At 34.6% G+C, this 139,668-nt stretch overlaps 16 protein-coding genes and 1 long non-coding RNA gene across 33 annotated transcripts; 6 read left to right on the top strand and 11 right to left on the bottom strand.

Annotated features, from left to right (window-relative positions):
* Nucleotides 1–4,023: 4,023 nt before the first annotated feature.
* On the bottom strand, nt 4,024–4,804 carry LOC100853515 (uncharacterized). Its single transcript, XM_059742799.1, has 2 exons — nt 4,484–4,804; nt 4,024–4,396 (listed from the first exon to the last, which is right to left on the bottom strand). Exons 1-2 carry the CDS (start codon nt 4,691–4,693, stop codon nt 4,286–4,288), a joined length of 321 nt encoding a protein of 106 aa, XP_059598782.1. The 5' UTR covers nt 4,694–4,804; the 3' UTR covers nt 4,024–4,285.
* A 2,268-nt stretch (nt 4,805–7,072) lies between these two features.
* Nucleotides 7,073–8,383, bottom strand: LOC100853467 (RING-H2 finger protein ATL56). 2 transcript variants are annotated; one of them, XM_010662629.3, is made up of 2 exons: nt 8,036–8,383; nt 7,073–7,921 (listed from the first exon to the last, which is right to left on the bottom strand). In XM_010662629.3, the coding sequence occupies exon 2, from the start codon at nt 7,772–7,774 to the stop codon at nt 7,166–7,168; it is 609 nt and encodes a 202-aa protein (XP_010660931.1). In that variant the 5' UTR covers nt 7,775–7,921; nt 8,036–8,383; the 3' UTR covers nt 7,073–7,165. The 2 variants fall into 2 exon arrangements, with proteins under 2 accessions (XP_010660931.1, XP_003633831.2); XM_003633783.4 differs by having other exon boundaries at nt 7,073–7,917.
* Nucleotides 8,384–10,154: 1,771 nt separating this feature from the next.
* On the bottom strand, nt 10,155–15,759 carry LOC100247524 (uncharacterized). Its single transcript, XM_002279063.5, has 6 exons — nt 15,214–15,759; nt 13,495–13,791; nt 13,248–13,354; nt 12,971–13,103; nt 12,583–12,777; nt 10,155–10,687 (listed from the first exon to the last, which is right to left on the bottom strand). The coding sequence occupies exons 2-6, from the start codon at nt 13,765–13,767 to the stop codon at nt 10,403–10,405; spliced, it is 993 nt and encodes a 330-aa protein (XP_002279099.1). The 5' UTR covers nt 13,768–13,791; nt 15,214–15,759; the 3' UTR covers nt 10,155–10,402.
* LOC100245816 (methyl-CpG-binding domain-containing protein 9) lies at nt 12,067–37,577 on the top strand. 3 transcript variants are annotated; one of them, XM_010662625.3, is made up of 10 exons: nt 16,110–17,103; nt 20,808–21,519; nt 21,704–22,843; nt 22,998–23,690; nt 25,526–25,831; nt 26,907–27,242; nt 28,628–28,726; nt 30,188–30,619; nt 32,667–34,898; nt 36,646–37,577. In XM_010662625.3, the coding sequence occupies exons 1-10, from the start codon at nt 16,634–16,636 to the stop codon at nt 36,946–36,948; spliced, it is 6,723 nt and encodes a 2,240-aa protein (XP_010660927.1). In that variant the 5' UTR covers nt 16,110–16,633; the 3' UTR covers nt 36,949–37,577. The 3 variants fall into 3 exon arrangements, with proteins under 3 accessions (XP_010660930.1, XP_010660927.1, XP_019080529.1); XM_010662628.3 differs by lacking the exons at nt 16,110–17,103; nt 20,808–21,519 and adding an exon at nt 12,067–12,156; XM_019224984.1 differs by lacking the exon at nt 20,808–21,519 and having other exon boundaries at nt 16,991–17,103.
* A 1,768-nt stretch (nt 37,578–39,345) lies between these two features.
* On the bottom strand, nt 39,346–42,006 carry LOC100257769 (homeobox-leucine zipper protein HAT5). Of its 2 annotated transcripts, none has more exons than XM_059742790.1 (4): nt 41,469–41,994; nt 41,059–41,192; nt 40,512–40,751; nt 39,346–39,989 (listed from the first exon to the last, which is right to left on the bottom strand). In XM_059742790.1, exons 1-4 carry the CDS (start codon nt 41,533–41,535, stop codon nt 39,627–39,629), a joined length of 804 nt encoding a protein of 267 aa, XP_059598773.1. In that variant the 5' UTR covers nt 41,536–41,994; the 3' UTR covers nt 39,346–39,626. The 2 variants fall into 2 exon arrangements, with proteins under 2 accessions (XP_059598773.1, XP_002278872.1); XM_002278836.5 differs by having other exon boundaries at nt 39,406–39,989; nt 41,451–42,006.
* A 3,927-nt stretch (nt 42,007–45,933) lies between these two features.
* On the bottom strand, nt 45,934–50,917 carry LOC100250957 (protein root UVB sensitive 4). 7 transcript variants are annotated; one of them, XR_009467650.1, is made up of 12 exons: nt 50,377–50,917; nt 49,617–49,763; nt 49,181–49,327; nt 48,739–48,801; nt 48,577–48,653; nt 48,075–48,180; nt 47,494–47,596; nt 47,224–47,372; nt 47,054–47,119; nt 46,599–46,865; nt 46,398–46,482; nt 45,934–46,277 (listed from the first exon to the last, which is right to left on the bottom strand). XR_009467650.1 is itself a non-coding variant. In XM_019224665.2 (11 exons), exons 1-10 carry the CDS (start codon nt 50,821–50,823, stop codon nt 46,621–46,623), a joined length of 1,545 nt encoding a protein of 514 aa, XP_019080210.1. In that variant the 5' UTR covers nt 50,824–50,917; the 3' UTR covers nt 45,934–46,482; nt 46,599–46,620. The 7 variants fall into 7 exon arrangements, 3 of the variants coding, with proteins under 3 accessions (XP_019080210.1, XP_059598651.1, XP_019080211.1); XR_002031645.2 differs by having other exon boundaries at nt 46,599–46,860; XR_002031647.2 differs by lacking the exon at nt 50,377–50,917 and adding an exon at nt 49,904–50,356 and having other exon boundaries at nt 46,599–46,860.
* Nucleotides 50,918–59,999: 9,082 nt separating this feature from the next.
* LOC100256108 (bidirectional sugar transporter SWEET6b) lies at nt 60,000–62,731 on the top strand. Its single transcript, XM_002274546.4, has 6 exons — nt 60,000–60,256; nt 60,440–60,476; nt 60,636–60,852; nt 61,871–62,032; nt 62,114–62,233; nt 62,329–62,731. Exons 1-6 carry the CDS (start codon nt 60,214–60,216, stop codon nt 62,512–62,514), a joined length of 765 nt encoding a protein of 254 aa, XP_002274582.1. The 5' UTR covers nt 60,000–60,213; the 3' UTR covers nt 62,515–62,731.
* Nucleotides 62,732–63,549: 818 nt separating this feature from the next.
* LOC100262894 (peptidyl-prolyl cis-trans isomerase, chloroplastic) lies at nt 63,550–68,119 on the top strand. Its single transcript, XM_002278771.5, has 7 exons — nt 63,550–63,830; nt 64,308–64,598; nt 64,721–64,920; nt 65,676–65,911; nt 66,348–66,490; nt 67,478–67,549; nt 67,652–68,119. Exons 1-7 carry the CDS (start codon nt 63,657–63,659, stop codon nt 67,880–67,882), a joined length of 1,347 nt encoding a protein of 448 aa, XP_002278807.1. The 5' UTR covers nt 63,550–63,656; the 3' UTR covers nt 67,883–68,119.
* A 356-nt stretch (nt 68,120–68,475) lies between these two features.
* LOC100268039 (serine/threonine-protein kinase STY13) lies at nt 68,476–76,286 on the bottom strand. Of its 2 annotated transcripts, none has more exons than XM_059742873.1 (6): nt 74,685–76,286; nt 72,939–73,060; nt 70,398–70,648; nt 70,099–70,273; nt 69,291–69,425; nt 68,476–69,052 (listed from the first exon to the last, which is right to left on the bottom strand). In XM_059742873.1, exons 1-6 carry the CDS (start codon nt 74,929–74,931, stop codon nt 68,846–68,848), a joined length of 1,137 nt encoding a protein of 378 aa, XP_059598856.1. In that variant the 5' UTR covers nt 74,932–76,286; the 3' UTR covers nt 68,476–68,845. The 2 variants fall into 2 exon arrangements, with proteins under 2 accessions (XP_059598856.1, XP_002278739.1); XM_002278703.5 differs by having other exon boundaries at nt 70,452–70,648.
* A 1,602-nt stretch (nt 76,287–77,888) lies between these two features.
* Nucleotides 77,889–86,396, bottom strand: LOC100245722 (uncharacterized). The gene is made up of 19 exons (XM_002278593.4): nt 86,161–86,396; nt 85,580–85,617; nt 85,406–85,428; nt 83,281–83,387; nt 83,145–83,196; nt 82,979–83,063; nt 82,428–82,518; nt 81,473–81,511; nt 81,304–81,371; nt 81,103–81,165; nt 80,605–80,660; nt 80,445–80,518; nt 80,210–80,302; nt 80,018–80,119; nt 79,763–79,843; nt 79,567–79,655; nt 79,424–79,439; nt 78,356–78,466; nt 77,889–78,255 (listed from the first exon to the last, which is right to left on the bottom strand). The coding sequence occupies exons 1-19, from the start codon at nt 86,272–86,274 to the stop codon at nt 78,154–78,156; spliced, it is 1,404 nt and encodes a 467-aa protein (XP_002278629.1). The 5' UTR covers nt 86,275–86,396; the 3' UTR covers nt 77,889–78,153.
* Nucleotides 86,397–96,477: 10,081 nt separating this feature from the next.
* Nucleotides 96,478–98,872, top strand: LOC100266403 (photosystem I assembly factor PSA3, chloroplastic). The gene is made up of 3 exons (XM_002274491.5): nt 96,478–96,918; nt 97,282–97,446; nt 98,253–98,872. The coding sequence occupies exons 1-3, from the start codon at nt 96,529–96,531 to the stop codon at nt 98,571–98,573; spliced, it is 876 nt and encodes a 291-aa protein (XP_002274527.1). The 5' UTR covers nt 96,478–96,528; the 3' UTR covers nt 98,574–98,872.
* Nucleotides 98,873–99,441: 569 nt separating this feature from the next.
* Nucleotides 99,442–103,554, bottom strand: LOC100250866 (protein NUCLEAR FUSION DEFECTIVE 6, mitochondrial). Its single transcript, XM_002278521.4, has 3 exons — nt 102,700–103,554; nt 102,209–102,327; nt 99,442–99,723 (listed from the first exon to the last, which is right to left on the bottom strand). Exons 1-3 carry the CDS (start codon nt 102,891–102,893, stop codon nt 99,704–99,706), a joined length of 333 nt encoding a protein of 110 aa, XP_002278557.1. The 5' UTR covers nt 102,894–103,554; the 3' UTR covers nt 99,442–99,703.
* Nucleotides 103,555–103,738: 184 nt separating this feature from the next.
* On the bottom strand, nt 103,739–106,825 carry LOC100256007 (uncharacterized protein At4g28440). Of its 3 annotated transcripts, none has more exons than XR_787629.2 (3): nt 106,582–106,825; nt 104,871–105,105; nt 103,739–104,309 (listed from the first exon to the last, which is right to left on the bottom strand). It is a non-coding gene; the product is annotated as an uncharacterized protein At4g28440 (long non-coding RNA). The 3 variants fall into 3 exon arrangements; XR_009467713.1 differs by having other exon boundaries at nt 104,871–105,074; nt 106,582–106,749; XR_009467712.1 differs by having other exon boundaries at nt 104,871–105,172; nt 106,582–106,654.
* A 1,417-nt stretch (nt 106,826–108,242) lies between these two features.
* Nucleotides 108,243–112,025, bottom strand: LOC100261093 (formate dehydrogenase, mitochondrial). 2 transcript variants are annotated; one of them, XM_002278408.4, is made up of 6 exons: nt 111,663–112,025; nt 110,594–110,765; nt 109,685–110,225; nt 108,872–108,996; nt 108,651–108,763; nt 108,243–108,552 (listed from the first exon to the last, which is right to left on the bottom strand). In XM_002278408.4, the coding sequence occupies exons 1-6, from the start codon at nt 111,747–111,749 to the stop codon at nt 108,439–108,441; spliced, it is 1,152 nt and encodes a 383-aa protein (XP_002278444.1). In that variant the 5' UTR covers nt 111,750–112,025; the 3' UTR covers nt 108,243–108,438. The 2 variants fall into 2 exon arrangements, with proteins under 2 accessions (XP_002278444.1, XP_059598880.1); XM_059742897.1 differs by having other exon boundaries at nt 108,243–108,763; nt 111,663–111,969.
* Nucleotides 112,026–117,441: 5,416 nt separating this feature from the next.
* LOC100266301 (protein farnesyltransferase subunit beta) lies at nt 117,442–125,831 on the top strand. Of its 2 annotated transcripts, none has more exons than XM_059742422.1 (14): nt 117,442–117,698; nt 117,812–117,898; nt 119,120–119,225; nt 120,363–120,398; nt 121,118–121,200; nt 121,293–121,346; nt 122,458–122,509; nt 123,142–123,206; nt 123,691–123,747; nt 123,920–123,992; nt 124,548–124,634; nt 124,711–124,840; nt 125,016–125,125; nt 125,409–125,831. In XM_059742422.1, the coding sequence occupies exons 1-14, from the start codon at nt 117,577–117,579 to the stop codon at nt 125,643–125,645; spliced, it is 1,299 nt and encodes a 432-aa protein (XP_059598405.1). In that variant the 5' UTR covers nt 117,442–117,576; the 3' UTR covers nt 125,646–125,831. The 2 variants fall into 2 exon arrangements, with proteins under 2 accessions (XP_059598405.1, XP_002278403.1); XM_002278367.4 differs by having other exon boundaries at nt 124,998–125,125.
* Nucleotides 125,832–126,250: 419 nt separating this feature from the next.
* On the top strand, nt 126,251–133,058 carry LOC100244063 (CASP-like protein 4A3). Of its 2 annotated transcripts, none has more exons than XM_002274465.4 (3): nt 126,251–127,021; nt 127,130–127,265; nt 127,824–128,200. In XM_002274465.4, exons 1-3 carry the CDS (start codon nt 126,495–126,497, stop codon nt 128,016–128,018), a joined length of 858 nt encoding a protein of 285 aa, XP_002274501.1. In that variant the 5' UTR covers nt 126,251–126,494; the 3' UTR covers nt 128,019–128,200. The 2 variants fall into 2 exon arrangements, with proteins under 2 accessions (XP_002274501.1, XP_019080712.1); XM_019225167.2 differs by lacking the exon at nt 127,824–128,200 and adding an exon at nt 132,610–133,058 and having other exon boundaries at nt 126,266–127,021.
* LOC100249235 (RNA exonuclease 4) lies at nt 132,363–134,983 on the bottom strand. The gene is made up of 7 exons (XM_010662617.3): nt 134,445–134,983; nt 134,136–134,287; nt 133,916–134,046; nt 133,604–133,818; nt 133,313–133,519; nt 132,942–133,022; nt 132,363–132,852 (listed from the first exon to the last, which is right to left on the bottom strand). Exons 1-7 carry the CDS (start codon nt 134,465–134,467, stop codon nt 132,606–132,608), a joined length of 1,056 nt encoding a protein of 351 aa, XP_010660919.1. The 5' UTR covers nt 134,468–134,983; the 3' UTR covers nt 132,363–132,605.
* Between the last annotated feature and the right edge of the window lie 4,685 nt (nt 134,984–139,668).

Genomic DNA, 139,668 nt, shown 5'->3' with positions numbered 1-139,668 from the left:
ATGGAGAGCCACTTGATGTAGGCACGGGAAGGCATGCGGCACGCCCGCAAGACGCACCTTCGATCTCGCCTGTGTCGTACCCGACCCTGGCGACGTCGCTGCCGGAGGGGGAGCAATCCAGAGGGAGTTCACCCAGCTGTCGTCTGCTTGCGTCGGCGACATGGACATGGCCACCATGAAGAAGGGAAGCTCGATCTTCAGCCGGTGGAGCAAGTGGACGTGCCGAGACAGCGGCGCGCACCAGCTGCTAGCTTTATCCCGGCGTGTTGGAGTCAGCCGCCGCCGACGCGGAGAGAGGGTGAGGGGAGTTGCAGCCATGCGGGGCGAGTTGGTGAGGGAGATGAGTCTCTGGACCTGCCCATGCTAGCATTGGACTTGGGCTTGTTTTTAGAGCCAAGCCCAAGCTTGTGATCCATTTAGCCCCTTCGGTTTGCCCATAGTATCCAATATGGGCTTGTTCATGGCCCATACCCATTCCAGGATAGCCCATTTAGCCGCTTCATTCCTAAATAATTCTTTTTTTAAAAAAGAAAAAAAAACCTTTAATATCCATAATTAATTAATCAAATCATTCCCTTTTATTTGTTACCTTATTTCTACCAATTTAGTTAATTCATACTTAAAAGACGATTTATTATTGGTTAATTATATTTTTATCTAAATTCCAATCCTTGAAAAACCCCATATCCTAATCTAATCTTCCCATAATCTATTTAAATCTCATTTTCATCAAACAAGAATTATTACCATATATTATCTAGCTATTTAAAGTCTAAAGCTTTCAAAGAAATCATGTGTCTTAATTAAATTTTTCAATAATTAGTTCAAATCTCATTATAATCCATTAGAGTTAGTATCCCATATTTATTTACTACTTTGATATCCAATCCTTCAAAAATCCTTAGTTTTAATTTAATTCTTGTTTAAATCATGTTTTCATAAATCAAATCATTATCCCATATTTATTATTTATTCAAAGTCCAATCTATCAAAAAAAAGTCACGTGTTTTAATTTAATTTTTCAAATACCTTTTTTTTAAAATCTCATATTTATCAACTAGAATTATTATCCTATATATTCATTTATTTATCTACACCAATCCTTCAAAAATCTCATGCTTTAATTTAATTCTTCAAGTACTTGTTTAAATCTTATTTTCATAAATTGAATCGTCACCCCGTATTATTAGTTGTTCGAATTCTGATCCATTAAAAAAATCTCATACCGTAATTTAATTCTTCAAATACTCGTTTAAATCTTATGTCCATCAAAGGGAATTGTTATCTTATACATTCATTTATTTATCTAGCCTAACCCTTCAAAAATCCCATGTTTTTAATTTAATTCTTCAAATACTTGTTTAAATCATATTTTCATAAATCGAATTATTATGTCATGTTTATTTAGTTATTTAAAATCTAATCCTTCAAAAATCCCATATCTTAATTTAGTTTCTCAGTAATTCGTTTAGATCTTATTTTCATCAATTAGGATTATTATCTCGTATTCATCTATTTATTTAAAACCTAGTTCTGCAAAAATCTCTTGTTTTAACTCAATTTTTCAACCCTAAAAATTCTACAGTTCGTCTAAATTTTACCCTCATCAATTAGAATCATTATTTCCATATCTATTCAAAGTCCAATCTTCCGAAAACCCCATGCCTTAATTAAAACTTCAATCCCAAAAATTCTACTATCCATCTTTATTCGCCTAAATATTATTCTTGTTAATTAGTATTATAATCTCATACTTACCTATTTATTTGAAGCCTAATCCTTTAAAAATCCAACACCCTAATTCAAAGTTTCAATTAGAAAAATTCCACTATTTTATTCATTCAAACATTATTTTTGTTAATAAATATCATTATTCCATATTTGTTTATTTATTTATTTCAATCATTAAAGTTCAACTCTTCAAAACCGGATTTCCAAATTTAACTTTTAGACTAAAAAAATTCCACCATTCACTTTTATTCATTTAAATATCATCTTTGTTATCGTTATCATAAATTCCACGTTTACTTATTTCTTTCTTCTAAAAATTTCAATAATTAGAGTTCAATTATTCAGAGGTCCGACTTTCAAACCTAATTCTCAAAATCCCACTATTCACTATTCATCCATTCAAATATCGTTTTGATTAATTAGTAACATTACTTCATACTTACCTATTTATTTCTCTCAAAAATCTCAATCATTAAGGTCTAATTCTGCAAAATTCCGATGTCTAAATTTAGCTATTTGAAATTCCAATTGTCCTATCTCCGAACTTAATTTTCAGTTTCCCATGCTCCAATTCCCGTATTTATCCCGCTACTTATTATTATCATTATCACTATCATCTTATTCATTATTTCTATAAATTCTACCTTCGAATGATTTCCAAGACCTCCAATTTTTATACATCAACTTTCATAATTTCTACTTCTCAAATAACTTACGATTCTGATCCCTTTCAAAATTTAACTCTCATAATCCCAATTTTTGTAACTTAATTTTTCTTAAAAATCCCGAACTTTCAAATAATTCTTCAAAATCCTGTTTTTCTTTCAAATTTAATTTCTAAAAGTTCTCATTCTTACATTTAATTTCTAAGAATCCAATTATCAAATAATCTCTAAGATTCCGATTCTCAAATGAATTTCAAAAATCCAGTTTTCCTTTGAACAATTTTAATCCCTGTTTAATGATGCATGTGATATGTTTTGTGCTCTATATAGTGTACTAACCCTCTCTATTGATAGCGCATGGTGGCTTATTGCCCAGGTATGTACCCATTTTCCCTCTAATCGTTGTCTATGCATGTTTCGATTCTTATGTGTGCATGATCATTCAGGATGTTCATTGACTTACTCATCAATTGCCACGTCAACTTCATTTTATTAGTAGAGACCCGACTTTAGGGACTTAGAAGGGTGCTACAGTCTTCATCGTACCTTCCCGATAATTAACCAGACCCCCGAGCCCGATCCGATTTTTCGTAGATCACCTTTTCCAAAACCAGGAGTCGCACTAAGAGTTTTCTTTCTTCTTTTGTTTACCCTTTTAAAAATAAAACGAAAATAAGTGGCGACTCCAAGTCATTTTTCCTAATCAATAAAATCATTTTTCAAAATAAAAATTGAGTTCGCCATCTAGTGGGAAACGCATGAGCCAAAATGCAGAGTCCACAGGTATGCAAATTTAGCTCAAATGCACTCAAACAAGATATTGAAAGCCACTTTGAATAATGAATAGTTAAAACATAAGTCTTTCTCTTTCACAAATGCTCAAACGAGGCCTTATATACAAGTTAAAAAGCTAAACTTGTAATCAAGAATAATTTACCTCAATTGATTCACCTCAATAGTCTATCAATATGCCCATCATTGGTGGTGCATAAAGAACAAGTTGTAGTTGGAAAAATATACTCTCAACCAATTGACCTAGGTGGTCGAGGGTTGACTTGGGTGATTAACATGTCCCTAAAGTTTGTGAGATTTTAAGAATTTTCAAGTCTTAATTTTTAAGACCCGAGGAATAACCATCTATATCCTTCGTTTCAATTTTGAAAAACCTTTTTAAAAGTATTTTTGACCATTTTAAGCTTGAATTTTTCTTCAAAAGTATTTTTATCCTACATGAATACATTCAATTTTAACAACTTATGGATGAAAATTAAGCACTTTAAAAATGAGTGACATGAATTTGAACCCTAGTGCATCAAAATAACCTATAAAAATGTTTTTAAGGGTTTTCAATGTTACAATATTTTTTTCACGATTTTTATTTGTTCTTGACTTGCTTAAATTTCTTAGAAATGGAAACTTTAGGCTAAAAAATGGCATTACAATGTTTGCCTTTGTTTGGTTCTCAAGAAAATATGGAAAAATTGTTCCTCTTACGTATAGGAATGGCAACGGGCGGGTTTGGGACGGGTCACCCCTATCCCATTCTCGTCCCAAAATATTTAGTTATTTCCCAAACCCGTCCCAAACCCGGGGCGGGGCGGGGCGGGGCATTCCCATCCCCGTTATAGAGTTAAAATTAAATCCCATCCCCGGCCCGTCCCGACCCGGGTATGTGTTGTCGGGGCGGGGCGGGGTGGGGCGGAAGCAACTTATCACCAAAAGTATTGAAGATATCAGTTGAAGCCATGATAAAGGTCTTGGACAGAGCACTTCTAGGGTTCTTCATGGCCTTCACCAGCACCAACAACACTTTTTCTTTGCAAACACCACAAACATCAGCCGACCCCCATCTTCATTTTCCGAAAAACATTTCAAAATTAGAAATTCCCTTACAAGATCGGTGCCATCAGAGCGGAATGATACAACGCAAACCGCCTAGCGTCGTTAAGAGATTCACACACCTTGGCCCAATCCTTGGAATCCAATCCCTCAGTCAAACCCTTCATTTCCAAACGAAATACACACAATTAACTCAAATCACAAGTAAATTTTCCCTCCAGAGGAGCCACTGAGAGAGGGAGACTTACAGTTATCTGGGTTTCTGGGTCAGGCATGACTTTAAGATTCTCAAAAGAGATGTAGTCAATGGTGGCATCTGCAGTTGGTGGTAATGGAGCTTTGTTCTCATCATTCACACCAAAATCAGACTGTTTCTGAATTGAAACTGCAACTTTCGCTTGCTTTTTGGGCCTTTCCAGTGTTGTCGGGAGAGCATTATCCAGAGACCTCAGAGCCATTTCTTTGAGAGAGAAAGAAACAGATCCAAACAGAGAGCGTGTGTGTGTCCGGAAGATTGAAGCGTTTGATTGATTTAAAGGAATCAGTGGCTTTGACGATAAGATCTGCTTAGCCCCTATTAAGATTCGCAAGAAACGGATTCAAAACCCTAAATAGCAGCCCGAAAACTAATAGAAAAAAAAAATCCTTCAATAATCTGAAACTGGAAATGGAAAAATCCTAAATCTCGTATCTCATTCCCGAATTAGAAACGAAATACAACACCAAATCAAGGCATCATTCAACCAAAAAATCAACAAAAAACTGGAATGGATTATCTGATGGATTTCTCCATTGAGTGGGAGGAAAAACCCTAGCGTCGACAGGAACAAGAACTGAGAGAAGAAGACCTAAAATGAGGAGAGGAAGCTAATATTTATAAGTGGGGGGTAAAGTAGTAATTTCATATTCGGGGCGGGGCAAATTATAACTACACCCGACCCCGCCCCGAACCCGATTCGGGTTTTAAAAAAAATCCTGAACCCGGCCCATCCCCGATTGCCATGTTCCTATACCCGTCCCAATAGGGGCGGGTCGGGGCGGGTGACCCGGGAAACCCGCGAAATTGCCATTCCTACTTATGTATGGTAGAATAGCAGAGAGAGAAAAAAAATGGATAAACGGAGAGATATTCGCTTTCTTGATTTTCCGGCGAACTTCTGTCCACCTTGCCGACCACAATATTGCTGGTGAGTCGAATCTCCAATACCTACAGACCCTACGTCCCCTCACATTCAAGAAGTGAACCCACCACTAATTTGTTTTAAAAATGATGATAAATTATTCAAAGATTCATGTATATAATTTTTAAAATTGACGAAAATTTTAATGTAAATTATTGAAGAAAACAAATTCTAAAAAAAAAAAAAAAAAAAATCCTACGAATTTTTTTAAATTATTTTCTGCTTTTAACATGAACAAACTATTTTTGGATTGCACCTCAAATGAGTTCTTAATTTTCAAATATAATATTGTTTTTGTATTATGTTTTTGGAAACAACATGAAACGATTTTAAAATTATTCTCAAAAAACATTTTCTTATAGTTGTTTTCGAAAACATTCCTAAACTGATTTTAATTTTTGATTTTGTGTTGTAAAAAATTCATTCAAAATTTTTATTTTTTTTAATATTTGTTTTTAAAAAATAAATTGACAAATTCTTTTTCTATATTTCATATACTTTTTTTTTTACTAAGAAAAGATTTTATTGAATATTAAATTTTAAGATGGAAAAGAAAAAGTTGATGGGCAATATCAAATTTTTTTTTTCTTTTTTTTGGTTTCATCATTGATTAAGAATGCATAAATAAATAAATAAAAATTAAGTGAATTATAATTAATAATTATTTTATTTTTATATCTATTCATTTTTTTAGTTATAAAAATAATTATAAATTTGGAAATCTATCACAAGTCAAATGTTTTATAGGAAGTATTGGAAATGATGTCCTTTTCTCTCTTGATTGTTATTTTATTTTATCTTTCATTTATATGGAGTCTAGTCTACTTTCCCTATCATGAGGGCTTTCAACACTTTTCCCCTCTCACTTTCAAAATCTAATAATTTGTCTTTTAAATTTACTAAATAAAATCATTTTATATCATACATTTTTCTTTGCAATATGTAATTTTCAATGGTAGAAAATTTGGACTCTATTTGGAAATATTTTAAAAAATAATTCTCTTATATTTCATAAAATAATTAAAATTTATTCAAGAAAATGTTTTTAGTATATTTTTTGTATTTTTAAATATTTATTAAAAACAATTTTTATCCATAATTATTTATTTTCAACTTTTATATATTTATACAATTATTTTTAAAACAACTTTTAAAAACAAATAAAACAACCAAAAATAATTATAAATAATCAAAATTATTTTTAAATTATTAAATTATCAATGTTTTTAAAGACTTAATCTCATAGGATTTGAGCTTAATATGTATATTCGACATGCTTCGTTGCATGGGCAGTAGCACGCAACACTTGTGTTGGCTTGGGCTGAGGCAGACATCACATGTCTCGGTACAGGTTGCGGGGCTGTGCTGTGATAATGTAGAATGCTATGAAAGACTTAACCATACCTTCATAGGACACAGACTGGTTTTCATATGAGAGGTCTAACAGTAATCTCTATACCAATTTTGAACATCTTTGTAGTGAGATAAAATCAAACTGTTTTAGGTATAAACTGTCATGCAATACCTTCATATTTCATGGTTGTTTCAAACAACTTCATGGATAAGCTGTGGTTAATTAAGCTACAAGCGAGTAGATCACGAAACAACTGGGGAAGAAATTGGTGGAGAAAAGACCAAACAGGCAAATCTACCAAATAAGCAGAAGGATGGGAAAACTTCTATTGTATGTAAGAAAAATCATATGAATCATATATACAAACTTGAGAATTAAGTAGGGCTTAAGCAATCTCATGCAGCTAGTTCTGCTGCAGGATTATTGGGTGAGTGATTGGAACTCAAATGAATTCCAGATACAGCTCCTGGGTTGTCTCTTGAATCAATCCCAGCATCACCCATATGGCCTCTTTCTGTTGTTTGGCTCTCTCTCAATTCATTTCCAGTGTCACTGAAATGGCTACTTTCTTCCCCTGAAACTAGGGACCCCTTCCTAAAATCAGCGCTTGTTCTGCAAATTGGGCATATGGGTGTTTTGAGAAGCCATGAATCCACACATTGGGCATGGAAGCTGTGGTTGCATAGGGGTAGCAATCTGCACTTATCTCCCATCTTGAAGTTATCCAAGCAAACAGCACAATCCACAGGGCTACTACTGCCCTTCTCTTTGGCTTGGAAATGAAAGCAAGGAAGCTTGTCTAGGTCATCAAGGGACATGCTTGTGCTTCTAGGATTCCCCCTCTCAACCATCCTACCGTTCCCAAACCCTCCTCTAAAGGCTCTCCCAACAATACAAACATGAATTATGACCAAAACCCCAATTCCCAGAAATAACAATATCAAAGATATGACAATTGCCATTACAATAATCTGTGTTGCAGCACCCACAACATCAGTACTCATTACAATCTTTCTCTATAGATCTCTTAATTCTCATCCCAAAAACCCCATCTTATACAGAGTTCTTTCCACAGACACTTTCGAAACAAAAACCCGATTTATATCAGTGAATCTTTTCTCCAGATTCCTAGAAATCGTTTTCCCACCTGACTTCATAAAAAGCCAATATCATAGCCAGCTATAGAATTCTCACTCAAGCAACATACTTGAAGAAGAAAAATCAAAATCTTAAAGCTGAGAAATCAAAAAGATTGAGAAACTTACATTTGCTTTGCAGGTTCAGAGACATTTGGTGGAATGTTAATTGCTAGAGGGTGGGTGGTTATGTTTTATAATGGCCAAGAAATTCATGATAGCATAAGTAGATGACCAGTAAAGTAGGACTGACGTTGGGGTTAAATGGAATATTTAATGTTTAGTGGTGGGATAGGGTTAATCTATAAGATGGAGTGGGTGGGAAAAAAACTAAATCTTATAGGTAGAGACAAAAAATCAGATGAAGATTGATTGCTCAAACTTTTTCCCTTTATCTTCTTCCTCTTTTTCTTCTTTATCCCCCTTTCTCCCTTTGTAGGGGAAGGTAGAGAGTGGTTGGTTTAGTAGCTTCAGTGTCCTGTCTCTGACACATGAGGCAGAGACGGCAACTATGCGGTCTACTCTCTGCTGTTGGTTAAAAAAGCATCCCATGAATTCTACCTTTGTGTAGCTTACTTGAAAATTAGTCAATAATCAAATGACTGGTCATTATTTGATTTTTTTTTACTCTGTACTGATCATTCATGGGGGATCAATATCAATTTGAGACACCTAACGACAAAGTATGGAAACCCAATTTGCAGAGTTCTGGGATGCCTGCGACAACAGACCCATGTGCTGTCCTGGATTTGAATAAAACATCAAGGTCATGTGCCTTCCTTCTTGATATGACCCTCACTAGATTATCCTTTTCCCGGAATCTAATTATGGTAAATGGACTATAATTGGCAGTTTGTGTGGCTTAAACCTTAAACAAATGTTGTGCCTATGATGCTAGGATGATGATGACTCATGGTATTTGACCAAAACCTTAACCAATCCCACTCACAAGATAAGTCTCCATGACATTAACTTGTAGCAGGAGTCATGAGGATGGTGAATGTGGGCAGCCTTTGTGTTCTTGTGTGTGTGAGAAGGGCTCTGGTTAGATGAGAGTGTTGGTTTGGGTGGATGAGATGGTCTGTTCTTGTGGGAGTTACAGGGACATCTACCGGAATCCATGTTCATTTAATGTGATTCTAGTTCATGCCCAGGTGAGGATAAAGAAGACCCACAGGGCCACATCCACCATAGTCTCCAGTCATGGTCACTGGTCATGTGATTCATTTACACCATTTGTTAAGTAGGCTCAGCAGAGGAACGAATATTTCAGCCTAGAATCACTATATTAGGATAATTTTCAGCTGACTCACACATGAGACCAGCCTAAAGAAGCTCCAAACATCTTGGCCACATGATCTAAAGTAATTTAGGAGCCAGTTATATGAGTTGTGACAAGGCAATCAATGCCCCATGCTATAGATTCTTCTAACATGGTGACTTTCAGGAAAGGTATCCATCAGCCAACAGCCAACATTAAAGTCCCTAATCACTCCAAATTAGCTGGCAATACAGAAATAATATAGAGAGAAGAGGTAGATGAGATATTAATTTATGATTAAGATGTGCAAGCTGGAATTAAGCTTTCTGAATCCCACCCACAACTTCCCCACCATAATGTAGTGTGTATGAATCAAAGCTTATTTTAATAAAATTCTTTGCCTGATTGCATCTACAAGGTTAACCGTGGTGGGAGCACCCTATCATGAGTTTGTTTTTGTTCAATAGCTCAGTAAAACCAAGAGTTTCTGGTGGCAGATTTTCTGTCACAGTTACTATGAGATTCACTTGTGAACACGAGCAAGCTAAACAAAAAGTTCTGGCATCAGTCTCTCTTCTTGAAACAGGTTTTTGGATGGGAATGTCAAAACCAAAGTACACTAACAACATAGGAGAATTGCCTCCTAAAAAGAAGGGCAAAGTCTAAACAAAAACACGACAGCCCCATACTATCAATGAAGTCAAGAAAGGAGGACCTGGCTGCAAATAAAACTGGCTAAAGAATCACAACAGGAAAGAAGAGGAGCGAGTTGTTGTTCCATCTTGAACAGGGAATTCCATGTCTGAATTTGGTTTGTTTCCATTTGTGTTCACCAAGAACGTTTTATAATTCCATTAGATTCTAGGCATTCCATAGATTTGGTCCTGGTGTTTCTACCCTTTGCAAGGATAGAAACGGAGTGGGTAATAGCTCAAGTTTGGAGATCAAATTGGAAATGAATGAAAGCTAACATCAGCACATCGATCATTTGCAAAATGGTTACTACCAGTAAACCATATGAGAAAAAATATTATATGATTTTCAGCTCAACTACATGCTTCAACCGCACTTCCAAGCATCTCATTGTTTCACATTATTTACAAGGAAAATGTAATGGCTCAATCCAATGCAAGATAAAAGGGTAAAAGGAGATGGTAGTCACTGAAGCTCATATATGTTGGTAAAAAAATAGACAAGTACACACTAAAGCTCATGCATGCCGTATATATCTCTTGTCAGGAACCCAATACAAGATCTTCCCGAGCAATATTGGTAACACGAAGTACAGCTTGTGCACTTAGAGGAGAGAGCTTTGATTGACAAAAGTGCTCCCAGGAACCCATCTCCTGTTGCTCAGAAACTGTATTTGGTGCATGCTCGTGAGACTTTTCATATACATTTTGCAGCTCCAGAAGGAGGGTCCGAGCAGCCTCCCTAGACTCAGGAAGCTGGTCGCTCAGCTGAGCCGCAGCTATTTGGATCAATTTGTCAATCCCATATGCTTTTACTCCTTCAACTCCCTGTTGATTGACACAAAATAAACACATGTAACAAAAGTATTATGAACATAAATTGATAATTACCACCAAGTGAAAATAAAAGATACAACTAATAAGTACAATTGACGGTTTACACTGCAATCTCATCCCAAAAGTTGTTCAATCTGCATAATAGTATTATAATCATAATACTACAAGTAAAAGAAGAATCATCATTGTTGTTGGTGTTATCATTATAAAAAATATCCAAAAACCTTGGTAAACAACTAATATATTGAAATGATTTAAAACCACCCTAAAGTGTCAGTACCTAATGCTGAAAATGATGCATCCTGGGTTTTTTGGATGGAAATTTTTCTTGGGTTTTCCTTGCATAGCAGGATCAGTTTAATTCGTGGTTTATAAGTCACTATATACCAGTACTCATAATTATAAGTCACTATAATTTGAGTTGTTATCATCCTGGTAAAAGATACACGAACCCTGAAAAACCAGGCCCACTGTTAAGTGCTTGCATCCAATGCTGAAAATGTTTAACCCTTAGTTTTTTGGCTGAAATTTTTTTTCCTGGGTTTCTATTTCAGAGCAATTTTCTCATTAAGCTCACAAAGATTAAAAAGGCAGATAAAAAACAGCAAATAACCTGACAGTTCATATGAAAAAAGGGGCCAATAGACTACAACAAGATAGATCAAAAAATGTCTTTACTGGAAAAAGTTTCTTGACTATCACAGGGGTAATAATAACAGAGTAAATTGAAAGTATAAGCCTATTGATAAACAGCATAAGGATACTTTATATCAGCTGCCAAAAATGGATATTTAAAATAAAACTTAAAATAAATAACAGAAATAATAATAAAGTTAATTGGATGTAAGCCAATCACTAAAAAGGGGATAAAATGACCATGCAAGGATAATTTAAATTAGTTGACCATTGAAGGGATGTTCAGGCCAAAACTTAATTTTTTTTTTTTTAAAAAAAAAACATTGGTATCCAACATAAAATTCCCAAGTTCACCAAATTAAACAGACAAGTAGTATAAGGTAAGGTAATACCCATGAAGCATAAACACCTTCTGAAGGGACTATAGCAACAACATCAGAGCACATGCCAGAGATGACACAATTGGATACATGCTGGACGCAATATGGAATATTAAAAAATTTCTTTTAAACACAAACACATCCCATACATGCACCATGCAAGTCTCACTATCGTGGCAAAAATGGACAGGCCTCAGACACAATTAGACAAGCGTCATACATGCTAGTACATGTTGAACACGTCCTAGAGCTTCAAAAAATATTTCTTTTAAATTCAGACACGTCCTAGACATGCGATGGACAAGCCCAAACCTTCTCTCTATATTTTCAGGCTAGGGTTTCAAATTCACAATTCACACACAGAGAAGAGAAAGAGAGGGAGATTCAGTCACCATGCCGACGCCCATCTTCACCATGACGACCATCAATGTCACCAATTTGAAGGTAATCTTTTCTCAATTCTGTTGCCTTTTTAATTTCATATGCAAAATGGCAAAGCTAGGATTTTGGGATCTGGGTTGTTCTGTTTTCTTTTGTAAGAAATCCTAAAGTTCCAATTTTGGTGATTGATTACGAATCAATGATATAATCTTGTACTTTGATATGTTGTGTGATCTGTAGATAATTTTTGAGTTCTATTTTGGTAAATTAGGGTTTCACTGAGATTATGATATCTCAGGATTGTTTTGTATTTAATGCTTAACAGTGTTTCAATTGGGGATTTTTGCTGTGAGTACAAGTATTACAAGTTTCTCAATATTTATGTGTTGTTATTTATTGTGCTCATTTGGATTATTTTGTATTGAATGTCACAGTAAAAAGAAAATCACTAATCATAGCAAAGGAGTATATCTAAAGTCTATTTCTTACCAGTCTTGGAACACTTCGACAAAAGCACATTGATGCCTTTGCTCGTATTCGAGGATTCTTGTTCTTGAGATAGGGTTGCAACTTTGGTAACAAAGTTATAGGGGAAATCCAAGTTGTCATTGCTATTAAAGCTCTCTCAGCTGCCTCACATACAAATCTTTTATCCTGCGAAGACTTGAGAAGGAGCTGTACAAGCTGAACCCGCAACATTTGATCACATTGGGAAAATAAAAAAAGAAAAATCAGTTCAAATGTTAAGGCAAGATACCTTTGCAAAGAGAAAAAGAAAAAAAGAAAAACAGAGGCACACACGAACACTTATGCACAAAGAGGTTAACTAGAAGTCATGGTTCAATATAAAAGAAAAAAAACAAAAAAAAAAAGTTACCAGAGGGTCCAGTGAATCAATTATATGATCACTATAGGCACTGAAGATGTCTGCAGATGTCATAATTGCAGTTTTACAAACAGCGCTTCTTGGATTCTTCAGGGACTTCACAATAAGTGGGATCACATTCTCTCTGTACATAAAACATTGCGGCGATGAATGGGTCGTCAAATAGATAAAAACTATCAAACACTAAATTAGTAAAAAAAAAAACGAAGAAATTTGAAATCCCTCAGTTCTTTAAATCATATTTATCATATAAGAATTTAAGACTTACAGCATATTGAGCATTGCTTCCTTGTGAAAAATGGATAATCTGCGTACATTGTTGAGTGCTTCACACACCAAAACCCAGTCTTTAGAGTCTAGTCCATCTAGGAGTGTCTAAGAAAGAAGTAAGAAATGCAAGCATCATACAAACAGTTGACCTAAAAATACTGGAGTATCTATGAAAATATCAACAGAAATAAACGATCTAACATACTTCAGAAGTTTAGTGTAAGCATCATGAGAAAGTGTCATACCTTTAGACTCATATCCACATCATCCAAATCGTTCAAGTTCTCAGATTCAATATATTCTACTTCTGTATTTGCTATCTCTACCTCAGGTTTTATGGTTTCATCACCATTATTTGGTGTTGAAACCAAAGAGGAAGAGTTTTTCCTCTTCCATTCTTCAGAATTTTCATTAGAGTTCTCAACACAAGGCTTGGTAAGACTTCCTTTACTGGAGTTTTCATTCTTCCTTTCCAATCCAGGTAGCATATTGAGATCTCTGAGAGCTTTCCCCGACATCACTGTAGTGCAGTGTTTATAAGTCTGAAATAAAGACAAAGTAAGTGAGCAGACAGTTAAACCTATCAATCTGTAGGTAAAAAGATACACAGGAGGGAAGCATGCCACATATGTTTTTGGAATGGCAAAGGAAGATCATAATTTGATTTTTTTTCTTGCCTTCTCATCACTAACTTATGTGACCTTCTTTTCCCTTTTGAGAGAAACGTTTATAGCTGACCCTGAACTAAGAGCAAGAAGTTAGAGCAGCAACTCAGAGCATGGATACCCAAACTTTATTATTGATCTCCATCCAAGCTGCTTACTCTGACAGACATGATAACTATACTAAAACACCATAACAATCAAGAGCCTATCCTTTTCTCACCATTAAAAACGATGTTATTCAGACTCTAACAAGGAATGAAAAGATTTCCTTTTCTTAACATTAAAAACGATGTTATTCAGACTTCAACAAAGAATGAGAGGAAAATTTCGTGCATTTGAAGTTTAGAAACTGGCAGTGTATCTCTGATCTCTCTGTAAGTTTTCCACCCTTCTATCAACACTCTTTGAATTATCCTCCACATTAGTGCATATAACATGGTTTGTATCTCTGGTTCCCTCTTATTCTAACTCTTCAGTTTTCTAAGCAATTTCCAAACTCTCTTGTACATTGTCCAATGTATACATCTTCCTATGGCTAAATTTTAACTTCATCCAAGACTTTCTTTAGCTTCTCTTTCCTCATCCGTACTCCCTTCTCAGATCTTATCATAAAACACCCTCTCTGCTAATGCTCCATTTCACTGCCAATGAAAAGTAACTAAATAAAATCCAAATCTCAGATTATTCTCACTTGGAACCTAAGAAACTAAGAGCCCCAATTCCTTGGAATTCAATACAACTATTCCACCTAGCCAGCCATAGCAGGTCATCTTCCCAAAGCCAACACCCAAAACCTCACAACCCAAAGTCCTATTGCCTTCGCTTTTCCCCCATTTTCCCAGCAGCAGCAACCATTCCACTCCATTTCCCCTTCTCCCTAAAAACCTAATTCAAAACCCAACCCCAATTCCCTCCAAAGCCAACAACACTAAGCATTCCGTCTTCTCTTTTCCACTGCCCCGAGCAATCACAATGAGCACCAACCAAACACTAATCTAAACCAAAATAAAAAAACAAATGACACCAAAAACACTAGACGAACTCAATAAAACAGAACACGGCAAAGATCTACAGCTCCAAACACACAACAAACACAGATGTAGAATGTGAAACTCACACAACAGCGAGATCTTGCCCCAAACTGCACTAGCAGATCACAATCCCACAATTTGAACTACAAACACCAATCCGATTAACACACTCTTTCCACAGATTCGAATTCAAATATAAAACTCAAACAGTAATCAGCTATTCAAACAAATTATATACAACATCGAGAGAAAGGATTAGGGAGATTACCGGAGAAGAGCGAAGAGCAAGTGATCGGCTGAAAACTCCCCCCTCTCTCTAGAGAGCGCAGAATCCAGGGAGAGAATGTTGAGAGAGAGAGAGAACGAGAGTGTGTGTATTGTATGTAACCGACTAGTCCAGCGGTCAATACGACGTCGCTTTGATGACCTGACCTTGGCCGGCAGGCACGGGATGTTCGCATGTGACCCCGCGGAGAGGTGTGAGGCCTATGAAATAAATTCGAGAGCTTCGGTGGAAGAATACCCCTCGTAATGGACTTAATTTCGAAACCACCACCAGCTGCCTTTTTCGGCCACTGTTCTTGGCTCTTGCGTTTGATTCTTTGAAACCTAGATTTTGAACCGACTGTTCAACTCTAGAAAGTGAGATTTTGAAATGATGCTTTATCATTTCATAGAGACTACTCAATTAATTTAAAAAATCAACAAAAACCAAGATTTCATAATTCTCGTCCGTTGGATGACTACCATTTGTTCATCCGATGGTCAACAATATTTGTCAATATTGCTACTCAAATTAAAATTAATTTAATTTAATTTTTCATACTCCATCTTTCAGTATAGTGTTAGGGTTCAAGTCCTGTCAAATCGGGTCCCAGGCCCAGCCGACAGACTGAAGCCCAAGCCTGGCCCAAAAATGATGTAGATATAGGCATAGGCAATTGCATGATGGGTTTAGAATGATCATCTATCAAGGAGGGGTCAAAGAAGAGGGATTTAAACAGAGGCGATGGAAGTTTAAGTAGGTATATATCCTTTTCCTTTTGAGAAATAATCATAATGGGTCAACTTTTGGCATTTTTCCTAAACGAGGACCATAACATAGAGGCAATGGTGGTATAATATTAGGGTTAAATGATAGCCTTGTTGTAGTTAGACCTCACACATCATGATGCATGCTTCCAAGCAACACACACAATGGAAACACTTCATCATTGCATTTACCTGTCTTTGCCCTTTGGTACGTTATGAATCCGTCCGTGATGCCTATTTAAATAAACCTCCATTTGGTTATAAATCCAACCCATATTTTTTTCCATTTCGGTGGATGGAAAATTTGTAACGTATTGCCATGCCTTACCACGATATGTAGGTGGATAGTGACCATTGGATGGTGAGGGGGGAGTCGGGGTTCAGAGGCGTGGCCATTAGGAAGTCGAGGGGCTTAGGGAGTTTGGGGTTTCGATTGGGTCCGGTTTCGTCACAATTCGGTTTTCGTTTCTTTTGTTTTTTTCTTTTTCCCTCTTTTGCATTTCTCTTTCTATTTTTTTGGTCGAGCGAGTCGGTTTGCTGGGAACCAGACTCAAAACCCCAGCGCCCTTTCGATCCACACATTTCAAGGTTTCTTTATCGGAGCCCTAAAAGATGCATCGGAGAACGGTAGAATTGGACTCCGAATCGCGGCGCGGATGATGGGACTCGGCGATTCGAGCGGCGAGTACCGAGATTCGAAGTCCGAGACCCGCTCCGTACTAGGTATCGATCTCAATGAGATCCCTTCCTCGTCCTTCGTCGAGGCCTCGCACGACGTGCCTGACGCGTACGCCGTCGTGCGGAGCTTCCACGGAGAGCTGTCACCGGCGGCTGGAGCTGCGGCGGGGCTGCCAGGGGAGGGGTGGGGGTCGGTGTGCGCTGTGTGTGGTGCGCCGGAGGTTGGAGCACAGGTTTTGGTCTGCGACGGGTGTGAGCGCGGCTTCCACCTCGTCTGCGTCGGAATGCCAGGCCGACAGGCGGGGATGCTGGAAGAATGGGTGTGCGGCGAGTGTGTGAGGAGTGGAGTTGGGAGTAAGCGATGGCCCTTGGGCTCGAAGAGGCGGCTTTTGGATATCAACGCTTCACCGCCGAGTGAAGGGGAAGGTGAGGAGTTGCCGGATTCGAGGTAGGAGGTTCTGTACGTCATTGGTTTTTCATGATTCTGAGCAGTTGAAGTTATGGTTTACTTTTCATTCCTCAAAAAGAAATCAACGTGTTCAGTGCAGTTCTCATTAATCGTATTGTGAGCCAAATCACTAGATACACGTTAATATCCACATTCATATACTGTTCAGTAGTGCTAATTTTGATTGCTTCATATATATATGTGTGTGTGTTGTGTCAATCCATATATATATATATATATATATTTTATGTTACATTGTGTTAAATATAGTTTCTGCTTTGTTAGTAGGTGAATGTCCTGTTTAAATTCTGATAGGATTCTTGAACCTTAGTTTATGGTATAGCCAATCCAACGAAATCCTGATAATTATCATAGTTGCTTTTCCACTAGTTATGCCGGGTTTGTGATTAAATTTTGGCGAGAAGCTCACATGCACGTTGGCTTCCCCATACACCTTCTGAAAGCATTAGCTGGTTTAATTTTTTTGAAGGTTTATTTAATATAAATGATGAGGAATTAGTTGCACAAGTTGTGCAGCGATATTAGTATCTTCTAGTCCTTATTAATGGTTCTTTAGTTGCTGAAATTCATCTAAAAAACAAGCTTACACTACCACTATTTCCACAGTAGGCAATGCCATTTTTGTGGCGAGGATGATCTTAACATCTAAATATTGTGAGTGTGTTTCTTGAACTTAATTTGATGAAAGATAAATATGGAAGCCAGAAACTTAACAGTAAAGGTAAAAAAAGGATTGCAACCTGCTAAAAAAATATATAGACATACTATTTGCAAGTAGTGCAGTAGGAACTACATTCTTACCCAATCATTAAAAATAGTGTTGACCAAAATTCAATGAAGGTCCCACAATCGGATTCTTTTGGTAACTAAAAATAGTCTTGTCTAGCATTAATATGAATGCTTACCTATGGCACTCATAGTTATTAAATCATATGGTAATATATAATCAATTTCATAAAAGATGGTAGGATTTAAAGCTTCCAACTATTTCATACCATATGAAAATATTGGAGTTTTGAAAAATTCAATTTAACAAAATATGTGTATAATGTATCAGTTCATCATAAAATCTGCAAAATAAACTTTTACAATTTTAACTAGGCATATGTACTTATGTGGTGTTGATATATATGCCTTTATGTGTCACCATCATTTTCAATGTCAACATTCAAATAAAAATTCTTCAATATTCATTGTAAGAATAAATTTATTTAACTTTCAATATGGCTTTTTAACAATAAGAATGTAATTTTTCATATAGGATTATTTTATTTTTCTCATTTTTATGATCAATTTTTGATATTTTTTGTAAATTTTATACAATTAGTATAATAATTCTTTTAAGAAAAAAAAAGTTTGAATTTGAATTTTCCTAAAAATTATCAAAAATAATTGAAGGTGTATGTATCCTATTGTTGTATCACATATCGTATAGGGTATCGTATATGTATCATAAGATACACTTAAGGTGAGATATAGATTACAATATGTATCAATTTCCATAAAAAAATATCATATTGTTGTATTGTATCATTTATTACAAGTTTTTAACAACTATGATGATTTTGAGTTCACCTGAAAAGAGCATAGTCTACTCTGGTTTGATTACTGGAGCATTTTTTTCCTATCTTAATCAATTCCCCCCTTTTTTACAACTTTTGATTTCTTAAGTTCTGGACATTCCCTTTCTTTGAAACAGTATAAACATAACCATTCCTCCTACACTAACATCTTACCTCAATATATGAAAAAACTGTGCTTACGCTAAGCTTTAAAAAGCCTCCCTGGGTATTTCTCTCTTAATGCCATGTCTCATGGCTTGGTGCTAAATGATTTAGAGTCCATTTGTTAGTGCTTTTAAAAAGCACTTCTAGCATAAAAAGTATTTTTGGAAAAAAAAAAAGTGTTTGGCAAAATTTAGAAAACACTTTTAAAAAGTTTAAAAATCACTTGTAGCGTTTTTTGAGGAAGCACTTAATTGGTGATTCTCCGAAAAAGGATTTTAGAGAAAACACTTTCACTAAACTCACTTCAAATAGATGCATTGTCAAACACAATCTTAATGTTATCCTCTCAATCTAATGCACGATTCCCTTTTTTTTTTTTTTATAGGTAATTTTTTGTTCTCATGGAGACTTGAACCTAGAACCTCACAAGCCCTCCCCAACCTTTTTATCACTTGAGCCAGGCCTCAAGGGTAATGCACGATTCATGCATTGAAGCGTGGAAAAGTTTGACAACTGATATCATGTGTGGATCCATGTGTATCATCTTCCCTCTTGAAGCTATACTATCACATACTTGTCAGAGTTCTTTGTGAGGATTCTCCTCTGTTCACAAGGTCCTGTTGATTTTTTTCACTAGAATATTGTTCAAACTTCATGCTTCCAGCTCTATCTCTTATGATTTTCACACTGATTCTAAATTGGACTGAATCTCAAAAGCTTATCTTAAAACATATGGTAACGAATTCCCACATTTCTCCTTTCTTCTTTGCCTTCACCCAACACCTAAATGATTCCCATAGAATCCCACATCATAATTCATAAAACCTCCACAGAAATTGCAAAAGGCTTTCTCTGTAGCCTGAGCATACTACTCCAAGGATCATGTATCGAATAAAGAAATGTCTGCCTGATGGACCTCAGTCACCAGCAGAAATCTGAAAGGTGTTAGCCATCTTGGAACATTTACACTGAACCTTGATTGAACATTTGAAATGGAATTTAGACACTCTACTATTCCTTCCAGAGTACCTGCAGAACTAGAAATTCCAACCTCTTGAGAATTGCATCCTTCTTGGGAATGATAGACGCACCTCCTCTTCTCTCTAGCCTCACATTCCCTGTCTTACTGTAGCTAATTCGTAGTATTCTAGCAAGTTTATTGAAATGTTCCTGAATTTCCATAAGTTCTTTGTAAACAAACCAAACACGATTCAGTATTTCAGTTATCCCTGCATTATCTTTTCTTATTTATTTTTAGAGTTTCCCAAATATTCTGAATTATGAAGTGATTGCACTTCTTTCTTATTTTCTAAACCTTCTTGTTTGCATTTTTATTATTCTAGGAATTATTCCTGCAATTCTTAAGCAAGTCCCAAATCCTGAACCATGTTGTTTTTGAATAATTCCCTAATCCAGAAATTGTGACTATGATACAATCACCTTAGGTGAATTCTCTGAGGGTCTCTTAAAGATTTAGAAACCTTCTTCTTCATGATGTGATCAAAATATTGAAGTCTGGTTGAGATATTTGGAGATTATATGATAATAATAACAATAATAATTTTTTTTGATAAGTAAGAGAATGTATTAAAGTGCAAAAAATAATAACTATAACAATAATAATAATAACAATAATTTAGGCTATCATTCATTTCAATATTCAAGTGAGCTACAATTTTATGATTCTAGGACCTTTTTTTAAAAATTATATATATATATATATATATATATATATATATATATATATATATATATCAGAAGATGCGTTATAAGGTTAAGCACTTAAGCTGTAGCTTATTTTGATTTCTCATGTTTAAATTTTACCTTTCATTCTACTTTTTTATTTTATATTTTAAAATTTTTGCTTCACTTCATTTAATTTTTTGAATTATTAATACACTTCTTGACATCCAAGTTATCATAAATAGTTACTGGTTACATTTATTTGGTTTTTAGAAAGCACTCTCCGGGTGATAATTCTTTTGGTGGCAATTCATTTGGTGCCCCAGAGACATATTCGAACTTTCGGTGTGCGGGGAATGGATTTGGTTTTCCAAAAGCTTCTGGGATTTTGACACATGCTGTCAAATTGGGTCTTGAAGATATATTGCATCATACTAATAGAAGTTTTGAGGAGGTAGATTCAGGGTTTCCTCTAGGAAGGCTTAGGAGTAGTAATAATACAGCTTGTAGATTACCACCACAGGAACCAAGCGAGATGTTACTTCAGGCCCTTAAAGAGTTCATTTCGGAAAGACATGGAGTATTGGAGGAAGGTTGGCGTGTGGAACTAAAACAATCTGTGAGGGCTGGTGAACTATGTCCAGTTTTCTGTGCTCCAGATGGAAGGATATTTGAGTCAATGTCTGAAGTTGCCGTTTATCTTGGGTTAACGTCTAATTGCAATTCTGTGGATACTGAAATAAGAAGTGATGGGTCTGCTTCACTGAAGAAAAGATCGCATTTATCCAAAAGAAGAAAGTCAACAAGGCTTTCAATTGCCAATAGCTCTGCTGAAAATAAAGACGCTTTGCTAACTGATTTTTGTAAGGATATCTCATCTGATGTTCAAAGTATGGAACTTTGTGCTAGTAATCTTGGGAATAGTGTAAAAGTAACTGAAGCTGCGCCAGAAGAAAATGGTGGCACTGGCTTGCAGCAACATAATGTAAGTGTACATGTTGTCTATACTCAATCCTGTGTCACTTGGTCCTTGTTGTGCCTTTTCATTCCTATGTTGCCCCTTTTTTGGTTGACATGATGATATTTGAGCCACTTATGTTATGTTTTTATTGTAAGTGTTGTATGTTCTTACAGCTGCTCATACTGATGTTTGCAAATTTTCTTTTCAGAATGGACTTCCTGTTCAGTTTGAAGATTTCTTTGTTCTTTCTCTGGGGGAGGTTGATGTGAGACCCTCATATCATGATGTTAATCAGCTCTGGCCTGTAGGCTATAAATCCTGTTGGCATGATAAGCTTACTGGGTCTCTTTTTATGTGTGATGTCTCTGATGGTGGTGATTCTGGACCTATTTTCAAGGTCAAGAGGTGTGCATGCTCTGCAATTCCCCTTCCAAATGGGTCAACTGTGCTCTGTAGGCCCAACCTTGGCCAATCTAACGGTCAAGATAAAGAAAAAAGCAATGATATGATTTCTTTGAGTATGGACTATGACGAGGATGGCAGTTTACAGACACTTCTTGCAGACCCTTCCCCACCAATGGAAAATGACATTTTATCCTGTATAAGGAGTAGTTCTAATGGATCTTGTTGTGTTCAGACATTGAACAGCTTGCTTCTGGAGGATAATTCTCTTCATGAGAGTTCTGGCGAATTTTTATCTGATCATTCTAGATTGAAAGATGAAATTGGTGAGTTTTCATTGCAAGGGCGTTCATCATCTTCAGTATGGAATTTGGTGTCTCAAAAATTCATTGATGCTTGCTGTGAAACCTATAAACGAACTGGCAGCCTCAGGTTCTTCTGTGAGCATGTTAAACTTGGAGCAAGCACACTGCCCTGGGATATCATGGACGAAAGTAGCAAAGGGAGTTATACTTCCTTAGATAAATTTTGCAGTTCACCAGGCTCTGTGTGCATGCCATCTGTAATTCAGGGTGAGAATGAACTTCAGACTCAATGTGAAGTACTGGCAAAGTGGCTAGATCAAGATAGGTTTGGTTTAGATGTGGAATTTGTGCAAGAGATGCTAGAACAGCTTCCTGGTGTCTGTGCCTGTTCACAGTATAAGTTGCTGAACAATAGAAGCTACCATTCTACATTATTAACAGTTGGAAATGGTCTCTTACTGGCTGAAACAGAGAATGGAGTACAAAGTAAGGGAGAGGAAGCATTAGATTGTTTATTTGGAGGATCCAAAAGAGCTAGAAAATATACGGTTGGTGATCCTCTAATGGATGATTTTTGTCCTCCTCCTGGAAATCCTTTGGGTTCAAGGCTTCCTCCTGATCTTGTTGGTGATGTTATTCAGGTATGTGAATTCTACTTGAGAGTATTCAGTTGATTGACACTATAGCTGTACTTTGGATTTTATTTTATTTTATTTTTGGGTCGGCTATAGCAATCATCTGAATTGTAATAACTAGAATATGAAATCTCATCCTTTTTCTGTTCTATTTATGCAGGTATGGGAGTCACTATGGCGTTTTTATGAAATCTTGGGTTTAAAAGAGCCATTTTCAATTGAGGAACTTGAAGAGGAACTTATTTGCCCATGGTCTGATGACTTAAATCTTCTAGAGAAATTTGGAACAGAAACCCAGGAAAATCGAGACATAACTCCAACTAGACCTAGTGGTGCAAGTGGACACATCCCATCCTCAAGCACTGACTCTGGTCCAGAAGTTTCTACAGGCAATCCCCATGCATTCATACAAATGGAAACAGGGCAAAAAAAGGAAGCAGCCCAAGCTAAGCTAGCATCTGTTACTTACAGCAGATGCTCTGGTGTAACTCTGACAAAAGCGCACAACTCGCTGCTAAAAGTTCTAGTAAGTGAACTTCAGTTCAAGGTTGCTGCCCTTGTAGATCCAAATTTTGATTCTGGAGAATCAAAATCAAGACGGGGAAGGAAGAAAGATGCAGATAATGCAATTCCCACAAAAAAAACCAAGCTCAATATGCTCCCTATTAATGAATTGACTTGGCCAGAATTAGCTCGGAGATATATATTATGTGTCTTATCCATGGATGGTAACCTTGACTCTGCTGAGATTACCATTCGTGAAAGTGGCAAAGTGTTTCGCTGCTTACAAGGTGATGGTGGGGTGCTTTGTGACTCACTTACCGGAGTTGCAGGAATGCAAGCAGATGCACTTGTAAGATGAATTCTGAGTCCTTTTTTCTGCCTTGATTTATTGTATTAGTCAAAAAATATTTTCTCCACATACAATATTCGTACTTGAACTTTGTTTATATTCATGGAACATGGCCTCAACCTTTACCTTGTTGTCAGCACATGTCTTAAAATTCTAGTTTTTAAATTTCGATGGCTTGATGTGCTTGAAGTTGCAGGAAAGAAATGTCAAGTGAGCCTGCAAGTTTTGGCTCTATAAGAGTGAAGAGTGCACTTTTTACAAGTTGGACAATCATACTTACCTCTTTTGAGGTTTTTCACCGTCACAGAGCCCCCCTGGGTTTCATGAAATTGCTCTGTTCCTTAAATACAGCATTTCTATCACAGGCCCTGCCTGTCAAATCCAGTTATGAAAGATGCTGACTATGCTGAATTTTTGTTTCAATATGACTCTTTCACCCTGACCCTTTTGAGTGTTTACATTAGTTCAAAATAGAGGTGCAGAAGGTTTTTTCTTAGTTAACAAATCAAGTAACAATCCCTTTTAAACTTCAAAGTTTTGTGTCATTGGATAATAGAAGGGGGGTTTGTGATAGAACCATTGAACTAATGAGTGGTTAATTTAGTTTCAGAAGCATCAGGAAAGTAGTGTAGTTTTCCCTCGCAAAAGTTTTACAAGTGTACTAGTTTCATCTTGTATTTTCCTTAACTTGATTGAAACTGTCAATAATGATTTGATTGAGAGATTTCTTTTTTCTTTTTTATTCCCCTCTTGAAATTTTATGAATTGAAACCATGGAATCTATCTTTGTTGGTGCATTTTCTTTTCTCCTCTTCACACTCAAAAGTTTGAATTGAAATTGATATTGGCCTTGGTAGGCTACTAGATCTAATGTAAAACTAACTTTGTGTCTTTATAACAAGAGATTGTGGATTTTTTGTCTTTCCACAACATTAGATGTCTGTGTTACTGTTAGGCTGTATATGTTTGTGTTGGTATCATGGCATGTGGCTAATGTGACTACAGCATATTGCACATAATTTCCACATTTAGTTCTTTCTAAGATGTTTTAATATGATTGCTGATTTAAAATAATAATAATAATAATAATAACAATAATAATAAAAATACTTGGAAAATTCCACTAGGCTACATATTAGAATCAGGTTTGACACTTCAACTCTAGTCTGCCTCGTGTTCCAGATCTGACAGGGCTTTGATAGTAATCTTCTTAGGTTTTTTATGGCCTTATGACTTAATTGAGATTGTATTCCTTTTTATTTGCTGTTTATATTTTGTTTTCACCATAAAAAAATGTCTACACATTCTGAGGGACTGATTTGATTGTTAGAGCATGAATTGCCAAGGTCCATGGACTTCCAAGTCCCAAGCATATCTTTGCTACGCCAGGTCAATGATGGGGACCTATGCAATTTGGTCACTAGCATGTTTAGCATTTTTTTATGCGTCATTTTGGCCGATCTATGGACATGTTGAATATGTTCTGGGCTGTAATTTGTGTCTCACGGTGTCTGCAAGTGTCACAGTAAATGCATCTAGTTTGGTCCATTTGATTTGTAGATTTTGTGACTGCAAGTGTCTTTCTGGATGATTCTTGGTTGCAAAAAATCTGCCCTTTCACTGTGTTCTATTTTTTTTTAATTGTGCATGCACTGATTCATATTCCTGTAATTTCATCTGTCTCTTGATCAGGGTTAAATTACAAAATCTTTTTGTTTTTTTCTGTTGTTTCCCAGTCCTAAGTTAATCTCAATATTTATTCTGCTTTCCCTGTTTTCTCTGCTAAGTATGTCTACTAATGTGGGAATTTTTTTTTATATGTTTTTCATTCTCAGTTGTTTGCAGAGGCCAGAAAACAGATTTTTGGTTCTTTGAACAGAGAAGATGACATTCTTACTATAGAAGAGAAAGGATCTGATGCTACTGGTGACCATGACAGGATTGTGGTGAATGATGGCAATATCCCAGAGTGGGCACAGGTTCTGGAACCTGTTAGGAAACTACCTACGAATGTGGGAACCAGAATTAGAAAGTGTATTTATGAGGCGTTGGAGAAGGATCCACCAGAATGGGCAAAGAAAATATTGGCGCATTCAATCAGTAAGGAGGTTTACAAGGGCAATGCATCAGGACCTACAAAGGTGCTATTTCCCTCTACTTAATTTCTTTTGTAAAATTCTTGTGGAATTCCTTTATGGTATTGAAACAAGGAAAGTGTATGCTCTTTAGTTAGGCAATTTTGTCTTTGTACGTGGGCTGACTGATTTATCAGGCACATTTTTCTGTGGACATAATTGCTGTCATTTTAAAATTCATGCACTTTAACATTGTTTGCTTTTAAGCAAAATAAAAAAAATAAAAAATAAAAAATAAAAAAAAATAAATTCAAGATATTTTTTTTGATAGGCAAAAGCACAAAGATATATTAGAGAAAGGGAGCTTGAAAGGCAACCCGGAGCATACAAGGAGTATACAAGAGACACCTAAAACAAGCAACAAAAACACAAGCAACAAAAACACAAGCACTCACCGGCCCTCAACAAGAACCCAACCAATCCACAAAGTTAAACAAAGATAAAGGGCCTACATATTGGGGATATTGTAGATATTGTTTTCATTGTACAAAAAAAATTAGAGATTCCATTTTTTTTATTGGGGAAGGGACAAATTCTTGCTATTGCTAAAGAAAGAAAGAAACAGTTCCATCATCCTAGTGGTACATATTGGGGATCTCTTGATAATTCAATAAATGGTTCTATCCAGCCTGTTTAATTACAGCATGCATACCATGTTACTGAAAATGCAAATCAACATGTTAGCTGAAGTTGCTTTGTACTGTCTTTGCTTGATGCCTTACTTTCCACGACTTATCTTCTGTTTCTCACCTGAAGGGCAACACACTAAGCATTCAAAATTTTGTACAAATCTTTGTAATGCAAACCAACATGTTAGAAGAATTTGCTTTGTCTGTTATTACTTGATGACTTGCTTTCTGTGTATCTTGTCTTCTATTTTCACTAAACAGCCAACACCCAGTTGGGGAACCTTTCTTATTTAATCTCTGAGCTTAGAGTCATCCCTTGGATTTGTTTGCATTTGTATTGTAATTCAGCTATCAAAATGTAATTTTCCAAACTTGGTTTTCATTCTTGTTTTGAGACATGACTCTACATGCAAGCCTGATATCAGTATCTCTCTTATGTTGATTGAAAACAGAAAGCCGTTCTTTCAGTGCTAGGAATTGTGCATGATGAAGGTCTAAAAAGCAAACCTGATAAGGAGAGAAAGAGGAAACGTGTCATCTCTATTCCTGACATTATCATGAAACAATGCCGAATTACATTACGTCGTGGTGCTGCAGCAGATGATGCCAAAGTTTTCTGCACTCTGTTGGGAAGCAAACTCATTAACTCTATCGATAATGACGATGAGGGACTTCTTGGAACACCAGCCATGGTGTCACGGCCTTTGGACTTTAGAACGATTGATTTGAGATTGGCAGTTGGGGCTTATGGTGGATCATGGGAAACTTTTCTTGAGGATGTCCGAGAGGTCAGTTTATATATATATATCATGATTTGGTTTGATTGGGCAAGGGCTAGCTAAAATCATGGTTGTCTATTCTTTTAACCCTGGAAGATGTCTTCATTTCATCTCTTTTCTGGTTGATCAGTGAGCTTCTTACATGCATTATGACATACCATTTTCATTGTACAAATCAAAGTAGGCTTTTTGGAGTGGCTTGCGGCCACTTGAGGGTGGGCGAGGTTTATCCCCTCTTTTCTTTCAGCTCTTTGTTTTGGGCTTTGGTGTATACCCCCTGTATACATGCGGCTTTTTAGCCTTTTCTAATATATTTTGTTGATTATCTACAAAAAAAAAGTAAGCATGTTTTGGAATGGCAACTTGGATATTGTTATGCGAGACTCTGAGCAAACTTCTTCATTAAACAATCTGATCAAATTTATGAACAAAAGATTGGTAATATATATTTTATGTTCTGGATATTGATGAACATAGGAGGATTCCCATATTTCTTTCCAGGAGAGGGTAGGATATTTGATTTCTCATCAGTGTGTTTATTCGGTTTTCACCATTTCAATTTCCATTAACTAGAATATTTAGATTACTGGGAAATTTTAGGCTCTAAAATTTTGAGAGTTGACAGACAGTAATATATAATCTGAAGGATGCAAGAAAATCTTTTCCGATACTGCTAAGCCCCTAATAATCCAGAGAAGGCCATTTGTACATTCCATAGAACTTGCAGACACATTGCAGGACTCTTAAGTTTTGTCAGTTATCATCTGAAAGCTTTTGTTCCTTCATAAATGTTAAAGTTGATGAAGTCATCAAAAACTAAGACCATGTCTGGCTACTTGAGATTAAGCTTTTCTCATTTACATTAGGAAGTGAAAGAATAATAACTGCTTGTAGAGTTTCTTGGCTTATTGTTCATTAAGTTTTCTGAGGCTGCCCCATGAGTTTAAGACAGTATATCTAGTCCACTGGTTCCAAAATGTACATGTTGCTAACAAGTTCTCAACTCTAAACATAGGGAGCGCCCCCTGTTTTCTGGCGTGTTTTTAATCTAATGGTCTTCTTTGTCTATAAAAAAAAAAGTTCTCAACTCTAAAAAAGTTCTGAAATTGCATTATTTCTCTTCCATATTCAGATTTTGTTTATCAATTTGTCCAATCTACTTCATAATACTTTGAGCTCCAAATTTGTAATTTTTAAATAAACTACAATGTAATTTCTTATTGTCCCATCTATTACATTACTTTCTTCGCCCCCTCTCCATCTTGCCCCACCCCCTCAATATCCTACAACTGACATCTCATATGTGTTTTGAGATTGATGATCACGATCATTGTAGTTCTTAGCATGGATCAATGCACCTGTAAAGTATGCTAACTGTGTTTTTCACATGACAGTTATGGAATAATATACACACTGCTTATGCGGATCAGCCTGATTCAGTTGAGCTGGCTAGGACATTATCCCAAAATTTCGAATCAATGTTTGAAAAGGAGGTTTGTAGCTATTCCCACCTCTCTCTCTCTCTCTCTCTGATGCACACACTCTATCTCTCTCACTCACTTATACACACACACCCACACCAACACCAACGCACACATGCCATGCTGGTTTTCCAAGTTGGTGCATTGCTTTACTGCTCAGATTGAAAGAGGGTTGCTTTATTTTTATCTCCATGTTAGTGGTTATGCAATGATGTACACATACACAAACAATTCTGCTTTTCCAAGTTGGTATATTGCTTCATTTTTCTGATTGAATCATTGAACCAATGTTGCTTTATTTTTCACTTCATGTCAGTGGTTGTGGATGGTGTGGGGGTGGACTTCCTTGTTTACATTTATAAGTGAAATTGTACTTTATATTTTGGGTGAATAATCTACTCCTGCTTCCAATAACTTTCTATATTTTCATATGCTATTTTCTACAAGTGTAACCAATTGAGTGATAGGATGTCTTTTCTCTTGTAATTAAAGAAAGCTTTTTTTTTTCTTTTTTCTTTTTTTTTTTCTTTTTTTTTTCTTTTTTTTTAATGGGTTTCTATTGTAATTAAAGATGTTGTATTCATGTCATCTATCAAAAAAAAAAAAAAAGATGTTGTATTCATGTTTGCACATGTTCTTTATTTTGTTAATCTTAGGATTTGGGTAACACTAGTACCTTAATGAAAATGTGTGCTATCAAGATGACTCATCAGGCTGAAGGGGTTTCAAAATCATGCCATTCTGAAATATGCTTCTGTAACAAGAAGAGCAAGGTCAAAGATATAACCATTTTCCAGTTGTATTCTCACTATTTTGTCATATGATTGATTGACCATTAGGTTCTGTTGCCACTGTGTGGTTATGAAACATTAGAAAAGATCATCAGCTTAGCTATCTAGATTGATGAACTGTTATTTTCTGGCAGACAATGCATGTGATTTTGCAACACTATGAAACAGGCCATGCCATTTCCTGGGGAATTGGGAATATTCTAATTTTATCATCCTAAGTTGGAACAGTAAATATATGTAATGCATGAATGAGGAGCTATTTACATTATTGACCATTGTAGAATATCTCCTTGAAGACATATGTGTGATCTTGCTGCTTCCCACCTGCCTATCTTTTTGCAGGTTCAATAATCTGATGTGCTCATTTAGGATTCTCAGATCAATATTCAACATGTGATTCAATTTAGTCAGTCCTTCCAGATTTCATTTGTCCAGTGTAGTATGCTGGGTCATCAAGAACAGTGCTATCAATGTCTTTGCTTGACAAGATAGCAGTCTGGAAATATTATATGATTTATTATTAATTTGTAGTAGAAAGTATTCTGTTGAGAACTGGCTATTACTCTAATCTCTACTAAATCTGTGGTGTAATATGTGACTGAAAATGCTGTCTCTCACCTATTCATGTTGACATTTCTCATTTTGTTTTGGATTGAGAAATTAAATAGTCTTTTTCATGCAGGTTCTCCCCCTTGTCCAAAAGTTTACGGAGTATGCTAAATCAGAATGCTTAAGTGCAGAAACAGAGAAGGAAATAGATGATTTTCTTGTTTCTGCTAGTGAAATTCCCAAAGCCCCTTGGGATGAGGGGGTCTGCAAAGTATGTGGCATCGATAAAGATGATGACAGTGTTCTGTTGTGTGATATGTGTGATGCAGAGTATCATACTTATTGCTTGAATCCTCCACTTGCAAGAATTCCTGAAGGAAACTGGTACTGTCCTTCCTGCGTTGCTGGTATAAGTATGGTTGATGTTTCGGAACATACTCATGTCATTGCGCAGCGCCAAGGTAAAAATTGTCAGGGAGACTTTACTCATGCTTATTTGGAGTCACTTGCACATCTAGCTGCTGCAATGGAAGAAAAAGAGTATTGGGAGCTCAGTGTAGACCAGGTTTGCCTTTGTGCTCTTTCTAGTCTTGGTGTTAATTTTGGTAGCTGTCTGATCGCAACCAAAATTGTTCTGTTGATGCCATGTTGACTCTGGATTTTCTGCACATTGATTATTATTACAGAATTGGTTTTCATATTATTCTAGTATGCTGTTTATGGTATTGTTCCCACTGATGTCACATGTTGATGAGAATTCAATGTTGATAGGGTTGCCCTAGTCACTCTGCAACTTTGGCAATAATGTTGGTTGTGTGTTGTTCATCCTATATCATAATCTAGCATATAAATTGAATTTGCTGTCACCTTGATTCATGATTTTGTTTCCATGACCTGCAATCCGTCCTCTTCTCTTTGGTTTGGATGTGCTTATTAAACTCTTGCTATGTAGATAACTTGGTTGAACTTTGTTTCACTGTTTGCATTTTGCTAGTTTTGTAGTTTTGTCAATTATTGTTATATGGTATTGTCTTCTGGTGAGAAGAGGTACCTTTGGCATGTGTATGATATATACATGGACCGTAACTTGCCTTTTATCAATTTTGTTGATTGGTTGGGCTCTTGCTAAGGGAGGGAAGGTGTTCTGTGCATCCCCCCGTTTTCAATGTGCCTTAATGGTTCTACCCTAGCCTTTTCTTTTCTTTACCACCCAAGGAAGCTTCTATTTTCATGTTGTAAAAGGAGAAAAAAATGATTGCATCTTCACTCTAGAATGGTGATGCTTCATTGTCACACTTCCACTTATACTTTTTATCATGCCTTCCTATATGACAATGCACATGTGTACACAGAAAATAGATGTCAATGATACACAAGCAGAGCACAATGTTCATATGGACAATCAATAGGTTTCAAGTTTATGTTGTGTAATGGAATGAGGATGTGGAAATACTACCTTTGTGTTTGTGCACGTGTATGTGTTTCATGTAGGATTTCACCACAGCAGCCAGCATTCTGGTTGACAGCATTACCCTGTAGGTCTCACCATACATTTTTAATAGCAAAAGAACAAAGGGTTCGAAAGGTGCATGTTTAGCACAAACAATTGGAAGTTTTATTCTCCCATCTTGGATGGAAGATACTGCCCCTTCTTTGCTCTCTTATCTTCTGAAGCTTCAATCTTTGCCTTCAGGTTGTGCTCTTCCAGGGTGTATTCAGATTGCTGAATTAAATGAACTTTTTAATCCAACCTTGGGCTTTGCTTAATGCCTTATGTGATGTATTACTGAGTTTATGCTTTATCCATTACTGCATAACCTCTGAGCAAGGTTGAAAAAGTCAATAAAAGCAATGAAATGTCAGCCAAAATTTTGGGATTTTGGACATCCCTGAATGAAATTTATGGGGAGAGGGGGCCTTTAAGCAATTTCTGCAGAAAATCAGCTAAATATTGCTGATTTTTCAGCAAAAAACCAGGTCAGGTGAAATCTAGTGGAAATGGGTAGAATCCAACATAATTTTTCCAAGAATTTATTGACACTCGGAATTTGATGTATCAGCAGGCATAAGTGAGTTCAAAAATCTGATATATGCCAGAATAGTCTTTAATCATCTGGTGGTATCATACAAGAATTTATTGAAACTTGGAATTTGATGTATCAAATTCAAGCTCTTTCTTATTTGATGAGTTCACTCAGAAGTGTTTTTGGCTGATGCTATGGTAGAGCAACATGTGTTTCAATTCTCAGTTAGTTGGATTAAGGCTTAATATTAATGTCGTCATAATTTGTATGCAACAATAATACCAATAGCTACAAGATGTGAAAAGAAAAAAGAAAAATCAGAAACTTTCTTTTGGCTGATGGTATGGTAGAGCAACATGTGTTTCAATTCTCAGTTGGATTAGGGCTTAATATTAATGTCATCATAATTTGTATGCAACAATAATACCAATAACAACAAGATGCGAAAAGAAGAAGAAAAAGAAAAAACCTTCTCAAAATTGAAACCTTGTATAGGTTTTGATGTTCTTTTGTTGAATTTTCTGTGCTTGTATTGTGTTTCCATTTATTATGGTTGCTTAACAAAGTTTCCTTTTATTCTCAATGCAGAGGACCTTTCTGTTTAAATTTCTATGTGATGAGTTGCTGAACACAGCTCTTATACGTCAACACCTTGAGCAGTGTGCTGAATCATCGGCTGAGTTACAGCAGAAATTGCGTTCCATTTCTGTGGAATGGAAAAACCTAAAGCTCAAAGAAGAAAACCTGGCTGCAAGAGCTCCAAAAGTTGACTCTGGTATGATTTATGTGGCTGGAGAAGTGGGTACAGAAGGAGGGCTTTCTAGTGCACTAACAAATAATGGTAAATGTATTGCAAAACCGCATACCTTGAGTGACAGACCTAAAGATTTTGGTATCTTATCTAATGACCAGCTACAAGTGGAGGGTGGTAGTGAGGGAATCAGGCCCAACGGTCTGGACAAACACCCATCTAGCAATTGTTCAGAGGGAAATTGCACTTTGAAGCCTATTGATAATGAAGGTCAATTAAAAGAGGTCCATGCTGTTGTAGATGAGACTCAAGTATCTGTTGATCATTTCCCCCACATGGTCTACCAAGGAAACGGTAGCTCTTGTAGACCAAATGAACTGCATTTACAAAATCCTTTGCAGCAAGAAATGGATGGCTTGGGTACAGAATTTAATTTACAGGTCAACATGTGTGAAAATATGGAGAAGAATGATCTGCAAGGACTTCATCACCCTTCTGACATAAGGATTGTCCATGTAGCTGAGCATGATTCTGAGCTGAACTCCATCAAGAATGATATTTCAGATCTACAGGACTCAATGGCTAGTATAGAGTCACAGCTTCTGAAGTTATCTGTGCGACGGGAGTTTTTGGGTAGTGATTCTGCTGGTCGATTGTATTGGATCTTAGCCAAGCCTGGTTGGCATCCTTGGGTGCTTGTTGATGGAAGTATGGCACTTCAGAAGAAAGAAAAAATGAGATATCTCAAAAACCCAGGGGACAGTTCAGTTCAGAAGAATTCTACTTCCCTCAGCATGGATATTCTCTCAACTTTGGGGGGCTCAAACGCTTCCTGTCCATTTCTATATAGGCCAAATGCTTCTATTTCCATTTGTTCTCAATGGGTTTCTTATCAATCTGGTGAAGAAATTGATGCACTTATTGGATGGTTAAAAGATGCTGACCCTAGGGAAAAAGAACTCAAAGAGTCCATTTTGCACTTGCATAAACTAAGATTTCGGGACTGGAAACTGACTGGGGACCCTGATCAGGTTGATTCACAAACAACTTTGTCAAGGTTCCCAAATAGCGAAAATGCATTTTCTGATGGTCTTCTTACCAAGGCAGGCATTTTGCTGGGGAAGAAATATGGCCCTTGGTTTGAGCCAGAAATTGCTGACAGCTCGAAGAAGTGGGACCTGAGGTCAAAAGTAACTAATGAAAGCAAAATGTATAGATGTGAATGCTTGGAACCTATTTGGTCTTCAAGGCATCATTGCCCCTCTTGTCACAGAACTTTCTTCACTGATATTCAACTTGAGGAGCATAATGATGGCAGTTGCAGGTCAGGTCCACCAACCTCTGAGAAGAGCAAGGAAAATAGCAGTCATTTAAAAGGTAAGGGGACTATGAAATCCAAAATCTCCCGGGAGGAGAGCACTGGTGACATTGACATGGTTGAAATACCAAAAGGTGGCTGTTCTCAGCCCAGGTCGAGATTGATTAAATTTCAAAATGAAGGATTAGTGTGCCCATATGATTTTGAAGAGATCTGTTCCAAGTTTGTCACCAAAAACTCTAACAAGGAATTGGTGCAGGAAATAGGTCTTATTGGTTCCAAAGGGGTTCCATCATTTGTCTCAAGTAGACCTCCTTATATCAGTGATGCTACACTATTGTTAGTTCCTAGTGGTGAACTTAAAGCCACTGGAGATATGATGCTTGCACAGGGGAACAGGATTCCTGCTGGAGGCAGTGGAAGCTTTTCTGATAATTCTTCCAGAGATTCTGCTGCAAATGAAACCAGTGCAGCATCTAGAACTGACAAATCAGCTTTGGAGCAAAAAGATAAAAAGTACTCTTTAAATAATAATGGTCCAGAAATGGAGGTTGGTCGCTGTTGTGTAATCCCTCAGTCTTCACTAAGACCATTAGTTGGCAAAGTTTACCAGATTTTGAGGCAACTCAAGATCAACTTACTTGATATGGATGCTGCACTCCCTGAAGAGGCTCTGAAACCATCAAGGGCTGACTTAGAAAAGAGATTGGCATGGCGTGCTTTTGTTAAATCTGCAGAGACAATCTTTGAGGTTAGATTTATTTCCTTGGTTCTTTATGTGGGTAGTTAGTGCCTCAGTAGGCACTGTTGAAAGGCATTTTTTTTGCATCTCTCAAATTAGCAGTGATCTCAGCTCCAATGTTTATGGTATTCTGTTTTAGTCCATCTGGACTGTGGCCTTTTTAAAATACCTGATTTATTTCTGAGGCTATTGAAATAGTATAATAGCATAAGATTGCTTTTGTTTCAATTCAAAGGTAGAAGAACCTGAAAGCTTTATAACATAAGATAAGTGAGCATGGTGGGTCAGACCCACTGTCTAATATGTTTTGGGTGGTCTGCAAGATCAACCATCAATTGAAATGGATTTACAACTGTTTTCATTTTTTTAACCTGTCGTGCTTGCCAATTTCTATTCTTGCTACAAGATTGTGTTATGATGGATTTGATTTTTTGGCTTGAATCCTTGGAATTAATTAGTACCATTTGGACAAAGTTAACCTGGTATAGAAAAGCCCTATTCTTCTGAATTAAGTTGAGTTCAGTGATATTAAATATATAATAATAACACCTTTTGAATAACCTTTTTTTTCATTAAGACTTTTGTTGGTCAGTGAATCCGTCATTCATTTTTGTCATCTGTTTCCCTCTAGATGTTTCATTAGGCTGAATTATTGTCTGCCAGAATGGTTTTCTGCAATTGCTTGTGGTTATGTCCTTTGTCTCCATAGCATAGTTTTAAAAGGCGCGCTTAGAGCACACCTAGGCTCAACATGTGCTTAAGGCACGCCTAGGCTCAACGTGTGCTTAAAGCACGCCTAGGCTCAAGGCGCAACTACTCCCTAGCTATAGCACCTTGCTTGCCAAGACATGCGTTTCGTTGAAGCGGCATGCCTTGTCTACTTTACTTTTTATTTTTAAACACTTTTATTCTTGAAATTTCTAATTGTATATTAAAATTTATATGATTTTATTACTTTTTTTGTTGAATGTTTCTTTTAAATGTTTGAAATCTTAAATTTTTTATTGACTGGATCGGGTTTTGGATCATATTTTAAAAAATTGATATGCATACTAGATCAGGTTTCACTTCACTCAGGCGCGCACTTTGTGTTGTGCCTTGTACCTTGTGCCTAAGCTATAGTATACTTTTGCGTCTTAGATGCGCCTTGCGCCTTTTAAAACTATGCTCCATAGAGATTATCATAAGGATAGTCCCACACAAATTCAAAAGTCAGGCATAAAACCCATCCATGGTAGATGCTGCCTCGAACAGCAGTTCTTTTGTCTTTTGCCTTTTTTCTTTTTTCCTCCTAAATAGAAGTAAATAATCTCCATCCACAGTCCACTGGAGAGCTGCATTTTCAAAGTAGTATTTACAAGTTTTGTAGAAGTTGTTCATAAGAACATTGTTTTTCTTCTTATGTTATAATGGATTTTGCACATCTGGATTAGTCTCTTGAAGATTATGCATATTACTTAAAATTAAGTCACCATATAGGTATCCTATTCTTCTGTATGAGACTTATGAATGCTGTGGAAGTGGTTCTTAATTGCATCTATGAACCTTATTTCTAGGAGTATTGTTGAATCATTCATTCCGTTTCTCTGTGTTTGCTCGATGTTCTACAGACTGAGTTATCAACTTCTTTTGATAAATGTGTACCATGGAACAGTAGGGAAGAGTTAATTTCTTTTGAAGTTTAGCTTCACTACTGTCATAAAATGTCCTCCATGGATTTGGTGACTTCTGCAAATAAAATTTTGTGTTCTTTCAGATGGTTCAAGCAACAATCATGCTCGAGGACATGATTAAGACCGAGTACTTGATGAATGGATGGTGGTATTGGTCATCACTCTCTGCTGCTGCCAAGACTTCTACCGTTTCTTCCCTTGCCCTGCGCATATACTCTCTGGATGCTGCCATTGCTTATGAGAAGATCTCATCCAATTTGGATCTGACTGACAGTCCCAAGCCCAGCAGCAAACCTGATCCGAAGCCAGTGCCCAATTTGGATACCATGGAAAAGTCAAAGCTGGGCAGAAAACAAAACAAGAGGAGGAAAGAATCAGAAGGTTGATCTTCAGATTCTCTTTCTTTCGCGGGATATTCAATCCAGACAATTTATCCTGGTGGCAGTGGGAGAGGTAGCAGGCATATGTTGTAAAAATATAAGATGATCGTGTAACCACATTGCAGTTTGTATTGGATCATATGGGTATCAAAGACTAAGTTGGAAGTCCAAGGATGTTGCTGCTGCCGCCGCCTCCTTGTGTGTGTGTATGTACATAAAGTGAACAAGGCTGACATGCTAACCTGGATGCTGGATTGAGAAACAAAGTCTGCCAATGATTTGCATGGAAGGCTGGAAACAAAGACAGAATGGTTATCAGAATGCATCCAATTTTGGACTGATTTCTGCTGCAGCTTTTGGATCTCTTGCTTGGAAAGGGAAAGATGGACATACATTTTCTCACAAAGAGCAAGATGTCAACACCATATAAATTACACATCATTGTACAAACCAAAAACAAAAAAAAAACAAAAAAAACAAAAAAAAAAATTGAAAAAAAAAAAAAACAGGACTTACCCGAGCAGGTGTAGGCAATATTTCATTCTTTATACGTAGTTCTTTCTTGTCCTTGCTTTTCAGATGTTCGCCTTAAACTTTAAAGAATGAAATTAATGTTTTCTTTTCCTCTCCGTTTATCTTTGGCCTTTGTGATTAGCATCCATGTATGGCAGTCGAAGATAGACGCACGATTGAACAGAGGAACCATTCCAGCTAAGAGCTCAATTCATTGGGCTTTTCTCCTCCTAGGAACATAGCTTGACAAAGAGAATGATTGCCTTTTGGAAAGGCGCATATTAAAAAGGAACAGGTGTTTACAAATCATTTGGTGGCCGGGTATTTTTTTACTGCTATGTCATTTCTTCCTTTTTAACTGGCTGCTGATAATGTTTGTACGATGGATCCATAAATCTTATTGTAAGTATTTCTTTAAGATAAAAGATTTGTTTTCGACAGCAAGGGATAAAGGCCCCAGAAGTGGGTCGACCATTTCAACTTCATCATCTGCCTCAATGTGAGTTCTTTTTTATCTTTTTTTTCTTGCCCTGCATTTTTCTAGGTACCAAAGAAGTCTCTGGGTGCACAGATGGATGGAGAATAATAATGGTCAAGATGGGGTATATACTACAGAGGCGGATGAAAGGATAGGACAAAGTAGAAAGGGAGAGCATAGTGGGGAAGAACAGATTCTAATGAGAAGTTATTGCAAGTTGGAAGTGGCTCGTGATGTCCTCACTTGGAGGCCTCTTCATTGGCTGCTTACTTCTACCCCCACCAGCCACCTCATCTCTGCTTCCTTTCTGTATACCTTGCAACTACGCAATTGTGAGTACCCCGTCCTCTTGCATGAGCATAGCAATTAGAATCCACTTACAAGTCAAACCTAGCATTGTTATTAAATCAAAAATGGGTGTCCTCTTTTGATTAGAAATGTAGCACATCTCCTCGGATTCTTAATCATCATAACTCCTCTTTTTTATCTATATATGTGTGTGACTATGAATATATTTATTTGGATTTTTATAATGTGGAAGAGCATGTTTGAAGACTCTTTCTTATATTTTCGTCAGGGTGGTTGAAATGATCCGAGAATTGCGTTTATCAATGTTCAGATGATGGTATTTGTTGAGGTTTGGATGGTGATGGTGATGTTACTCGACAATAGAGAATCCACATCTCAACATCAGGAGCAAAGGTAAGTTCTCTTCGCATGCTTTGATTGATCTCCACCAAGTGACCATCTCATTAAACAAATGGGTTTGATGATAAACTATATTTAATTCCAGTATTTGTGAGCCCAAAGGCAATACTTGAGTCCGGAATAGAAAAATAAGGCTGCTTCAAACGTAAAGTTATTGCTAATGACCGTTTCTTTAGGAATATTTTTTTCTGACAAGTGGGTCTCTTTTATATATTTATATATATTAAGAGATTAGAAAACAAAATAAAATGGATGGAAAATAGAATGGGTCAGAGACCATTGGATATGCTTTTATCCTCTCCAATCAAGATAGGGTTAGTCACGGGGCTGAAGCTTAATGGCTATATCATAAGATTGGCTGTATGGAAGCTAGCTGTATCAAAGCGACAACCACTTCATGGGTTCCACTGGAGTAGTATATCAATGCTCAAACACTAATTTGATTTAAGTTATTTAATATCTACTTATATACTACCATCTAAGTGATGAAATTTTCATATATATTTTTTTCATCAGTGCCAGGTTAATTTTCGGATTCTATGTTCCTCTTCATCCGAGAAGCATACACAATTAAGTATAGTTGGATTGATAGTGGGGGTTCCTCTTCAGGTATTAGTTTAAAATAAAATTTTATTATTCTAGAAAGAGCATGTCATAGAGCTTTGATCGGGTCTTGCCCGGATTCCAGTACAACGATTGGACAATTGGAAAAAGCTAAAATATAATAGAACACAAGGAAGATTGAAGTACATCCCAATGACCAATTGACCAAAACACATAATTTTATTCATCACCTTAGCCTTTAAATCCATTACTGACCTAAAGGTCACCTTTTTTTGTTTTTCTTCCCCAACTTTTTTCTTTTTTTTTTTTGTTATTTCATCTCCATTAGGTAGTAGTTTTGTTTCTTCTTCTAAGCAACTACAGCAAAGAGAAATAAAACACCCATCTTAAGAACAATCACTAACACGAGTTTGATGACATTTTAAGGCCAAACCCACAACAAAGCCTCTCCCTCCTCGTGATGGTGCTCGGGCAACACAAGGGCATCAGAGAAATAACTCTGCCCATCATCACTCCCATCATCCTCTTCCGATTGGACACCCAAGCATCCAGGGTATTCAGCATTTTGGAAGTAGGAGTCACCACTGTCCAGGAGCTGTGGACCATCTTCATCGACCACTGCACTTGCGCCACTTCCAGAACTCAGGCGGTCCTCAACCTTTACGCTGCATGGGACAGGTGGCACGTCGGCTGCATCTGCCTGAAGTGGTTCAACTTTCTGAACAGTTAATGTTGGTGTTCCAGTCACCTCTTTAGCTTGCAGCTTCTCAGTTAAGGAAACAACCTGCAGAGCAACCATATTATCATATGACATTCACACTGCGTGGTCCACACAACAAAAGGAACAAATACTCGATGCACAAAAGTTTTGCCCAAACACCCTACACCAAGAATATTTTGAGGAAACTACAAAGGTATATTCCTCTATTGCTACTTGAAACTGTCTTTGGTTTAGAACAGATGCTGTTCTTTCCAACTATCAGTATATAAAAAGAATCAATCAAAATTTTCTTTGTGCTTATATCAAGAATCTAATGGGTGCAAGCTCATACAAAGCAGGTCCCAATCACCTACAGGCTGCCAATATCTCTCGCAGATTAAGCTTGAGTTTGTACCCAGAATGAAACTACATAGCCTAGGAAAAAGAAACAAATCCTTCTCTAATTTATCAAAGATTATGGATGATAATTACAATGCTTTCTAATTGATCACGGATTGTGGACGATTGTTACAATAATTTTGAAGATCTAATCACCGGATCTCTACAAATTCGATAAGTGAAAATGAATTATGCAGATTAGTATACCTCAGATTTGAGCTTCTCCTTCTCCTTGAGGATGGAGTCATATTCAGACACAAGGGAATCATAAGAAGATTTGAGGAGATCATAGTCCCTCTCCAACTGCTTAGTCTTCCACCGTGCTCGGCGATTCTGGAACCAGACCGCCACCTGCCTGGGCTGCAATCCCAGCTTCTTGGCCAACTGGGTCTTGCGCTCCGGCTCCAGTTTGTTCTCCGCCTCAAAGCTCTTCTCCAGCAGATGTACCTTAATCAATTACCCACAAAAAGTTACAAGCCAGTATTAGATACATCACTCCTCAAATCATTCTTTAATGAGATTCCAACTCCCAATTGCTTGCCGAAATATATCAACGAAAAGAAGATTCAAAATTCTAATTTCTTTTCATCAAATTTCAATAGTAAAAAAAACCCATAAATCACATCCCAAAATTCTTATCTTATGTAATAATTACTGTAATGAAAAAGAAGTCGAGGGAATTCGATGCTTATAAGATTGAGATTAATATGGCATATTTCTAGATACGTATCGAATCTCAGCAATTTACGCACACCTGTTCAGGAGTGAGGCGACGTTTCTTCTCCGGCATCTGTTCGTCGTAATATTCCTCATCGAACATGTCTTCTGGCGAGGTGAAAAATGGCCTCTTTTTCGAGGTTTCCTCGATGTTCATAATTGATCTTGGTCCTGTGTCAACCGATAGCACAAAATCATTGCAGAAAACTAAAAATAAAATAAAATGAAATAAACTTGCTACGTAAATTACAATTCCGTTTGGTTGTGGAGAAAATATAGGAAATCAAACAAATAAAAATTCAAGAAATCTAAAACAAAACACAGAACACGGTATATGAGATCGTTTTCATCGGATTTCACGGGAACCAAACAGAAGGAAACAATAAACGAGAAATACCAAGGGTATAATGGGAAGAAAAGAAAGTTGACCTCGAAAAAGAGAATCACCGTTCCCGAGGAAGAGCATGTTCCCGTGGCCAGAGGAAGGATCAAAGAAAAGACGGCAGGAATCCATCTCAGATTCTGGTATACTCAGCTAGATCTCAGGCGATTTCACCGCCGTCGATATTACAATTTCCGGCGAAGCCTTAACAGTAAACTTCGGTTTCTGTATATGTATAGTATATATTACTCCGGCACTCAGAAGATCATGAGCTTGTGGCGAAAGAAGCTAGTGCTCCACAGCAGCCGTGCCGGTGTCTCCAACGGACAGATGCAAAATCCCATCATAGGAACAATCTTACCCAGCTCCGATGAGAATTTCGGTGAGTGAGTCAAACGAAAACACACACAAGACAAATTCAGAAATTTGGTTCAGGGAAGAGGAAGTCACACCTTCATCAGAGTTCGTATAATCCTGAATTCTGATGATCGGCGGTGATTCTCCGGCGGCAGCGTCGGTCGGGGCGCGCTCAGGCTCTCAGGCTCAGTGTCTCTGCAAAGGTGTACCTCGCAGCTAAAGTTGAGCGAGGTGAGAGCGTTGCGTTTTATAGGCCTGCTCAGAGGGCGAAATGGCGGAAAAGCCCTGGAGGTGGGTTTTTTTTGTAATTTCAGTCAAGGGGAGGCGAATGACTAACTTGCGCCGCGGGTGACGGATGGGAGATGCGATTCGAACCGCTGGATTATGAGAATCGGAGTCCGTGCCACAATCTTTAAGTCGAACCCATGCTTTCCGGTCGGCTCACTGTCGGATGGCGTTATGTGGTTAACGGTTTCTCCGTTTTCATTTTCTCATTATCATCTCTAACCACGTAACTTTGTATCAAAGTCGGACGACATCAACTATTGGAATGATATCTTTGATTCCATGTCTTAAAATTTTACTTTCACCATGCATGGATAAGTCCACAACGTAGTGGGGTGGGGATATGGAGGAAGCAAACACAATAGACCACGTGGCCGCCTAGTTCTAGTCAAGATTAAGCTACTATTTTGGTATCAATGTGATGCAGTCACGTGCCCAATATGGGGAACCAGAGTGGTCCTCCAAGTAGCCACCACTACCAACGTTTTTCACCCATTTCATAATTCTCACCCACCATTACTACAAGCTATCAAAATATATAATTTTATTATTTATTCACTTATTTTTTGCTTGTGTGGTTCGGTGGTTAGCATGTTGGGTGATTTTTTTTTCCACGTCAAGGCTATTCGTACACTAGTGCTTTATATTATCAAAATTTTAATTTTGAAAAAGATGGCATTCCTCATTATTTTAAAAGCTAAAAACACCTGTCACCCTTTTCCAAAAATTAAAAATTTTAAAAAAATAATTGAAATTGAATTATTACAACTAATTGTGGTGTTCTGAAAGTCAACCTATCAAACTTTGTGCTGGCATTATTAAAATTTTGAAAGAGAGCTCTCAAGTTTGAACACATCGTATCTTTCTTTTTAAAGAAAAAAAAAAAGGGGAAATTACATAATAGTCCTCCAATGCTGTATGTGAACAGTATTATGCTATTGTCATCCATTCACACCTCAATATGTAAAGCTCATTTCCCATAATAATAAAACAAATTATTATTTATTTAGTTTTAACAATAATTAGAGATTTTAGCAATGTTGGAAGCACTTTTTATTTTTATTTAATAATTTCTAAACAATCACTTTATAAATGATTTTTTTCAAAATTACTCTCAAAGAATAATATAAGTTAATAATGTATTTGATAGCGTTTTTATTCGAAGTATTTTAATGTGTTTTTAGAAGAATCATTTATAATTATTTTTTTTAAAACAGATTTTCAAATTTTTAAAAATGTTTTCTAAAATCTATCAAACATCTAAGACATGTTTGACTATTGTTTTTCAAAACAATTTTCTATTTTCAAGAACACAAGAAAAATTGAAAAACATGTTTGACAATCAAAAATTTGTTTTCTATTTTTTTGTTCTCAAAAATAAAAAAATAAAGTATTTTCACACAACATTTTTAGTTGTTTTCATTTATTTTTTAAAAATTGTTTTAAAAAATAATTATACAAATATGTATTATAATAAAAATATATATATTTTCTCTCATTTTAAAATTTTCCATTTTCACATATTGATCTGAAATTCAAAAGAAGTTATGCTTGAGGTTATAGGAGATTGCAACAAATATTAGGAAGACACGTTACAGGTGATTTATTTATTTTTAATCATATATATCATATGGTGTTCCGTGCCTCTGGAAACTGCACTTACAGGAGAACCACGTAGCAATGGGACCCAAAGAATCAAATCTTTTCTTTTTTGTAGTGGGGAAAAAGGATAAAGAAAAGCACGAGGCAGGGAAAGATTTTTTTTTTTTTTTTTGGACAAAAAAAAGACCATTTAAAAATATAGTCAACTATCTTACACTCTATAAAGAATTTAAAGAAAAATTAATTAATTACTTTATAAAAAAAAAAAATTGGTACTGTTTCATGCACTAGGATTTCTGTGTCAAACTTTTCTTGTCCACATGATCACAATTAAGATATATTCATCAACCTTTTTTTGTCCGTCTGATCACAATATTTTAAATCAAGATCTCATACCACTGAATTATAAAGGCCGGTGATAAAAATTTAGCTTCATTTAACAGAATTTGATACCAGAAAAATAAAAAATAAAAATTGAAAAGGATTGTGATACATATAACCACTTCCCATGTGTTGGCCAGTTGGCCACCAATGACTTATAATGTGGGAATATCTATCATCACCCATTAAAATAAATAAATAAATAAATATATATATATATATATATATATGAAGAAATTAAATAATAATTTCCAACAAAGAAGAGAATGGGTTTTCACTCCTCCCCAAAAGATAACAACACCCAAGAATCTCAAGGAAAATAATTTCCATTTCCCTCATCTACCATCATTTTTTACATGAGAAATGGGAATCTAAGGAAACAATCACAATATTTTTTTTGTTTTTCATATGCTTATAACTCTAATCACTGCCCCTCAGGATAGTCCAATCAGTTAAAGCTAACAGAGGGAAGTGTAATATCAGTAAATGACATATAGTCTCGAGGTTAAATCCTACCATTTATGATAGTGAGAAGTGTAATATCAATAAATGACACATAGTCTTGAGGTTAAATCCTACCATTTATGATACCCTGAATTTATCTAATGTTGATTGTTATGAGACAATCAGCATCTCAAGATTTAGATCTAAATGGAAAGCCAATAGGATTATGAATATTCTATATTAGAATGTGTGGTTTATACAAATTGTCTACCTGATGTGGTACTAGAGGATCATGAGATGGGTGATCCAAGACTTAGCCTTTAAGAAACAAGAATAAATTGAAGTATAATTCAAGTGGGCATTTATTGAATTCAATGGTTGACATGGTGCCATAAGAGAATCTCATATGAACATGAATTCTAAAACATTTGCTAGATCTATGCATGAGTCTGAGAGAGCTGCAATAAAATTTGGCTGGGTGGGTTTGTCATGTAGAAACAATTAATATAAGCCTAAGAAAACAAGGATGGATTAAAAATTAATGTCAATTCAAAAGCAAAGAGGAGTTAGAAAAAGAGGGTTTTAGTATTTGTATGATTAGACTCTTAAGTAGAAAGGTAACTATAAAGTGCAATTGTCAAATATGTCCACAAGAGGTTCTAAAAGAGATCATATATACATGGATATTTAGAACACGGAGTTGTATTGTTATTTGATTTCCTTCATGCCTAAGGTGAGAGACTAAATGGGGGTATCTTTTGACTGGAAATGGATTGGAGATTACTTCTTTTTTGGGGTCATGCTGGTTTAGCTTTAGAGAAAGGTGGGATGAGAAGGAAGGTTTGAAGAGAGAGAGAGAGAGAGCGACCAATGGGAGGGAGGGAGGGGGGGCGGCTATGAAAAGCCATAAAAAAGGAGAAAGGCACCTGAGAAGGAACAATGCTTTTGGGATATGTTGAGTGAATATGTACATGTACATGATGATAAAGATGAAGGTCATAAAGTAAGAGAGCATAAGGTAGTGCTGCTTGCTTTCTTTCTTTTATTTCTTCCTTTCTCTCCTTTCTTCCCTGTCTTTTAAACAAATGCTACGAAGAGGGTGACCCTCTGTCAGCTATCCCAATGTCCCTGTCTTGACAACAGCCATTTTCCTTGCACTCATCACTATTTTAATGAGACCCCAACTTTGGTTTCTATGTTGATACCTCACCACTCAGGGCAACTTTCGCCATGGTGTCTTATGTAAAAAGCTAAAATGGCTTTGATCAAAAGGCAGACTTAAGAATTGTAATGGGAATGAAAGATGGTAAGTGGTGAATCAATGTGGTAGTTGGCATGGATGAGATTGGGGGAACATTGTGGGCTTTGGATGTATTCACTTGTGGGGGTTGGCTGGTTGAGGGGGTGCCAAGTAGTTAGCTATGACTATACAAGAAAGCTCAGAACAAGGACACAATTATATCAGTTGTAGGATGTCTCTATATATCAAAGTGGGCTCAGTGAGCCCCAGTGGCCATGCCCTATTGATTCCTTATGCTGGATCAAGGACACAATTATACGACAGACCGACGTGTCCGTTTAGAAGGAATTCAATTGACATATAGTTAGTATCATATTTAACACATGCAATTAGCACAGAGTTTAAAAGAAGATCCATCAAATTTATTTCCAAACAGGGAGAATGAATTTTCAGGTGCAGTTTTTGCTTTGGAATTTGGTGATCCAAGTTCCCATAGAACTAAAGATCCCTCTACTGCATCTCCACAAGGTAATTGAAAAACAGGCGTTATTCATTTAGAAATGGACTGCAATGAACAGATAACCAAAATTGTGAGAGATCTGTGCAAGGATTATGATAACTCTTTCCAAATTTAAAATGGAAAAGTGAGGTTGAGCAACATAATCAAATTTGTAAAGGGGCTCACCAAAATGTATTTTACTTGGAAAAATGGGCAATTGCAAGGTAACTGGCAACCGCATATCAACTGGAAACGTCTCTCGTTTCCCAAACTGTTACAGATAAATATATGGGAGAGGAAAAATCAATGTGGCACATCACAGAAAAACACACATTTTTGTACTTCCACATCCAAAATTTTCAATGGGATAAAGGGAAGCCCACTAACCTTTAAAAGCCTATGAACATCTTCAGTCATCTACAAATCTATATTTGACTTGCTCCTCTGCGCTCAGTAAAATGTTTTTAACAGTCCACCCTAAACGTAGCATCTCTTCATTAAGCAGATTCAAATCTCTTTGGGCAGATTGCTTGCTATCTTCAACCACTTTAAACCACTCTCGAACAAATGTGTCTGAGGTGTCACAATCTTCTACAATGTTCTTCCACCTGGTCCTGTTTAACAGGAGCTTTTTGCGGACATAGCATGCCTGCACTAAGTTTTAAACATAAGAAATTTAAGATTATCATAAACATCAATCAAGAAGGTATATAGGCCAACTTTTCTTTTAGTCAGTGTAACTAAACCATGATAGCCTAATGGAAAGATAATGGTCCATGTATCAAAACTTAAATCATCCATATTGTTGATTTGCTTGGTTTCTAAAACAAAATTCCTTCTACCTGCAACAAACCACTGATGACATCTGTAGTGCTTGCTCCTTCCCGTAAACAAAGGAGAATACCTTGCTAGAATTTCATCAACAGAGAAACAATAAGGTAATGTAATGATAAGTTTGGTATTCTAAGAACTATTGCTAGAATTCAGGACAGAGCATCATTTGAACACACACCTGCTCAGGCCTTGTCAATCTCCTACAGGCTTCCATGCATATGAAGTAGAAATCCTCACTACTTAATGACTGCATCATCAACATTGATAACTTTGGTAATCGACCCTTGGGATCCAAGCAACCAATTCTGATAGGCCACAGTTCTCTTCCTGAACCAGACCTCACTATTAGGCTGTAAGCTCCATCATTGATATGTACTTAATTTGAGAACAGCTTGATATCCAAATGCTGAAGCAGAGTCAAGGAAAAACAAACAGGGTGAGATCTAACCTTTACTCCAAGGAAAACTGATGCCCTCCTCTTTACTCACTTCTGCAGGTGAAGGGACATATCCCAACTGAATCCACATATTTAAGATAATCTCTAGCCTATCCTGGAAAACAAAATTGAATTAGTGAGGTGATGAATTTTCAATAATACCAACACCCCCACCCCCCACAGCCCATGTACAGTGAAAAACTGTGTGCATATATAATAGAGGATCATCCAATTCATCAAAGAATTTGTCCTGTGGCAGGGTTAGATTTATTTTTAATTTTTTGGGACCAAGGGTGGTGCTGTTAGAGCAAGCAAGGACTTAATAACTAGTTTGCAGAAAAGTTTTGAACCCATACCCGTGGTATTCACAAGTAAAATGGGCATATGAAATGTACATTAAAAAAGGATAATTGTGAGAAGCAAATCGAATTTGCAGGGTAAAGGTACAAGCAAAAGTGGTAGTTGCTGGTAAATCTCTACCAACGGGAATGTGTGCTCTGAGGATGACTGCTGAAAAAAAAACGGGATGACCAACCATTAAGGGGAATGCATATAAACTCAGAGAAATAGTGAAGAACAACAGAAAAACCAACCTTAGTTAATGTTTGCAAGTGGACATGTTTGAGTCCTTGATAAATCCCAAAAAGGTCAATTGCTGAAAAAATTGGGTATACAACAAAAGGTAAACCTGCTAACAATCTTGCACATCAATAAGAAGTTAGAGGAGTATTGACAAGGTCTTTATCGTAAAAGAATCAAAAACCATTTATACTCCTGCAGGCCAAAAAGGAGGGCTTATTTTTGCCATTAAAGTAAAAACAGACATACTGAAAGATCTTAACATTTTCTTCAATCAACTTCGATTTTGAAATTATATTTATTTACCATTTTTGTATTTATATTAATATGAACAAGAACCGCATGCAAAAAACACTCAAAATGTCAACATATATTTCTTGCTACTTGTCAATCACACACAAACACACACACATATATATATAGGTCTCATGGGAACAGGTCAAAAGTATTAATTCATAGAATATTCGCAATTTCATAATAGCAATTAATTCAATTCAGGAGACGGTAAAGGCAAACCTTTGGTTATTCTTGCACAGTATATTCAAAACTGCAGCAAGCATGAGACCAAGGTTATCAAAGCACACCATTTGAATCTGAACCAAAACCAAAGATCATATATTTCATTTAAGAAAGACATCCAAGACATACAAGAAGTATGCTAGCAAAGTTATAACCAACCTGTGCCTTTGCAGAAACTTCACCAAGATTATCTGCAATCGCAAAACTTCGATGAACAGCAGACTGCTAATACAATGTGATAATATTAAATCGCCACAGAAAAATCTAGTACCAAAATTTATGAATCGTTCACAAGAAGAAATTTTTGACAAGTAGGCAGGTATATACGTTCTAATAACCCAAGTGCATTTAAAAATTGATTTTTGGGGTTTAAAAATAACTATGGGCAAAGATCTACTACCATGTGCTCAAGCACGAATATTGAACTACATATCATGTTTTGATAGGCTCATTGTTCTAATTCACATGGGACTCACAACTGGGCAAGAAGATAACTAATTCTAATGTGACATCAGTTCATCTCTATGGCAAAGAATTTTAAGTCATGACAGCATGTCTCACAGAAAGACCGTAAACAGATGGTTGAGGCCAGAAAGCTTACACCAGTTGCTAGGTAGCATGCGACGGTTACTTGTTTTGCTATGTTAGCAATTGTTGCAAGGAGCAAGAAATAATTAGGAAATGCAGGAGTCAACAACTCAACTCCAATGCTCAAACTGAACAGGACAGATGTTGAGAACCTAACTCTCTTCAAAAGAGGCAAAAGAAAATTAATTAGTGTATCAACAATTTTTGCAATACATTCTAAAGCACAAATTGCTGCAATTTTCCTTTTTCTTTTCTTTGGTAATTATCAAGAACAGATCTCCACATTACTGCATTTCTTGTTGTTCCAGGTTTTTTTATCGTCTATGAAATGTACAATTATTTTCATCCAATGGTTTGGAATTGCAACATTGCATCAATTAAATACAAATAAATAGAACTAATTGGTGAGAGTCTAAGACTGCAAATTTCAGAGGCATTAGGTGTTATACCTTCAAATTGGTATCAAAAGCAGATGCAAGACTTGCTGTGTAGATGCACCTACATAACCGTCCAAGCCCATCCTTCAAGACCCAGTTCAGGGCAGCAGCTGACGGGAGGGATCTAGAGTATCCAATTCCGATTGCCCGAAACATTGCCTAGCATCAAACAATTCCCACAATAAATAATCATGAAAACCAAATTAACATATTGAAGACCATTTAAATGCATGCATTAACAAATTATTAGATGACACATATTCCCACATGAATAGACTAACACAACAAAGCTTACTTACAGATATAAGCCATATCTTGTATTTTCTATGGTTCAAAAAGACTTACACCATGAACCTTGATCAGGAATACTCTTTGCACAATTCATATAGATATACTATTATCTATAAACCAGTCTTCAGTCTCTGAAACATCTAAATTGTACCCTAATCCAAAAGTTTTTACAGGAATTCTCTCTGACACACCAATTTCCAATTTTCTTCCTTTTTTCTTAACCAGGGACCTCAGCTTCACATAAAAGAGCATAATTTGATTCCTTCTGGCTCACAAAATCTACAAATAGCTCGACTGGAGCAACTTTCCACGAAAAGGGTTCCTCCTTCGCTAAGTTTTGCTAAACAAGCATTTCTTTACGAGCCAAATTTTTACTTCGAGCCAAAAGATTGCCCTGGAAAACCTTTTCTTTGGAAACAAACACAACCCAAATTTCAATCATTTCTTTCTACGCAAACCCAGAGCAGTGCACAATCATTACCTGAGTAGCAAGAACCTGGAGCGCGGAACTGAAAACCCGATGCAGAAACTTCCACTTCACATAATCCATATAATTCCCACTCACTTTCTGAGGAATAAAAAAGTCCCTAACAGCAGAGCTACACAATGCAAACAAATTATTCAACCCATCATCAAAATTCAAACACAATGATGAAGCCCCTCCGTCTACACGAACTAACTGTAGGCGACTTTCACTTCCGTTCCATAAGTACTGAGAAACTCGACCCCACCGCCGAATCACGACCGGGAGGCGTGCCGTGCTGATAGGTCCGTCCACGCCTTCAAATTCATGCTCGCAGGAAGTTTTCAGAGAATTTGAGGAACCTAGGGTCTTGGTGAGGAATTGTGGGCGTCGGAGTTTGAAAGGTGCCTGCCGGGGACATGAAAAGCAGTAAGAGTCTGAAGGGATGTATAAGGTGGATTGCATGAGAATTATAGACGATTTTTGGATATGGGTTTTAGTCAATGGGAGCTCTGTTTGTGTTACGGGTTTAGGGTTTAAGACAACAGAGCCAGAGGACAGGAATGGCCCCCTTTTGGCCAAACCAATAGAACGTGGCATGATGTGGCAGGCATTGATTGGTTAATAATTTTTGTTTATTACTTACTGCTTAAAATAGAAACCATTTATGACATGGCAACAATATCTCCACGTATGTACTACTTACGAATTACGATGTCCCAAGATATTGAACCCCCACTGAATTCTTTCCCAAAAATAGGTATAAATAATTAAATATCCTTTTTTGGTAAAAATTTTAATTCTAATTTTATGTTGATTTAATTTATTACTTACCAAAAATATGTAAATTCTCAAGTTTTAAGATTTCAATGTAAATAAAAGTGAGTTTGACAACATTTTTGTTCAAAAAGTTTTTTTTTTAAATATTTTTAGAAAAATCACTTGTCAAATGTTTTTTTTTTAAATATTATAAATAAATTTTTAATACTATAAATGATTTTTAAAAAATTTAAAAGTATTTTTTTAATTTTATTAAACATCTAAACTTTTTTTTTTCTTCTAAAAATACGATGTTTTAAGAAAAAACATAGTAAAACGAACTCTTAGGAACATGGGCAAACAAGATAATGAAGAGTTTCTTTTTAATTAAAACAAATATTTTTCACAATGATTTGTAAGAAGATGAAAAAAAATATAGAAGTTGTAATTGATGGGTATTTGAAAAAGGTAATTGAAAGTTATAAAAGAGATGGTGTATATATATATATATATATATATAAAAGTTATATAGGGTATGTTTGATAATTGTTTTCAAAAATTGAAAAACACGTTTAGTAATCAAAAACTGTTTTATATTTTTTTTTCTTCTATTTTTTAGTCTCATAAAACATAAAATATGGTGTTTTCAAATAACTTCTTTTAGTTATTTTCAATTGTTTTTTAAGAGTTGTTATAAAGAATAATTATATAAAACATCTATAATGATTAAAAATAAAGTTATGGACATAAAATTTATTTTCACAACATATTTAAAAATATTAAAAACATGTTAAAAATAATTTTAGGTTTTCAAACAAACTTTTGTTCTACAAAACATTAGAGAACAAATTTCAAAAACTGTTCTTAAAAACTATTTTTCATAACTGATTCAAAAAATAGTTGCCAAATAAGGTTTTCAAAAAATAAATTTTTGAAAACTGTTTCTGTTTTCTCTTCTTAAAAACAGAAAATATAGTGTTTTTAAAAAACATATTTTTATTTTTATTTTTTATTTTCACATGTTTTTTAAGAATTGTTTTATAAAACAATTATACAAGCATATCGAAGGATTAAAAATAAAGCATTGAATATAAAATATATTTTTAAAACATATTTAAAAATATTAAAAATAGTTTTAAAATATTTCAAACTAAAAACAGAATTTTGTTCTACAAAATATCGGTCTCAAAAAATTATTTTTCAAAATTATTTTTAAAAAATAGTTAACAAATAAGACCATAATTTTTCTTTTTGTTTTTTCTTCTAAATTTTTGCTCAAAGTTTCAAAGAACTAAATGTAGGAAAACAAAATTTAAGAAAGAAATGAAATGCAAATAGTGAAAATAAAGTAGGATTTGAAATTTGCATTTGATATTTGACATAGAACATAATTCAAATTGAAGAGATTAGCCTATATTAAATGCATTTTATACTAAAATTTATCCTTTTTGAATCAAAATTTCATTATTAAATCAAATAATAAAATTAAAATTATAAAGAAAAAACCTCTTTCCTAATTGATTTATGTGAACTACAATGAATCAACCTCTATTTTAATTTATTTATATTGAAATTCATTTTTTTAAAATAATTTTTTTATTCTTATTAGTTCTTTAATATAATAAAATTATAATTATGAATAATTTTATTTATTTGATTTATAATAATTATTTTTTTTCATTTAGGATTACCTCTTAAATGGTTTGTTTATCAATTATGAACTATTGATATAATATAAGATTTTTTTCGTTTTTTGTTACAATCTTTTATTCTAAAATTTATTTTTATTAGTTTTTTTTTATTATGATTAGACTATTTAAAACTATATTTGATTATTATAAAGTTTGAAAAAAAATAGAAAAGAAAATTAATAAGCAAAGAAAATAGTGAAAATTTGTTAATCTATGAAAAATTCAAAAGAAAGAAAATTAAATTATTAAAAATAGGCTTTTTTGAAATTTTTCTCACTTTTAAAAAAATATATATGGAATATATTTATAAAACTCATTTAATGTTTTTATAATATTTATAATTGTTGGCAGATTGAAGGGTTGGTTGCGTCCATCAACTTCTCTTGTATTCGAGCATCGTTGGCACTTAGGTTAATGCACTATAAGGGTAGGGTATGCGTCTTATCTAACATTAATCGTTTTTAAGAGAATTGATAGCGTTTGAAGTTCTACAAGTGGTATTAGAGTTAAGGTCATGAGTTTGAACCATAAGGGTCTCGTTGGGGGGGGGGGGGAGGGGAATTGTTAGCAAATTAGAAGGTTGGTAAGGTTGGTCGCTAACTCCCATTGTGTTCAAGCGTCGTGGGTGCTTACATGAATGCACTATAAAGTTATGGTATACGTCTTTTCCGATTGCAACTTCTTTTAACCTGAAACCATATATATATATGCACCTTCAGAATTCTAGAACATAATGAATGAAATCTTTAACCAGTCTACTGATTTCATCATCGCCTATATTGATGATGTGTTAGTGTACTCTGATTCTATAGAGCAGAATTGGAAACATCTCAATAAGTTTGTTCAGACTGTCAAGAGTAATGGTTTAAGCTTATCAGCCACTAAGATGAACTTGTTTCAGACTAAGATCAGATTCTTAGGTCATCATATTCATCAAGGAACCATTACCCTAATTCAAAGGTTAATAGAGTTTGCTGATAAGTTTCCTGATGAAATTAAAGATAAAAAACAATTACAATGTTTCTTAGGAAGCCTTAATTATGTGTTAGACTTTATTCAAGATTTAAACCAGCTTTATGCTCCTTTGAGACAAAGACTTAAGAAAAATCTTGTTCCATGGAATGAGGATCACACCAAGGTTGTCAAGATAGTTAAATCCAGGGTCAAGACTCTACCATGTCTTGTCCTAGCTAATCCAGAAGCCTTTAAAGTTGTTGAGACCGATGCCTCAAACATAGGTTATGGTGGGATTCTTAAGCAAAGAATGGATAACTAAGAGAAGTTGGTGAGGTATACTTCAAGAACTTGGAATAATGTCTAACTCAACTACAGCACTATTAAAAAAGAGATTTTAAGCATTGTTTTATGTATTTCAAAATTTCAAGATGATCTTTTAAATCAAACATTTTTATTAAGAGTTGATTGCAAATCTGCAAAATTAGTTTTACAAAAGGATATTAAGAATATAGCTTCTACGCATATTTTTGCTAGATGGTAAGCTATTTTAAGCAATTTTGATTTTCAAATTGAGTACATTAAAGGAGAAAATAACTCAATCCCTGATTTCTTAACTCTTGAATTTTTGCAGGATGCACAAGATTATGGCCTCCAAAAAAGAAAAACAACCTCTTAGGCCTATTAAGAAATCTCATCTAGCTCTTTCTGATAAATTCATGCCACTTTATCATGAACATTTTGAAGTTGCAGGTTCTTGCAGCTTTTCCAAAGATCCAATTCCTTTAGCAATCCCTAAGCAATCCATTCCTAACTGGGATTATGAAACAAGTTTGAGTTCTCTACCTTCTATGGAGGATTTCTTCCCCACAAATCCTTCCTCTATTGACATTAACTCCTTAACTGTTTATAAAAGTTTTTGTGATTTGTAGGAAATGTGCAGGACTTTGAAAAGAAAACTAGAATTAGTTGACTTTCTCAAAAGTCATCCGGATTTGCTTAAGGTCCAAGCCCCATTTTCCCCACTGGGAAATGATGAGAATAAGCAATTTCCCAACATTTCCCAACATTATTTATCAGATGTATAATGAGTTACTGTATAATTCAGAATGCATGGGTTCTTGGTTTCTCTTAAAACATGATCTAAAGAGCAAAAAACATCAGGGTGCACTATGTAGTTAGTAGATCAATTGCACTAAAATAATTACATGATATGCTAGGATTTCCCCTATGCGTCAAACCCTTGTGGGGGTGGGGTTGGGGATATCCTTAGTCATAAAGAAGTGAGTTAAAAGTCTAAAATGAGCTTGATATAATAATTTTTCAGATGTGATTTTGATTAAACTTGGTGGAAAACTTTACAACCTGTTTCTATTAGGAATTTAAATCTGATGGTTAAAACTTGAAGTTTCTGGTTCATATTTTGTACACTTGACCCCCTCAAGTGGTGGATTTTAGTCACTGATGGGCTCTATAAAACATGGAGTTCATGTAAATCAAATGATCCCTTGATGCTCCTGAGATGATGGTTCCTTATTTGTGCTGATGGAAAAAGTGTTACGAAAAACTGTATCTTAATATTTAAAACAGAGACATTTTACTGGAATCCTGGCCAGCCTGGGCAAAAACATTTCCCAAGTCTGTGGTCTCTGAGTTTGGAAGTGACAGTGATTACAGTTCTTTGCATTTGGTTCAACCCCAAACAATTAAGAATCAGAAAATTTTGCAATGGATGGAGAAAAGCTTGATTTATTCTAGAGGGCATGTTATTTTCTTCATTGTATTAATGGAGATCTGACTGCTGGTAGAAAATAATTGGGGTTCATTTCAAATGTGAAAACATTGGGTTGTCAAGTAGCTATCATTGATGATTTTAGAAATTATTCTTTGTAGTGAAGTCCTCTGCCATGATGAGTCATTTGCTTTAAGCTTCATGATTATCATATGCTGGTGAACATCATGGATGTGTGCATGATGTCAACTGGCATGTTCTATGAACAACTTGCTCTTTCTCTGCCTATCTTCAAGACCTCCATATTTATTTATAGCCATAGCTGGTCTACATGTCCCAGGCCTAAAACTAGTAAAAGATATGGAGTTTGATGGTTCTAAGACTTGCATATTTATTGAAGAACCTCTTCTTCACCAGCAAGGCATCAGGAAGTTTGTTTGCAAATACAATCGAAACTTTACTATCAACAAGGTTTGCCTAGATTTGCAGTACTACCAGTCAATCAGTCTCTTTTTTAAGAATGAGGAATTAATCCTGACTCCAGAATTACTTCTAGATTATGGACTAGTTCACCAACTGGTTTGCTCAGACCCCATCCAAGCAAATAATTTTGGAAGAAAGGTAGCATTAGAGCTAATTCAAGGTTTTAAGATGAACAAGAAGTTTGTTGATACCATCATCATCAGCAAAACTCCAAAATGGATCTCAGATGACAGTCTTCTCCTAGCACAACACTATATTTCTTTCTATTATCATAACAGAAGACCAACCCTACTATCCTACCCTCTTGAACAACCTGATATCTGTGCTGAATCACTTATCAACCAGATCAAGCATTGGAAAGCTAGTCATCAGTAGGGACTTCGAAGTCTATTCAAAGAACATGGGTTATCTTATTTCTGTAGATCCCTTTCATAAGATCTTCTACTTTAAAAAGATTGATCCTCTACCAACCAAATCTGCTACTGAAGAAATCCAGCTGCTTATGGAGCACCAAACAGATTATATTCTCCCTTGATGTCTCATTCCACCATGGCTCTGATACCATGGACTCCCAAGACAGATTATATATATATATTTTTTGTAATAGTATTTTTTATTTTTTTTTATGAAAAATATCAAATTTTTATTATAATATATGCTTCTTTATTATTATTTTTAAAAGATATATAAATTTATTTTTATATTTTTATTGTTATCTTAAAATTTTATCTTTTTGCTATTTAGATTTTCATATAAATGTATATGGATTTTGAATTATATAACTCTACCAACATAACTCAGCTTGACCTTAGAGAAAAAAGATTGGATTTAAGTTAAATACCTCAAATTAGAAGTAGTTGAATTCCGGGTTGGTTATTTCATAATTCCGATTGAATAGGGTTAGTCATCAACCCCAACGGTCCGAGCCCCTTCAAAAACCCAAAACACACCCGTCATGATACCAATGGTAGTAAGGTCCTTTTCCTTTTGCACGAGAGGAGAGAGACTCAAAGGAAGAGAAAGAGCAAGTGGTGAGGCCTGTGCATATATGTTCGTGAGGAAACCCAACTTCTTCAAGCTTATGCAGCATTGACCTGAGCACTACTACCAACTCCATCCATTCCACTCCATGGATGATGGGAGGTTCAAGCCATCTATATATATATATATATATATACAATAATACCGACTGGGTTCACCACCCCCACCGATTTGGTCAATAAGGTTATAAACGCAGCAGCACACCGACTCCTGAAATCACACGTGGTATTCAACTGGATTTGCATTGGCGCCGATTTGGTCAATAAGGATATAAACGCAGCACACCCAGTTGTCAAATCACACATGGGATTGGATTGAATTTGCAGTGACCGCCGATGTGGTCAATAAGGCTATAAACGCAGCACACCCACTTCTCCAATTCTCATATCACACGTGGGTTTGGATTTGATTGCAGTGAGCAGTAGTGCTGTCGGCCAGCAACAATGCCTTCATCGGTTTGATACTTTTATCATATCCTAATTACAAAAATGTTGTATATACTATATACTAATTTCAAATATTGAAATTCGAGCAAATAAAATAACAAAATTCCTCAATTTCTTTTTCTTTTTTTTATGTAATACCTTAAACTCTTTGGACATGTTTGATGTACATGAGGAATGAGAATGGGTATCTCATTCATTTTCTCCTTTATTCCCATGTTTGAATAATTTAAGGATGTGTTTAATATATGGAAATGAATGAGAATAGACATCTCAATCATCTTCATTCTCGTACTTCAATAACTTAAATAATGATGAGAATGGAATAAAAAGTTATTCTAATGGAAAAGAAATCAAACTTTAAGATATTTTGATTTATCAAGGTATTTTTAAAAATAATATTGGCAAATTGGAGGTTAGCCGCATTTATTAACTCCCTTTGTATTCGAATATCATGAGGTATGCATATTTTTTTTTTATAGTAATTACTTTCAGAAAAGTTGGTAAAACCTAAGATCCTATAAATTATATTAGAATCGAGGTCAACCTCAAGGGTCTCGAGGGGAGATTGTTGGTAGATTCAAGGTTGGTTGCGTACATCAAACTCCCCTTGTATTTAAATTCTGTCGATAATTCATGTTTTATTAAAAATAAATAATTTTTAGTAAAAGTGAATATTAATAATATAATAAAGTCATAAATTATATATTTTTATAAATATTATAAAAATATAGATATTAACATTAATTGAGTTATTTTGTTAAAAATAAATAATAATAATTCAAAATTAATAATTGTTGATACCATTCTATTTTAAATGAATATAAAAACAAAAAAAATTATTTTTTTAAAGTATAAATGAGCCAAAAATTTCATTTTATGCATACATTTATTATTCAATTATCAAGATGGCATTCAAAATTATTTTATTTAATCTATAACCAATTAATCAGTTTTTTGAATTTCAAATTATTCTTAAAAATTACAAGATTTATTAAAGAATTTAAAGTATTAATTATGTCTACTATTTTTTATAGTCTATATAAATATATATATATATATATAGTTTGAGTTTTAAACTATTTTCTAAAATTATTAAACTTATTAATAAATTTAATAAAAAGTGTCATTTGATTTGAAATTCATTTTCTCTAATTAAAAAAAATAAAAGAATAGTTTTTTTTTTATTTTACTTTGTTTTTTAAAATTGTTTATAAAGGATAACAACCATATAATTGTATAATTTTTTTTTTAAAATTACATGCCCAAATAATTTTTTATTATTTAGCAAAAAGAAAAATGAAAATTTCAAGGAATTTTTTTAAACGAAAATAAAAAGTTATTTCAAACTATGTACCTTGTGAGATTTAAAAATAAATAAAAATAAAAATTATTTTAAACCAAATGTACGAATATTATTAATAATTTACTTCATATTGAAATAAAAACAAATTATTACATTCCTATATCATCCAAACACAAGAATTAGAGTTATTAAATTCATTCCTATTCATTTAACGCGGAATAAAAATGTAAACAAAATATTCATTCTTATTCCTCGTTCTCTGTAAACACACCTTAATAAATGGATAAGAAATAAGTTAAAAGTAATTTCAATAGAAATAAAATCCCATTTGTAAGTGAGATTTCAATTTTAATTCTTTCGAGGTATTTTGATTACCTAATACAAGTTATTTTTAAAATATTAAAAGATTAAAGACTTTTCTAGATAAGTTGTTTTTAAAAATAAATTTTATTTTATTTTATAAAAAAACAAAAATTGTAAATTTAGTTTATATAATGTAAACTAAATCTAATTCATGTCTTATTAAAAAACAATTTTTTTTAATTACAAATAAATAAATAAATAGTTTTTAATAAAATATGAATATTAATAATATAACAAAATCATAAATTATATATATTTTTATAAATATTATAAAATATAGATATTAACATTGATTGATTTTATTTTGTTACAAATAAATAACAATAATATTAAATTAATAATTTCTAATACTATTTATTATAAAGAAATAAAATATGACATATTATTCTCATTTATGATGATGGATATTTACATGCAAATACATTTGAGTTCTACTACGATTCGAACTCTATCTCCTCTTGTAATTCAAACTAGTAGTAAATTTGTACTCTAATTCAAATTATATATTCTATTATAATTCAAACTAATATATAATAAATAGATAAATACCAATATGTAAATTGAGGATAATATTAATTTTATTGAATATTTATATGATTTTATAAATATTATAAAAATATGGATATTAATAAAAACTTAAACTAGTTTTACTACTTTTATATATCTTTTATCCATCTTTAGTAGGTGGTGACCAATTTGTATTTGGGTATATCTAATTAAAAAGGACCAAAAAAAATCTTTTTGAAAAAGGATAAGATGGATAAAGATAAAATTAATTAATAAAAAATCACAAATATAAAGTTTCCTTTGAAAGTAAATTTGACTAATTAATATTTAATTAGAAATATAATCGAAATGTTATCTGGTAGATGGAAAAAAGAGCAAATTAATTTGAAAAATGAGTAACAGAATGAAGATTTTTGGTTGCATTCGAATTTGGAATGGACACAAAGATCGAGTCACGATCCAATTCTTTTTTCTCTTTCACCAAGTATAAATATACACAGATATGATATAACTCATCTCCATCTTCTTCTCCTGTCTTTTCTCTTTCACGGTCTGTTTTTCGTTCTTGTTTTGAAAATGACTGGAGCAGACACGGCTCGGACTGTGATTGGTATTATTGGTATGTTCTTTATTTTGAGCCTTTTGCGTTTTGGACGGTATGCTTTTCTCGTTTGGTTAGGAAGAAAATTAGGTGGGAAAAGAAAACTCAAGATCTTCTGGTGAAGTTCTTGCTGTGAAGTTTTTCTTCTTTCTCATTAATGTTGAGATCATAACTAACCTTTTTTTTTTTCTCTCGGTACAGGGAATGTCATCTCCTTCGCACTATTCGCCTCTCCGTCGTACGTCTTTGATCACTATAACGAGGGGCTAACTTTTTCTTGCTATCCAAACAAGATTAGTTAACTGCTCGGAAGAGAAGATTTGGATTTTTTTTTTCCTTTTTTATTTTGTTTTGTTAATAATTAAATTGAAGCGATTGTATGTGTTTATGGTTGCAGTCCAACATTTTGGAGAATATGGAAGAAGAGATCAGTGGAGGAGTTCAGTCCAGATCCGTACCTAGCCACAGTGATGAACTGCATGTTTTGGATCTTCTATGGACTACCAGTAGTCCATCCAAACAGTACTCTGGTGGTGACCATCAACAGCATTGGGCTTGCAGTCGAGTTGATTTACCTCACCATCTATTTCGTATTTGCTCCCAACAAAGGCCGGGTATGCGTCAAATCATTTCATTCTTCTCTTTAACTTACTTCCCATCTGAACCGAATGAATATGAATACGAATCACAGGTTGTTAGGTTGTTGAAAATTGAAATCCAATATGGGTTATGGGTAACGTCATGAATCATGATTGGATATATGATTACGTCATGAATCATGATTGAATTTTAAATTTTAGAGTTCGTTTGATAGTGATTTAATTTGAGTTGTTTGATATAATAATGTTTGTTATCTACATTGATTTGAATATGACTATGGCTTTTACAATATTTTTTTATTAATTATATTTCATATATTTTTTTTGGGCAAAGATGTATTATCTTTGATGATTTTATATACTATATATTTGATCGGTGAATATATGAAATTTAAATTATTTTTAAAGGATTCTTATTTATACTTTTCTTGAGAACAAGTAGTAGTGATATCAAACATAATCCCTTTTGATTAGGATAAAGATATGAGTAAAGAGAGTTTCATGTTGAATTTGGATTTTTTTGGGCTCGATTAATTATTATTAATAGAAAAGAAATCATGATATACCATATCAAAGACAATCCCCTTTGATTAAAATAAAGATACGAGTATGAAGGGTTTCACTTTGAATTTGGATTTTTTTGGACTCTTGCTATTAATTGTTAGAAAAGAAATCATGATATACCATTTTAGATACTATCTTTGATCAATGAATATATGAAATTTAAATTATTTTTAGGAATTCAGAGGATTCCTATTTTATATGGAAACTTTTTTTTTTTGGATTTATAGTACTGATATCAAACAAAATCCCCTTTGATTAAAATAAAAATACGGGTATGGAAGGTTTTTTGGATTTTTTTGGACTCTTGCAATTGATTGTTATTAATAGAAAAGAAATCTCACTGTTATCCTTTTAATCTTCATGGCTGTAAATCGATATCAGATAGAGTCCAGGAAGGTTTTATTTATAGTAAATAAATCATATTGTTATTGTTTGAATCTTCATGGGATACGGCTTGGTTGGTATGCAGTTGAAGGTAATAGGTGTGCTTTGCCTGGAATTGGCTTTCATGGCTGCTGTCGTTGTGGTGACACTGACAAAACTCCACACCCATGCCTCAAGGTCTAATTTGGTTGGGATTTTCTGTGTTGTCTTCGGAGTTCTCATGTATGCTTCACCCCTCACCGTCATGGTACGTCTCTTAATTTTCAATCCCATATATACATATACATATATATATTAGTATTAATAAAGCGTGTCAATTCCTGAACAGAAAAAGGTGATCACAACAAAGAGTGTGGAATACATGCCATTTTATCTTTCACTAACCAACTTCCTTAATGGAGTCATTTGGCTCACTTACGCTCTCATCCAGTTTGATCTCTACATCACGGTACATAATTAATTAATCTCATTAATTTAATTTAATTTATTTTTTCATCACTCTTCTTAAAGTTAAACAAGTTATGGTGCTTTGGGTCTTTACAGATAGGGAATGGGCTGGGAGCAGTGTCAGGGGCTATACAGCTGATCCTATATGCCTGCTACTACAAGTCTACTCCAAAGGACAAAGAGGGCAAAGAGAAGGGGAAGTCTTCTGAAGTGGAGCTGGCTAGCCCTAAGAGACTAAATAAACCAACACCACAAGCTACTGCTGCAAACACTGCTGCTTGATCTCACCCTCTTCTTTGGGCTGTGTGCTTTTAGATTTTTCTTTCTGTTAGTATAGTTTTAGGTTTATTATTTTTAATGGGAGTAGTACCACACACAGACCAATTAGTTTGAGTTGTACACAGTTGCCTCTCATGTTTAGATTGATGTCGAGAAATAAGGCCATTCAGTCGTATGCAGATGCAACTTCATAATATCAAGGATTTGGTTTTCTTTTAAATGATTCTTTATTGGTTTTACACTTCATTATATAAAGAATCCTATGTTGGGAGCTTAGCACCTCCGAAAGGAAGGCCAGAGGCCCAGGATCGTGACTCCTTAATTACACAAATTATTTATTTGTTCCTTTAAGGAGGCGTTCTCAGGAGGAATTGAAACTGGGATTAAACCTTATATTTAACCAACTCCTGGTACAAGTTTTTTGTTGGGATTGGACCTATCATGGTTGACGCTTAACACCTTTTTAAAGGAAAGGCCAAGGCCCAGAACCGTGACCGTCAATCACACCAATTGTTTATTGATTGTTTATTTGTTCCAACTAAGGAGACGTCCCCATGAGTCAAACTCAAGACCAAGCCTTAAGCCCGCATAGCATTCTATCCTGGTACCATGGTGGGCCCATGTGGCTCAATCCCAACATCCTAACCCTATTTTGCCATGTTGAAGAGTTCCCCTGGAAAATGACCTATCTTATTCCTCAGGACTCGGACTCTATCAGAGTTTTGTCCTAGGACTCTCTCTTAGGACTCTTTCTAAGTCTGAACTACCATCCTCTGTTTTAACCAATACCCATTTGTGTATTGCTTATTTCTCAAACGAATGAAGGCCATCGTTTGAGTCGCCACTCACAAGTGGGTAGCTTGCCTCCTTGTGTCTGTGGGCTCATTTTTTAGGGATGATCTTGGCCACCTAGTAAAGCCCAACCTGCTCTCAAGCCCATGTTCAGTTCCTTCAAGTACGCAATCTCAAAATCCAAATAGTTATCTTATCCATAGCATGAGGCCGACCTGGCCGCAGTATCTACTACAATACTATACTATATCCACACTCCTTTCATTCTCTTCCATAGTCTCAGTTTCCTCCCCCAAAAGCTTATCCTTTCTTTCTCTCTCTCAAAACCCTAATGCCATTTTTGTGAAACACCCATGGCAGCCTTTATCTCCTGCCACGCCTGTTCTTTTCTATCTACCTCCAAACCCGTCACCCCAAGAATACCCACCAACCATTTTCGCTTCCCAGTTTCTCAGAGGAGTGCTTGGACTCGGAAGCTCGGACCCAGATGTTTTTCCCAATACCCACCCCCATTTCAGAATCAAAAGGTTTGAGCTTTGATCTTCATTTTACATGTTCTTTTAATCATTTATCCCTAGTTTTAGTTCTACATTGTGCATTTTCTGAAGTCAAATTTTGACTGATGTGACTACATAAATATTATAGTGCCATTTGTATGTGGATTTCTTGATAACAAGGAAAAATGGGATTGAGCAAATTATGAGTCTCGTTTGTTAGATTGAATAATTCAACCGATCTATAGGATATTAAAGACTCTGTTGAGAATATAAAGTTCCAATTGGATTGTTAGAATTCATGGAGTTGAGCTTGTTCTTATTACACTTAGTGTAATATTTGGAGTCATGAAATGGTTAGTCAGGACCGTTTTCTGTTCAGTGAAAACTATGCAATTTGGAATTGTGTTCAATTCTAGTGCTTTTGAAGAACATAGTTGAAAATTTGTCAGATTTGGGGATCATTGTGCAGTATTAAATGGAACTTAATGGGAGTTCACTTTTGAGCAGAAAGCGAAGTCCTTTTCCTTGAAGGAATGTGCAATTTCTATAGCTTTGGCGGTTGGATTGGTGACAGGAGTACCTGCAATGGACTGGTGTGCTGATGCCTATGCGGCCACTCCAGCATTGCCTGATTTGTCTGTATTAATTTCTGGACCGCCAATTAAGGACCCAGGAGCATTGTTGAGGAATGCGCTGCCTATTGACAATAAGGCTATTAGAGAGGTTCAAAAGCCACTTGAAGATATCAGTGAGAGTCTGAAGTTAGCTGGAGTCAAGGCACTCGACTCTGTTGAGAGGGTAAGAAATTCGAGCTTTATATTTTTTAACAGTAATTAATAGTCATGGTTTCTAGTGGTTAGCTTTGGCTGTGGAAACCTCGAATTAATAGTAACTGGGGTTTGACTCTAAATGAATTGTAGAATGTGAGGCAAGCGTCTCGAGCTCTCAAGCAGGGTAAGAGTTTAATTATTGCAGGATTAGCAGAATCAAAGAAGGAAAATGGAGTAGAATTGCTTGGCAAGCTGGAAGTTGGAATGGATGAGCTCGAACAAATTGTGGTGGACAGGAATAGAGATGCGATTGCTCCTAAACAAAAAGAGCTGCTTCAATATGTTGGAGAGTGAGTAGCATGATAAACTCATTAACAATGGCATACTAAAGCTTTATTTATTACTTTCTTAAACATACCAGAAAACAGAGGAAGTGAAATGGGTGTTTACTATTGTATAGTTCCAAAATGCAACGTGAAGGTAAGATTGGGAATTTCAGATTTGTGGGGCAAGGCCCTGATATTGAGTCTTTGTATTATGTTTCCAAATTTTTTCTCAATTCAGAATGACAAAAATGTCTATTGGTCCTCCTTGTGGTTGACAATCTAATATATCTTTAACCCGTAAAAAAAATGTGTGAGAAGTGTCTGAAAAGAAGCTCCTGAGGTAATTTATATCTAGCCTGAAATATGTTGTGAGAACTCTGGTTTATTGATGATTCCTGTGGCTCAAGGGTACAACAACCTGAAGGCGTTACCAGGCATTTCCTAGGATCTTCTCCTAATATGGGTGTTGGTGTCCAATAAGGAACAAGGTTATATCACTGCAACCTTAGAAAGATTTAAACTTTAAACATTAGTGTTAGACAAGGGAATGTGTCTGATGCAACCTAGAAGGCTAAAACAGGGGGTCATTGTGATGAAGGTTTTCCTTAGACCTATTGGGGAATGATCTTTAATAACCATATCATACTTGTAGTAGGTCCTATTTTTAACACAGTTGGGAAGGACTTGTACAAGCTAATCCTCTTAAAATAATATATTCTCATATATACCCTTGTCATTGACTGCAGCTGAGATCTTCCTGGGGCATTGCATTTCTGCAGTGTTGAAGAGGATATGGTGGATGGCTTCCCATACGAAGTGCCTGAAGAATACCAAAACATGCCTCTCTTGAAGGGGAGGGCAACCGTGGATATGAAGGTCAAGGTCAAGGACAATCCTAACCTGGATGAGTGTGTGCTTCGAATAGTTCTAGATGGTTACAATGCCCCAGTAACCTCTGGGAATTTTTTAGATTTGGTGGAGAGGCACTTTTATGATGGCATGGAAATCCAAAGAGGTAAGATATCTTAAATCTTAAATTGAAACTTATGCAATTGTGTAGACTGGAGCTTTTCTTTACTAGTTCGGACAATAAGCATATCAATTTTGTGGACTGCCCTATGGAAGTAAGATTACATGTTCAATTGCAATGAACCTTGACCCTCTATTTGACATTTTTTGATTCAGTTTGATGTCATTATGCATCATCTAAAAACAGGATAATGACTAACTGATTCAAGTGTTTCTAACTATTGGATGAATGGAGGTCTAGCAACCCCTCCACCACCGACCCCACAAGCCGTCCTCTCCCCCTGCCCCTTCTTCTCCACTCCCCCCTCTTTGCCTTCCAATTACTACTGCCTCCATCATGCTTAGTTGATAATTTCATATTGTATACAATGCTAAGTTGATAGTTTTCTTTCGATAAAACTCAGATTTACTTTTTGTTGCAGCTGATGGATTTGTTGTTCAAACTGGAGATCCTGAGGGTCCTGCAGAGGGCTTTATTGATCCAAGTACAGAAAAGCCCCGGACAGTACCACTTGAAATCATGGTGGAAGGAGAAAAAATACCTTTCTACGGAGCGACTTTGGAAGTAATCTCTCTCTCTCTCTGACTTTTCTCTCTTCAACATAAATTTAATTATTTGTTGAACATTCCTTAAACTTGTAGAGAATAAATAATGTTTCTAGTAAAAGCATATTAGTAGAAATTAATCAATATCAAATCCCTTTACCCACAACACATGCATATTCACTTGCTTTCGATAAATGAAACCATGAGGCGGATGACTTAAATTCTATATCCTGCATTTTAAGTGATCAATAGTGCTCCATTCATGAAAATAAATAAATGGATGAGTAAAATAATTTTTTTATTTTTTTATTTTTTTATTTTTTATAATCGAGGAACCTTCCATGGCTAAGCCCTTAGGACTCTCCATGGGGACCCAAACCTTAGGGTGTTGACCGCCTTGCAACAACCAACATCGTATAAATTCAGGGTATCATCAGTAACAGGATTCAAACCTAGGACCATGTGCCAGTTAGTGAGACCAGACTTCACAATGTTCGCCCTGACCAATTGGGCTATCCCGGCAGGTTGGACAAGTAAAATGATTAAAATAATTAAATCATGTGTGTGAAAAATAGCTGCCCTAGATGCACTGTAATTTATTGTAAAAGAAAAAGAATATCTCGAGTTTAGTCTAGTAATTACAGTCAATAAGTTTAATAGCTTTATCGAGGAGTTCCTTGAAAAATAGAAGAACTAAAAAAAAAAAAAAAACTCTAATCAGACTCTTGGATATTTAACATTAACTGTGGAAATTGTATGGTGCCCAATCAGAAGAGTCCAGTATTGACCTGGACACTTTTAACCAGCTTCTTCAAATGGAAGGCATAATACCTTAGCGTTTAGTACTTCATTTTTCCCCTTGTGTTAGTTTCTTCGTTCCTCTCTTTTCTGCTAATTGTCTTAATGCTCTTTGATATATTTTTGGTCAAAAGACTTCATAATCTGTCCTAAAATCTCGATGATTGCTTTGATCTGTCAAGGCTTGATATAATTGGTGTTTGAACAGGAGCTTGGTCTGTACAAGGCTCAAACAAAGCTTCCATTTAATGCATTTGGAACAATGGCCATGGCAAGAGATGTAAGAACTCTAATTCATACCATGGCTATTTCTACATATGTGTATGGACTTGATGGCTAAATGATATTTGTTCTTTTTTTGTTTTTTCATTTTACTCTGCAGGAATTTGACGATAATTCCGCGTCAAGCCAGATATTTTGGCTACTGAAAGAAAGTGAACTGACTCCTAGTAATGCCAATATATTGGATGGCCGTTATGCAGTGTTTGGATATGTGACAGAAAATGAAATTTTGTTGGCAGATCTCAAAGTTGGTGATGTGATAGAATCAATTCAAGTAGTCTCTGGACTGGATAACCTAGTTAATCCAAGTTACAAGATTGTTGCTGGCTAGCTCTCCCTGTACCATGAAAATCAAATAACATGCATGATTGTGAGCCTGCCATGCCCTACAAATCGGTTTGGCTAATAAGAGAGCAGCATGCTTTGTTTTTTAAGTACATTGTTTTGTTCCCTGATTTCAAGTTGACTGTATTCATTTCAGACAATGCTTATCCATATTGATTTATAAGCACTCTGAACTCAATAAGTGCCTCTAAATGAATGCTTTCATAGTGAAATTGGATATAAATCTGAGTTCCTGAACAGGAAAAAGCTGATGGAAACAATTCTAAAGGGCTTTGACGCCTACCGTTACAAAAGAAGGTTGATATATTGTCAACAACAGATATGTTATCCTTCCAGAATGGCAGAAATCAAATGGTCCAAGAACTGGAATCTCATCCTCTTAAAGAAGATGGGATGATATACACAGAATGGGATTTTGCAGATAACTGGCCCAGTGGGTCTGCCTTCTGTTGGATCAACCTTGTTCATATGAGCAAGCACTGTGCTGCAGTACAGGGGTGCTCAGATGGTCTGAGCTGGGGTCATGGACTATTTCAGTGCTCATGGGGAAAAAATTGTTCCAAATTAAGCCCTCAGTAATGCACATCAGGAAAGGCATTTTTTAGCAATTTACCCTGTTGAATTAACAGTTCAACATGGCAATATCTGACTGTTACATGAAAGCTCATCTTACAGAAACGTTGTTTAGGCCAACAAATCCTGGAATCGGCCACTCTATCAAATACACAATTTCCTTTTTAAGGGAAAACGAAAGAAGAAAAGATTTACAGCATCCAAAAATCCGACAAACAAACAGAAATTGATGAGTTCCTCTTATCCTAAAAGGCTAAAACCAAACCGCATTTCTGTATCCCTTCATCTCTGAAATCCCAAATCTTCCACCTTAAATTAAATACAAGCTGGATTTCCAGAACTCTGTACCATCTCTTTGCTTTAGAGAGCAATTCTTTCAAGGCCCTCGGTACTTGCCAAAACAGAAACAGCCTTGAGGTTGATCTAGAGGGATCATACCTCCACCCTTGGATGTGTCAATGCCCTCCAGCATCGATACCACCTCGTCCATCTCTGGGCGCTTGTCAGGGTTAGCATCCCAGCATCGCTTCATTACATTCGCAAGAGAGCTCGGGCAACAACGAGGTATCTCAGGCCTCAGATTCTGTACTTATACAAGTTTAATTATTCTTCTAATATACAATGTCTAATACAGTGGCTGTAGCACTTATCAGCAGCAAACATGTTGTATTACATAGCATAAAAATTAAATAAAACATTACTACCAGCTGGTCTAACTGTTATTAACCTTTAATACCATTATATGATATATCAATCATGGTACGTTTTTATTTTTCCTATTGTGAAATATGATAGTTCAATCAAGCTTGTGTGTTCAGTACCTGGCGGACAACAGCTGAGGTCACTTCTGAGAAGCTGAGATCTGGATATGGCATGTCACAGCAATAAATTTCCCACAAGCAGATACCAAAACTGTACACATCGCATTTCCTATTATACGGGTTGCCATTGAGAACCTGTCCCATTCCAAGCCAATAAACTACTCAGGAGCTTAAAGAAGTCACATATAGTATCAACAACTGCTATGGAAAGCCAAGTCATTGAATTGATTATATAATTTGACGTTTTAAGAGCTGGCTAGAAGCCAAGCAAGTGAAGCCACTTTGGCAGATACAGATACACTCAGGCTCTTGGTTTGTTGCAGAAATCATTTCCAGTAAAGGAGACAAACTGCAGCTTCAAGCAATAACTATAATGATACCTGTGCTTCTCTATATGCAGGACAGAAGAAAAAATTTCCGCCTGGTTTTCTAAGACAGGTATACCTCTAGAATACACCAACAAAGACATAATTTGGCCATGTAGCAAAGATTTAAAAACCATTTGAATTAATCTCGTTGTTTGGTGATGTAGTCAACAGAAACTTGTGTTTTCTATCGGAAAATGATTTCTAATGAAACGTAGAAAATCTATAGAAGAATAAAGGTTTATCTATTCTGTCACAGGGTCTAACAGTGACTTTCAGTTGAAATTGCACACGCACCTTTCTTGGAACAATTAGACCCTTCATATACACCAGTTTCAATAATTACCCAATTGTGTAAGTGGCATATGCAGCCCTCTGATCAGCTGAGAACAAGAGAGAGAGAGAGAGAGAGAGAGAGTTTTGTTTAGTAACCAAGCGAATACCTCTGGTGCCATGTAACCAAGGGTTCCAGTCTCGCCTGTCATGTCATTAGGATTTGAAGCCTCCATGCGAGCAACCCCAAAGTCAGCAATTTTTAAAGTACGAGTCTTGTCCAGAAGCATGTTCTCTGTTTTCACATCTCTGTGGACAATCTTCTTAGAATGAAGATAGCTCAACCTAAAAAATAGACAGAAGAGTAGCTCAAAGGCTGAGTTCCTAAGCGCAACTTCAATATCTTGCAAGTGAAAGAAAATCTTTGACATGCCAAACCTCAAAAAAATGTCAATGGAAAATAATTCACATTTGAAAGATTTGAAGAATAAAATAAGATACAGATGGGGCGTGAGAGTTTGACCCTCGTGCAAGATCTAGTGCCAGTTGGACAACTACTTTGAAAGCCAGCTTCCTTCTATGGTTCTTTATGAGGTAAGATTTCAGTGCTCCCCCAGGAAGATATTCAACAACAACACAACATACAGTACTTGGCATGCCAATGTGACCATTTTCTGTTTGTATGTTTAGCTCTGATGAGCCAATTGTAGCCCCAATGAACTGCAAAAGGAAATTCACATTTAAAATTACAAAGACAATTTGCAATAACAAAGGATTCCAGACAATTTCTGAGTAGTGATACCCATGCTGCACTACATTTTTTTCCTTGTTCAGTAGATGTAGACAAGGAAATAAGAAGAGGTTATAGATTGACCATATTAAACAGAATCTTTAAGGAAATAATCCAGGGGTATATTACAAGAACATTTTGCAGCAATGAGCACCAGCCCAGCACGATAACAATATCATTTCAACCCTCAACATGGAACAAAGTAGAAATCAGCAAAGGTAAAGAGTTTACAGAATGTGGCAAATCTTGAACATGCTATTTGACTTAGAAGCAGAATCTAAATGGTGAAACAATAAAAGAAGAAAGATCATCAAAGTTGGCAGCAGAATTGGTTATTATCATACAAAGCCATGCGGCATTTCTAGTTTTTGTTGATTATAACGTTGTTTTAAATTTTTAATACATATGGAAGGCAACAGAATAGTTTATTGATTAGGCATTGATTAATACTGAGGCAGTCACAAGGATGCACCTCAGCTGTTATTGCCTAGAAGAAAAATCATGTATTCCACTTCCTGCCCTAAATTATTGGGGATTGGCTACACATTAATCCTGCTAACCCACTAAATCTGGGGCCAAACCTTCAAGCAAGGCAATTCAACAACCTTTTTAGACAACAAATTTCAGCTAGACCTATTGAACCGGCTATCTGCAGTTATACAGACTTAAAGATGTCGAAATTTGTCTCCTTTTTTTTTAAGAAAAAAAATCTTCTACTAGTGGATAAAAACTCCAGTAAAAATAGCAGTCACAGCACCTTTGCCGTGGTATCCTTTATTATGACATCTAGCTTATGAGTATCAAAGTACGAGCAAGCACACATGTTCAACACATAATAAGAAGTATCATGCCAAGTGCCAAAAGTGCAAGCAAGTATAGACCAGACTAGGTTTTGCTACTGCCCAGTCAGCCATGACTGTTTTAGCCTTTTTCAGTGTTCTAGGAACACTGATCACCATACTATGTAGCTATTACTTGTCTATTGAAGCTTGAGATTGGGATGGGAATAGGTTCAAGCAAAATGGAGGCAGAGGCTAGGCAGGCCATAAGATATAAGTAGATGCTCGTTAGACTGAGAGCATAGAGTCATGGACTTCTAAGTTCAAATATTGTCAAGTTCTTCTGATGACTTGGTTTGCAGCTTGCCCAAATTGCCAGTTTGCAATTTTGCACTCAATTTTGGGGTTAGAAATATTTCTGCAGCAATTGACATCACAGAGAAGCACATACATACAATAATATTGGACAACGCAATATTTCTGAGTTATGGGGACTTCTAAGTTTAAATATTGTCAAGTTCTTTTGACCACCTTGGACAACACAATATGTGTCCTTTGATGCCAATATGCAGTACTCCAGCTCCTCTCATCTTGTCAACCTAGGACTTTCCACATTTTGCACATATATGGACAACCTTAAAGATTGGAAAAATAGGCACCCAATAGAGTACATATTGGGCTTAAGCTACAATCACAATTGGATTTGAGAAAACTACCCCATTCCAGTATTTGAACATAAGAAAATAAAATCATTTTATGCTATTACATTTGTTACAATTAAAAAATCATTGTAATTTCCTTATCATTGACACCAACTGAGACTGTCTGATTGGCATTTGGGAAAGATGACATTATTGCCTAGAAGTAATTTATTTCAAAAGTATCATGAAATTGACAGCCACTGTGATCTTATCCAAACATGATGGTTTGATTAGGCTAAGGAATAAAACGTGGTGATTTCAGGTAAATTATTTTATGACAACATTTCAAAATATCAGAAATATGAACACAGTTACAGAGTTTTATGCTGTTTAGTATCATGAAAGTCCACAATATTGAAATTATCACCAGTCATGAATTAGCCAACAATTCCATTACGAGAACATTAAGGGCTATAGTACTTTGACTTTCTTTTGTGGATGCAAATATTCATCTCACCACTTGATTGGAAGATTTAATTTATTTCAATTGTGACCAAGGTTGAGGTAAGGAATCACATGCATCTTATTTTTCCCCATCTTGGCAGGATGAAAAATTCAATATCTATCCAACATTTCAATCTCTGGACTTCAAACAATATTAACTCCTCATGTTTTTAGAACTTTGTTTGAAATAATATCAGATAATGATACAACACAGAATGAATTAACGGAAGCAATATGTTACACCATGTAACTTTAATTCACAAAACAAAAAGAAAAACAGAAACAAACAAACATACCTTAGTTACATTAGGATGATCAAGCTTGTGCCATACAACAACTTCTTGTGTAAAAGCTGCTCTAAGTGAAGCTATTTCAGCCTCTGTTCTGTGGCCCTCCTCTCCCCAATCAAGAAGTTTAACTATGCAAGAAGAAAGGGATGAAAAAGGTAAACAAAAATATGAAATGGTGGTCTGGCATTTGAGATCTAAATATGCATAATTTGGAAGAGTAAGAATTCCTCAGCTGAGTTATAGGGTCAGGAGATGTTATACTTGTATAGGCCTTTTGTATAGCCTTCCTTGGTTAGTGGAGGTTTACTTAGTTCTTTTGATCAGGTTTGTAAAGCATGGGGAGGATTCCTCATCCTTCTCATGTTTCTTTTTAATTTTCAATATATATGTTTTGCTTCTGATAAAAAAAAAAAAAAAAAAAAAGAATTCCTCGGCTGATAGCTAAAGCAACCACACATCACAGAAGATATTGATCCCAAATCAAATAACATCACATGAAGATGAGAATAAATAAATAAGTAAAATATAAATAAATAACTAAAACTATGAAACAGAACCAAACATGGTTGTAGCTTTTAGTTAGAGACTGTTGTTGATGCCTAGATCAGCCACCAACTCAAGATAGTTGAGACAAAGCTTTTAATGAGTTGTCGAGTTGAGCATTGATATTAGATCTTTATATTATAGACAATAACACCAATTTCAGTTGGTACTTTTCTTTTGAACAACAGATCGCATTTGCCAAGCCCACGGGCAAGGCCCCCCCTTCCTCAAGACAAAAGCAATTGGGCCTTCCACTTGTGGAGAGCCAAGATATAACACAAGGCTACAATGGGCTGATGGTAATTCAGTAGCTTTCATTTGTGTTACTTTATCCCCACAGAAGTGAGATAATAAGTACAAATCAATAATGAGTTGGGACACATGAAAGTTCAGGAAAAAGAAGAAAGACATCAAAATTATGGCAGCTAACTGCCAACTCAACTCCTTCTCGTGAATCACGGGTTTTGCAAGGCTGGTTCTACATGGCTTGATCACAAAGCACTCTGTTATAATCTACAGAGACTGAAAACAGGAAGTACTTTTATGAAAAACAAAAAAAAAAAAGAAAACGCTTTTCCTCCTTTCAGTTGCTAAGAAAACTGAGGATGCTCTGTTTTCGAACTTCTAAAATGAATGCTATGTGTAACCAAACCAAGTATTTGTATTAACTTCATTTTAGTGGAGGCAATTATTAGTTCTGGTCCCCAATAATGAATTTTAAAATTTTTCTTCTTCATGCATTTTCCCATCAACCAAACAGAGTTTGAAAGAATATATGTGCAGGCATAAATATTTAGGAGCCGGCAACAGTAAAAGCAGTAGCTCCCCTCGCCCACTAAGCCAAAAAAAACTAAAAACAGAAAATAACCCTTAAAAATGGCCCCAAAAGCCAAAAGTTCAACCAAGAAAAGTCCCACGTCAAAATTTTAAACTCTTATCAGTCATTAGAAGTCCATCCCTTTTGTCAGCCAAATTATGCCCATTGTACTTTTTTTTTTCTCATAATACAAGGCCCTATTTGGTCCTCTCTTAAGCATTTCCCTTTCCATCCAAACATTTTCTCGACAGCCAAACAGAAAGTGAACTTATATTCATGAAAGGATAAGAAAAACCAAATGGGTGTCCGAATAATCACCACAAACACACGGAAAACCAACGTAGAACGTCAAATAAATGGGTATTCAAAGAAAAACACAGTGCCCCACACACCTGCAACATCTTGGCCATCGTAAACCCCACGATGAACCGTCCCAAAAGTGCCACGAGCGATGACACTCTTGATGACGAGCTTGGAAGGATCAATCTCCCACTCTTCTCGAGTATTGGGCCTCTCTTCCTGCTGCTCCTTCTTCTGCTCCATAGTCCATGCTCTGCTGAGATGCCTCTGAAGCTGCTCATCCAAGCTCTTCAGATCTATCTGATCTGCCCTCACAAACCCGTCACTCTTCTCCTTCATTTTTCTTCAATAGACTTCCCACACACTCTATAAAACCTATAACCAACTATCTTATATGTAAAACATGTGAACACAGAAACAGTAGTGGAAGAATACCAACACCCCAAGATAAGAAAGCAGAAGAAGCAGTCGCAGAGACAAGAGTAACTGCCAATGTTGGAGAGGAAGAGCTAATGAGAGGAGGGGTTGTTGGTGGGTTTTGTTTCTGTGTGTCCCCACTCTCTTTCATCTCACTCCTCTCACTTTTTTTCCTCTTATTGTTTCTTCTTCCCTTCTTTTTTTCTCTCTCCGTCAAATATATATCATACATGTGGGCACATGGATATTGCCTGAATAGGACATGTGTTTCTGACCCACCTTAGTCTCCCCCTCCCTCTGTCCAACCTCCACTGCCACCACCTCTTCCTCTTTATACTTCCCTGCAACTTCCATATTTCTTCAATTCTACTGTTTCTTTCGTCTCCAAAATTATAATACTTTTCCAAAAGAAACAAGGTCCTTTATTCTCCATTTTTAGAGCTTTCAAGTCTTTTTAATGACTATGAATTTCCTTTAATTCAAAGATGCTACAAATTTCCATTAGGGTTGATGGAATTCCATGTGATTCTAACAAACAAGACCTTCATAAAGCTTCATTTTTTGTCTACTTCCATAAGAGCGATAGCATATTCCACAAATAACTCTTACCCATCTATCCTCTTAGGAGAAAAAAATAGCCCTACTATTAGAGAGGCGTTTCTCCTATCATTATAGATGTTGTATTATTTGCTTCGCACTCATGAATTTATTATATTATTTCCCTTCTATTTATTAAATTCATGAATGTTGACAACATCTGTCCCATTATTTAATATAACAATTATGAACAAATGGAGATTTGGAACTAAGAATCCTACTACTTTTGTTTCCCTTTTGTTAAGATCCAGAAAGGGTTTGTTTGGAATCTCACATTAAACTAATGTTTCAAAAAAAAAACCTAAGCAATGGCCATGATTTAATGATCAAGTAAACGTCACTTACAGATTGGATGAGAGGAAAAAGAACCAAGGAAAAGAAAAAAGACATAATGGTCAGGGGTTCCTCATGGGTTTCCCATACTGGGGAAGCTAAATTACATGATAGCATGCTTTAGTATAAAGACAGAGAAGACGAGATGGGGATAAGATTTATATACAAGAGGCAACAGATGGTTGGTGTGGGGGGAAGAAGGGATATTTTCAAGGGTACTTTGAACAAAGCCATCAAAGAAAGCAAGCAGCTTTGCCTCTTTCTTTCTTGTACTTCAATGTGCGTTGAGTTGTGGGTGTGGCCCAGAATTATTTTCAGAAACAAAGCTTATGATTATCAAAAGTGGGGTCCCAGGGCTGTTGTGGAAGGAGATGTAGATAAAGGTCCTCTAGGAAGAATAAAATGAAAGTGGGATTTTTTTTTTTTTTTTTTTTCTGGCCAAGCCATTATGTTCTTTATGTGGATACAAGTGAATGAGATGGAATCTGAGTACCAGACAAAACCGACCATTTTAATTGAGCAGTCACAGGACAAAAAAAGGAAAAACCACCTTCGGTGGTAATTGTTTGATAAAAGTTAAAAGCTGCAACCATCCCAAAATTTCAAAGGGAACTTACTATGAGAAAATAGTACCTATATTTAAAGACCTGGATATGCATCTGGTTGTAGGACAATCAGTGAGGTATGTTTCTCATCTTAATACATGATTCTTTTATTGTGCTCTAAACATCTCCCATATCCGGAGAGAGTAAAATCAGGGGACAATTCCCAGCTCCATGTCTCATAATTCTCCAACATCCACTGCCTATTTTCTGAGAACCATGGATCAAATCCATATGATTTGTGGGAAATTTTTCCAACTTTGCTGCCTGACTAGGCTGAATCCATGATCCAAATGGGGACTGAAGAGTAGGGGAATTGTGAAGTTGGAACAGGAACATTGAAAGGAGATGAAAAACTTCATTACAGATTAAAAGTGACGCAAATACAGCTATGCCTCCTACCCAACCGACACTCTGGCTGGTAAGAATGGACTGATTATTTGGTCAATTGTGTAATCTAGCAAATGTTTACCAGCACTGCCCTTGTGGAAACTTTTTACCTTATTGAGTGTGAGAGATGGAGAGCATCTTTCTCCTGTATTAGAGCACCATTATTGCCTGCCCGTGAAGCCTACTCTTTTTGACTTCAAGGGCCATCAGGAGAAGAGTAGAGTCAGGGACTCAGGGTATCACGGGGCCGGAGTGTTACCAGTTTTCTTATGGTGCCATAATAGAGACCCGCCATTGATTCCCGTGATCTGGGTGGCGTCAAAGCTTTATCCTTCCAGAAAGTCTCTCTCACACAGGCAGGGCTTGCAAGTTTGGCAAAATGGTGTCCTTTTCAAACTAACAAATCTGTAAATGTTTATGAGAAATTTTTACAGCTACCCACTTCCCACGTGAAGTGCTTGAGGACATTCTGTCACGTACGTGCCCGCCCCGTGAACAGAATCTATTCTGCTTTTAGAGCTGATCAAGGAAAAATATGCACTTCCTCAGTAGCTCCTATCGGAATATAATTGACACTAGACAATTCTTTATAAGATTATCATTTCCCCAAATAAAACCTTGAGATCGTGAATCTTGATGGATGAATAGAACTCATCAGATAACCCCCGTCCCAATCATGTATTAGAGGAATGAAAAATGCCATGGGAAGTAAGAACCCACATTTAGAACAAGCAGTAACTGAAGACAACTTTATAATTTATTGAAATCTGGTATATATTCTCCACATAGCATCATAATATAGCTCAGACTCATGCAACGCGTCTTGGTTGCAAGCCTGTTGGACAACTACCACAGCCTAAATGTTAGCATTTGTAATGAGAGAGCACCCATTGATCTTTGGTCACATCATAGTAATCCACAAAAGTTACCAGATTAGGGAGTTTCACAAATATTCAATTTACATGTTGAACAAGTTGATCCTATATAAAGTGGCAGTCTCCCAATTTAAGGAATGGCCATCAAGTACATTAAATATGTTTTCACTTTTTGATAGGTTACATAAAAGATGTTTTTACATCAACAATAGCATGGATCAGTTAAGCAAAGCATGACTATACTAGGTGTATGATATTTGAACTACACTGAATTTGGGAGTGTTGTAACTGGAGAATTTTTTTCTTTAAGAAGAAAACAAAGAGACATATGGCCCCTAATGATAACACTACCTTCGCCTTATTTTCTTCTCTGGTGTAGCGTGTACTTGTGCCTTGATTCCATAGGTCTTCACCTGAAAATTTTCAAAAGCCTCGGAAATTGCTCCAACCTGTAACATTGTATTGAAAAAGAAAATGTAAACCAGAATAGAGTGGATGCAAAGAGAAATTGTGATGAAACCAAAATAGCATTTTTTTTTTTCCACATACCAGTTCAGGCTTTTTGGAGTACACCCTCACTATCATATCTTGATAAGAAGTTGGCAGCAAGTGACTGATGCGATCATCACTTATCGAGAATTTCTCATCACTCTCATAATCCTGAATAGAATTTTCATCCAAGTAAAAAAGTACTAAAGAAAGATGTCTGCATAATCTTGAATTGAAACAGCAGCAGCTCTTAAAGCTGCCACTGAAGGAACAAAGCTCAGGAAGGGAAATACCACAATAGAAACTGATTAAGAAAGGCTTCCTTTCATCTACTACCTTTTGCAACTGAATGAATATTCATCTCTCAATACATTAGTATATTATTATATACTGAGATATGTCTCCAGAACTAGTCTTGATGCTAGATTGTATTTTCTTGATTAAGTCTATATATCTCAGCCACATTGGAGTTCTCTCATTTTCAATCATATTTTTTCTCAAACTTCTTGGACAAAATAGAAAACACAGATCAGAAGTTTCAGATAAAACTGGATAGTCTTTCCATATGATATCTCTAGCTGAAATATGACAGTTACCTTCACATCTAAGTCAGTAGACTTAGTGAAGTTTTTCTTGGATAAGTTTTTCTCAAACATTCCCATTTTTGGAGTGTAATATCTAGACACACTTTACTAACCAATTCCATCCCAGACAGATGGTTCTTTATTCCAGTTAACGTACAACCAGCAACCTACTGAAAGTACCAAAGGACCAGATGAAGGTTTTCTACCATAGGCATACATTTTGGAAAGTGATGACAAATTGAAAGTGATAGGACATCTGGCCACTTTTACTGATACTAAAACTGTTGATGGTCTTAGAATTTGATGCTCTGAAGGAGGCCTGTAAATCAACCAGTAATTTTTTGTGGTATTTCTAGATGTCTCCATCATCAAAACATTTGTACTTTGAACATAAAGCAAAAATGCCAATGGATTTTGGCATTACTATAAACAGGGACAATGTTAATCTCTAGCCTTAACCAAGCACATTTAGAAGCTGACAACATTGAGCATAAACAAAAAATAGAATTCATAAGATTCTGGCAATAAAAGTGAATCTCTATACCTGAAAAAATCTGACGCTGGAAGAGAACATACATGCACAAAAAGAAATTATTGTTAATAACCAAAATGTGATTGCTGCAAGATCAGGTGGGAAAGGAGATCACTTCTTCAGATTCAGCATAAATTCCTACTCTTTTAAAGTACCTTTCAAGAGGGTTATGCTTTCCCCGAGTCAAATCAATCTTGACATTGTCAACAACAACATCCTCTTCTCTTAGTATGGCTCCATTTTTCTGTATATTGAAAGAATAAACATAAGTGATATGTTTTGATGTAGCCCAGAATACAACATACCTAAATAAACCTGCAAATATGTATATAACTAAGTTTGTGGAAGGACCTGGGAACAAACAATATCTTGCACTGTGACATCTTTGAAATTTTCTAGTTTGTCCCTTGGAACAGCATACTCATTACAGAACTGCCAAAGAAAAGCCAAACAGCAACTTGAACTTAATGCTTTTCAATGCATTAATTCTTAATAACAAGTGCATTAACAATATTCATGTTATAAAACAAGGCATCCATGATTACCATGCGTACTTGCAAGAAATTATAACTAAGAGCAAAGGAAAAATCAATAAAGTTTCAATACCCGGTATAAATCCCTTCTTCTGATGCGACGTATCAAATCTCTAGACTCCCTTAGCTCCTGGTCTGGAGCTGTTTCAATAGTTTTAATGATTGTGTCATCTAACTGCAATGCCATGAACAAAGTACAGCACTTTTAATGATGTGGCCTGGAAATTATTTAGATATGAAAATAGAAGTAAACAGCTCTCAAAACCTTCCAGTATTGAGCAGGGTCATCAATGTGAGATGAAATTTCTAGATAATCATTTGCCTTCACCAGGGCATCAAGTACCATAAGATCTATTGCCTACAAACAGTAACCCCGTCACATTGAACATATTAGAGCTTCAAATAGACAGAAGATAACAAATTGAACAGAAAAGGGTTTAAGGTTGAACATACAAAGGCAGAACTACATGTATTACTGACAAACTACTTGCATTTCACACCTTTACTTTTGCATGTGTATACACCGTTCGATACAGATCAGCACGGGTGGCAAATAACTTGTAGATGGTAAGATCTAGCAAAATTATCAAATCATGAGCAGAAGACAATATAGAGCATTTTAAAAAAAAAATGATGATTGAATTCACCAAAAATACTAACAATCTTTATAACGGTAGCATATCTCATCACCCAAAACCCGCATGTCCTCCATTATCCTGCAAGTGATGAAGACAATATGATGCTGGAGAAATGGTTTTCATTGTATTTAGTTTCCAATTACTTTTATTGTTTGGACATTTCCTTATACACTTCCTGTGCCCCCTTTTCCGCATTCTTTTTACATGAGTTCTTATTCATCTATCAGAAAAAAAAAAAAAAAAAATCTTTCAATTTTATTATAATGTTTTTCTTGCACTTAGTTCAATAACAGTAGTAATAATATGATATTGTGATATCAGAAGTAAGGATATCTAAAAGGAAATAGTTTTAAGCTTCTAGATGGATAAATATAACAATGCATTCAAAAAAGAAATAGAACACTAGAAAAAATTAAAGACTATCTGAGATTTGAGTCAACTAAGATTCAATGGAAAGAAGAATATGTTGAGCAACAAAAGAATTATTCAAAACAATTCTAATGAATAAAATAAAATAAACCTCTGAAACTCAACGTTGCATCCCAGGCCACAAGCTCTAGAGTCTCGGACTATGTAATCAAATCTGCAAATCAATGAAGTTCTCAAAGAATTACAGTTTTGTATCATAACCACACGTTTAATCATTAAACTAAAGGCTGAAACAAAGGAGGGAAGGGTATGAAATTCCAATGGCTGGATCTAGCCAATAAATTTCACTTACTTGTCCACATCAATTCCATTTCGACCATTTGCAACAATATCATACAAGAAATGCTTCTCTCTTGAGCTCTACAGGTGATAACAAAAATAGAACAAAACTACATCAGCAGGCACAAGATGTGTTCAAAAGGTTCTTCCAAATATGCCTAATGGATCATCCAAAAACTTACTTTTGCCTGTGAAGTTCCACAGCTAGCTACTATCATTTCCTGTCAAAATAGAAATCTAAATCATGTTAAAAGAAAAGTTAAATCCATATATAACTCCTGCTTACAAAAGTATATACCATGCTTACAATAGTAATACACTGTTTCATTTTACTAATTATCTATCCATATTTATAGGAGGACCAAAATCAATGCAAGTATCAAGGTAAAGTCAATAATATTAGAATTATGAGATGGAACTCAAAGGATACCAGAAAAAAAAAAAACTTTCTCAAACCATCCATTGACAAGAAAAGTCAGCACATCCACAACATAAATCAAGAAAACTCTCTTGTAGTTTAAAATTATCAGATTACCCACTTTCACTCCTAAAAGACAATGAGGTTTTTCATGTGAAGTCAAAAGGATAAAAGAGTCATGAGGCTATTAGAAATTTAGGTTGAGGGTGCAGTGGATAGAGCGGTTATAAATTTCATTATTTACTAAATTCTCATAGGAGAAAGAAATGAGGGTGGATGAATCAACTGGCTCAGTGGAGGAAGAGGAGAAACTAGTTAAGGAGCAAACACATTGTGAGAGCTAGCTCTCTAGCCACCATAAAACAAACGTTCTTGTTTGCCTAACATGGTTTAGTATCCAGTCATGCAGTAGCGACCATGACTAGATTAAGGATCTAGCAATTACCCACAAATGGATGACTAAATAAGAGAATCTCTTTTAAGAATATTTAAATGGGGGATACCATAGCCTTAAATTTAAAACTCAAAGAAGAAAAAAAATAGAGTGAATAATACAAGATGAGACATTTGCACCTATTCAAGTGCTATACAACTTTCAGCATGTATGTTCTATTAATCCACATGTTTGAAATCATTATACTGTGGTAATATAAGAATACTAGGCACTATATTCAAGAAAAACAATGTGGGAACAAATTACCCCAATAATATCAACTTACTTTAACTTGTTTAATGGTTTCGGAGTCAATGTCAATATGGTGCTCATCAACAATATAGTCAACCATCTTCACTGACATTTGCTCATGAGACCTGGCACATACAAATGTAACATGAAACAAAGAAAATTATTTTTTGTGGCAGAGGAAAGAAGTAAATCAAAACAAGTGGCATTGTGGGAAAGGAGGAACTTATATCCCAGTTTGCTCTGGCACGTGCTCACTATCTCATGTTATTTCTTTCCTATCTATTTTTCAGCATCATTGGAGAGATGTTTATCCACTACTATTACTTTCAATTCCAGAAAATTTGAGGAATGGTAGGAGTAGAGGATGAATAGGGCCAATCTGAATTATCTGATTTATTATTTGATCAATGAAGTGATAGAAGTAATTTTGAAAAATCATAAGTAGAACAAGGGAAATAGAGGTGTTTTGGCTTTCAATAATAATGTTTTACATATATATTTTCCTTTATTGCCTAGCTGAATTCTGATGTACTTGTACGCTAATGAAGGGGAAAGATGCACTCTATTGAAGGATGTAAAGTTTACCATTTGCGGCCACCATGAACACGAGGAAGAAACTCACGTTCAAACAAGTGACTATAAGGTCCATGTCCAATATCATGCAGGAGTCCTGTAAATTGAATGGCCAGAGCCAAAGGAAGGAATTAGTTGAATTCAAATAACAGCACTTAGGGAAAATATATATAATTACCTGCAAGTTTCACTGTTCGTATGTCAAAACAATCAATACCAAGCTCAAATCCCTGCAGAGATGGAGGCTTATAAATAACATATTGTCAAAATTTTAGGTTATGCAGTGATCGTGCAAATAAAAAACAGTTCCATACTTGTTGAGTTTTAAGTTTGTGAATGGCTTGACCAGCAAGCCAATACACCCCAAGAGAATGTTCAAACCTAGAATGCACCGCCCCAGGATAAACCATGTGTGCCATACCTGAAATACATGCAAAAGTATTTCAGCAATATCTTTAAGCCTGTGCAAGCAGTTTGACAAAGATAATTCATCGAATGCCACAGAGATAGAAAGCAGTTAAAGTCATCACACAATTGTGATCCTGGTGTAACACAAGCAATATAAACAACCCAGATCCATAAGTGTAGAACCTTTCTTCAAGAAGGTCATCTAATCAAATGTATACTTACGGATGAAAACCAAGGTGTGGGTGAGACAAATTTATATAATTGGATCATCATCTTATTTTCCATATAAATTGCTCATAACATGGATATCCAAATATACACATATAAAATAAAAGTAAAAATAAATCCATGTGTTTTATCATATTCTCATTAGTACTCCGAGCAGCAAGTTGCTAATTTTTATATAGTAAACAAGCAGTATCATTAATAAGGTAATAAATAGTACACAGTAACATAGGCAAACAAATCACGTGTTGAACGACAAATTTTCCTAAAAGCTTTAAAAGTTAGGATTTTAGCCCCCAATCTACATCATGCTTTCTATCAATCTTAAAGAAAAACATGCATAATTTTCACCTATTGCATGCTTTAATTTAAAAGACCAATCTCAAAAGGAATTTGAAATAATTAATGATTAACCATTTATCTTGGCCAAAGATGACCACTAGAAAAAGCTCTTTTCTCGGTGTTTTAGTAAGAATCAAAATCTACCCTTCATTTGACTTTCATTTTGTCCCTTTTGATTGAAAAAGACTCAATGCAGTTGCATGGTCAATCAATTTTTACTTATATTTTCTAATCAGATTCTAGTTTAAGTAAGTTTTAAGTTATTTATTCCTGATGCTTGGATAACAACTTAGTACACTAGTTGGTTAAAAGTGGATTTGAGAATTTATAAATTAACCTACAGGGTACAGCCAAGGTGGTAATGCCCTTTGCTAAACAAGGTACGCCCTGGCTTCTAAGCCCAATCCGATGTCTGTTTCGGTTGATTGAACAGAATTACACCTAATCAATAAAGCATATATAAGAACTGGCAGATTTTGAGTGGCTGTAACAAAACACAATCTTGATAAATGAAACCATGAATCTCGAAGAGAGCAGGCTCGTTGAGCTTCTCTCTTTGGAGGATGAATCTCCAAATAAACCATAAGGCTTGGAATCATTTTCTGCAATAAAAATCATCATTCAAAGATCTAATGATCACTTGTCTTTAGGTTAAAATTTAACTAAATCTATGATGTTTGTTTTAACTTCCCTGAATTTCAACAAATCTCTGTATCATTTAAGAGTAATATACTATTTTTTTACTTCATAATAACAATAAAAGCATTGCAGAAAAAAGAAGTTTGTTAACAAATTCTATGCTAATAAACTCAATCTGAGATCATAACTCATGAATTAGAATCAAAATCTGGAAAACTCAGAACGACAGTCATAAAAACATAGGACAAAAGGGAAAAGCTCTTAATGCATTTGTCACAACAATCATGAGGGGTCCTTAACCTATCATATAATATCCTAAACCATCTTATAATTAATTAAGCATTATACACAACCTGATTGAGTCCAATAAGAGCCCCTAACAGCAACCTGATTGATAAAGTAATGAGAGCACTAACAGAACTCCATTCATTATTTCAAGAATTGCAGTATATAAATTTATTTGCAGATTATCCTTCAAGGTTTATGTGTGTTAGATAGTTAACAGTGAGTTGACTAACAGATGGTTGTTACCAGACCGTTAGACATGCTGTTGCTCAGTTGTAACCATTCAACCAACATGTCATCATGTTAAAGAATTGGTATTACCCTTGTATAAATAGCTCCTCTGTTCATAGCTTAAATGATTAATGAGAGATCACCTACAAACTTCTTTTTTTGATTGAATTACTGTTGTTATCAATGTGAAATATAAGACGTCCATTGAAGAAATTCTCGAACCTCACCAAATGTTATTATTTCAAACTGGTTTAATTTGGAGCACCTTTTCATGAGAATAGATCAAGAAATAGACAGGGGATGACTCACCAAGTTGTTTTAGATCACGAAGCCTGTACATTGAAATAAAAATAAAAATATCAAAAAATATACAATTACTTCTAGGAAAAATTGCGTCATTCCAAGACAACAAAAAGAAAAAAAAATGAAAGAAATATATATGTAGATTCCTACGCTAGAAAACCTTACATAATTTCAACTTACCTCTGAAACTGTTCAGTGTCCATAAACTTCAAAAACAGCTGTTATCACAGAGAAAATAGAAATCAAATTCAATTGTGTAACTAATTCAATAGGTTTAGATCCCAAATTTCAGTTCGCGAATTATCAGAATAAGCTTAGATGTCAAATTCAAACAAAAACTCCTGCTAAATTATTTTCTCTACTCGCGAACAACTGGTATATATAAAACAATCCAAAAAATACAAAAAAAAGAAAAAAAAAAAAAGAAAAAGAAAAAAAAAAGGCACCGTAATCAGTTGAGCTGTTCAGACTGATACAACAGCCTACGCTCGAAGCCGGGGAAAAAACATTGTAAAATGTTTTTCTAATCAAGGCAGAGAAAAATTACACATATGGCTGTTCTTTTTCCATTCCTTTTCTTTTCTACCGAAACTTTTCAGAGATCATGCTTTGAAATTCCTAAACTCCAAGATTTCCACAAATTAGCTCATGCTATCAAACTCCAATTCCAGAAAATAAAAAAAGTAACCGAAGAAAAGAGAAACAAACAATCACAGAATGAAATCAAAATCGAGAGCAGAGACAGCAAAAGAAGCTCGTACTGGATCAAGGTAAATGTTGCCGTGGACATTGTCGTAAATACGCTTGGAGAATCTGCAATCCTGAGAGCAAGCGAAGCTGTGAATTGAAACGTCGCCGTTGCAGTGAGCTCCCATTACCTTCCCCCCTTAAGAAACCTAATCCAAAAAACTAGGGATTTCTAACCGGAAATGGAGAAAGGCGAATGACTGAATGAGGATGAGTGTACTGCAGGAAATGTGGAGTAGTGGGTGCCGCCAGCAGGTCATATTTATAGTGCTGAAAAGCGGGAACCAATTATGAAATATTCCTTTTTCACTATTTTCCTAATTTTTATATTTTTATTTTTTAGGCTCACTTATTACAGACGCCCGTATGGCCTTGTCTTCTTTGTTCCTTTCTGGCCCATCGTGTTACACATGCAATAATAGATGATAATTTAAGATTTTGTTTTGGAAGCAATTATTTTATTTCAATGATTTTTCGAAGTAATATTGGGTAGACACTTTTATCAATTAAAAAAAATTATTATTAAAAAACATTTTTACATTTAAATATTAACTAATTCTTCGAAAAAACATTTAAAAAAACATTAATGATTAAAATAAGATTTCATTTGAAAGTGCTTTTAAAAAACATTTTTAACCTAAAAAGCGTTTTTGAAGAAAAGTAAGATGTTTGATAAAATTTGAAGAAATACTTGAGGTTAAAAAAATTTTGATACTATATAAGTATAAGTTTCTCTTAATTTTATAGATATGTTTTAAAGCCCGTAAGAATCCTTTGAGCTCAAAATAGTAAGAAAGTTCCTGATATCATATAAGTATGATCTCCTTTTAACAAAATCTACAATATCCACATAAGGGTTGTTATAGAAATACTATCAAATACATATTTTTAAATATTATAAAAATGTGAATATTTCAAGAAAAAGACTTCAAAAAATGGATGAAAATTTCTCCTTCTAAATTAGGAATGTTAATAAGTTAAATATATTCTCATCTTTGTTCCAAACTTAAATGGGTTCCAAAAATAACAAAATTGGATTTATTCAAAATGTTAGTTATATAAAAAATTAAAAATAAATTAATTAATTAAATGTTTGTTTGAATACACTAAACACAATCTAAAGTTTTAAAAATTTTGAATTACTTTAAATTTTAAAATAACTTTTATTATACTTTATTTTTCAAAGAATTTAATTTTTTTATTTTTATGTTACACAAAATTAAAAATTAAAATAAAAGTATGTTAAACTTAAGAAATCATAAATAGATTAATAATGCGTTTGTAAATCATGCATGGGATGGGGGCCTTCATAAACTTGAAGGAAAGTGATGATATGGAGAAGCATTGAGAACCACACCTCCGCTAAATCAATAAAGATATTGTCAATGTCACATGCTAACCTTTTGAGCAAGTGATAATCGTGGGAGAAACGACACAAATATATAAAGAAAATAAAAATATATAGCATGTTGTGACATTTAAATTTTTTTTTAAGGGATGTGGACGTCACTCTCAAATATGAGTGGACACCTTCAAAGGTGAATTGTCCTTGACTTGAAAAGAAAAATGGATACATACACATTTCTTCAAACTTCATGAGAAAGTTTCCTTCATGGCTTTTTCATAGTATAATCAAATTTTAATATAAGGATCACATTACTATAACTTGACTATGAAGCAACCAATGAAAGTACTTAAGAAGTCGACCATGTAGATTAAAGGCTCCTAGTTGGCATATAGGATTGGGCAAGGGTTCTAGTACTACAAGCGTAGTTGGTGCAATCACCATACTACTCCCCCCATTGAGTAAATGGTATGCTACCTTTTTATCATAGGTGAATGACTATTATACTCACAAAGTGTACATGCAAGTTTTCTGCGATGGACTACTAATTAATTATTAGCGTGCATGATATATATTATAAACTTAAATCTTACAATCTTTTGAGAAATTTGATTGTATAGTATCAGAGTTTTGTTTGATGAAATGTCATATGTTAGTATTTCTTCAAATTATTACGTCCAAAAAAGGCTAATTTGTTTCTCAAATTTATTTAACTCATGTGTAAACCCAAAAAAAAATTATACATAAAGAGGATATTAGACTGCATGATATATTTCGTCCAAATTTTACAAGTTTAAGTTTTTAAGAAAATTGGTTATCTAATACCAATGATTATACAACCACCATTTATGGAAATACATTTGAAATTCAAAATTGCGTCAACCTATAAACGTTGTCTACTTGATGGTCTAATGATTGAATCCTTTAACATTTTTAAATCAAGTACCTTTCCTCTTTAAATCATATTATGTTTCTAGAAAACACAAATCTGATAAAGATGAAAAATTTTTACTCTCTATCATGATTGACAAATGCCTTTTATTTGTCAACTTTGTTTCATCATCCAAGTCCATTAGCAACTTTTAGTCATCAACTTAGCTTCATTAGCCGAGTTATAACTTGGTTTTTCTACATAAGGATTAAAATGATGTTCGATAAAATATGCAAACTAAGTCAAAGAATCAATATTTTGGTTATTTCCCAAGTAAATTTTTCAATCTCAATCTTCAAAAATCTATTCAATAAGCTCTCGATATTTGTTGAGACTTAGTCATTTTTTCATCTTTTGTATTATATTGACTTAAAACTTTTTACAGTATTGACTAAGAATCATTTTTTATTTCATAAAATCTTGATTCATAATCCATTTGCCATTTCTAGTCACATAATGAAAGCTTCATCCTTAACATGCTCAAAGATTATTATCACTAGGCTAACTAAAACGACCACGGCTCCCATCGACTTTTTCATAGAGGATCCATCAATCGATATCTACCAATACTTGCACTATCCACTCAAAGAGTATGAAGTCTACCAAAATTTGACTTTTAACACTTGCTTATACTTGTATTGCACATCAAACTTTCCCAATTTTGTTGAACCATCTAACCATCTTCAAAAATAGATCTAGATTATGGAGCACCAAGCAGATTGACTACTTTATTAATACAATAATAACATAAGCTTGAAAATAAGATCCCGATTTCTTAACTGTCATAATTAATGTTATAATCAAACACTGTAAGGGCATGTATTGCAACTTAAAATGGTCATCTATTGTAATTGTTATAACTCCCTAATACCAATTTACATATTCTTAAAAACCCATGTCAAAACTCCACAATAATATTTCCTTATTCCAATCGAATGGCATAACATCTCCATAAACCCTATATCTAATAAGAAATAATATCTTTTGGTGATAAATTAATGAAATCGTTTTTATTTGGTGTATCCATCTTTTTACAAGGATCGCATTATTAGGTGAGCTAACATAAAAAACTAAGAAAATCACTCTAACGGTCATAAGAAGTATTAGTTGACAAATTAACCTCTCACTTAAGACGTGAATTGTTGAATCCAACCACTAAACTACTACTTAAAGTTAGCTAAATTATAACAATCTCCATTTTATAAAAGGTTGATACAAACAAAACATTACTAAGTTGTCATTGCACAAATGAGTTATTCTCTTATGATGAATTTGTTTAAAAATATGGTCTCCATTTCTAGGTTTTCAAATTCTAACCAAACATACTTTAATTTAGATCTGATTAACCTGCTTTATGTTGGTGATTTAACTTACTAAACTTCCCCTATGAATGGTTAAAATAACCCTTCACTATCCTTTGCTTTGCAATTTATCCTCTACTTTATCCGATTTATGAGCCTCTTGAATCATCTCATCATTCTTCACCAAGAACTTCCTCAATTCCTCTCTCCTCAAATACATTTTAACTACATGGAACTTCCTCAATTCCTCTCTCCTCAAATACATTTTAACTACATGTTTCAAACCACCATATTCCTCGATGGTATAAGCAATACCTACTTCTATCTACTTAAAAGGATCTCTTTCATGTTGTGAAGATTATTGAAAATCCTAAAGTTTACATCATTCTAGAAGAACATAGGAGTAGGGTGTGTTGAGACGTCATTTGTTTTGTCTGTACTCATAGCGACCAGATTTATTTTTGGCACCAGAGCAAAAAATAAATTTGTTCGCTATGAGCACGAACAAAACAAATGACGTCCCAACAAAAACGTCGGCCTTTTGTGCTCTAGTACCCAGTCGTAGCCACCGGACTGTGCCAGTCAGGGGCATCACAGTTGGAATGGGTAAGACAGCGCAGAGTCTTATGGGGCCATTTGTTTATTTGGCTCTTGTGGGTGACGTCCTCAGGATTTGAACTTGGTACCAGGAGGGCAACGCACTGGGGTATGAGCCTTGCCACCCAAGTTCGAATCCTGGGGACGTCACCCACAAGTCACTTTGGCACCAGAGCCAAAAATAAATCCGATCGTTATGAGCACGAACAAAACAAATGACGTCCCAACAAGGTGCATTTAATTTTGAAGAAGATGTCTCAAGATTTTTTCCTTGCAAGTCATATTTTCGATAACTAAAGCACACTAGCACCAAGAGATTGCTTATTATTTCTTTGTACTAGTGGCAATTATAACTTTAGGCAATGAAATCACCATGTCTTCCTCCCTACCATCGACTTTTTCTTGTGCTAGGAATTATACAAGTCGAAGTTGATGAGACGCGACCCTCGTCTCTTTACCTTTCTTCATCAATCATCTTCATATTAAAAAGTGAATCCACGTCCTTCGTTTGCCGACATCTATACAAACCTTGAACATTGTGCAAAGCTCCACAACCATAACAATAGAGCCACTTGGCAAATTGTAAACCAAACCAACTTTGGACCCTCGAGACTTGATGGGAATGCCTTACACATGGCCACTATAGGAGTAGCAAAAAGATTCCTTCCTCGTAGATGTGTTGAAGGCAACAACATTAACAAAGGATCCAACCACAAAAAGCAAATCTTTATTTAATTAAAAATTTAAAATTTTAAAAATTATTAATTTTAATTTTAATAAAAATATATTCAAATTATAATCTCTCAATATAAAATTTAATTATATAACATTAAATTTTTTATTTTTAATTTAACTCAAAATTAAAAATCAAATACAACCCCAAGTATGTATTTAATTTATTTTTTAATTTTTAAAATTTTCAATTACCCCTTTACAATATAAATCCAACCACAACTTATTTTATTAATATATTTCCTTCATAACTTTAGGTTTCAATCATATTTCATTCCCCCCTTCTTCTTTTTGGCACATCAAATGTCTTATCTTGGTTGAATGAAATAAATATGAGACAACTTTACCACTATTTGCTCGTACATCTCATCAATTCATCCTTTTTCTTCACAATAACACATCTCATCAATTAATTTTGTTACTATATACTTTGCACCTTTTATATTATGAGGATGTTTAGGTCTTCTTTTTTTTTTTTTTTTTTGTACATTTTCCAAACCAATTTTTTTATTAATAGAATTTTTAATTCCAAAAGAAATTTTTTTTAAAAATATGTGTATAATATAATTTAAAGTAATATTACTAGGTACATTATTTAATATAATAATTAATATATACAAAATGTTTCTATATCTTTAATAGCATAACATAATATTCTTTTATTTATAAAATTTAAATTAATGTTATTTAGGAGTAATGATACTCATTTTGAGGGTTACAACATGGGTGGGGTGTTATCTGAATTAAGAAATAACACATCAAACTTCAATTTAACCCAACATTTAATTCAAGGTAAACTCAACTCAATCTTATTTTTTTCTCGAGTTGAGTCTGCATTAGTTAGACTTGAGTTGATTGTATTGATCAATTTATATGATTCAATATTCATCTACGATGTTTTTTAAAAACATTTTTTGTATATTTATATCAAAATTTAAATAATAAATAAAACGAAATTTCATGATAATTACAAAAAAACGAAAATAAATTTATAAATTTTTCTAATATACATATGATATAATATAGTTTGATATTTTTTCATAAAAATAAAAAAGTAAATATTATTATATAAGATAATATATATTATAATTATGATAAAAATATTAAATCAACTCATATTAAGCTCAAATTGATAGAATCTTGGTCAAGCCATTGAATTTGATTTGAAAAAACATAACCTAAGATTAATCCAAATATTAAAAATAATTATCAAACTAAGGTTGAGTTGAGTTTTGCATTCTTACTCGTTACTCTCTTCAATATGATAAGTACTAAATTTTATGACATATGTTATTAACCATATTAATAAAACAAACTTAGCAATAAGAAAATTTGTCAAATACCTCCCTTATTTTTAGAGGTCTAATTTGGACGGATTGATCCGACTCAACCCAAATCCAACTTGATATTTAGGTGAGTTTGAACGATCATTTTCAATACTCGAATTGAGATTAAGTTAGACTTTTTCAATCCAAGCTTAATTTAGGCTGGACTTGAACTAATATTCGAACAACCTGTGTCTAACTTGAAATTGATTTTATAATATTTATAATATATATTATCTTATATAATAATATTCATTTTCATTTTATTTATAAGAAAAAATATCAAATTATATTATAGCATTTACTTTTTTGGTTTTTTCAAAAGATATATGATTTCCTTTTCTTCTTTTTTTTGGCTATCTTGAAATTTTGTTTTATTTTCTATTTAAATTTTCATATAATATATATAATAAAAGTCTTTTAAAAAATATTATAGATATATTTTGAATTATATAATCTGATAAATCCCAAGTCCAAGTTTAGAGAAAAAAAAATACCTCAAATTAGAGATTGAACAAGATTATGCTCAAGTGTTTCTTAATTCAGGTTAGGCTCGAGTTAACCATCAACCCGACCAACTCACTCAAATTGTAATTCTATTTATTTTAAAGTAGTGGGGAGATAAGTAAAAAATAACAAACGAGAAAAGTTTGAAAGGTATTTGATAAAATTTTTAACTAATAGTGGTTAAAATTATTTAGCTAAAACCCTAAGGAAAATAAATAAAAATAACTCTTTAAAAAGTTAAGGTATAAAAAAAGTTTCTACCTTAAATTTTAAAGTTTTTCGAAGTGTATATATATGTACTGAATTCTGAAAGCCCACTAAATTATTTAAACCCATGAATGTATATATACCTCCGAAGACCCACTAAATTATTTGAACCCATGAATGTTCCTTGAGAAGGCTTTAAGGAGTCAATTTTATTAATGAATTCTTTTGGTTAAGGGTATCAGAATTTAAAAGTTAAATCATTATGTGGATCCCGCATTTTGGCTCATGCGTTTCTCACTCGATGGCGAGCTCGATTTTTATTTTCAAGAATTGATTCATTTATTTGGTTGAAAAAATTTGACTTGGAGTCGCCACTTATTTTTGTTTTATTTTAAAAGGGTAAACAAAATAAGAAAGAAAACCCTAAGTGTGACTCCTTATTTTGGAAAAGGTGGTCTGCGAAAAATCGGATCGGGTTTGGGAGTCAGGTTACTTATCAGGAAGGTACAGTAAAAACCGTAGCACCCTTCTAAGTCCCTAAAAACGGGTCTCTACTAATAAAATGGAGCAATCATGTCAATTAATTAATCGAGCATGGATACCAGATAAATATTACTCAAAACAAAATAATTGAATGAATAGGAGAGACAAAGAATGTACCTGAGTGATGAACCGGTTTACTTCAATGAAAGCGAATGTTAGCAATTAAACACAGAATAATCACATGCATGTCATAGAGTGGAATAAATCAATCGCGCGTGACAAACAAATCAATAAATAAATCAATCAATCATAAAATCACGTATATGGGCCCCCACCAAAGCCCGATTCATCTTGCACGAATTAATCTCACAAATTCCATTATTCTGAAATTATGAAAGTGACATTCATGTTTATATAAAATCAAGAGAAAAAGAAGATTATTTGAAAACCAAAGTGGAATTAAAACTATTAGAGTGAAAAACTGGATTTTTGAAGTTTATTTGAAAATTGGAGTCTCGAAAATTATTTGAAAATTGAAGTCTTAAAGATTATTTGAAAATTGAAGTCTTGGGAATTAAATTTAAAAATTGGAATTTTGGAAATCGAAATTTTGAAAAATTGTTTAAAGGTGAAATTTTAAAATAAATAAATAAAATAATGATGATTAAATAAATTGATATGAAAATTAGAATTTCAGAAATTGGAATTAAATTTAAAAATCGGAATTTTGAAGAATTGTTTAAAGATGAAAATTTTAAGAATAAATAAATGAACAAATAAAAAGAATAATAATAAAAACGAAAATAATAATTAAATAATGAATGTGAATATTGGGATTTTTTAAATTGGAACTTCAATTATGAAAATTGTTTAAAAGATGGAATTTAAAAATAAATAAATAAATAAAATTTGAGAATGAAATTTAAAAATAAATAAATGGATAAAATAATGATAATAACAGTAACAATAGTAATAATCATAATAATAATGGTAATTAAATAAGTAAATGTGAAAGTTGAATTTTGGGAATTAAATAAAAATTAGGATTTTGAAAATTAGATTTAGGATTGAGATATTCGGAAATTGAACTTACGAAGATATAAGTAATAATATTAAAAGATAAGTTGTGGCTTTGTTATTAGGAGTGGTTAGATGGCAAAGAAAAAAAAACACCTGGGACCACCATATATTAAAGAGATTTGGGAGCAAAACATGTGGTCCCCATATATTAAATAGGTTTGGGAGCAAAACATGTGGCTGCATGCATAAGAGAGAGTGGAGGAAAAGGTAAGGAAAAATGGGTTTGATGGTTGTAATGTTGTATACGTATGAGAGAGATGTGAGGATATTTTGGTAAAAAAAAACGACCTGGTGACAATGCAAAGGACAACTTCTTCTCTTTCTTCAACCTTTCTACCTCAAGCTTCAGATTATCACCAAGATTAAGAAGAAACCCCCGTACCGTGGCAATTATTAGAAATGCTGCAACTGGTAATCTCTTTATTCTAAATGGAGGAACAGAATAGATGGTGCCAAGACAGTAAAGCGAAGTGATGAATGACCCAAAGTTGGATCCGACAATCAAAATGCCTACGACAGCAAAAAAACAATACCCAAAAACCATGCAGACTGAACTGAAAGATCACCCGTAGCAATAGGTAAATAAGGTTTATTTACCTTGTCAATATCGATGTCATTTTCACATATAAGAGCAAGAAAACCAGAAAATGCCTTGAGCCACAAGGTCACTTTATCAGATTCGGGTTCTCAATCAATGCCCTTGCTACCAAAGCAGGACCCTAGTGCTGTTCCGCGAATCGTATGGGGTCTTAAGAATCTCCAGCATGCATCTTTGAACACTGAAAATTTGTTCAGTGGTGGATCAGATCCAACAGCTCCAACTTGAGTGCAAGCCTGGAAAGGCTTTAAAAACAACCTCTCTCCAGCAAAATATCCACAAAAAAACACAAGAGACCCTCACAGCTTCCTCAAAGCTCCCTCCTTTCTTTCTTGCTCCCCCCTCTTCTCCGAAATATCTCCTTTTTTTAAGCCCCTCTCTGCTCCACTGTTTCTTGTACCATGGCCAACCATTCCCTTGGCCACCTGTCCATGTATGCTAATCTTCAAGGCATGAAGGGGTCCCCCCCTCCCATTTCAAAAAAACAGCTCCCCCCGGGTGATCTCCACAAAGGGGTCTACACATTATTTAATATGAAGATTTATAATAAACCTTGCAAATTTTATAAAATAAATCCAACGCTCATAAATTCATGTCTAACATATGATAAACCTCTTTAAAAAGATATTACTAAGGTCGTAATATGAGAGTTAGTCGGGTTGATAACTAATTCAACTTCAACCTGAATTAAGAAAAAAAATCAATCCGAACTCAACCTTGTGTTTAAACTAACCTCATTTTTTTAAGTTTGGATTAAGTTCAAGTTGTTCATGTTAAACTCGACTTGATCAGATTAGACTTTAGGTTGAGTTCAAGTTGACTAGGTTATATAATTTAAAATCTATCTATAATATTTAAAAATAAAATAAAATTTGATGTATTTATACCAATTTTTAAATAGTAAATAAAGACAAAATTTTAAGATAACAAAAAACACACAAATTTATATATTTTTCTAAAAAATGAAAAATATTTGATATAATATAATTTGATATTTTTTAAAATAAATAAAAAAATAAAATGAATATTATTATATAGGATAATATGTATCATAAATATTATAAAAACATTTAATCGAGTTCGGGTTAGGCTTGGCTTACCTAGCCTGAACCTGATCCAAGTGGAGTTCAAATCGAAGAAACCTAACCCAATGGGTCGGGTCAACCCGTCCAATTTCCCCTCCAAGATATTACAAAGTATATTTTTCTGAGAGCCTGACAAGTATAAAAAGGAGTGGTCTAAATTTCAAACATCATCACCTTCCACCTCTCGCAACATGGTGGTTGTGACTGTTAACTCCACTGCATTATCTTCTTCACACACCCCCCATCTCCACACCACATCCCACAAGCCCTCTTCATTTTCTCTTCTCAATTCCCTCCAAATCTACACCAACCCAACAAAGCCGACCCGGTCCAGACCTCCATACTCCAATGGGGCCTTATCCATCAGGTCGTACATGGAGGATAACAACTCTTTGTCCAGTTTAGCCAACCGGGTCATCGGTTCTCTCCCTATTATCGGCCTGGCAGCCAGAATTTTCAATGACGAAGGTGGCCTCGGCGGCGACATCATCGATTTCGCCGAGTTCCGGAGGCGGGTCGGGAAGAAATGTAGTATAAACGATTCGCGAGCCTTCTATGAGTTCCAAGATCGGCGAGGCAGGGTAATGATTTTTATTTTTACTTAGCATTGTTTTTGTGGGTAATCTTTGATTTTAATGCACTTTGGGGAATCTTGATTTTGGTTTTCCTTATTTATTTTGATGAGTTAGAGCTTGAAATTTTGATGGGTTGTGCTTTGATTTGCCTTGAATTCTTGATTTTTGTTCATATCACTGCTATGAACTTGGTTTTGATTCATTTACCTACAAATTTTGGAAACAAGCTTGAGCTGGGGTTCTGCTTTAGGTTTTCCCTTTTGGTTATTAATTATAATATTGGGTCATAATAATTTGAGTTACACTCCATGCTTTTTAAAGAGGAATTTTCCTGGAATCAAGTTTGAATTGTGCTTTCTTGTTGTATAGGCAGGAGATCCTTTGTATGTCCTACTATGTTGTTGGTTAGCAGCAGTGGGTGCTGGTCTGCTCAAATCTGAGGAAATTTTGGAGGGGGTGGCGAGACTTAGAATCTCAAATGACATTGAGTTCGAGGAACAGAATTTTATTGCCATTATGAATGAGGCCAGAGAGGTTGGTTGATCTTGTATTTATGCTTTTTTTTTCCCCTGCATTTTATTGATTCTATAAGAGTCCACATTCCTTGTTATTATAAGGAGATTTAGGTTATCAAGTGTTTGATGCTATTTCTTGAGGAGTATACGTTAATTGAAAATTGAATCATTTTAGGCCTCACTAAGTAAACTTTGTATTGTATAACTCAAAATACCAATTTATTTGAAGTACTAGAAGATTGAGGCCTTGTCTGAGAACAAACTCTAGAATCTATAATCCTTGAGACAGAGGAAATGACTTTCCTCTTTGTTCAGGGTCTGTTTTTCATGGCATAAACTGGTTGTTGATGTTTCATAATCTAGTCGTAGTGGGTGGGGCACAAGCAGTGTGTAGGCCATGTTTTGGTGGCTGGTGGTGGTGGTTGGTGGTTAAGCCCATGTTTTGGTATTGTAATACACTATGCCCTAACATTGTAATCATATGTCTCTTTTGACAGCATAAACCCCTCCTTCTCTGAGGTTTCTATTTTGTTTGGTTACGGGAATTCTTTAGTTCTATGGTTGGAGAATTGATGTATGAAAATGGTCTTTTTTTGTGATGGATTTGCGGATCCTTCATTGGTTGTCATGTGCTTTATTTTGTTTATGAGCTCCCATTTTTCCAGGAGAGGGATGAATGTTTTTAATGCAGGAATAGAAGAAATGCCTTGAGCTCATTTCTCTTAATAAGACTCCATGTGTTTTATGGGTCCTTGATATAACCCTTGATTTATCTTTAACCCACTCTTGGAACACTTTCTTACTGGGAATGCTATTCAACTGCAGAGGCGGTCAAAACTAAGGGCTGCTACCCCTACCATCCCCATGGAGATTCGAGCAGAGAAAGCTCTTGAAGCTATTTATGTCTGTTGCTTTGGAAAGGACCCTATAGAGGAAGAAGATGAAAGACTACTGCAAATCATACTACTTGCTGTTTTCCCATCAGTTCAGAAGCCAGAGATAGAAAGGATCGTCAAAGACAAATCAAAGAAAGTAGCAGAGGGTGGTGAAGACAACAATTATCCTGAGCCAAAAGCCTTATCTAAAGAGGCAGTACAACTGCAAATGAAAGACCTTCAATTTCTTAAACAAAATAGTGAGACTTAACAAGGTGATCCCTTTTACATTTTGCCCTGTACAAATAAATGCTCTGTTCAGAGAGTTGATGGCAATCACCTGTGTTTTGTTTCTTAAGCTGTGAATGGTACCACTAACTGTAACGTGAAAAAGTACCAAACACACCCAAGTTTCTGACTAATCACCTACTCAGCAAAATTGATACTTTGCAGGAAACAAATCCCATCCTTCCAGAAACTAATCCTCATTCAGGGTGAAACAGAAAGTTGTCTTTTTCTTTATCTTATTTTGGTTGGAAACCTGTAATGGAATTACTGATATTGGACCTATTTCAGTGTGTCTGCAGCTGCTTTTTTTCAGTAATTTCCCAGGACAAATTACCCACTAGTTTCCATTTTGGTTAACATACAATAATTCTCACCCCACTTTCATTTTGGGGGGTAAAGATAAGGAACTTTCATTATAGACAGCCTGCTCAACCTTAACAGACTACAAATAAGTAACCCGATCACTTAAACTACCTTGACTGATACATTTTCCACTATTTTAACTTTTGTTTCTAAATTGGAATCATAATTTATGTCTAGGTTATTAGTGAGCAACTTAAGCTTTGAATCAAGTTTTAATAATCTGGACTGAATTTTTTATGCAAGTTTCCATCATGTGGAGACCGGCCATTCTGCAACCCTGGCAGACATTAACTTGGTCCTTCTTGTCAGTAATCTCCTAGAGTGGCAAGTGCATTCTTAAAATCTTGATCAGTACACAAATAACAGAATCAATTGTGCTGCATATGTGATGGCTAGCCCATAAGTACAGTCGCCTACAGGCTACAGTTAAATTGGTCTCTAAATGTGCACCAATTAATTGAAATCAAACCAACCAATCTATGCAGATATTAAGAGAACAGTTTGGAATTTATAAAGGGAATGTTGCTCCAAACAGAAATTATCAGCCTATGAATTCTCTTTGCCAAGCAAGATGAACCATTCTAGTCAGATAAATAGTACAAAACAATCCTTGAAAAAACAGTAGAAAAGTATAGTTTCAGCAAGGTCCTAAATAAATTATTTTGAGATGAGAGAAAAGGCAAATAAATGATTTCTTGAAAGATCATCTTGTCAATGTCTCTGGTTATATTGAAGAACTTACAGGCCCTGCTATAGTGGAGTGGCAAATCCTGTCATCAAACAAGAAAAATGTCACATTACTTCAACAATAAAATAGGTACCTGTCATCTTGCTGCAACAACCCATAAATCTCTTAATCATAAACAGTATGTCTCAACAAACAAATCATCATCTCAAGATCATCTTATGAAATATGAATCACTCCCTCTATATTTATTTCTCTCTTTTTTCCTTTCTATTTATTTTTCTGTCTTTTTGTTTTTTTTTATATTTTATCGTTTGGGTAAAATTTTGATAGGCACCATTTTTTTATAGGTAAAGAAAATTACATTAAAAACATCTAACAAAAGAGCACTTAAAATTATACAGTGTATGTAAAGGCGCTAAAAGGCCAATTAAAACTGAAGGATAAACAAGAAACAACTCCCACACCTAACTTAGAGCTCAGTTAATCAATGAAGTCCAACATAGACAAAAAGCTATCACCTATGTACACTCTAACTCACTCCCAAAAAATATACATGAAGGATTGCTTGATAGCTTGGTCCCATATTTTTTAATCTTTTCAAAAGCTCTCATGTTTCTTTCTTTCTAGATGGTCCAAAATAAATACAAAGGAACAGCTTTCCAGGCTTTCATCCTCCTATTCCCGACATAAGATCTATGCCAGCAAATACTAATGTTCTGAGACTCCTATAAAAAAAAGGAAGTAAAGCTACACACTGTCTATGATACTTTGCCAACGGGACAATTTTAGGAAATGATTAGACAAATGAGGCGATGGACACTAAACCTCTTAAAAGGGTTCCTGAGGCATCTTAAGGACAAAACCCCTGATTAGGTAAAATGCCTTCCTAACTGATTGCAATGACCCTCTTCTCTAGCATCTAGCTCAGCAATGCATTTTCCTGGTTAAAAGGATCTAGGAGCTTTTGAACATGAGATTTCCTCCTCATACAAGGTCCACATCTCAAAATCCTGCAACAAACTTCATGTGCCACACAACTGATTTTGGTTTGATGGTGGTGTTTCTTCAACATGGTCATTTTCCAAAGTCGTTTAGCAGACCCTAGCTACGAATTTGGGCTCTTGTGGCTAGAGAAGATGAATTGAGAAGAGAGAATTAGTGACACAAATAGATTCATCATCACTACCACATAGTGGAAGTAGCAACAGAGCTGAATGGTTCAGAGCTCACATAAGTACATGCCCTGTTAATCTTCCACAATCAAACCATCAGCATTCAAGAGGAAACTGCGTTGCATCATATATACTTCTCATACAAAGGAAAAAGATACTGTGAACTCATGTAGATAGTTTCTACAAAATGGCTTGTAATGAGTGGCTGCACCTACCGTTACATTTACAATGTATAATGAGAAGCAAACTGCTCATGATGAAGCAAAACAATGAATGTTTATCATGTTTGTGAACTATAAATCCTAAACAAATTTGATCACCTTGTTTGAGTGCCATTTACGAGTTTGGCAACTTTTTTAACCCTTCATATATGGAAGCTTGGGAATGTGTATTTAATTATGCGTCCTTGAATAATAGCATCAGTAAACCATAACTAAATTTGGCACTGCAAATTGCAAACTGCACACGCTTAGCTGACATGGTACTAATTTTAGGAAAATAAAATTTATGAAAAAGTTGCCAAGGCAAAAAAAGAGAGGTATGATCAACTACATGGTATGTACAAGGGCAATAAAAGAAAGCAAAGATTGCTATAAAGCTAACCAGAGCCCAAACAACAATAAAATCTAGAAAACAAATTACAAATCCCCAATGACCCCTACAGGTATGATCAACTACCCAGTATGTATAAGGGCAATAAAAGAAAGCAAAAATTGCTACAAAGCCAACCAGAGCCCAAACAACAATAAAATCAAAAAAACAAATTACGAATCCCCAATGACCCCTACCACCCTGCTCATCCGAAACATCAGCCACCCAAACTTACTAGTTCAAAACAATATTGAAAAAAGAGGGACACATATGCCTCAACGCCAAATCACCACACCAAACATCTAGCCTGGATTTTTTCATAATGCCATAACGCACAGGCAAACTAGTCCTGAGATGAACATATCCCAACTTTTTCAACTAGCTTTCCCACAACCTAACCCAAACCCCTGCAACCCCCTCCCTAGAACACCATACTTCAGGCTCTGCCCCCATGATAACTGGCCTCCACAAAACATCCTAAACTATTGCAAATCTCCACAACCATTTTAAGAGCCTCATTAAGAATGGAAAGATTTCCAAAAATTAGCTTCTCAGAAACAACCTAACTAAGCAAACAGAAGGAACTAAGGGAAGTTGTTTGGCGAGGGAGTAAGTAGCATGTCAGTAACTACACTTGCCAATCACAGCAGTTCAAATCCTAATTAACTCCTTTCATACATGCAAGAAGCCATATCAAATGAGACGATCAAAATTAGAATTAGATAATTCATAAAAGCATAAAAACAAAAGCGACACTAGCTAGTAGACAAAAAACACAATATTGGAATTGCAAGGGCTAAGTACCTTCAGAGAGCCAACCCCAGCTGCCGACCTTTGAAGATAACATAGAATTAAGCAAAGCAGAAGCGGTAGCAGAGTGCAAAGGCATCATCGACACTGTACTAGCCAACTCCACAGGAAGCCTATAAACACCCCAACGTCACAAGTTCAACCTTTTTTTCAATAGAGAATCATACAATTCAACCCAAAAAAGGAAATCCCAGAAGGTATAAAGGAAAACACCTGTTTGTTTGGTTGCTGAGAAAATGTAGCTAAGGAAAAATAATAAAATTTTGAATGCCAGTTTTTTTTCGTCTAACATTTCTGAAGGAAAAAAGATAAAAGAAAAATAGAAGGACCTCTACTCAACTTACACTTGATTAACACGAGTTTTTAAATTCTTCTGGTTTTTTTTTTAAAAATAAAAATTCAAGTTTCCTTGGCTTTCCTATATGTCCTTGGTAACCAAACTGCGGAAAAATGAAAATCTCAGAAAATTTATAAGAATGGTGAACCTGGAAGAACACGAGGGATATTTAAGGCGAGAGAAGCGAGCAGCAGGAGTGGACTGTGAGGACGCGACCCCAGCGAGGCTAGATGGGGCTGAAACCACAGATGGCGAAGTTGGTGGCCGCTGGTTGCGACTCAGGTAGGCCCGAGTCGTCGAACTCGATCTCTGAAGAAATCGTCTAGCGGAGCTTGACGCCATTTTTCTTCAGAGTTCAGACGGGTGGTAAACCCAAACAAAACCCTAGTTTGTTATGGCAGAGAGGGTGATGATCAGACCACACGTGATTGGGCCCACACCATCTAGGCCCAGTTTTTCTGGATCTGACTCTTCGTATGGGCTACGCCTCAAGTATCAGCCCATGTTGACCTCTGCTATAACGTGAATTTCAATTGCAGTTTTTTCCAATGTGTTTCCTATGTTGCTGTAGAGAATTGAGTCAATTGACTACTGATAAATATACGCAAACGAAAAAAATACCCAAAAACAAATGATTTTCTTTTTTAATTCTGACATATCGGAAGAAAGAAAAAATTGAAAACTCTTCTTGGCCTTTTCCTTTTTCTTTTTCTTTTACTAGCATCACCTTTTTCTTTTAATCACCGTCTCCAAAATGACGGTCCACCGGTCTAACCAACTGATATTTCTTGTGGTTCTACCCTACCATGAAAGGCAAAAACCAGCCTAACCCATAAACTAGGCCAATTAATTATCGTACAAATGGTTGGTCATCAGTCATCACAGGTGCTTTTCCACTTGTTGAATGTCACGTAAGCTAAGTCACAAAAAGCTCTCTGATCGAACCTCAAGCCGGCAAGACTCCAATACCAATTTGACGTATGAGAATTGACTTGCCTCGATATTTGGGGAATGGCTGCGTAAAACATAAGCAGCCAGGAAAACAAAAGCTTATCGTATAAGCCATATTCCTGCTCAAGGAAGAGAGTTTTGCTAAAACTGTACATGTCAGGTCACAGTGTCACACCACCTTAATACTACAACCAGATCAAGTCAGGCATGTCCAACTAAATAAATACAAGAGAGAATTAGGGGCAACTCAACTTGCATAATATTCATTGATAATAATATCTCATAACAGGAGCAATTCACGTCATAACATTAAAAGAAATAACCAAAGCAAGTTCCTTTTTTTTTTTTTTTTGTTATCCAGACTCTAATTACTAGCTGCACCCGAGGCCTAAATGGCTCCTCCAGCTGCCTCAATTGCCTGCAAGGTACAACCAGACTTCCTTTTGTAGTAATAGCTCCTTCCTAAACATGAATTTTCCTCAGGCATCGTGCACACAAGATGACCAGGAAATAACATAAAATACCACTTCTCCATTTTCATAAGCCACAAAATCATATCTCTCCCCCTTGATTCAATTTTGTCCCCCTAATGAGAGACTGCCTGCTGTCCCACAGGTCACTCTTCAACAACATTAACTAATTCATACTCTACCAGTGACAGGTTGTTGTCTTCTTTGACGGTGAAGCTGGCCGGTTCAGTCACTTCTACACGACCCCACTTGTCCACCGCAAGCCTCATTGATCCCTTGAACATGTCGATTTTAGCATTGCGCAAGATTACTGTAGTATCAGGCTTCATCAGGTCCACTGTGTATGTGAGACCATAACAAAAAGGCATACATTAGATTCATCATGAAGGGATGAGAGTTATCTATTGTTACATGAATCCACAAATTCAAACTGTGAAAGTAGGCAAGAGAGTAAAGTGTTATATCACCACAACATTTCAGTGAGCAAGGCTATGAGCAGTTTATTTCTAAGAGCAAACTATCTCAGTTGGGTACTTAAGTGGAGAAGGAAATAGCAGGCAACACCAGTCACTTAACACATCACCAGATTTTGTATTCAGGTGGATTGGCATGAGACTATACACTGTCATGTAGATTACATAAGGTCCATTTTTATCAAGGATTGAGGCCCAGGGTTTTGAAATCCTGCACTGACACTAATCAGATGTTTTAGCTAAAACCATTTTACTTGCCAAAAGTTTTTGTAGTTCTTGAGAAACAAGAACTTAAAAGCTTGGACTTGTGTAGATATGGAGGACCACTGGCAATGTACTTAAACTTAGCTGGAGGGTGACAGTAGAGTGTAATCACATTCAACCATCATCAGCACAAACAGAAGTCAATTAGCAAAAAGAAATACCTTGATCATTCCTGGCTGTAAATACAATCATTCCAGTTTCATCTCCAACCAAGCATTCAGCAATTCGCATTTGGCGTACTTGGGGTCCATCAGGGCGACCTTTCTGCAATACCATCTTTGAACTAACAACCTTCACTGTGAGAGTGTGTCCACTGGTGCCCGGCCGCAGCTGATCAACCTTGGTGAAAACTGGTTTCCTCATTCCTGGTTTTGCCTCAGCCATTTGTATTTAACCCTTAAATAGCAAAGGAACAAATGATTTAGCTATTACTAAAATAACAAAAAAAATTGGTTCAGCTATCCTGTCAAGGGTGGAGTAGAAACTTCAGGTCACAGAAACTGTTAAAAATGTGATGGTGTAAAAATTGCATGCAGATGCAAACCCTTACAGTGCCATATGCACCAATCAAACTTTGAGATATACAAAGATATGTGTAGCCCTGTAATTAACATCTCCTGATTCACAAATCAGAACTTTTACCATGGATGGCAACTCAGGCCAATGCACAGCAACACTTAAGAAACATGCAAAGCAATGTCTGACATAACACAGGTACAGTTGTAGATCATAGTCACAAAATTTTGAAACCTTTACCTCAACCTTAGTTCAAGGTTTACTATAGGCGGTGTAGGTTTTAGAATCTGCTTATATGACATTAGAAGGCAACGTAGATTTGAAAGACAAAAGACGCAAAGATCTCTTGGGGCTAGGCACAAGACACAACTGAAGTCCCATACAAAAGCAAACTGAGGCCCAACGTAGGGCATATGCTCGTATACCACCAAATATGTCCGGTTTGGCCAAAATGATGCCTTTTTTCCTATGAGCTTAAAATAATAAAAATAAAATTAGATAAGGCTATCCGTGTCACTTCACTGAAAGGGTCGATACCTGGAATGCTTCTTTAACAACCATGGGGAGCAAAATTTTTGCTATAACAATTTTGAACCTTTCTCATTGCAAAAATGCCTAGTCAAGACAATTAAAAAAGGCATTCTTCCGGACCAAGATGAAACGACAAAACAAAAACAAAATTTAATGTGTCTTCTTACATTAACCAAATAAATAGCAGCTTCATAAAGGAAAATCAATTAAGATGTATCATGGCATGGAAAATGCTGTATGCAATTGGGCAGATCTCATCAAAGAGAGTCAATGCACAAGATTAATCCACTGATCATCAACGTCTCATTCCAATGATTTAGCTTCAGCATAACAAATCGTGTCCAGCATTACAATCCTCGAGAAACAAACAGACCATTTAATTTAAAACCCAACCATGCATGAAAGAGAAATTTCCCACCACTCAGATTCCTTGAAACCTCATTCACAGAATAAAAATATGATTGGTAGAATAACTGATCAAACTTCACCACTAAACAACGCTATAAATTCCAGAATAATCTCCGGTAGTGTGCCGATCACAAATAGCCAAAAACGGAAATCACAATTTTGAATCTGTAATTCTAAATCTTCAAAAATCTCGCAAAACAAACAACCTGGGGAACAAAAAAATTTCAAACTTCCTTTTTCTTATATTTTCCCCCATTTTCTCGGCAAACAAACAGACGTCAAAACAAAAACAAAAAAAAAAATGCAGACAATTTTTGCGAAGATCAACAAAATCAAAACCCTAACTTTCAGATCAATTTTAAAAATAAAAGAATATGCATTCGAATTCATTGTGAGGAATTGGGGTTTGCTGATTACCTTTTTCGCGAGAGCAGGAAGAGACTTGGAGAGATCAGAGAAGAGATCTGGTTTGAGCGGGGATGAGGATCGGCGAGCGTCGAAATCGGCTTTTGAAAGGAGGGATACAGCAATTGTGGCCGTTGATCTTCAACCATTAAGACGTATCTGAACCGTACACGTTTAATTCACTGGACGGCTAGAGGATTATGTTTTGTTGGTTACAACTTCTAACTCGTAAGTCGTGGTCTTTGGCTAGCACATGCATTGGTACTGGTATTTGCTAATCTTAGTAAAGTCTCATCTAATCCCATATCTCTTTTTCTTTTCTTTTTTTGGTATTTTTTTTTTCAATATACTAGCGGTTTAATTTAAGAGATTTGGATCAAAATAGTTACTTAAAAAAAAACTGGCGAATAAAATAATTTTTAATCCAATTCCTTTTTTACCCACATAAATATTTTATTTTTCATTTTTTACCTATGATAAAAACCGAAGCACATATTTATCAGAGTGCTTTTTTTTTTTACTTTTTGTTAAAAATAATTTGTTTTGAGATTTTAAGTTGTTTGTTTTTTTTATTTTTTCATAACTTATTATAAAATTTTTGATTGAATAGAGAAAATCAAAATATTTGACTTTTTCGAAATAAAAAAATAATATATTAATTTTTCTTTACTTTTTAATATTTAATTGAAATAAAATATTACAAAAATTAAAAAAAAAACTTAATACTTAATGTTATCAGACATTATTTAGTTTTAAGTTTTATTTAAATTAAATAAAAAAAACACCATTTTTATTTTTTAAAATGAAAAAAGTAATGTATTAGTTTTTCTTTTACTTTTTAATCTTTAATAAAAATAAAATATTACAAAAACAAATAATTTTATATTAAGTACTATTTAGTTTTAATTTATATTGAGAATGAAGTAAAACAAACAAATACTACCTAAGTTTTTTGAGCTATTTTAATAGTCAAAGTGTGAGCTATAATTTTTTTTAATAAATAAATTTTACTATTTTTTAAAAATATTTTTTATAATGCTTGAGATATACACGTTAATAGAAAAATAAAAAATAGATTTAAAATTAATAAATAATTTCATATAACTCTTTTTATATGAAATTTAAATAATCTAATTATAATTATATTTCGACTTTCTTCTATAATAAAATCAATTATTAAAAAATTATATATTTTTTTATTTCTTTAATATTTTTAAAAAATAGGGGCAAGGAAAAGGATGGAAGAAACTAAAATTCATGTGTTTGGAACTTAATAGTTGATTCATTTACTTAGGTTTCTATAATGAGACATTTTTCACCTAATTACTTTCTTACCTTTTTGTCATGTTTAGAGTCCAGACCTTCATCTATACCATAGGATATCATTACATGGGTAGAATGTTATAAAGTCGATATCATGGGTGTGGAAATAAAGGTCTCTTGACTCTCTTCAGTGGTGGGGGAGCTGTTTTCCTTTTATCTTTATTCTTTTTGGATACAGAAGGTCATGGTTTGTGACCAATGTTACATGAGTGGTGGTCCTGTCATTCCCCACTTTCAGTTGCAGCAGTGACTGCAGCAGCAATGGGCATGGCCATGGCCATGGGCATATGCAATTCTGTCCTCTCAAACCTCCTGCTCACTCAAGCATATATCAATATTTGATCAAGATAGAAAACAACTTGCATCTCATAAAGCATTAGAACAGATTACAACCATCAAAGGTTCACCCCCAAACAGCTCTAAGCATTTCCAACCAAAAGAGAACCAAGGAACCACAAAGCATCTTCCATACATTTATTTATTCATCCTAATGGAAGGAAATGAACTCAAGTAGAAGACAGTGTCCACAACACAAACACTGAATTATTACTGGTACTGGCTTGCTAGTTGGCCCTCCTTGACGATGTAATGTTGTGCCGGAAAGTCTTCTCCCTTGAAGTACCTGTCTAGCATGTCCTTCACTCCAGCTGCGTATCGCAACTGCACAATATTGTCCCATTGGCCATTTTATGAGTTACAAGCATGAGAAAAGCAAAAATACGGGAAGGGAAGGAGAAGAAAAGTAGAAACTTGGGTACCTGTGCATCAATGGTGGTGCCAGAAATATGAGGGGTCATAGCTTGGTTTGGCATGTACCGCCATGGATGGTCCTTGGGGGCTGGCTGTGGATACCAAACATCCCCACTGTAACCTGAAAATCAGAAAATTAAAATGAAGTCATTGGCTTTCAAAACTGCATAAAAAGAAACATTGAACAACATACTCAAATCCAAGAAACTCAAAAGTGCTGAAACATTACCTGCAATATGCCCACTGGAGCATGCATCGGCAACAGCTTGTGTATCCATGATTGCTCCTCGAGCATTGTTAACAATTAGAACTCCCTTTTTCAACTTTGCAATCCTCTCTTTGTTGAACATTCCTCTGAATTACAAGATCAAAATTCTGATAATTTAGGGTTCAACAACACAAATTTTGTAGAATTGCCATGCTAGATTCAAGCAAATGGTATATGAAAGGGGGCAACTAGCTTCCTACTAGGGTACTTGTGGATTCAAGAAATGTATGTTTGAATCAGTAGTAGTGAACCAGTCAGCTGCTGCTGCAAACCATACTAAAACAGTCATTGGGCTAAACATGGAATAAGAACATTTGGGTCATTAGTGAAGGAGCACTTTGAGAATTAGGAAATTTGAACAATATGGTTAACTTCCCCAAACAGTATGACTGTCAACGTTCATGGTCCTGAACACCCTAATCAACAGCACTCAAACAAATAAAAACACTAGTTTTGATAAAAGCTGATGACACAGTTGATGGCCCTCCCTGAGCTTATAATCATTGGGCCATTACCCCTAACATAGATTGTAGCCTAGTTTCAACAATATTATACTCTTTTTGTGGTGAATCCAAGAGTTCCCTCAATTTGCTGTCAACATTTGTTGCAGCTACAAAGAGACAACTCCCATATTTCTATGTAAAGAAATTGGAAGATATATCCACAACTCATTAAAATAATTTGCTCCACATGAACTGATCCTATGTTTGGCTAAAAAGTTAATTTTTAGATGAGAACAAATCAGCCAGATCAAATATGAGATGAAATCGTTACTTTGTTTTTTCAGTAAGAGGCATGTTGATGACAATTATGTCACATTTGGGAAGCATCACATCAACATCCTCTTCAAACTTTGCTCCTATCTGATTCTCCAATTCTGGGTCCATTTTAATCCGATCATGATAGAGGAGATTACAGTTGAAAGGCTTCAATCGCTGGAGCAAAAGCCTACCAATACGTCCAGCACCAACAGTTCCCACTGTCTTGCCTTCAAGATCATAAGCTCTGTAAGCAATACCTGCAACATTCCACTCCCCACTAATAACCTGATGGTGTCCAGGCAAGAAATTCCGGACAAGAATGAGGATTCTCATGAGCTCATCTTCTGCAACAGACACTACGTTGCTACCAGTGACCTCAGCAACTGTTAGCCCAGCAGCAGCAGCTGCCTTCAAATCAATATGATCAGATCCGATTCCAGCTGTAAGCAGAAGTTGTAGATTTTTGGCCTTCTTGATCCTCTCTGCCGTTACATAGGCAGGGTGGAAGGGGGTAGATATGAGAACATGGAGGTCGGGAATGTGCTTTTCAAGTTCTGCAATTATGAAACACAATCAAAAAGAAGGAAAAAAACGAATAAATAAAGACCAGCTTTAGTTTGAATAAATTTCAAGAATCAAAAACAACATGTAAATTTATAAAAGAAAGCATCTCCTTGCAGATTTCTCGTAAACAACACTATAATAAAGAGATTTCCAGTTGGGGAATATATTAAGCAAACCATGATCCCCATGAACTGTCACAAACTCTGAAGATAACCATCAAATACAACATTTGAAACAACCCTGGAAATGTACATAGATAATCACAACTTTAATGTCTGTATTATTTGATGCAGCTAGCAGGTAAATAGGAAGCTCTTTGAATCACACAACACAAGACATTCAAAGACTACGTACTAACCACAATCTGGCCCTTCTTTGTCATCAGTAACAATGTACTGGTGCCCTTGTGATTCCAACCAATCTCGAATGCCCAAGGCTCCCTCAACACAGCCCACAAAGTTGGGATTCATGGCAGCATATTCATTGGCCTTGTAAAACACCCCAACAATCTTTTTGCTTCCAGCTGAAGCCTGTTTCCAATGAGAAACAACAATTAGGACACCAGGCATAGAAGAAAAATTTTGCATGCTTCGAGGAAAGAGACCCATCCTTACAAATGAAGGTAGCAACTCCATTAACTTCACATAGTAACATCACTAAAGGTACTAACTAAACGGATCTTGTACTACTCAGATCGATAACTAAGCTCATTAGCTTAACCTCTTTTATGGTACCAAGACTCAGTCGAGTGAAGTGTATGTAATGAAAAATTACTCGAAAGGATTTTATGATACACAGATTATTCATAGAAATGCTGATCTTTGTAGCAGGAGCCCAAATTTCAAGTGAGAGTTGTGAATTATACAAAAATTCTTCATTAAGCACATATAATCCATAAGAATCCTCTAACAATTAAAAATTCATCATGTCCCAATACATTTGTTAAAATTCGCAAATCATTTCAACAATTCTAGATTGATAACATGGGCTTCGTCTATTAACATTAACTGTTCACTGACACCCATTCTAGTCCCTGAGAGGGAACGATCTAAGGAGAAAATGTTTTTAAAAACAGCCCCCATTTTCAACAAAAGACGAAAATCACAAGAACCCAATCCGGTTCCAGAATCCCTTGCGGGCCGGCAGCGACACATGAACCCAAGTACCCAACACTGAGACCATGAAGCCCCGATGTCTCCCATGGTTGATGATTTTGATGGTGACCGTCACGATCATCATCAAAATAACCCCCCAACACTAAGCTTCAGAACCAGAACCAACACATAGCAACCACACCCAAAAACACTGGGAAACAACAACAGATCACAAACAGCAAACCAAACAGACAAAAAAAACCATCAATTTCATCAGTCAACCAACCGATCAACTGGGTCTGGAGTAAAAACGCAGAAAAAAAAAATGCTCACATGGAGGTGCTTGGTAAGAGCCCCGGAAGTAGAACCCAGAGCAAAAGCCCTAACCGCAGACTCAGCAACTCGCTTCATCATCGCCATCTCTCTCTCTCAAAGTCACAACACTGGTTTCTACACTTATTGGCTGTGTCTGCGACCTGCGAAACCAATCCAACCTCAGAGCTTTTATATAGGAAAATCCTAATCAGCTTTTGCCTTCTCCACTTCTGCTTCCGTAAGACAAAACGCTTTCTACTGTTTCTCCCTCCCCCGTTCCGTTTCTCTGTTCCGTCTTTTTATCCATTTTGGATTTTCCTTCAACTGGTGAGCTGGATAAGCGGCCGTGCTTCTTATCTCCACGACTTCCATCTTCCACCAGATTTGCGACACGTCCCCAGGTTTTCATCCAACGGTGTCTGCATAAATTATTTTACCGTTAAGTTATTAATATTATTAGCCAATAATTGTAAAATATATTTATTTTAAATTACTTCATGTATTTTTTATATTTTTAGAAATAAATTATGGTCAAGTATTAATTTTTTTTCCTCATATAAAAAAAAATATAAAATCAAAAGAAAGACAAAAAAAAAAAATATTGCAAGAAATAATTATAGCATTAATAATTCTTTCCACCTCCCTTGATTGCACCTTGACCTAATATAATAGAATAAAATATTAATATATTAAGATGACATATCTTATCGAACAAAATAAGATATAGAAGATCATTTGAATGGATGATCTCCTTAAATATCATATCTATTTGACTATTTGATATTTATATAATATTTATATTTGATTTGTAAATACAAAAAAAAAATGTATTTGATTAAAAGGGTAGTTGAAAATCCAAATTTAGAAATCTAATATTTAATTTTTTTATCTCATTTTGACAAAAATATCCTTATTTTTTATGATAAAAATAATCATTTTTTTAAATATATATATATATATATAGTTGAAATAGTTAGGAGTATTTAGATTAAAAATGAGTTATTTTTCAAATAAAAATATAAAATGGGTTAAATTTATAAATATAAAATTATTTATCGCTTTTCACCCATTAATTCAAGAAAAAAAATGAAAAATATATTATTTTTCAATGTTGTATGATTTAAAATTAAAATTTTTAAAAAGCATAAAATCTTCTATAGTATTATTTGTCTATTTGACTATTTGATATTTATATAATATTTATATTTGATTTGTAAATAAATAAAAAATTATTTGATTTAAAGAATAGTCGAAAATCCAAATTTAGAAATCTAACATTTCTTTCTTTTTTTTTTAATCTTATTTTGAAAAAAATGTCCTTATTTTTTACGGTAAAATATTTTTTAAAATATATATGTATATATACTTGAAATAGTTAAGAGTATTTATCTCAAAAATGAGTTATTATTCAAATAAAAATATAAAATGGGTTAAATTTATAAATATAAATATTATTTCATCCCTTTAAACCAATTAATTCAAGAAAAAAAAAATGACAAGCATGTTATTTTTCAATGTTGCATGATTTTATAATTAAATTTTTAAAAAAACATAAAATCTACCATTTATAATTTAATAAGTAATTTATTTATTTATTATTAATATTTTAAATTATTTATGTTGTTAAAAGTATAGAAAAACACTTATATACAAATAATTATAAAATAAAAACTCTCTAAAAATAATTGAATGTAATACTCATAGTTAAAAATGCATTTTCATACACCTGATATGAAAAAAATTATAAAATCATAATTTATAAAATACAAATCTTAAATAATTATCTAAAAATAATTAGTATATCATATTTTTTTTTTTTATCAAATATAGCATTTTATCATTTACATACTATCTTTTATCAAATTTGAATTATTTTTAGAGAATTATTATTTTGTAATGACATATTTACCCTTTACCTAAAGTTCAAGCTAAAAGTAAGAAATAAAAATTTCGTGATCTTGACATTTTGCCCACCAAAGTAGTGAAATACCCTCAGTAGCCCTGTGACTCCCAGGATATCGTTCATTCATTGCACTTGGAATCGACATGGGCCATATCTTCGTCAAAAGCGCTTTATCTGGTGTGATGATTAAACGGCGCCGCCTGGTCCACCGACGAAAGATATCAATTTAATAAATTTATATATTTAATATTTTTTCAGTTATAAATATTATATAATTAAAAATTAAATAACTAATTTAAATTTAAAATATTTTATGATTAAAACATTATTAAAATAACAAAATAAGTATAAAAATAAATTTTAATTTATTGACTATATTCTAAACCTATTATAATTAAAATAACTTACACATATCAATTCATAAATAATTTAAAAGGTCATTTGATAAATATTTTTGAAAACTATTATAAAAAATAATTTTTGAAATTTATTTTTTTATATTTTGTAATACAAAATCCTATTTAAAAACCTAAAATATTTTTATCATGTTTTTAATATTTTTAAATATGTTTTAAAATAATCTTTTTATGTATTTAACATATTAAATAATTATTTTTTAAAATAATCATTATAAAATAAGTAAAAATAAATAAAAAAGATTTTTTTAAAATACTTTATTTTTTGTAAATATGTCCAAATATAAAATTTTGAAAAAAAAAGATAAAATACTAATTATATTTAAATAATCTATTAAAATTTATATTTTACAAACTTACGTAACTATTTTATGATTTTTTTTTTAATATGAGTGTATATTTTAATTGATTCCATTATTGTGAAGTGACGGAAATAGAAGCCAAAAGGAAATTTGAAATGCATTCATTTTTGGCCGTTTCCATTCCTCGTCGCCACACACAAATGTGGACCCACTAGCTGAAGGACGAAAATGGAAGCAAAAGGGCAATTTGAAATTTCCATTTTCAGCTGTTTCCATTTCATATTTCCAAAAGAACATTCAGTACGTTAACACAAATATGGACATCAAATTCATTTATTTGTTATTTATGCCAATAAATATAAGTTTTTGCCAATTAATTTTTTTCCCTTATAAATATATGGCAAAAAATTATGATATTTGCTCCACTCAAAAGCTAAAAAAAAAAATCATAAATTAAAGATTGAAAAATAAAATTTAAAAAATGATATTTTCCTGTAAATAATTAAATATTATATTTGATTTTGTTTTTTTCTAAACTCCTATGAATGGGTTGGATCAATGAAATGTAAATTTTAACCGATTTTCATGATATAGCAATACTCTCACAAATAAATATATATCCTATTTGAGATTGAGTTTTATGAAAAGATATCTTACATTTCCATATTTAATTATGATTTTAATTTCTTTTTAATAATATAAACTCACGTCACTTGTTCCATAAAGGTATCATAATTTATGTTTGATTTCATCTCAATGTCTTCTAGTTGAGGAAGAACGGTGTCTTGCTAGTAAATTGATGAAGAATGTTATGTTTGTCTAATATAATTTGTAAGACAAATTAATGCACCAATTGTACTGAAGTACAATACTTTTGGACAAAACAAATCTTTATTCACTTCAAGGGAACAAACAATCCCGAGGGAATGGAATGGATACAATTTGTCCATATAAAAGTATTTCAAAACTTTCTTTATATATATCGACTAAAGGACTAACTCGTAATTTGAACAATGTTCAATATGCAAGATGAGACAATAGTTTGTTTATCTCAAATCTTTCATTTTAAGTATTTGGTTAAATATTTAATTGTTTTTGTGAGCTCTTTAGGAGTTTCTATAAGATTTAAATCATCCACATATGTTGCTAATGGAAAAATGGTTTCATTCATATTCCCATTTGAGATGCCTAAAAATTTTGATTGGTTGTTTCATTGATCAATTTTTTCATCGTAAGTTATGAATGGAACTACAAATATGGTAACTTTTTTTTTTTACTAACACAAGAACCTTGACTCTTATTTTCACAGAGAAAACAAAAATATTTTCAAAAGATAACTTCTATTATAGAATGAAGAATTGTTTTCTTTTTGACTTTCACAATAAAAAATATAACTTCTTGGAGAGAAAAAAAAAACATTATTTTATTTTAATACTAATAGTTTTTTTGATAATTTCAAAACTCATATAAACTATTATCCCATTTCTCACTTATTGGGTTGGGTTGAGTCAGCCTGCTTACGCATTCAAGCCTAACTCCAACAACAACAATTATTATAAGCCTTGCTTTTTTTATTTCTTAATGAAAACATAAGGGTACAATCACGAAGGATTGTGTGTTATGACACAATATATGAGATATGCATCTACAGTGAGTGTAGTACAATTTATTAAGGCATGAGAAGAATCCATATATCTTTAAATACGAATAAAGAAAATAATTTAGATATTAAATGAACATATGTAAGTCCTAACCCAAGATCAACTCAAGAGGAGGAGTTGGAACTTAGCTAACATATGCTTCTTGTGTTGTGTTAAAGAGGATACTATAAATCACATCCTTGTTCATTTCTCCAAGGCGAGGGTTTTGTAGAATCTCGTGTTTACTTTGTTTGGTGTTAATTGGGTCATTCCGCTTATGATTAGAGACACTCTTTTAGGTTGGTTTGCTTCCTTTGTGGACAAGAAGCGTAGAAAGGCTTGGCTAGCAGCTCATCTCTGTTTATTTTGGACAATTTGGAATGAAAGAAATATGATAGTTTTTTATAATAAGGATTTATCGATTTAAAGAATGAAAAAATCGTTTGTTTGTAGTATTTAGTCTTGGACTAAGTCTTGTTTAGATGTAGAACCCTTTTATTTAATTAACTTTGTTGATTGATTGAGTTTTTGTTGAGAGTTGGTGAGTGTTTACCTTTATTGTTCTTGCCTTTTGGCGACTCATGTATACTCTCTGTATGTTTCGAGTTGCTTTTTAAGCTCCTTTTATCTAATATATTTTATGTGGGTTTATCTATCAAAAAAAAAAAAGTAATCACCTTTTAATCATTTATTAAAGTGGTGATGAAAGAATATTAAAACTTTGATACGATGGATGTGTTATTTCCTTCTTTAATGACTTTTATTTAAGATTCATTGCATCTAAGTGAATTTTAGCATCCACAACCCAAATTAAGTAGTTGATACAAAATATTGAGTGCAACAAATTTAATCTTTATAAGGTTTGACATTATTTGAAAACTATATATGAAATAATTTAATAAAAAAATAATTTAATTTATTGAAATAAACTACAAATAAATTAATAAAATTACTTGACAACATTTTATCAAGTAAATAATACTTGTTGATAAAATTATGATGATTTAAGATTTTATTATATTTTATCACTATAGTATTATTATAAATATGATAAAAATTACACGAATATTACGTAATATTAATGAAATAAAAATCGAGAATTGATAGTTTTCATAGCTTCTAGCTATGAATTATTTTGGTGTAATAAAAAAATACAAATTTACACAATTTTATGATATGAAATATTCATTGTATAACTTTTGGTTATATAATTTTATTTTATATAACTTTTGATTATACAATATAATTAAAATGAATTATGAATTATATGCATCGTTTTTTACTATATTTTTATAATTTATTTTTCTAATAACTTTTGATTAGGAAATACTTTTGTGAAAAGCTTGCAAGTTTATTTATTTATTAAACAGGGTATCAATAATCTCTAAAATATTTTTTAGCCCATTAGATAATGTTTCTAAAATATTTTTTATTATTTTAAATTATAATATATAGTTTTCATACTTCCATTAAATAAAATGTATTTTATATTTTTTATATTTAAAAACTAATAAAAAAAAACAATTTGTTTGAATTTTGTTAATACCAATTACCAAGCACGATGAAGAGAATAGAATTAAATTCCTTTATGGGATCTTTCTGCCTTTCGCATGCTCGTCTGTAAAAGCTACTGAGTGGCAACTGTAGCTGTGTGACGGCAATCCATCATTCATGGACTCATCGGAGACTCAGTCGCCGACGGTGACTCAGCGCGAACAATGGATGGTCGAGAGTCAGGTGTTCCAGATGTACGAGCTCCTCAGCAGCGTTCCCCGCAATGCGCAATCCGTACTGTAAGCTCGCAGCTCCAAATTCCAGGGTTTTCTCTCGTTTCTATTCGTTCGAGTCCTTTTGATGATATAGGGATCGGATTTTTGGCGATTTTGAGTTTGGATTTGATTTTCAGTTTGGAGCTTCAGCGCGATAAGCACATCGAGTTTCTTACCAATGGTCTCAGGCAACTTGGCCCGTCTTTCTGCGTCTTAGATGCAAAGTATGTTTCTTTTTTCTCTGGTTTGGTGTTTTCATGAGGCTATGTTCACTGTGGAGCTGTGACTAGTGTGGCAAACGTGAACCCTAGGCCGAATTTATGTATTTTTAGGTGTCCCGTGCGAATTCGTTATTGGGAATTAGGAAATTCTTTTAGCAGTTGGAGTAGGTCTTGGATGTGGCAGTGTGTTCTATTTGAAGAATGAAGATGGATGTAAGAGTGGAATTGGAATTCTAGAAATTTGGAGGAAAACCTTCTCTTTCCTAGGAGGAATTGCATCATATTTAGAGGATTAAACTAATAAAAAACTTGTTCATATGATTAGAATGTTAATATTTGATGTTTCTCTAAGTTGCCTTTTTATCATTGAAATTGTTTCCAGCCTAGAATTGATTAATTGGAGTTCTTTTACTGCTCATTCCTCACTCGGCTGTAAAACTTACAGAAATTTGGGTCATTTTGTGTTCATGGTCACAATGACAGAAATATGATCCACATGTAAGCAAACTATTACATAATCTTCCCTGCCTCCTTTTACTTCTTTACCGTTTCCCTAGTATTTTTTCTTTCTTTCTCTGCTATTCTTCTTTTTGGTAAACTAAGTTGGGGGTTTACAATGGGAAATACAAAATTGGAAGTTTATATAATATTCATCCATTGCGATACTAGTTACCATGAGTTGGTTCAGTCTTATCTTCACCCATTCTGAAAGTTAAGTTGATGCCATCTGACTGATTCTAAAGCTCTGATTAAAAAAACCTATTATGAAGCAATTGAGTGCACGACCTTGTAGCAATAGCATATCCTTGTACATTTCCATGCATTATTGAGTGTGCAACCTTGTACCAATAGAGGGGTCTGTTTGAACTTCCCATTGATATGGGTCATTTGGAATTTCTTTTCATAATGTTTTGAGGGTACAAATCCATCCTCCAATCTGCGGTCTGTACAGAAATTGGTTCCATCAATGCATATTGCAGTAAAAGATTGAGTGGACATTGTTTGACGAAATCATGAAAGTTATACTACTCAATAAGTCTTATCATTCACTGCATTGATTCCATTCTTAAGAAGGTTCCATCCTATTTGTAGCTTCAAATGGAATCTAAAACACAATGGAACTTACTCCATTTATATGGGATGTGCAGACCTGCCAAGAATTTCTGAGCATTCCAAAAATTGCCTTAATTTTCATGTCTTTCTGAATGATTCTGTTTCTTCCAGTCGACCATGGCTTTGCTATTGGATCCTTCACTCAATTGCATTACTGGGAGATTCTGTTGATGATGAACTGGAAAATAACACCATCGACTTTCTTAGCCGTTGTCAGGTATAGAATTTGAACTAAAAAATGCTATTAAATTGTATTCTTTTAACTGTTTGTACTCACACTCAGAGTTGATTTGAATTGATGTTAAATTTTTTTGGGGGGTAAATAGATCCTTTACCTCTTTGGCATACTAGAATTCACTTCCATCATTGCAGACTGTAGATGGCTTTCAATTGCTTTTGTCATAAAAAAATCATGTTCCCTCCTGCTCAACCGAAACTCATATAGCTGTTAGTTTGCAAAATGTTTGTAGGTCGTTCACTGCTTCACTAGAAGTGTCTAGCAGCGTCCTTTGTACTGCTTGGACTGATATTCCTCTGTTAATTTTCCTCAATTCCTTGGTTCTTCCCAGTATTGCAAATCTGCAGTTCTGATTTTTCAACTACTTTAGTGTACAAAAGTGTTGCAGAAAGGACTCATCTATTCTAATTAGTTTCCACTCTCTTATCCTTGAATAGCTGGACCTGAGATATCAAATACAAAACTGTAGAATCACAAAAAATGCAGAATACAAATTGCTTTCACCATCTGCCCTCCAAAATCTTGTTCTTGGAGGTAGAAAGTTCACTTCATTAGAGTGGGCTCTAAAAGTTCCTGTGCGTGTCTAGGCACAAGTGAGTGTGATTATATGTTCATCCACTTGACTGCATCTGAACATATTGTGGAAGACTAACATTTTGGTGAAAGAGATAGTCTATATATGTTACGTTATTCTCCACCTATGAGATGACATTGAACCTTGATATGCATTAAATAACAAACCATAGAATACTAAATTTAAAATAACCTAAGAAACTCAACATTTTTCTGATTGATTGATTAAGTAATTCAGCTTATTGTAAGCCTTTTTCATTCTGATAAGGGAAAAGCAACCTTCCAAAAGATCCAATCCACTGCTTCATGGCCTTTTTGGGATTTTTTTTGACAGAAGGCCTAAAATATATGTTAAACCTGCAGTGCTAGTTGTCTTGTCTCCTATTATAGAATTGGCCAAGTTCATGTCGTTATTGCTTTCTCATTTGGTTTTAGTTTCGGTCTTCTATATCTGACTTATATGATGTTCTTTATCCATCTGATCAATCTGAAAATTCTTTTGTAACTTTATTGATTTCAGTTCTGTTACTTCTGTACTTGCAGGACCCGAATGGTGGATATGGTGGTGGACCTGGGCAGGCAAGTAATGCAATAATGTTCTACTGTTTGGAAAGATGAGTTGTAACTATCATTGTGGACATCATTTCTGTTTAGATTCTACCAGATTTATTTGCAATCCTTTGGCAATGTAATCAAGAGTTTTGGTTCATGAAAAACCTGAATGGATTTGTTCCAATCTTCCAAACATTAATAGTGAAAGCTGCAGTTTTCTTCATTAGACTCTTAATGTCTTTTAGAGCACAATGTATAAGAAAATTTAATGGCCCCATGTAAGCTAACCAAGTGGATATTTTTTTCCTGATTCGTCTATTCTTTATTTAATTGTAATCATTAAATAATTCTTTTGTGGATTTCTGAAATGAGAAGGAACAAAGTTGAAGGAAGCACAACTTGGTTTGAACTGTCTACGATTGTGGCATCTAAGGGGTTGAAATATTTTGTAATGAAATCACCTAAACCAGATGAAACACTATACCATGTTTTCAGTGGTCTCCTAGATAGTTGTACTTTAGTTGCTATTTCGATATCAAGCATTGAGTGAAAGTTTTGAGTTCATGTACTTTAGTTTTCCTTTAATTTGAAGAGGTTACTGGCAGATTTTCTTTTACGTAAAACTATTTGAGTTCATGTTATCTTGTTGTTTTTCCAAATTAATGTTGTGAAAGTTTTGTCTTCTATAATTTTATTTGATATAGTTTTCTTTCTTTAACTACTAACCCATACAAATTTATCCTCAGATGCCTCACCTTGCAACAACCTATGCTGCGATCAATGCACTTATTACGTTGGGTGGTCATAGATCTTTGTCATCAATTAATAGGTGGTCAGTTTTTGCCACATTGAAACAAATGGTGACAGTACATTCTGTGTCTTTTGAAAATGATTTGATAGTGTTTCCCATATGCTTTTCAGAGGTAAAGTATACACGTTTTTGCGGCGAATGAAAGACCCTAGTGGAGCCTTCAGGTGTGACATCAGATCCATTTGTGTTATTTGAATTGATAAACTTACTTTTTATAGATGTCATGGATGTTGCATGTTTACATTTCTAAATGCTTTCAAGAAAATGTTTGCCTGCATTTTTCACATTTATCTGGTGCAATTTAGAGTACTAATACAGGTGCTTTTCTTCTATGGGATTGGGGGAGGTTGTTTGTTGATACCTCTGCTAATGTCATGTTTATAGCCTCATATTCAAACTGGTTGGGACCTCTTCTTCTTCTACTTTTCTTTTGTAGGCTTGGGGGCTAATGTCATGTTTAGAGCTTCAAATTGAAACTACTTGGAACCTCTTCTTCTTCTTCTTCTTCTGTGGGCATGTTTAGAGCTTCACAGTCAAACTGGTTGGAGCCTCAAGAAAGGAGAGCTCTTCTTCTTCTTTTGTGGGCTTGCTCCTTCTTTTGTGGGCTTGTGGGGTCTGTTTGTTGATACTTCTGCCAATGTCATAGAGCCTCATATTCAAACTGGTTGGAACCTCTTCTTTTGTGGGCTTGGGGGCCAATGTCATGTTTAGAGCCTCAAACACAAACTGGTTGGAACCTGTTCTTCTTCTTCCTCTTCTTCTTCTTTTTCTGTGGGCATGTTTAGAGCCTCATATTCAAACTGGTTGGAGCCTCAAGAAAGGAGGGTTCTTATTCCTGTATAAACATGAGTTAAAAAAAATTGCAATCCCATGCTAGGTCATGGTTTAACTGACATATGCAAAATGATTCTTGCACATTCTCATCGGCTGTACAATTGGAGTCTTGGTACCCTCCTTCATTTAAACCTGTTCACTAATTTCTTCTTCTTGTAAGCTTTTACAGCTATGGTTACAGAAACTGGGTGGTAGTTTATGCTAAAATTTAAATTGATTGGTATCTGAAACTGCGCTGCTTACTACAGTGCTACTGATATGTAAGAAGGCCTTGTAACTTTGGTGATCTAAATTGATATTGATTCCTATCCCCCAAATTTCATGCTCCTGAAGAAAGTTATTGAGCTTACTGATTAATTTTATTGCATGCATGCATATAACTTGAGATTCTGTGCATCCCAATATTCTCTTTTTTAATACTATTAGTTGCTTTTCCCTTAGGATGCATGATGCAGGAGAAATGGATGTTCGGGCTTGCTACACTGCTATTTCTGTTAGTCTCTCTCTCTCTCTCTCTCTCTTTCTCTCTCTGCAAGTGTATGTGGCATCAAGTTTGGAGTTCAACTTTAAGCCAAGTCAGGAAGAGGACTTCCATAGTGTGTATTGTTCATTAGGCATGTACATTGGTTCATGTATAAGGGCACAATAGTTTTTTTTTCCACTATGGTGGTTGTCTCTCTGTCATGGGAGATGTTGGAAGAGGATATCATAAAGTAATGCAAACATCATTTTCGTAGAATCCCCAAAGCATGTGAACTGGCTAGAGCACCTTCACAATAAGAATATGGGACCATTCACACATGCTTTTAGGACTAAACTTGTGCTCGATAATTATTACTATTCTTCCTTGAATTGACCTTGAATCTTTACCTTCTGAACTTGTTGAAGAAAGTTCCTCCCAAATTGATATTTTTACATTTTTTCCGTTTGTGCTTTCCATTATTACTCACATCTGAATTGGAGAAAAGAAACAAAGAAAAAAGTGAAAACAACATACCATTATTGTCAGATGAAGATCATTTGCTGCTTACACATTGGTCATATATATTTTTAATGGCTGTTCTATCTTCTTATATTGCTTCTTTCCAAATGTTAACAGCGACTCTGATCTTCCTTTCTGTCTAGGTTGCTAGTGTTCTGACCATTTTGGATGATGAACTGGTTAAAGGTGTTGGAAATTTCATCTTGAGGTCAGTATCAAGAACCTTTTGCTTCTGATTTTAGCACTGGGGCAAATTGATTCAGCATTCTATGTATGCTTGTTATATTTCTTATTGGTTTGGTTATTTTCTGTTCCTCATTAAAGCTACCTGCTTAGTTTAACTCTCTGATTTCTCCTATATAGGTGTAACTTGCCTAAAACAGCATGGAAGCATTGAACTTATGTTTTGAAATAAATGGATGCAGAATGCTATCACTCATAGTTAAAAGTGTTAAATTTGTTAGATAGGAACAGCAAGTGTAATATCACAAAAAATCCGCTTTAATTGTTTTTGTCATTATATTGGTTCTCCTACTCTTCCTCTTGTTTTTTTGAGAGGCAGTTCACAATGGCTAAAGTGGATGGTGTTGAGTAAATTTTTCTTCCTGCATACAGATTGGAATATATGGATAGCTTCTTTGTACATTTTCTGAATGTGCATTGCTTGACAAATATAATTAATGACCCTGCAGCTGTCAGACTTATGAAGGTGGTATCTCTGGTGAACCTGGTTCTGAAGCTCATGGTGGGTATGTGTCCCATTATACTTGTTTTTCTATCTCTGTTTATTCTCAAATCTTCATTTCCCCACTCTGCTGTTGTGCGCGCTTGTATAATTGTGTATCTCTAACCTGTGCCTTGATTTCCTGCTCTTATTTTCTCTGTCAAAGCTCTCAATAATCTGAAAATTTTGTTGATTAGGTATACCTTTTGCGGGCTGGCTACAATGGTTCTGATCGGTGAAGTTAATCGTTTGGACTTGACTAGTTTAATTGTAAGACAATGTTGTTTCTTTTTATTGTGGTGATTCTGTGTCAAATATTTTATTACCAGGCTTTAAATGAAAAACAACAATGGCTTGTTCCCTATTGTTTTGTTTAGTCAGCGTTTAACTATGAGGATTCTTTCATGGCCTCTAAACATTGATTAATGTTCTTGTCCATCAAATTAAAGTTAGAAACATGTTTACTGATGATGTTGCAAATGAAGGTAGTAACTAGAGAATGCTACTATCTAGAGAATACTTTCATCATGTGATGTATGAATTATACCCTAATGCTTATTGATAAAGACGAATATGTATGCTAGCGCTACTTTGAATATTATATTTTCTCATAAACAATGATGTTTTTGGGAAGAGAGTGAATTCTGTTTGTTCTGGAATAACATGATTTCTGTTGGTTTTGAAATGAATGCATCCAGGTTAGGAATTTTGTCCAAAAAGAGCAATATTATCTAGATGCTATAATTTTTGTTGATACAAATCTACTGTGATGATGATCATGACCATGCTTGGTAATTTCTTTTTGATTTAAACATTGTTTTGCAGGATTGGGTGGTATTTCGACAAGGTGTTGAGGGTGGTTTCCAGGGCAGAACCAATAAATTGGTTGATGGTTGCTATTCCTTTTGGCAGGTGATTTTCATTTTCTTTACCCCATCATATTATTATTGCTTTTGATTAATAGTGGATTAAATAAAAAAATGACCAGGGAGGTGTTTTTGCATTAATACAAAAACTACATTCAATCATTGAGGAACAATTGAGGCTGTTGGATGCTGGAGGCTCTGCCATAGATAGCCCACAACTTGCTTCAATATCTTGTCATTCTGGGAAGAGAGGTATGCTGACTTGGATAGTATGGGATGGTTCTCTATTCTCTGTTTCCTTTGGGTTGTCAATTTGAGTCACTTGATGCTTCTAATTCTTTCTTACTGCCTTTTTATGGAAGATATCATTTTACATGTTTTCTTCTGCATTTTGTGCTTATTATCTCAGGCCTACATGATACTTCAGGTTCTGCAAAATTTTCCAATATTGGCTTTAATTTTCTCAAAGAACCTGCAGAAATGGAACCTCTTTTTCACAGCATAGCATTGCAGCAGTATATAATTCTGTGCTCTCAGGTATTTTTCTACGATTGAAATTAATTCTAATTCTACATAATTGTCATAATCTGATTGGCTAATTTTTTTGTAACAATTTTTTAATTGCTAGTTCTCAGAAAAAGTATTCTCAGCTATATCCCATTAATGGAGCACCACTTGAATACCTAATAGCATAAAAACTACATTGAATAGATGCTTTGTCAACAGACAATGTATAGATTGTTTGATGAATTCGTGGAGATGGCTTTCTTTCTTTATTCCATTAAATGCCAGGGGTTGATATCTGAAATACTTTATGCAGTTGCAGGAAGGTGGATTCAGAGACAAACCGGGGAAGCATAGAGATTATTATCACACATGTTATTGTCTAAGTGGCCTCTCTGTGGCCCAGTATAGCTACTCAAAGGATGCTGACTCTCCACCTTTGCCCAGGGCGGTATTTGGCCCCTATTCCAATCTCTTAGAACCCATCCACCCCCTCTACAATGTCATTTTGGACCTGTATCATGAGGCACATGAGTTCTTCTCAACGTCATGAGCATATATCTTCTACTGGTGTCTCAAGTTTACAGGACAGGGGGCCCTGGAACCGTTGATGCTATTATGTGTTTGTTTGTTTTAAGTTTAGAAACATAAGGTAAACACCTAATCGCAATGTGATGTTATTGAATATGGCTCGTGACAATTTTGCTTTGGATCATCTATTAAGTATTGCCATTTTGTATTTTGTAACGTGTCTTTCCCTTGGGATCAAATTTAATCACATGCAATATACTTCCGAGGTCAGCACCTGAGGTTTGGGTCCCATGGAGAGTAAGGACTTGATCATGGAAGGTTCCTTGATAATAAAAAATACCAGATACCCTTTTTTAGACTGATCTGTAATTCACTCTGCATTCTTCATCACTGTTCATTTAAAGGGATGGCCCACTCACGGCAGATCACGAGAGAGTGCAGGTTCAAAATTCAATGGGCTCATTTAGTGGCCTTCAAGCAGAGGGCCACCCACAACATGTTAATGGGCCAGGCCCAAACTCTCAAACTTCGAAATCAAGAAAAATGGGATTATTATTTGTGGCCCAGCAGGCCCACCAGCAGTCTGCATCACCAGCTAATGATCACATCGTTCCGCATCAAATGGTGTCGATGCCTTGGATGTCTAATGTGCTGCACCCTGATGCAGGCAAGTCTGACCTCTTATATGAATTATTGAGCTGTAGTCTTTAGTGGAAATTATTGAATTTGAAACTTCGAATTCCAATTAAATTGAGTACAGCAAAGAAAAACTGCCAAAATCATCCTTGGCAATATCAAAAGCATTCTTGTAGCTTTTTCTGCTCCGTTTCCTACGCTCCAAACACGCCATCCCTGCAAAAATCATAACATCATGAACATGGAAAAGCAAGAAGAAGAAAAGCACACCGCCTCCGACAGTCCATCTGCGGATGAACCTCCATCTCCACATCCCCACCGAGAACACAATTCCCTTCCCCCGCCGGAGTCTTCACCGGCCGATTCTCCCGTCTCCTATCGGACCTCTAATGGATTCTCCCCCAAAGAATATAAGACTCCGCCTACCCCGCCGACGGACATGCCTGCGACGTCTCCTTCCCCGGTAGTGGTGGTGAACCGATCGGTACGAGACGAGCCGAGGATGGTAACGAAGGTGGATCTCGGTGCTGTTGACGGCATCGCAAGCATAGGAGTGGAAGAACGCGGCGGTGCTAGTGCTCGGCGAGGGAAGCTGTCGTTGTCGATACTAAGGAGACCGAAGAGGGAAAGGGCAGTGGAGAGAGCTGCTTTAGGGTTTAGAGTTTGTGGATTTTTATTTTGCTTGGTGTCGTTCTCAATTATGGCCTCCGACAAGAACCAAGGCTGGACTCTCGATTCCTTCGATCGCTACAAGGAATTCAGGTGCGTCAGTCCTTTCTTCTATATCCAGTTGTTTGGACGTTGCGGTTGCTTTCACCACACAAAATGATGCATTTTGACAATGAAAATCAATGCTCGTGTGATTTGCAGATACTGTCTGGCAGTGAATGTGATCGGGTTTGTGTACTCAGGCCTGCAAGGATGCGACTTAGCCTTCCATTTGGGTACCGGACAGCATGCTCTCCGGCACCACCTCCGGTATCACTTGGATTTCTTCATGGATCAGGCAAGTTGTCTTTTGATTTGACTACATTACCAACCATATCTTAATATATTAATTATTTTAATACCAACCACCGTCCACAGGCTCATGTTGGGTTTAGGGTATAATCCATTATATTTGGGTTTATTAACTTGTTGCTTTCATGGTATTATGACCATGTGGCCCACTGCTTTCGACGCTAGACTTGCAAGTGGGCCGTGATTGGGATGGGACCCATTTGGAATTGTCGTATTCAAATGACTCAATTATTCTGGACTGTGGGTGGTTGGGCTTCTTTTACCCACCTTTTCCTTCCCATTTCCCCGGACGTGACGTGGACAGCATGTCTTCACTTTCTGTAGGAGGCAAATGTATTTTTTTTGTAGATACCGAAAAAGTTTTTACAACATAACATTGTTCAATAACCCCAATTTCACCAAAACCTAGTAGTTATTACCCAACATAAAAATAAATAAATTTAAAATAAATAAATTACTTTTTAATACTACTTTAAACTTATTTATGTGATGAAGAATTAATTTTTTCTAAATATTTTGTAATTATTTGAATTTAAAATGATAGGTACTGACTTATCTTCTTATTTCGGCATCATCATCGGCTGCCACCCGGGTTGAGGACTGGCAATCCAACTGGGGCAAAGACAAGTTCCCGGAGATGGCAAGAGCATCTGTATGGATGTCCTTCCTCGCCTTTGTGGCCTTCGCCGCCAGCTCTCTCATCTCTGGATATTTCCTCTTTACTTTCAGACCCATCTAATAAAATAGTATATACCTCCTCCACCTTTACTTAACAAAGATTAATTATTGAGTGTAAGAAAATTTTATCAGCTCTGTACAAAAAATATAGTTGTTACATAATGTGGAACTATGCTGCTCTAGGGAATTATTATGTACTATGCCCATATAAAAAAGGTGAAAATTCTCCTGGTCGTTGCTTAATACTTTAGTGTTTTAACTTTATTACAAAAGTTGATTCCTAACTTTTATCTCATATCATGACATAAGTAAGCAGTTATTATTGTATCAGCCCAAAACCCCGTTAATTGATCTTTATGGTGCTTCCTCTATCAATTAGATATAGATGCTTTATCCATAGAATAAAGTATTTAGGTATATCTATTTCTTCACATTTTGACTTTTATGAAGTTTCTTTCTTTATTATAGCTGCTAAAAATCGTTGTTTTGGGCGATGCATAATATGTAGAAAGCCCGTTTTGTTTCTAGTATTTACTAGTGGATTTGATCTTTTTTATTTTTATTTTTTTCCTTTTTCTTTTTATAGTGGAGATAGTTGCACGTAATGATAGATCACAATCATATTATTAAAAGCTTGTGGCCGAAAATTATAGCATAACAAAGAAAAAACAATTCTCTGTGGAAACATACAATGCTCCGTTGATATCGTTGCTTAAATTTTAAGCAATTTGTTGAGATAAAGGTGTAATATCAACTTTTTTTTTTTTTTTTTTGAAAAATGCTTCATTAACATAATGAGATTTGTTGATTTATTATTTAGTTATTTTTTAAAAAATTTGGTTGAATATAAAAATTTTAAATATTAAAAAGTAAAATGTTGATTTTTCTTTATTTTAAAAATTAAAAATAAATTAAAATTAAGTAAAAAATATAAACACTATTAGGTAACAAATATTAATAAGGAGAACAGAAGAGGGGGGAATGCAAATATGACTATTTCGAGGTTTTTAGAACCTTGTCATATACAACTATTCTATCACCGTGACATCCCAATAATATATGCCTAAATATGATTTCATCTCAATAGGAAATATAAAGTTAATTTCATAACAGTGTAGTCCTATTGGATTCCACAATTGTGCGACCATAGGGCAAAAAAGATAGTCCCTAGCTAGTTCAAAAAGATGAGAAAACACAAGTTTCGAGAAATGCTTGCATAAGGAATATATCCACCATCAAAAGTTTATTACTTCATTGGTTTCAAAATTCGATGATTGTCTTTTTTAGATTGAGCAACTATTTCAACCAATTGAGTCGATTCTTCACAAACAGATACAATGTAACCTCCGCTTTATGTTCTGGTCATGCTCATTATACTTTGAGCCGTTTGGATGAATAAAAAAATTAATTTGCTTGTGGGGTAGTATTGCAACACTTTCAAATCATTAATTCTACCTTCTCATATAAAAATAAATAATATGAAATTAACTAAAAGCTTTTTTATGCTTCAAATATTGGTAAAAATTAAATTTCAATATAAAGTAGATAAATTACTTAGAACATAAAAAAAATAAAAATAAAAATCATTTTATCTTTTAACGATAGGAGGATTCAAGTCTTTATAATTTATTTTTTAATTCCTTTGATAAAGCTTGATGAAAACTTTTTTGTATTTTTTTTTTCAAATAAGTTTGAAATTAAGATTTCTCTGTATATTTCATAAAATACAAAAAAACATATTTTATAAGAAAAAATACAAATTACCTAAATGATGGTAATGTTTTGTGCATTTGGGCAATCCAAAGATATTGTAATGCATTACCTTATAATAGGAGAGATGATTTGTCTTGACCGCCCATTTTGAGGGTATTTTGGGTATGTAATTCATAAATGTGCATAAAGGTGTTTTGGTAAAAATATGAGGTTGCACTAAATCTTATAAATTGACTATCTGGATTTGGGTTAATTAATTCATTAGAGTTTGTTAGGGTTAATTAGTTTATTAGGACCTAAGTGGATTGGATTAAGTAACTTAAACCCAATTTGGGTTCAAGTCACTTAAGCCTACAAGGAAGCCTATATAAACCCCCTCAGGGGTTAGGGTTTCAATCTTGCAATTCAATTTTTTGAAATTCCAAAGAGAGGAACCCTAGCCACCTTCTACAGAAAGAGGGAAATGCACCTTTCTCTCATGCTAAGACCCATGGAGAGAGAGATTAGACGTAAAATTGTTAGGTAGACAAGTTTTACGATGACCACTACAGTTTCAAAGCCTTCATGAGATGGAAATCAATTTAGGAACATCCAGATCACATGTATGAAACTTTAATATCTAGATTTAATCTGTATTATAGTTTTTAAAACCATTATTTTCTACTGCATTAGATTTAGAGAACCTTAGAATAGTATGCATGCATCCTACAATATCCAAGGCCAAGAAACAGAGCAATCCGAATAGGTGGAGCGAGTTAAGAGATGTGATGAAGTCTTCTAATGGTATAATCTAAGTTAATTGGAGAAATGAAGTACTATAGAAAAATGCGACACCTATCTAAGATATGGGTTGCACTACATGCATGAAAACTCACTCAAGTAAATATAGCCTAAATTCTCCCTTCCAATGTCATCATTTAATTTATGTTGTTCATTTAATATTTCGAGTATTGCTTTATTTATTTCTAGTCATTGAATTTTGCCTCCACTATTAATACAACGAAAATAAATTCCTTTCTAAATTATTAATGTATCATACCCTAGTTTTGATTAAAAATAAATGTTAGGAAAGCTACTAAACCTTATAAAAAATAACTAAGACTCAAACCTCATTAAGTACTACAATCGTAGTCTCTTTACTTGGATACTTGACTATTTTTTGTAGGCTAGCACCATTGTTCACAATGATTACAACACAAAGGAAAGAAAAAAAAATCAAAAGAAAAATTGTACACGCACTAAGGTAGAAGATATCCTTGGCATATTCTCAATTCTCTAGGCGAAGACATCTTAATACTCATCTAGCAGCTCTCTTAGACTTTCTTTCTCGTTTTGAGTCAATTGGCTCCCAATCATTATGGTTTTTTATTCCCCAAGGGTAATGGATTCCAACACCTTCGTGGTCAATGATCGACTCTAATGCCTCTATGGTAGAGATGGACTCTAGCAACTCCATTGCCATACGACTCCTAGGGTTGTCTCTCTAGTCAACCATCGACTCTAGAGTAGCCTAGTAATTATTATTTAGGGGTCGGTAAAAGGTTTAACTCACCCATCCTCATGGTCTTTTTTTCCAATTGCTCCAAGAGATGTTATGTAACAAACCTTTATGGATGCTTAGTCATCTCAATTATATTGGTGCTCATGGAGAATTTAATGTTTTAGATGTAGTTTAAGGGGTCGCCTCTATGTCATATAGGGGAAGGGTTCTATTAGGATAAAACCCTTAAAAGTATGACATGATATAATAAAGAATGAATTTATTATTTATAATATGATTTCGATTTTCCAATTTATCTATCCTATTCATGCATTATACTTTCTGAGCATTCAAGCCTTACATCTCTTTCATTGTATATGGCTTGGGTGCATCAGGAGTTATATAGAGGATTCAAATTATGTGTTTCTTGTAAGTAGATGAATTGTTCATAATTGGTTCATGAACTTAGACAATCCATTTAAGGTAATAGTGCATGATCTCTTAATTGCAGGAATGACTTATTTTGGTCATCAGGATGGTTTTCTTATAGTGAGTGTACTAGTATGTATGGTTACACATTAGTCATGACCTATGGTAAGTCATGATATTGGTTATCGGGTAATCATGATCTCACCAAACTGTTATACTCTATGGACTCTCAACTTTTAGAGGATACTGAGGTAGTGATAAGATTTTTAATGGTTTTAAAAATTCAATTGGGTGTTCATACATACTTGGGTGCTCATGAGTGTGGCATTCAATTGCATCCTTTAAGGGTCATCTTTCCATTTGTGTCCTAGACATCCATCTTGAACTGTATTGTCTTAACTCGACACTAGCCTTTCAGCGACATGTGTTATTTTAATTTTGTGCCCCTGCAAATAAGATGTTTAAATTAATTAGTGTAACAAAATTATAGGAAAAAAAAAAATCAAGTAATACTACTGGAATCTTATTTTGTACGATCATTTTTATTACAATTGAAGCAAAATATGCACCATTAGTACATTGATCTTAAAAAAACAATCAGCTGAATGGTGAAGACATGATCTTTGACACATTCAAGCAGATATATCATCTCCTTTCTCATTAATTTCCGTTTTCCTGAACAGTACCGATCATGTTATATATGTTGCTATGATGAACAATGCATATGATACTTGCAGAGAGGCTAGCTCCTAGCACCATGTAATCAATATTATTAGATATTAATTTGGACAGTACTACATAACATTTTATTCATTAAGGAAACCTGCATGTAGTATCACTATGCTAGATGAGTTTTGTTCATGCAGCACAACTTTAAACATCATTCAATGGAAATGGCATATATCATTCCCATGTTTATTTATGATTTGGTAAGGTCATGCATTAAACTTCATGGAATTTGACGTCCAACATTAGTACCATACATATGTGTCCAGCTCCTTGAAACAAGTTGGCTGGCCTCAATATTCAGGAGCCTTCCTTCGTGTCCAGGCACCAACAATAGTAATCAGACCTGGAGATTTCCAACATTTCATCTGGGGTCATCCTCTCTAGCTCACTTTGCCTCCCTGATGCAAAGTTGTTTCGGTTCTGCGGGTCAGACGCGAGCGGGTAGTCCTCTATTTTATGACTTTGGGATCTCATTCTCATGTAAAGCCTCATTGTTGCAACACAATCCTCATAAGGATCTTGTATGCCAGTTTGGATGTCATACCTGGAAACCAGAAGTTTCATTCCTTTCCTGAAATATATATTTAAATTTTGGCAGTGAACTCGAAATTGAAATGCATGTGATGTACTTACCCGAGGTATGCTTGTGTCAGATACTTCAGTGAGTTGCTGAGCTTGCTTGTTTTCATCAATGGAGGATACTTAGCTGTGTCCCTGATCCAATATGCATTTCAGATTAATTCAGTATTATATTACATCTGATTTTGCAATTGTTTTTATTTATTTATTTATTTTTTTGAGGCTCCACCCTTAAGAGTTTTTGTTGAGAATAGAGAACTGGACACCAATCACCTGTTCAGAAAATACCTTGATTTTCTGTTACATGAGTATAATAGCCATGATGGAATTATGAATGATGCTGGTTGATTCTAGTTTGAGACCCACTGTTATAGTTTCAAAGCTATGGTGCAATTTTGATTTTCTTAATTTGAAGGGCTTTTTACCTGATCATTAGCGTTGGGTACTCCATTTGTAGACAGTCCAGGTCATGATCCAAACCATGACCCACGAGAATCCTAGCTTTTCCACCTCTAGAACGAATCTTCCATATGGGCTCTCCATTGCAAAGGAAGTCTTGGATTTTTCTTTGGACTTGCTTCACTGGCATTGCATCCCTCAAGAATTCGGGCCTTGTCCCTGTGGTTTCATACCTACAATGTTTTCAAGAATTTATATTTAGAATTGAAATTCAGCCAGGGTGGAAATACAGTTAGCTTTAAAGAGACTCATCAAACCTGTAGTTTGTGACTGGAATTTGGGGCTTGACATAAGTATGAAAGATGATGTTTTCATATTCATCGATGAGGCAAACCCTTGCGCAAAGATCCAGCGAGCCATCGGTTCCACCCCCTACCATTTTGCAGCCCAGTGCAACCACCTTTGAGCCTCTTGTTCTGCTATTCAGGTCATCCTGAATACCTAGGTTAGCCATGCGAGAAAGCAGCGCTCCCTGGAAAAGAAAAGGGCAGTAACATGTGACATGCTTGAAACTAGACAAAGTCATTAGAACTTCAAATTGTATTGTCATGCAAGCTGAAGATTTATACGGTGTTTCCGCGTGAAAGTTGGCATGTCCCTCGATGAGCCCTAAGTGCATTAGGGCTGCCAAGGATATCTAAGCAGAGGTTGCATCCGCGGACACTGAATATTCTTGCGCATTCCACTTTTGGCAACGGCCCTGCCCAAGACAAGAAGTACTTCCTTTGAATGATATATCTTCATAAGGGCAATATGGTTCGGGTTTCATGTAGTTGTCTTGGATTTTACCTATGAGATGCTCCCTGAGAGATTCAAAAGATCTGCAGTGTTTCTTACAAATTCCACAGGTTGGCTCATGAACCGAGTGATACGAGGTCCTCATGTGATCAACCAGGTGCTCCAACCTGTTGAATTGTCTGTAGCAAGCTGCACACTTGTTCCTGGCCGTGATGATTAATCATAGAGAAACTTCATTTTTTGGATCATGCATGTATGTAGTACTCCCAACATTTAAATTATGCCAAGTATTCTTACAATGAATGTAAAATGATTTACAGCTAAGAATAGCGTGCATGTGTTGTGTGGGTGAGAGAGTACCTTTGGGACTCTGAGAACTCCATCCTGCTCTGGAAAACAGTTGCCGATGACAAGTTTTTTTTACTCGAAGAGGGAATGGAGAGAGCTTGAAGAAGATGGTGAGGGTAGCAAGGTATTTATATTAGTTTGAGGAAGAGCAAGTATCATTTCTGCCCAAGTTGTGTAAGGAGGTGATGCCTTAAGGCCCTCTTCATTTACTTCAATTTTGGAGCCTATCTGTCTCTACAAATCGCTTTGTCCTAAAGCCTAACATCGGACATTCGTAGTAATCTGAATTTCCGCTGGCCCACCATCCAACTAGAATTTTTCTCTTGCCAAGATGACCTCTAGTTACACCAAATTAAGTTTTAATGGAGCCCTTGCTACTGCGCTCTCGATCTCCATCAAGAAGAATCCTACGCACTGACTGGTTATTATCATCTCCATTCCTATAAAGGGCCGAATAAAATTAGTGCATCTCATGGGTAGCGAATTGCAGAAGAATTTGTCAACTAAAAATCATATAGATCGATATTTGATATTCATAAGCAATAGATCGCTCTTTAAAAGGTATTCGCTATTAGAATCTTCAGGTTCAACTCTTGGGTATGGCTAGAAAAACTCAACAACATATATTGTTCATCAAATCACGCATACACACGAGTAGAAAATAAAGAAAAAGATAACACACATGAACATAAAATAAAGGAGATCGAACATAAATTTTTTAACACGATTCGATGATTAATGTGATCTTTATTAATCAAAATGATCAAGAAGGGTTATAATGATAAAACTCTCAAATACTCTCAAGTTTGGTCGCACTCTTCAAAAAAATAAAATCCTAAAATATAAAAGGGTTAAATATATAATATGAACTTAACCCCTGCATCTTGAGTAGGGCAAAGTGCAACAAAACCGATTCATAATACTTTTTTTTGACCGAAATTGTATAGTCCTAGTCCTACTTTAATATTTTTTTTCCATTTTTGTCCTACACCTTTTTGGTTAGCTATAGACCTAAAATTTAAACAAGTTGTGCTTGATTATGTTGACATTCCTTCAGATAGAAAGGAAACGCAATTGCTACATATGTGACAGAATGGACAGATAATATTACATGTGAGTGGTGGGCAAAGAGATAAAGTTGTTTCAAGTATAAACGGTTCACCAAGGTGGTTTAATCTTCCGTACAAATTAACTTTCGGCAAAGGGAGAATGGAGACTTAGATAAGGCTTTGAAGCTTTGTTCCTCAGGCATTGCATGGTTATGGAGAGAGAGATGCAGAAAGGCAATAGGGGTTTGACTTTTGAAACATGGCAAAGAATGTCAGCAGGACCCGCTTTTGACTGTGACAGGTCCCCCATTGATTCCTGCTTTGAAGATACCCCAAAAGAAAAGCTGAGAACATCTTCTTTCATTCCATTTTTATTGATTCTGGTCCACTACCATTTTCCATCGCTCCATTTCGTGGGTCACTGTTTGGAATCTCAACCCAGAAGGCAAGAGCGTACCACAACCACAAGTCTTTTGAGCCAGAGTGTCGCTCCCCCTTTTTCTTGGGCCTTTCTTCAGAACTCAACCCACTGAAATGCCCTTGCCATTTGGGTGGACGTACGTGACATTGGTGGCCTAGTGGGGATTTTGAGTTGAATATGCAGAGGATCATTACGCCTTTCCTCAGCCCCCGAGGATCAGTTGGGTATAGTCAAAACAAAGAGATCATATGATTGCACCACACTTTTCCCAACAGAGGCCTGTGCCTCGATCTCTAAAACATACGCCATTAAAATATGCACCTGCCCACAAAAATGAAAAGCTTTGATTCTATGAACCTCAAAAAGAGTCCAGGAAGAAGCCATGCCACCTTTTAAAAATGCACCTGCACACAAAAAGGAAAAGCATTAATTCAATGAACCATGAAACACGTGTCTCTGTGTGTGTGGTGGGACTTGGATTTTTGGTCTTTGTGTGGGAAATCCAATAATATTTCTTGGCTGTTTTTGAGTAAGTTGGAGGATATGATGACGAGGAGATGAAAATATTGATAATAACGTGTATATATATTAATGTTTCGATTTTATGGATATATTGAATTTATTTCGATAGATATTTAAAAAAAAAAGAAGAAATTCTGATAAGCAATTCATGAAAATATAAACAAAATCTCATGAAAATATAATTAAAACTATAATAAATATTTTTAAATTATTTTATTGAAAATTGTGATATATATATATATATATGATTTATTATATTTAATGATAATATTGTATGTAATATGTATGGATAAAAAATATGTATTTTATAAGTATATCTTTATTATATTTCATAATAATATTGTGATATTTAATTGTAATATGTTTAATTTTAAAATATATTTAATATTAAAATTATGGTCCATTTAATTTAATTACATTAAATAATATAAAATAAATGATAATATATATATATATATATATATATATATATATAATTTATAAATATTTAATTAATTTATTAATGATATTAAAAACACTATAAAAAATTATGATGATAGTTTTTATATTTTTGATAATCAATTAAATGAATTATAATTAATTTATTCTCTAAAATATTTTTTTTTAATATTTTATCTATATTCTAACGATATTTATTGAATTTATTGAATTTTCTTCTTTTCGATATATTACCATGATATATTATGTTCACTATGATACATCGTATCGAAACCTTCCGATATCACGATAGTTTTATCCTTGTACACCTTCACAGTGTGATGAACTTAGTCTTTGAACTAGGTTTATACCCCAAAATGTTGCAATTTTATGCTGAATTTATGTCTTCATAGTCCCCTGATAACACCTTGGTGACAGTTGATGGGGAAAAAAGATGGGAGATGGGAGGCCATAGCTTTTCTCGGTAGAGTCCTTGAGTGGTGAGATTAAAAGAAGAACAGACAAAAAAAAGTAGGGGAAAGACGAAAACCCAGTGTTTGACTTACAGAGATTCTTCCATGGAGTGTCGGGAGAAAGTCAAAGTGTTTGAAACTGTGCTTTTTATACTCTACCTGCAGACCATCCAAAAGATCCCAACTGATCTTTAAACCCCGAACAGGAAAGGAAGAGAGCATTAAACTTTACCAAAGAAAGATTCTTTTCTGCCAAAGTTTTCCCTTTTCTCGATGCCCCAATCTACATACGTATTGAAATCACCGAAAAAATACGTAAACGAATAGTACACGTTACCAACTTTTGATCATCATGTCACCATCTCAAAAGTTCATATCATCCCCATTATAAAAACTACAATTTCCCATCTTAAAATTTTAAATATCAATCCTCATTCCTCACTATAAATTTTAGGTTTTTTTTTTTTTTTTTTTTTTGAACTTTTGACAATTCAATTGAAAAATAGTATTTGAGAGGTTCAACCATTGAACCCAATTTAAGGAACATTTTCCAATATAATCTTTTTTTTTTTTTTCAAATTCTGTGTTGATTAGTTTAAACTTGAATTGAACAAATTGATCAAATTATACAAGTTATAATCAAGTTGAATTTGATTTAAGTTGCTCACCATGCATGTTTTTCTAAGCTTTTTTTTTTTTTTCATTCATATATTTTGACTAAAATTTAAATAATAGTGAGATAATTAAAAAGAGAAAAGAAGATAAATATTAATATTGTATAGATAATGTAAATTATAAATTGTATGAAAACATTATATTGATTTCAAGTTGGATTCAGGTTGATCCCAATCTTAATGATCCCAATCTTAATTTGAGCTTAATTTGAATTAAGTTTGAATCATGTGCTTGTCTTTTGACTGAATGGAAAAATTCAAAATTTTGGTTTTTTTCTATTCAACTACAAATAACTTGTTAACATCAACTAATATAATTAAAATGAATTTCTTATTAATAGGTTCAGTTTAACTATATTAGTTAATATCAACATGTTACTTTTAACTAAATAGAAAAAGTCAAATATTTTAACTTATTTTATTTAGCCAAAAAAACAAACACTAATAACAACCAATTAAAAATCATCTTATAGTTACATAATATACATTTCTTTATACTTAGATATCATTTGTTCGTTTTTAAGTTTTAAATTATTGAAATTTAGGTGGTGTTTGTTCTTTTACTTAATTCTAAATAGAACCTTAATACTTAATAGTATTAAATATTAGGTTGTTTGTTTTTGTAGTATTTTATTTCTATTAAGTATTAAAAAGTAAAAAAAACCATTATATTATTTTTTCTATTTAGAAAAAGCCACATATTTTGGTTTTTTCTATTTAGTAAAAAGTTTATAATAAGTCATTAAAAAGCAAAAAAACAAACAACCTAAATTCTAAAACTAAATGATTTTCAGAAAAAAGCCAAAAAAACAAACACCACCTTAGTCCAATACATCAATACTTAAATGGTATGACACCAAAAAATCATCATAAAGTTTCATATTCATTAATAGTCAATTAAATTTTGAAATTTGTATTGATTATTTTTCTACAACAAATGCTTTATAATTCATTTTTTATAAGCAGGCAAGAAGTTTAATTAGATTTTTTTTCACATTAAGCAATAAAAGTTAAATAAATGATTTTAATATGATACTTCATCAGAGATAATTCAAATTCAAATTTCAAAAGTCTTTATTATTGAAAAATAATAAAGACTTTGTTAAATTATTGAAAAATTAATAATAACAAATACCATGTTTGGTTGACCAGATATAATATGAGATAAAATAAGAGATGAAATATTAATCATATTATATCTTATCCTATGTTTGATTGGTGATAAGATATGATAAATTATTCCATCAATGAGATACAATATTATTCATCATTTTTTTTTATATCCTTTTCAATAATCATCTTCAAAAGATTAATTTTTAGTGCATTTTTAAAATTTGGTCTACAATATCGATGAGATACAATATTAGTCCAATAATCATCTATATCTAGTATACTTGTAAAATTTACTTATATGCAACCTTTGGGCAACCGTTTCAACAACTAAGAGATTTATTTGAGGAACACGTTGTAAATAAATGATCTTATCATAAATTCATTATAGTTTTGAAATTCAGCAATCTTAGTTGTTATCTTTATATATGGTTTACTTATAAGTTTTACCGGATATGCCTTACATATAACCTTTAAGCAACCCTTTCAATAACTAAGAGATCCATTTGAGGAATACAAGGACTCAATTGTCAAAGTCAAGAGAATGATAGAGATGTATTTAATATTAAT

Source organism: Vitis vinifera, chromosome 14 (assembly GCF_030704535.1).
Source record: "Vitis vinifera cultivar Pinot Noir 40024 chromosome 14, ASM3070453v1".
Taxonomy (NCBI): Eukaryota; Viridiplantae; Streptophyta; class Magnoliopsida; order Vitales; family Vitaceae; genus Vitis; species Vitis vinifera.
This window is presented reverse-complemented; position numbering and strand designations above follow the sequence as displayed.

Bases quoted from the DNA above. Each gene is read 5' to 3' on its own strand.
- LOC100853515 (XM_059742799.1), bottom strand. From the start codon at position 4,693: ATGGCTCTGAGGTCTCTGGATAATGCTCTCCCGACAACACTGGAAAGG. The intron at 4,397-4,483 runs GTAAGTCTCCCT...TTGGAAATGAAG, and splicing joins ACCCAGAAACCCAGATAACT to GGTTTGACTGAGGGATTGGA.
- LOC100853467 (XM_010662629.3), bottom strand. From the start codon at position 7,774: ATGAGTACTGATGTTGTGGGTGCTGCAACACAGATTATTGTAATGGCA.
- LOC100247524 (XM_002279063.5), bottom strand. From the start codon at position 13,767: ATGTCGGGGAAAGCTCTCAGAGATCTCAATATGCTACCTGGATTGGAA. The intron at 13,355-13,494 runs GTATGACACTTT...CTTCTTTCTTAG, and splicing joins ATGTGGATATGAGTCTAAAG to ACACTCCTAGATGGACTAGA. The intron at 12,778-12,970 runs GTAACTTTTTTT...TTGCGGGTTCAG, and splicing joins TTGATTCACTGGACCCTCTG to CTTGTACAGCTCCTTCTCAA.
- LOC100245816 (XM_010662625.3), top strand. From the start codon at position 16,634: ATGATGGGACTCGGCGATTCGAGCGGCGAGTACCGAGATTCGAAGTCC. The intron at 25,832-26,906 runs GTGCTATTTCCC...GATTGAAAACAG, and splicing joins ATGCATCAGGACCTACAAAG to AAAGCCGTTCTTTCAGTGCT. The intron at 30,620-32,666 runs GTTTGCCTTTGT...TTCTCAATGCAG, and splicing joins GGGAGCTCAGTGTAGACCAG to AGGACCTTTCTGTTTAAATT.
- LOC100257769 (XM_002278836.5), bottom strand. From the start codon at position 41,535: ATGGATTCCTGCCGTCTTTTCTTTGATCCTTCCTCTGGCCACGGGAAC. The intron at 40,752-41,058 runs GTGTGCGTAAAT...TAATTGATTAAG, and splicing joins GTCGCCTCACTCCTGAACAG to GTACATCTGCTGGAGAAGAG. The intron at 39,990-40,511 runs GTATACTAATCT...GTTGCTCTGCAG, and splicing joins AGGAGAAGCTCAAATCTGAG to GTTGTTTCCTTAACTGAGAA.
- LOC100250957 (XM_019224665.2), bottom strand. From the start codon at position 50,823: ATGCAATCCACCTTATACATCCCTTCAGACTCTTACTGCTTTTCATGT. The intron at 48,654-48,738 runs GTTGGTTATAAC...GTTTTGGTTCAG, and splicing joins AAGTTTCTGCAAAGGCACAG to ATTCAAATGGTGTGCTTTGA. The intron at 47,597-48,074 runs GTTGGTTTTTCT...TTTGTTTTCCAG, and splicing joins ACTTGCAAACATTAACTAAG to GATAGGCTAGAGATTATCTT.
- LOC100256108 (XM_002274546.4), top strand. From the start codon at position 60,214: ATGACTGGAGCAGACACGGCTCGGACTGTGATTGGTATTATTG. The intron at 60,477-60,635 runs GTACGTCTTTGA...TTATGGTTGCAG, and splicing joins GCACTATTCGCCTCTCCGTC to TCCAACATTTTGGAGAATAT. The intron at 60,853-61,870 runs GTATGCGTCAAA...GTTGGTATGCAG, and splicing joins TTGCTCCCAACAAAGGCCGG to TTGAAGGTAATAGGTGTGCT.
- LOC100262894 (XM_002278771.5), top strand. From the start codon at position 63,657: ATGGCAGCCTTTATCTCCTGCCACGCCTGTTCTTTTCTATCTACCTCC. The intron at 63,831-64,307 runs GTTTGAGCTTTG...ACTTTTGAGCAG, and splicing joins CCCCATTTCAGAATCAAAAG to AAAGCGAAGTCCTTTTCCTT. The intron at 64,599-64,720 runs GTAAGAAATTCG...AATGAATTGTAG, and splicing joins CACTCGACTCTGTTGAGAGG to AATGTGAGGCAAGCGTCTCG.
- LOC100268039 (XM_059742873.1), bottom strand. From the start codon at position 74,931: ATGAAGGAGAAGAGTGACGGGTTTGTGAGGGCAGATCAGATAGATCTG. The intron at 70,274-70,397 runs GTGAATTATTTT...TCTATTTTTTAG, and splicing joins ATTCTTCAAATCTTTCAAAT to GTTGAGCTATCTTCATTCTA. The intron at 69,053-69,290 runs GTACTGAACACA...GTATAAGTACAG, and splicing joins CCTCAGCTGTTGTCCGCCAG to AATCTGAGGCCTGAGATACC.
- LOC100245722 (XM_002278593.4), bottom strand. From the start codon at position 86,274: ATGGGAGCTCACTGCAACGGCGACGTTTCAATTCACAGCTTCGCTTGC. The intron at 81,372-81,472 runs GTAAGTTTTTGG...TATCACCTGTAG, and splicing joins GTGGAACTTCACAGGCAAAA to AGCTCAAGAGAGAAGCATTT. The intron at 80,303-80,444 runs GTGTGAAATGCA...TACTGTTTGTAG, and splicing joins ATACACATGCAAAAGTAAAG to GCAATAGATCTTATGGTACT.
- LOC100266403 (XM_002274491.5), top strand. From the start codon at position 96,529: ATGGTGGTTGTGACTGTTAACTCCACTGCATTATCTTCTTCACACACC. The intron at 96,919-97,281 runs GTAATGATTTTT...CTTGTTGTATAG, and splicing joins TCCAAGATCGGCGAGGCAGG to GCAGGAGATCCTTTGTATGT. The intron at 97,447-98,252 runs GTTGGTTGATCT...ATTCAACTGCAG, and splicing joins TTATGAATGAGGCCAGAGAG to AGGCGGTCAAAACTAAGGGC.
- LOC100250866 (XM_002278521.4), bottom strand. From the start codon at position 102,893: ATGGCGTCAAGCTCCGCTAGACGATTTCTTCAGAGATCGAGTTCGACG. The intron at 102,328-102,699 runs GTTCACCATTCT...GGGTGTTTATAG, and splicing joins TATCCCTCGTGTTCTTCCAG to GCTTCCTGTGGAGTTGGCTA. The intron at 99,724-102,208 runs GTACTTAGCCCT...GTTTGATGACAG, and splicing joins CTGGGGTTGGCTCTCTGAAG to GATTTGCCACTCCACTATAG.
- LOC100261093 (XM_059742897.1), bottom strand. From the start codon at position 111,749: ATGGCGATGATGAAGCGAGTTGCTGAGTCTGCGGTTAGGGCTTTTGCT. The intron at 110,766-111,662 runs GTGAGCATTTTT...CATTGGAAACAG, and splicing joins CTCTTACCAAGCACCTCCAT to GCTTCAGCTGGAAGCAAAAA. The intron at 108,764-108,871 runs GTAATGTTTCAG...TCTGATTTTCAG, and splicing joins CTCCAGTGGGCATATTGCAG to GTTACAGTGGGGATGTTTGG.
- LOC100266301 (XM_002278367.4), top strand. From the start codon at position 117,577: ATGGACTCATCGGAGACTCAGTCGCCGACGGTGACTCAGCGCGAACAA. The intron at 120,399-121,117 runs GCAAGTAATGCA...ATTTATCCTCAG, and splicing joins ATGGTGGTGGACCTGGGCAG to ATGCCTCACCTTGCAACAAC. The intron at 124,841-124,997 runs GTATGCTGACTT...TTATTATCTCAG, and splicing joins TTGTCATTCTGGGAAGAGAG to GCCTACATGATACTTCAGGT.
- LOC100244063 (XM_002274465.4), top strand. From the start codon at position 126,495: ATGAACATGGAAAAGCAAGAAGAAGAAAAGCACACCGCCTCCGACAGT. The intron at 127,022-127,129 runs GTGCGTCAGTCC...TGTGATTTGCAG, and splicing joins GATCGCTACAAGGAATTCAG to ATACTGTCTGGCAGTGAATG. The intron at 127,266-127,823 runs GCAAGTTGTCTT...TTAAAATGATAG, and splicing joins TGGATTTCTTCATGGATCAG to GTACTGACTTATCTTCTTAT.
- LOC100249235 (XM_010662617.3), bottom strand. From the start codon at position 134,467: ATGGAGTTCTCAGAGTCCCAAAG. The intron at 134,288-134,444 runs GTACTCTCTCAC...CATCACGGCCAG, and splicing joins GAGTTCTCAGAGTCCCAAAG to GAACAAGTGTGCAGCTTGCT. The intron at 133,520-133,603 runs GTTTGATGAGTC...AAAACATTGTAG, and splicing joins ATTCCAGTCACAAACTACAG to GTATGAAACCACAGGGACAA.